General features: G+C 41.4%; 1 protein-coding gene across 7 annotated transcripts; it reads right to left on the reverse strand.

Moving 5' to 3' along the window:
- Positions 1 to 18,340: 18,340 nt before the first annotated feature.
- GK (glycerol kinase) lies at positions 18,341 to 90,735 on the reverse strand. Of its 7 annotated transcripts, XR_009450645.1 has the most exons (23): positions 90,505 to 90,735; positions 78,887 to 78,960; positions 76,233 to 76,339; positions 69,948 to 70,025; positions 62,667 to 62,750; positions 59,043 to 59,116; positions 56,331 to 56,468; positions 50,316 to 50,425; positions 49,781 to 49,847; positions 48,436 to 48,453; positions 46,176 to 46,211; positions 45,732 to 45,799; positions 37,711 to 37,753; positions 37,192 to 37,272; positions 29,833 to 29,911; positions 28,694 to 28,790; positions 27,787 to 27,871; positions 27,147 to 27,267; positions 26,880 to 27,023; positions 24,007 to 24,087; positions 23,122 to 23,182; positions 22,086 to 22,172; positions 18,341 to 20,268 (listed from the first exon to the last, which is right to left on the reverse strand). XR_009450645.1 is itself a non-coding variant. In XM_059679425.1 (22 exons), the coding sequence occupies exons 1-22, from the start codon at positions 90,580 to 90,582 to the stop codon at positions 20,258 to 20,260; spliced, it is 1,761 nt and encodes a 586-aa protein (XP_059535408.1). In that variant the 5' UTR covers positions 90,583 to 90,735; the 3' UTR covers positions 18,341 to 20,257. The 7 variants fall into 7 exon arrangements, 6 of the variants coding, with proteins under 6 accessions (XP_059535408.1, XP_059535410.1, XP_059535411.1 ...); XM_059679425.1 differs by lacking the exon at positions 23,122 to 23,182; XM_059679427.1 differs by lacking the exon at positions 22,086 to 22,172.
- Between the last annotated feature and the right edge of the window lie 53,444 nt (positions 90,736 to 144,179).

The following is a 144,179-nucleotide window of genomic DNA, read 5'->3' on the forward strand; positions in this document are numbered from 1 at the left end:
TCAATGATTCTCTTTCATCATTGATGTTTCTCTCTCTCCCTCTTGGTTACTCTCTGAAATCAATAAAGTATATATTTAAATATATATATATATATATATGTATATATATATATATATATGTATGTATCTTTTGTGTAGACATGGAACTAATTTGTAAACAAAAGATAAAGTATATATATATATATATATATATATATATATATATATATAACATTTGTGTACATTTGAGAGATGATGAAGATTTATTTTTTTTTAAATGATTAAAAAATTCTATTTGTTGTAGCAAAAGTACTGATGTAATCATGGAAACAATGGCATTGAGGACAGTTATTTTGGAGAAGTATGGGAAGGAATGGGTTGGAAGAGAAACATGTGGCAGTTTTATACATCTGCAAGGTTTTTAAAATTTCCTAAAATATAGCAAAAGGTTTCGATTTGAAAATGCTGGGCAACAAGTATAGTAAGTGTTTTATCCTTTTTAGAAATGCTTGAAATATATAAAGTTTTAAAAAGTATTTAAGCACTTAGCAAAGTAGCTGACACACAACAGCCATCTGATGATGTTACTTCCCAGCCTGTAACACTTCATGTTACCGTAATTTCTAAGACCTACTCGGCTAACTCCCCTTTGCAAGTACTGAGTGTTGCATGGATATTCATTTTGAAAGTTGAAAGGGAATACTGCTCCAGAGGGAGAAGTCAGATGACGAGCAGGTCTTGCTGGTTGAAGCGATTTGCCAATCAATTTTTTTGTTTCCATTATCACCAAGACCTTGAGGTTCCATACTTTAGAAGGGAAATGCGCATTTTTATCTTTTGGACAAGATAACCCATCTGCTTCATCATCTACGCAGGCGGCCGACCGCACCGCTGCCCGTTGGGGAACGGCCTCCGCAGCGCGCCCGGGGTGTCGGGACCGGGCGAGGGCGGCTGGGGGGACACAGGGGCGGGGCCGCCGATGATGAAGATTTAAAGAAGGTTAATAAGAAGGATGATCAGGGGTCAGGGGACAGGATAATATGTTCTATGGGGGGAAAAAGAGGAACTGTAATAATCTGAACAATAAAGATTTAATTTTAAAAAAAGTTGACTTGATGCTCATTATTCTAGTGGGAATTTTTTTTTTTAACTGGGAAAGTTTAGTGTTCTACAAACCAAGAGAATTCATCTTGTAGACTATAAAAATGTTAAGTAATTATGATCGCAAGATGTTTTCCCATAGAATTGCACCATTGTTTATAGATCTACATCCAGAGAAGTACCCATTTAAATTTATTTTGGTTACAAATTAGTTCCATGTCTACACAAAAGATCATTTAATTGATTCATTCAAATATAAAGGAAACAAATTCTTGTTCTCCTTTTGTCCATATTCTTATTTATCCATTCAAAATCCTCAAATTAGATTATTCAGCCCTGGCCAATTTGGCTTAGTGGATAGAGTGTGGGCCTGTGGACTGAGGGATCCCGGGTTTGATTCTGGTCAAGGGCATATGCCTGGGTTGCAGGCTTCATCCCCAATAGGGGGTATGCTGACGGCAGCCAATCAGTGATTCTCTCTCATCATTAATGTTTCTATCTCCCTCTCCCTCTCCCTTCCTCTCTGAAATCAATAAAAATATATTTTAAAAAATAGATTATTCATACATTCAAAAAATACTTAGCTTCTTATATGCAAGGAATACAAGGCTATGTAACATATGGCTTTTCCTATTGCTATCCTCTTTCTAACTCGGGCTTATTCATTCATTCCCTATTCATTCAACAACTATCTATTGAGTATATTTTATATATGTCAAGTGCAAGTGTAGCTCTGTATATCAAACTCATTTAACATAAGAAACATTCAAACCTGTAAAGAATTTTTGTGAGTTTATTTGAGCCAAACTGTTGACAATTGCCATTGACTGGGAGCAGAATCTCAGCGTATTAAGATAATGCTCCAGAGAATCATAGTTGTTTACCTTGTTTTTAAATTACAATTAAAGGAGGAGGCATAAGTGGGTCAGATGGAATCCAGTGGTGATAGGTTAGGGAGGTGGGAGAAAGCAAAGTGGGAAAAACCTCTGTGATTGAATAAAAAGTAAAATGATAGATACGTGCTTCTTTTACTTAGGTGGGTACGGGATAGCTAGCAGTCAACAATTAACAATGAGGGAATTTTGTGGTCTGTACCCTGGTGCCCATTTGTTGTGCCCTGAGGGGTCTGGAAAAAGGGAAGTTACAAGTTACCCTGACATTCCAAAGGTATGTTTATGGTAGATTCAAAAAGACTATAGGCTCAGTAAATATCAAAGTTTATCTTTTTCAGGGAAGATACCGGCTTAGGACATGACTACCCACCATAGACTGTGTTTCAATTAAAGCTTTAATTTCAGACCACCTTTTGTGGTAACTTTAGGTCTCCAAGTTTGCAAGGGCACCTCACAGGCCTTCCCTGAGCTAGTCAGGTTAGCACATGGCCCCTTTTCATCCACACATCCATTCAGTCAACAAATGTATATACTATCAGTTCTGTGCCAGGCAGTATGCTAGACATCAGAGGTCCCAGGGTGAGCAAAGCTTGGCATTCTTTACTTTCTGGAGTTTATAGTGTAGTTTGTAATATAGACATTAACCTTAAAATCACACAAACATGAGTATATTCAATCACAAATGAAATAAGAGAGAAGTACAATAAAGGAAAAGAATATAACCTGCACTAGGGGCCCAGAAAAAGGCTCCCCTAAGTATGTGATGCCTAAGGTAAGACTAGAAGGTTGGATAGAGTCAGTGGGGGGCAGGGGCAAGAGTAGGGGCAACAGCACACTGAAAGGCTCCAGCAGGAGGAGCGCTAGCCAATGCTCATTAGCAGAACAAAAGGAAGGGCTGGGGCAGACACAAATATGGGAAGTTGTGGAGATGAGGCTGGCAGTGGGGGGTGGGGGTGGCTCAAACTGTGAGGGACTGTAGGTCATGGGAAATACAGGGGATAAATGAAAGTGAGTGAAGGGTTTTAAGTGAGAAGGGAGGCATAGCCAGATTGGTTTTTAAAATGATTGTTGTTACATTGGGGTACAGATCTGAGTGGGACCAGGGTGAATGCAGGGAGATGGGCAGGAGGATTCTCTATTTGGTCCAGGAGATGAATTTCAGATTTATAGGAGGTAAAAACAGACTTTGGTGATGGGTATATGCAGGCTGAGAGAGAAGGAAGTATCAAAATTGACTTGACTTCTAGGTCCCCAAATGGTTCAATAATACCTTTAGTACGGTTTCTACACAATTCCAAGGTGTGGGTTTTCCTCCACCACCATGCAGTTATCTCCTACACCAGCTGGGCACAATTTAACTCAATTCTGATACTATCTACCTGGAGATAGCGACAGATCCCGCAGGTTAGGGGTTCAGTCCTACAAGGATGCCCCCTTGCCCCCACTCCAGACGCCAGTCACAAGTCCAAGTTGTTACTATGCTTTGGACCCACCAGCTTTAGCTCAGAGGTTCCCAAGACCCCCTCCTCAATGTTCAATTGACTTGTTAGAGTGGCCACAGGGCACAGAGAAACATTTTACTTACTAGATCACCGGCGTATTATAAAAAGATGTAACTCGGGAACAGCCAGACGGAGGAGACGAGTAGATCAAGGCCTGGGGAAAGGGCACGGGGCTGCCAAGCTCTCGAAGCAGCATTCTCTGTGCACCTCCACACGTTTGTTCACCAACTCACAAGCTCTCCAAATCCCCTCCGTTTGGGGTTTTATAGAGGCCTCCTTACCCAGGCAAGAGTGCTTAAGTCATTAGCCATTAGTGATTGATTCAACCTCCAGCCCTTTCCCATCCCAAAGATTTGGGGGTGGGACTGAAAGTTCCAACCCTCTAATCATGTGGTTGGTTTCCCTGGCAACCAGCCCCCATCCCTACCAGACCTAGGGACTTTCCTAAAGTCACCTCATTAACATTACAAAAGACACCTTTAAGGCTCTTAACACAGGAAATTCCAAGGGCTTTAGGAGCCCTGTGCCAGGAACTGGGACAAAGACCAAATATATATTTCTTATTACAAATCACAATATCACATTACCAACTAGTTAGAGGTGGAAACAAGGCACACTTTCTTTTGGATAAGAATTGCAAAGGCAATCCATGAGGCTGTTCTCACATGGTCTATCAGTTCGCTTTTACCATGCTGTAAACCACTCCGAAAATGCAATGGCTTAAAACAACAATGATTTACTGTATAAGGTGGTTCCTCTGCTTCTAGCCTGTGGGCTCACACACGTCAGCTGTCTGTTCTGCTGCCTAAAAGCCCTCAGCTGAGAACTTATTGATTGTTCCACGTGATCTCATCTCCACTGGATAAGGCTGACTTTTTTAAAAATATATTTTTATTTATTTCAGAGCGGAAGGGAGAGATAGAAACATCAATAATGAGAGAATAATTGATCAACTGCCTCCTGCACGCCCCCTACTGGGGATCGAGCCTGTAACCCAGGCATATGCCCTTGACCTGAATTGAACCTTCAGTCCGCAGGCCAATGCTCTATCCACTGAGCCAAACCTGCTAGGGCAAGCCTGACTTCTTTACCTGGTGGTCTCAGGGCTCCAGAGAATAACAAGAGTAGCAATTCCCTAAGTGCTATCACTTTTCAAGCTATTGCTTGCACCTCATTTACTGTTGTCTCATTGGACAAAGCAAGTCACATTGTCTCTCCCTGAGTCATTGCACAAGAGGATCTCTCAGGGCCATGGATATAGAGAGCTCTGAGCAAATTGGGGACAATTACTGAAACAACCTGCCACACATGGTTAAATTGTTTTAACTATGAGTGACTTCAAAACTTGGGGGTAGATTTGTAACCGGACAGCCAATGGGTCCGGGCCGCTGTCACTACTTGAGTCAATTCAGCAGAGACAGGTTTAAATCATATATGAGCATTTATTCCAATAATACTGGCAGTATGGGAGTGCAGCAGGTCATGTATGAAAATTTGCTCTGCCCCACCCCCAACCATAAGCCAGCTGCTTATATGGGGTAGAAGGCAAAGATTACGTGGGAGAATAAGAATTACAGGCATGGGGAAGTAGGCAAAGTATGATGGTTACAGGTTACAGGCAATGCAGGCTGGGGGTGAGGGAGATCCAGAGGACTGGTGCCTCTGGGCACTTCCAGGATCAGATTACAGGCAATATGGGCTGGGGGTTGCAAAGGGAGGGTGCCTCTAGGACTAGATTGTTTCAGCCACTGGGTTGTAAATCTTTCCATAATGATAGGCAGTTCTTGGGAATTAGGATGGACTGATTCCAATGTTAGTTCCCAGTGCATACAACTCTCAGCCAGGTTACAATGTGCTTTCTCTAATCAGAACAGAACAATCACAGTTAACAGAGCATGATTAATATTTCTTATAACTGTAGCTAGTCCCCAATATTCTATTTCTGCCCCTAACAGATTTCCTATGATCTCAGGGATTGATTTACCTTATACAGACACAATAGATTATTATCTAGGCACAACCACTATTTGACCTAGTGTTCTTTTTTTCAGAAATAGATTCTTTTTTTTTTTTTTTTTTGGTGGAGGTGCCGGGGATTGAACCTGGGGCCTCGTGCAACAGAAATAGATTCTTATTGATTTGAGAGAGGAAGGGAGAGGGATAGAGAGATAGAAATATCAATGATGAGAGAGAATCATTGATTGACTGCCTCCTGCACACTGGGGATGGAGCCCACAACCTGGGCATGTGCTCCAACTTTGGAATCAAACAGTGACCTCCTGGTTTATAGGTCAATGCTCAACCACTGAGCCATGCTGGCTGGGCTTGACCTAGTGTTCCTGACCTAGTGTCTAGCTATAGTGACATAATGTATGCTTTCAGTGGTTAAGACCAGAGCATAGTTAATTGATGCTCATCTCAGGCCTTGGCTGTCCTTCTGAACCAATATATATATATATATTAGAGACCGGGTGAACAAAAATTTGTGCACTTGGGGGGGTCCCTCAGCCCGGCCTGCACCCTCTCGCAGTCTAGGACCCCTTGGGGGATGTCCACTTGCCAGCTTTGGCCCAATCCCCGAGGGATCAGGCCTAAGCTGGCAGTCAGACATCCTTAGCACTGCCAAGGATGTGGGCACCACTGCTGCACTCACAGCCATCAGCCCAGCTTGTGGCTGAGCAGAGCTCCCCCTGTGGGAGCACACTGACCACCAGGGGGCAGCTCCTGTGTTGAGTGTCTGACCCTGGTGGTCAGTGCACATCATAGCGACCAGTTGTTCCTGGTCGTTCAGCCATTAGGGTCAATTTGCATATTACCCTTTTATTATATAGGATATTGTTAATCCTTATGTGAGGATAATTTTCCATTGACTTTTATTTATTTTTTTATTTTTTTTATTTTTAGCATATTAGGCTTTTATTATATAGGATGATCTCTGTACTCAACTTTTCCTTTCAGTAGTTTTCCTAGGCTCCCAGGCCTCAAGGTTTCCTTTATGTCTTTTTTTTTTTTTTTTTTTTTTTTTTTTAGAGTTTCTTACTCTGTAACAAAAGAGTAAGTTATTTTATTTTATTTTATTTTATTTTATTTATTGCTTAAAGTATTACAAAGGGTATTACATATGTATCCATTTTATCCCCCCGCCCTAGACAGTCCCCTAGCCTCCCCTATCACCCAGTGTCTTATGTCCATTGGTTATGCTTATATGCGTGCATACAAGTCCTTTCGTTGATCTCTTACCCCCCTACCTCCTGCCCCCCAACCCTCCCCGGCCTTCCCGCTGCAGCTCGACAATCTGTTTGAGGCAGCTCTGCCTCTGTATCTATTATTGTTCAAAAGTTTATAATGGTCTCTATTGTCCACGAATGAGTGAGATCATGTGGTATTTTTCCTTTATTGACTGGCTTATTTCACTTAGCATAATGCTCTCCAGTTCCATCCATGACGTTGCAAATGGTAAGAGTTCCTTCCTTTTTACAGCAGCATAGTATTCCATCGTGTAGATGTACCACAGTTTTCTAATCCATTCATCTACTGATGGGCACTTAGGCTGTTTCCAGATCTTAGCTATGGTGAATTGTGCTGCTATGAACATAGGGGTGCATATATCCTTTCTGATTCCATTGACTTTTAGAGAAAGTGGAAGGGAAGGGGAGAGACACAGAGAGAGAGACATTGATGCCAGACACATCAATTGGTTGCCTCCCCATGTGCCCCGGCCAGAGCCAGGGATCCAGCCTGCAACTGAAGTAGATGCCCTTGACCAGAATCAATTGCAGGACCCTGCAGGCAGATGCTGTATCCATTGAGCAGAACCGGCCAATGCGTGAACTGCCATGGTTTTGATGCATCAATTCCCAAGCCAGCTCTCCGGCCACTGCAAGATAACTTCTTGTGATTTCTTTTTGGTGCATCTAATGAGGAAATTTTGAATTATTTTCTGGCTTCAAATATCTTGTATTTGACTTCAAGTACTTCATGGATCACTATACATTTGCTTATGTAAGCTTTCCATTTTAAAAAATGTCCTTTCTAACAGACACTATGATATATCAATCAGCTATTGGTATGGAATGACAAAACACATTTCTATGGATACAACAATAAATGTTGATTTTGCTTACATGTCTGTGGGGCAGCTGGGGAGTCTGCTAATCTAAGGTGAACCTGGGTCAGCTCCCTGTGTTTCTCACTGTCCTTTATCTGTATGGGGTTAGCTAATAAGGCTTTTCAATGACTTATATTTCATATATATATATAATTGATTCCAGAGATGAAGGGAGAGGGAGAGATAGAAACATCAATGATGATAGAGAATCATTGATTGGCTGCCTCCTGCATGCCCCCTAGTGGTGATCGAGCCTGCAACCCAGGCATGTGCCCTTGGCTGGAATCGAACCTGTGACCCTTCAGTCCATAGGCCAACGCTTTATCCACTGAGCCAAACCAGCTAGGGCGAGATGCCTTTTCTTTTATCCATTTTATTTATGAAATTAACAGAGACATTTTAGTTTGTCTATTATTTCTATACTTGTCAGTTGCCAGAACAGATGGGAAAGAAATTTCTTCACTAAACTAAGTTATCAAGTGTATCACTCACTGTGCCTTTTTTGTCTTAAGTATATGAAGACGCTCTTTCCTTTTCTGGTGTTATTATTCACAGAGGAAGAATTACCTTCTGTCCTCAACTTTAAATGAAAGTTCTAGACATTTATCAAACATCCAGCACTTTCAAAGGCTTCTCAGGCTACTTTGCCAGTTATCAGAGAAGCAATGACCATGAAAAAAAGTTCTGAAATCCCTCCAGAGAATCAGTGATGAAAAAGATTAATTACTCCTATAACGGATAAATCTTCTGTGGTTGATGGGATAGGAATTTGCTAATTTAGAGTCCCCTACTTAGGTATAAATATGTATGCTTTATGGATTAATAATAAATATGAATGGCAGAGGTTACTGAAGTAGAAAATAAAGGCTTGAAAGTAAATACATCTGCAAATAGTCATCATAGCAACTTTGAGTGAAAGTGGGCCACACTTCTAGGAAGCAAGTCTGTATCATACACTAGAATGTGGAATCAAAGCTAACACCGTAGGATTGCAGGGCAGGTGGCTGAATTCCACGTCACTACTCTTCCACTACCATCTTTTTAAAATATATTTTTTATTAATTTCCGAGAGGGAGAGGGAGAGATAGAAGCATCAAAGAAGAGAGAAAATCATTGATCAGCTGCCTCCTGCACATCCCACAATGGGATCCACCCCGCAACCCCAGCATATGCCCTGACTGGGAATAGAACCGTGACCTCCTGCTTCATAGGTCAAAGCTCAACCACTGAGCCACACCAGCTGGGCCCACTACCATTTCTAGAAGTGTACATTATTCAGCTTTTGGCCCCAGAAATGCACCTGGTAGAACAATAGTTAATCATGATCAGAAGAGAGTCAAGGATGCTAAGAAGTTTGGTTAAGAACATTGGCTTTGGGCACTAGCCAGTTTGGCTCAGTGGATAGAGCATCGGCCTGAGGACTGAAGGGTCCTGGGTTCGATTCTGGTCAAGGGCACATGCCTGGGTTGCAGGCTTGATCCTCAGTAGGGGTTGTGCAGGAGGCAGTCGATCAATGATTCTCTCTCATCATTGATGTTTCTTTCTCTCTCTCTCTCTCTCTCTCTCTCTCTCTCTCTCTCTCTCTCTCCTTCTCCCTTCCTCTCTGAAATCAATTTTGAGTACGAACCACTCCATCGTCTGCTTCAGTTCACCTGAGAGGCCTCTGAGGCTCCCTTGCCAAGTCTCTGTAGGGAGAAGAACCTGAGTGTCGCCTGTGGTGGAAACTCCGTGCTCTGTCTCCTTTTTTCCTCACTCACTGCCCTTAGAAGCATTTATCTCTTTCTCCCCCTCAAAGGGTTAAAAGGGAAAAAATACAGCAGAAACAAAACTTACTGTAATAGCTAAATAAATTATCTAGGCAGAGTGGAAATATTGTCAACTAATTTAAAGAGTATTTCTGAGAATTAAATGTGATAATGTATGAGAAAGTATGTAAAGCAGTTAAGCTGGATATATAGCAACAACTCAATAAATATTATTATTATTATTATTATTATTATTGCCTAACTATCACCTCACATGAGCAACATTTTATAAACCAGAGGGTCAATATTTTATATTAAACTTTGCAGGCATTTCCCCCTAAAGACAGATTTAGATTAAAATTCTGGCTCCTCCTTCTCAAGGACATGCAGTGATTTTTATACTTTGGTAACCTGCCTCCCAAGAGCTTCTGAATTTAATTTAGTCTATTCTTATTTCCCAAATGTTTACTTTATATGAGTAGGATTGTGCTAATTAAGATATTGTAGCAGGGGCTTTCATTCTCCTATGGCAATAATCCCCATTCACATAGGGCATGTGGTCTGTTTGCTACAGAGTCTGTCTCTCCCTGTTTTCTTTCTAATATATTTTTGATTTCAGAGGAGAGAGGAAGATGGAAACATCAATAATGAGAATCGGGAGAACCAAGATGGCGGCATAGGTTAACGCCGGAGTTTGCTGCTTTGAACAACTACTTCAAAAGTGAAACCAAAAAACGGAAGGGACATCACCCAGAACCACAGGAACGCTGGCTGAGTGGAAGTCCTACAACTAGGAGGAAAGAGAAACGCACACGGACACTCAGAGGAGGCACAGTGCTGAAGTCAAATTCTGAGGTGCAAAGTGCACGGAGTGGGCTGGCGGCGGAGGGTGCGGTTGTTGTTTTCAATCGGGAGGGAGTCTCAGATTCTGAGCTCCAGATCCGGGCAAGTCTTTGGGGACCCGGACTCGGGCGGGAGAGGAGGGACTGTCTGGCTTCGGTCAGAGCGAGTGCAGCTTTCTCTCCGAGCTTTGCAGCGGGTGCTGGGACTCAGAGAGGCAGAGCCCCTGGGGACAGGACTGAGAGCCGCCATAACTGCTCTCTCCAGCCCACCCTGTTGATCCTGTGCGACCCACCCTACCCAAGCCCTGCACAGAGGCATTTGCCGGATAGCCTCAGGCAAAGGCTAGATGGGCACCTCCCTAGAGGACAGAAGTTCTCTCACTGCTGACACAGCTGATTCTCATAGCCACTTGGCCTGGAGGTCAAACCCTCCCTGGGATTAGCTACAACAATCAAGGTTTAACTATAAGACTGCGAACAAAGACCACTAGGGGGTGCACCAAGGAAGCATAACAAAATGTGGAGACAAAGAAACAGGACAAAATTGTCAAAGGAAGATATAGAGTTCAGAACCACACTTTTAAGGTCTCTCAAGAACTGTTTAGAAGCTGCCGATAAACTTAATGAGATCTACAAGAAAACTAATGAGACCCTCGATGTTATGATAAAGAACCAACTAGAAATTAAGCATACATGGACTGAAATAACGAATATTATACAGGCTCCCGACAGCAGACCAGAGGAGCGCAAGAATCAAGTCAATGATTTGAAATGCGAGGAAGCAAAAAACACCCAACGGGAAAAGCAAAATGAAAAAAGAATCCAAAAATGCGAGGATAGTGTAAGGAGCCTCTGGGACAGCTTCAAGCGTACCAACATCAGAATTATAGGGGTGCCAGAAGATGAGAGAGAGCAAGATATTGAAAACCTATTTGAAGAAATAATGACAGAAAACTTCCCCCACCTGGTGAAAGAAATGGACCTACAGGTCCAAGAAGCGCGGAGAACCCCAAACAAAAGGAATCCAAAGAGGACCACACCAAGACACATCATAATTAAAATGCCAAGAGCAAAAGACAAAGAGAGAATCTTAAAAGCAGCAAGAGAAAGAAACCGAGTTACCTACAAGGGAATACCCATACGACTGTCAGCTGATTTCTCAACAGAAACTTTGCAGGCCAGAAGGGAATGGCAAGAAATATTCAAAGTGATGAATACCAAGAACCTACAACCAAGATTACTTTATCCAGCAAAGCTATCATTCAGAACTGAAGGTCAGATAAAGAGCTTCACAGATAAGGAAAAGCTAAAGGAGTTCATCATCACCAAACCAGGATTATATGAAATGCTGAAAGGTATCCTTTAAGAAGAGGAAGAGGAAGAAAACGGTAAAGATACAAATTATGAACAACAAATATGCATCTATCAACAAGTGAATCTAAGAATCAAGTGAATAAATAATCTGATGAACAGAATGAACTGGTGATTATAATAGAATCAGGGACATAGAAAGGGAATGGACTGACTATTCTTGGGCGGGAAAAGGGTGTGGGAGATTCGGGAAGAGACTGGACAAAAATTGTGCACCTATGGATGAGGACAGTGGGTGGGGAGTGAGGGCGGAGGGTGGGGCGGGAACTGGGAGGAGGGGAGTTATGGGGGGGAAAAAAGAGGAACAAATGTAATAATCTGAACAATAAAGATTTAATTTAAAAAAATAATGAGAATCATTGATGGGCTCTCTCCTGCACACCCCTTACTGGGGACCCAACCCACAACCCGGGCATGTGGCCTCGACCAGAATCAAACCCGGGACCCTTCAGTTCGCAGGCTGACTCTCTATCCACTGAGCCAAACCGGCTAGGGCTCTCCCTGTTTTCTTTACTTTCTCTCTCACCTCTTTACATTTCTTGTCTGGCTTCTGTAGGCATTTGACATTTCGACCTGGGCATAGGGCATGAAGGGACCAGGAGGATCCAGAAGGAAAAAGAAAAACACCAGTAGACCCTCTTCCTTTTTAAAATTTTTATTTATTTATTGTTAATCCTCACAGGAGGATATTTTCCCACTGATTTTTAGAAACAATAGAAGAGAGGGGGAGACAGAAAGAGAAACATCAATGTGACACACATCAATTGGTTGCCTCCCAAATGTGCTAGGGATCCAGCCTGCAACTGAGGTACGTGTCCTTGAACAAAATTGAACTCAGAACCCTTCAGTCAGCAGGTTGACGATCTATTGAGCAAAACCGGCTAAGGCCTTTTTCTTTTTTATTTCAAAGAGAGAGAGGGAGAGAGATAGAAACATCAATGATGAGAGAGAATCATTGACCAGGGATTGAGCCTACAACCCAGGCATGTGCCCTGACCGGGAATCGAATAGTGACCTGCTGGTTCATGGGTTGACAATCACTAAGCCACACCAGCCCAGCCAGGCAACCCTCTTGCTTTTGTAACACCTTATCTTATCATGACTATTTTTCTAACTATTAAATAACATTTATTGAGCAATTGCTCATGACACCTATTCTAAGCAATTTGTATTGTTTCCCTTAACCCTCACAACTCTTAAAAGGTGGAGATTCTTATCTTTATTTTCTAGATGACGGAATGATGCAAGCAAGTTAAACAACTAGACCAAGGCCACAAAACTAATGACTGTCAAACCCAGGCAGAGCTCAAGATCATCACTTTTTCTTTCTTCTCTAGCTCTCACTCAGAGTCAAGGCAGCCTTCTCTGTAGTCTCCTGGGATAGGGGGTGAGGGAGTAGATCCTGTCCTTATCCTGGAGGTATAGTCTTTTTGGATCCTCCTGTAATGCTGGAGAAATTTGTATAAGACTTCCTTTATTTTGAATGAGCCCTAATTCTGGACTTCTGGATTCCAAGTGTGAAGCTTATTCAACTTTGGTGCTTTTATAGCTTACTAGAGGCCCAGTGCACGAAATTTGTGCACTGGGTGGTGCGGGGGGGGGGGGGGGCGCATCATTCAGCCTGGCCTGCACCCTCTTGCAGTCCAGAAGCCCTTGGGGGATGTCCTACTGATGGCTTAGGCCCGCTCCCCATGGGCATCCTTAGCACTACCACAGAGGCGGGAGAGGCTCCTGCCACCACCACTGCGCTCCCCAACCATAAGCCTGACTCAGGGCTTCTGGCTGAGCTGTGCTCCCCCTGTGGGAGCGTGCTGATCACTATGGGGCAGCTCCTGCATTGAGCGTCTGCCCTCTGGTGGTCAGTGCATGTCATAGCGAACGGTCATTCTGCCGTTTGGTCAATTTGCATATTAGCCTTTTATTATATAGAACTAGAGGCCTGGTGCACAAAATTTGTGCACAGGTGTGGTCCCTATGCCTGGCTGGCAATCAAAGTGCGAGCATCTGGTGTGGAAGGGCAGGTCCCAGCTGACCTCTGAGCCTTGGGCAGCACCTGGGCCTCCAGGACCCTGCATGCCCCCCTCTGCTTGAGTCACGGTGCCCATCCCCACATGGAGATGCAGTGAGTGTGGCCAGACGCCGCAGGCCGGGGTGCAGTGTGAGCCTCTGGGCTGCCCAGCAGCACCACACAGAAGCCGGAGGGGCAGTGCGCTCTCCCCCGGCTGGCCTCACAGATCGGCTCCTGCACAAAACCACGGGGATCCAGACCCGCCCCTGTGGCTGCAGCCTGGCTCACCTGGAAGACCTGGCATCCCAGGGGAGGGTAGCGGGGGAGTGAGAGCGAACTCTGCAGACACCCCGCATTCTCAGCGCACCTCCGTCCCGTCAGTCCAGCCCCCAGGTAGCCGGCAAGAGGTCACAGTGCATCGCCAATGCCTGCCGTGTTCTGTACCGCCCCCTGGTGGTCAGTGCACATCATTGCAAGCGGTGGAACTGGTTGAATGACTGCCCGAGGGGACAATTTGCATATTAGGCTTTTATTATATAGGATATCTCTGATTACGGGCTATCATTTCCAAATTAAAAATTAGCCTGGAGGTTCACTACTGTCTTTTCAGCTTTTCAATACTTTTAAGGTAAATATTTTTTAAATTGATTTTTAGAGAGAGAGGAAGAGAGAGGGGGGAGGAGAAACATTGATTGCCACCTCTGAGCATCACCTCCTGCAGGGGACTAGGGATTGAGCCACAACCAGGGCATGTGCCCTGACTGGGAATTGAACCAGCAAACCTTGGGTGCACCGGCCCAATCCAGTCATACCAGCCAGGGCTACTATTTTGACATTTTGGTCTTTTTAAAAAAAATACTTTTATTTCAGAGAGGAAAGGAGAGATAGACATCAATGATGAGAAAGAGTCTTTAATTGGCTGCCTCCAGCACACCCCACACTGGGGATTGAGCCTGCAACCCAGGCACATGCCCTGACTAGGAATCCAACCGTGACCTCCTAGTTAATAGGTTAAGGCTCAACCACTGAGCCACACCAGCAGGGCTATTTTGACATTTTTGAATGAGGGGGTTTATCTAAATAAGCTAGTATGATAGATAAATATTCCATAGACTATCTGCAGTTTTTCCTATGAAGAGGTAGAGTCAGTGTTCCCTTCCCTTGAATCTAGGCCAGCCTTATGATTTGCTCTGACCAACAGAGAGCAATGGAAGTGACATTGTGGAACTGCCAAAGCCAAGGCCTCAAGAGGCCTTACGACTTCCACTTTGCCCTGTTGGAACCATGGGGAAAAGTTTGAGCTACCCTGCTGGCTAGGCAAGATGGAAAACAACTTAGGTGCTTAGGCCAGCAGCCTCGGCTAACTGCCAGATGGTTAAGTGAGGTCAACTGGGGCCAGCCAGCCCCCAGCCAACTTGTCATCTGACAGTATGCCCACGAGTGATCCAGACAAGACCAACAGAACTGCCCTCACTGAGCTCAGACCAAATTGATGGTCACAGAATTGTGACCAATAAAATGGTTATGGTGTAAATCCATGAAGTTTTGGGGTAGTGTCCTATGCAACAATAGATAACCGATATCCCCAGCTATCAAAAACTACAACTACCCTAAACTGAAAATTTGATGCTAAAAAAGTCACTAACTTAACTTTTTGTTATTGTTTTGAGAAAGTATTTACATAAAGCTAACAACCTAAGTATATTTTACTTTAGTAACGAAATATTTGATGTTGGAATTGAATTTTAATCCCTTTTCCCTTTTGATCTCAGAAAATCTTTAAGCACATTAAGTTAAAATGGCTAAATTCATTTGGATATACTAAAGTCAATTGATCACTAAAGCATGTAAGACAAACTCTACCTTCCTTTCTCCAATACCTTCCCCAAGGGGACTAAAATTAGTGCCACTAAAAGCAATTTTAGGAACAGAACTCATTATTCCTTAACCTAGAAACCTTAAGGCAGAGAAAGGAACAGTATATCTCTGAGACCATTCACATAATTGCAAGTTAGCATCTTACTGTTTTGGATTAAAACTTTTTGATTTCAAAAATATATTTTTATTGATTTCACAGAGGATGAGGGAGAGATAGAATCATTGATTGGCTGCCTCCTGCACGCTGCCTATTGTTCCCTGACCAGGAATTTAAAGGGGACCTCCTGGTTCAACCACTGAGCCACACTGGCCGGGCTGGATAAAAACTTTGTAAATGTCTTTCTACAGCAGAGCTCCAAGAAGTAAGTTTTGGAAGCAAGGCAATGTTTCACTATGCCTTAGCATCTATACATCCACAATTATATTTCTCGCTAATAGTACAATGCAAAAAAAAAATCATTGCTTCTCTTAGATAAAATTAATTTGGATTTCTTAATTCCAAAGTAGTCTTGCACAAGATAGGACTTCCATTACAACACTGAATAGGAGTAATAAGACATCCTTGGTGTTTCCAATCTTAGGAGGAAAGCATTCACTCTTTCATCATTAGGCATAATATTAGCTGTTTTCTTATGTACCCTGTATCAGGTTAAGGAAATTCCCTTCTAATCCTAATTTTCAGATTTTAACATAAATGGGTAATAAAATTTTTAAATATTTTTCTACATCCATTGATATGATCTTTTTTAATTCAGTCTATTATATGATGAAGTACACTAATTGATTTATCAGTGTTGATTTGTAAATTCTGGAAATTAGCCCCACTTCATAATGAGGCATTATTCTTCTTATATACTGCTGGATTTTTGCTATTATTTTAAGGATTTAAAAATCTATGTACATGAGAAATATTTGTCTACACTTTTCTAGTAATATATTTACTTGGCTTTGGGCTTAGGGTAATGCTGGCCTCACTAAAAGAATTAAGCATGCTACTGTCTTATATTTTCTGAAAAAGATTGCAGATTACTTGTATTATTTCATCCTTAAATGTTGACGGAATTTACTAAGAAAAATATCTGGGAATAGGGTAGGAAAAAATGATTCATTTTAAAGATAGCATTGGAGATCTCTATGGGTACCCTGGACCACCAGAAAGATAAACAAGTGGGAACTAGAGCAAATCAAGCCTGAAACATTGTGGGAGGCAAAAAATGACAAACCTGAAGCTGTCCTACTTCGGGAAAATCATGTGAAGGGTCCTTGGGAAAAGACAATAATGCTGGGAAAAATAAAAGGCAGCAGAACAAGAAGATCAAATATGAGATGGATTGGGTCCATAAAATAAGTCATAGGATTTGCAACAGCATGGATGGACCTGGAGAGCATTATGCTAAGAGAAATAAGCCAGTTGGAGAAATAAATATCACATGATCTCACTCATTTGGAGAATATAATGAACAACATAAATTGATGAACAAAAACAGATCCAGAGACAGAGAAGCATTGCTCAGACCGTCAAACCTCAGAGGGAAGGCAGGGGAGGGTGGGGGTAAGGGGGAGAGATCAACCAAAGGACTTGTATGCACGCATATAAGCCTAACCAATGGACACAGACAACAGGGGGGTGAGGGAATGAGGGGGGGGGGTGGGAGCAATGGGGGTGGGTGGGTAAGGGCAGATATGTAATACCTTAATCAATAAAGAAAAAAAGTCATAGGAATGAGTCTTCAGGAGCTGAGCAGGGCTTTTGAGGACAGGACATTGCAGACATCATTCACAGGGTGGCCAGGAATTGGAGCGGGACGCAAGGGCATGTAACACAAGTCAACACTATTAACAGCTTCTTCTATGTCCTTCCAGCATGGGCAAAGATCCTAGCCATCTCTTTTTTTAAGTGGAAAGGTAATACATGCAATCCTCTGCACCTTGCTTTTCCTCTTTTCCTGGATGTTTCCATGTTTCTAGACAGTATCCTCATTCTTTCTGAAGCTACATTTTCTATTCTGTGGCTGTACCACAATTTATGGATAGAACTAGAGTACATTATGCTGAGTTTTCCAATGGCTTTAAGGAGCTCTTCGTACACCATACTGTGCACTTAAAAATTTAACAGGGCAGATCTTGTATGAAGCATTCTTACCACACACACACAGCAAAAGGACACAAGGAAAGTTTTGGAGTTGAAGGAAAGATTTATTACCTTGATTGTGGTGATGGTATGATAGGTGTATGCATAGGTCCAAACTCATCAAATTACATGCATGAAATATGTCCAGTTTTCTATATATCAATTATACCTCATTAAAGCTATAAAAATAATTGTTATACTATTAGGTAGACACTCTGAAGTAAATACCACCTACTCTACTGCCAATGTTGTTTCTTTGCTATGACATCTTTCATTTGGTGATTTCTTCTAAATAGGTATCATTTTTCATTTCTGCGTGATATCAAACACCCATAAACCAAAGAACTGAGCTTTGGGCACTTCAAAAGAAACACACTAAAAAATTCAGAAGCAAAGATCCATTATTTTACCCATCAGTTAGAGAAAAAAAGATTAAGGTGTGGGGTATTGAGTTGAGGGAGTAATGGTATACTTGACTCCACCAACTAATGCAGGTAGAGAAAAATAAGCATAGAATGAAACTAGGAAGTCATGGTCAGTCAACGAGAGACCCTTATTGATAAAGGCTGCTAACCTTGCTGGGGTATTTTCTGGATAGACAGTGTAGTCTTTTGTAATAGGATGATTGAGGTGCTCATCATTCCAGAAACGACTTCCTCGACTGTTGGTTCTTTCTGCAGAATGTGCCTGATCAAGTGCTAATAGCGGAGTTTCTCATTTCCTAAACATCTTTTTTCATTTGATTTAGAACTAAGTTATAGACTGCAAATGAGAAATGCAAGTAAGAATGAGGGGTCAATTTATTTTAAGCACATTTATCATGAAATATCAATGTGTACAATTTCAAACATTTACAAATATCGCCATTTATAGAAAATTAATGTAATCTTAATGTTATCTGAACAGTGATTTTAACAATTATTTACAATGAACTGAAACTACCTTTGTAGAAATATCAGTATGTTTAAAAGTACCCTGCCACAAAGTAGTAATTTCACAGTACCTTTCTTTAATATTTATGTCACGAAAGTGGCAGCAGCATCAATAAAAACCCAGCAGATTCAACAATTTAGAAACAGCACAATGAGCACTGCAAATTCAAGTTAGCATTGATTCCAAATAAAACTTTTCATATTAACATATAAATATTTTTCCATTTTCAGCACTGATTGAATAAAATAATTAGGAGGCAGTATATTCTTACTTGCAGTAAACAGCAATTAATTTTAGGATGTTTTTAAAATTGACATTAAGAAGCTACATTAGGCACACGCAATACTAAATATTTTGAGAAATTCTTGGTTTCATTGGAAGCCATTTCTAATAGTAAACCTTTTAAAAGTTTTGACAGTAAGCAGAGGTAATTGTCATCCCAAATAGAAATTATAATTGCTTATCAGCAATTAATAACATATTTGGGTGGAAAGTGATCTTGGCTTTATTTCTAATGGTGTGTGTTTTTTAACTTAAATTTTTAACCTTTTTTGACATCCCCTCAAAAGGATCCCAAATATGTTTAAGATTACGTTAAATGAAAATAACTTCATATGGACTAGTACTTGTGTTTGAAAACAGTATTTACTATAGTATTCCACAGTTTTCTCTCTTTAGCATATATCCGGCTAAAAATTTTAAATAAAAATGTAAGGTATAAGAAACATAGTTGAAGTCACAATAAAGTCTATTTTCTTTTATTGACATAGAACACATACTTTAAATTTCAAATGTTGGCTCTTTAAGAAAAAGTTTCTCCTGGTAAATAATATGTATAACTGCTGCCCCAAAACATATACAGCTGTTTTCCCCAAAATATTTATACACATAGTGGTCCACTTAAGACCAGCCCCATTATAACCTACTGAATACAATGTGCTTTTAATTTATAAATGGGCTACCTTTAGTATATAAAATATATAGGCATGTATGTACTACATACAAAGTAAGAAATATAAAAAGAAAAAAAGTGTTCTTTTCTACAAGATCCGGACACAAATTCAGTGTAATTAGTGAGGCCATGTAAAATGTACTCTTAGTTTATAAATGGGCTACCCTCAGTATATAAAATATATAGGCATGTATGTTATACATATAAAGTAAAAAATATAAAAAGGAGAGATGGGGGAAAAAAAGGAAAAAGTGTCCTTCCCTATAAGATCCAGACAGCAATGCAGTATAATTAGTAATACCATGTAAAATGGCTGAAGAATTTTGATTTTGGCAATACTTTTCAGAAAAATAGCTAAACTATGAGAATACTAAATTTTCATTTTAAGGATTTAGTAGAGAATTCCACTTAAACAATCAGTGAAGATTCTGTGGGCTTCCTGCATATGCAGAAAAGAGAACTTCAGGGTTCTGCTAAAAAGAAACACAAAGTCGCTCATTTTTAGCCAGTTAGCAATAACCCCTTGATCAAGTGTGTGTAGTGCAGAGAATCAAATCCTGGCAAAGGAGGGGTCAGCTCCAAAGGTGGCTGGTCCAATCTTATGATTGATGTTAAAAAACACACCCATGTTTCTATAGCATTCTTTCTGCTGCATTTTCTTTATTTCGAGCCACAGGTCAACTTCGAGGGTCATGCAGCAAATGGCTTATAAATAAAATCAGAGTCTATGAATAGTGTCATCAGAGTAAGAGAATTGCTGGAGTCTCTTGTTAGGTAAAGAGCTCGCACCATTGGAATCCATGAGTTCTATTATTTATAGGATACCTAAAATGGGGGACAAAACCCATGTCAGTAATAACATACATGCAATTCAGGAGTTAAAGCAATGAAGACTATTTAATCATTTATACAGTTAGAAATTCCATATGGTTTCTAAAAATTGCTTCACAGTTAAAAATGCAGCAAATATAACGGCCAATTCCAGAATTAGCAAATATTAACACTATTGCTAAAGGTTTACCAAGGCAAACAATTCCACTGTTATCAAATCTCAGCCTATGTTACCAACAGAGAACCTAAAGATGCTACCATATTCATTTTGGAAGCCTAGGAATTTGGAAACTTAATGTAACCTTTAGCTTAGACATATGCTACATGGCTCAATTTTCATAGACAGCAGCCCTGTCCATCCTGTCATGGTACCAAAGGGGAAACAGGGGGAAAAGAAAATCAATGAAAACTTTTAGTTGCAATGTTCTTTTCTTTCCTTTTCCAGATGATCATTACGCAGCCAAAAATATAGCAGGATACTGAAAAAATTATAGAACTTCCCCCAAACAGCATATACATTTCGTTACAAATTTAAATTATAGTTCTTCTGAGGAATATTTGCGTCTTACACCAAGAAAATAGATATCTGCTAATTCAGTCAATATGTATATATACAGCCCTAACCGGTTTGGCTCAGTGGATAGAGCGTCAGCCTGAGGACTCAAGGGTCCCAGGTTCAATTCCGGTCAAGGGCATGTACCTGGGTTGCGGGCACATCCTCAGTGGGGAGTGTGCAGGAGGCAGCTGATCGATGTTTCTCTCTCATCGATGTTTCTAACTCTCTATCCCTCTCCCTTCCTCTCTGTAAAAAATCAATAAAATATATTTAAAAAAAAAGATGTTTATATACAGAAGACCTCTGTAAGGTATAAAGCTAATACAAACATAAGGTATTGTTATTATGGAAACAAAAGATTCGAACAAATTCATCCCATATGTGAAGAATACAGAAAAAGGCAATCTTAGTTTTAAACTCTCATGCAAGTAACCCATATTTTATGATTAATAAAAAATAATCTAATGTTCTGATATAAATAATTTTCATTCCATATTTATTTATAGCACTAAACTGATGATGGCAAGCTAAATTAAGGCTTATCAGATTTCTACAAACAGATGTTTCCCCCATATCAATAAAGCTTAAATTTTAAAACTAGGTCATCATCTAATTAATTAAGAGAAATAATTGAACTCTTTCTCTAATCATGAAGACTTTTAAAATGCTTCACTTTCTTGGCAACGTATGGAACAAGTTGTTTCAATTTAAGTGATTAATTTGAAGAAAAATTGAGCTATCATGAGGAATGGCTTCCAAAATGATGGTTATCTTTAAATGAATATAGGTTACAGAATTTATTTCATCACATGCTGAACAATTTTATTTCCATAAAAATATTCAGTAAAAGTTAAGGTGTAAAAATAATAATTCAGTTTTAATTCAACCCATTTATTTAAGCAATGATTTTTAAAACTTCAGTTCAAAAAATGTATTTTTTTAAACTAAGGCAAAAGTGACTATACATTTTCCCCAGTTTTGGTTTTACAGATACTCTGCTAATATTCTGAAAGTCCTGTCATTTAGCATTAAAAGTAGTACTTTCACTTCTGCTCATTGCTATAGTTGACAACACAATGCCTCAGTCCTTAATTTTGACTGCCACAAAATATTAATTAGTCTAGTTAGACCCTTAATGGATAATCCAGGTTCCTAAGCATAGGAAGAATGAAAAACACTGAAAACTTTCTGCTGCGTTATATACAAACATATTAACGCTAACTAATAAAATTGTCTAATTTAAAGAGTAACTGACCTGAGATGTACCTTGCTCCGATAAACATTATCATGCTACTCATTATAAAAAAGCCCAGGGGTAGACTACAGAAGATACTAGGGTCACCTGTGGTCATCCAAGTAGAAGGGATTTCCCGTCAAGCAAACCAAAAGAGAGACACATAATTACAATATTTGTGTTAAGAATCACATGATAGCAAAACAAAATAAGTTATAAAAATAGTATATTCATAAAAGCTAGCAAAGAGTTATTACTTCAAATCAAAAATATAATCAATATTAAAGCTTGTAACAATTAACAGACAATACAGAGAGCATGCCACAAGTAGCCAAGAACATAATGTAGACCATATGCCTTCCACTGGCAAAGCCAGAGAAAGTCAATGGAGAACTTTTTGGGAGGCTGTTGATTTTAGCTTTCTTCCCCAAAAGTTACAAAATAAGCAATCCAATTCCCCCCAAATTCAAATTATAGATGCTTTGGCTATCAGAAAAATTATATTAACCTACTATAAATAAATCTCAAACCCTATTGGTTTTGTTTTCTTTTATTTAAATAAAATAGAATTCGGCATATAAGTAAATGCACCTGACTGTTAATATTACTCTCATTTGAAAACTAAATTGTATTAATGTACATTCTAAAAAATTGTCTGAGAACATGATTATTTTGATGTTTTCTAACCGAAAATAAAAGATTGGAGAAAAAAGGGTATTACGCTTACTTAGGAGAAAAAGCAAATCTTCAAGTAGGAACATCCAAGACTAAAAATACAGATCATAGTGATCCGTGGTAGTGGACAGTTCCAGAAGCTTCTCCTAAAACCCAGATACTTTAAAAGTGGTTTTGGCCCTGGCCAGGTAGCTCAGTTTTTAGAGCACCAAGGTTACAGGTTTGATCCCCGGTCAGGGCACATATAAGAAGCAAGCAATAAATGCATAAGTAGAATAAGAAATTGATGTTTCTCTCTCTCTCTCTCTCAAATCAACAAAAAACAAATAAATAAAAGTGGTTGTAGGGGTGGAGGTGGGGAAAAAAGTGGTTCTATACCTACTTTGGTTTGGAAGGCAGGTTATATTTCACTTATAAACTCTTCTTCAGCAAAGTATATGCTTCTGTAAATAAATTTTATTACGTTCCAAATCTTATATTTAGCAAATAAAAAAATATTGTTATATTAAAGGCCTGTTTAAGGCTGTTTAAATAGCACAGGCATATTAAAGGAAGCTTAAGGCTGTTTATAACTAAACTAGAGGCCTGGTGCACGAATTCGTGCACAGGTGGGGTCCAGCTGGCCCACTCGGATGGGGGCCCATTGGGCTAGGCTATTGGGGGGAGGGGCCACAGGCAGTTGGCGGCCGGCCCACCCCTGATTTGGGTGTTGGGGGCTGATTGGGGACTTGGTGGGCTGGGGAGGGGCCAATCGGGGCCTGGAGCAGGCTGGTTGGCTGCCAAAGTGCGTGTCATAGCCACCATTCATTCTGCCGTTCTGATGGCTGGGCTTTTATATATATAGATGGTTTACTACTTCAACTGAATACTTTCCTACCTAAGCGATTATTAGTTCAGGTCATGAAGACGGCCCCCCAAAAAGGTAAAGTAAGACAATAGGAGAGAGAAAAAAACAACAACAAAGATTGTAGTTGATTGTTTTTTCATTAAGGAGAAACTAGAAAAACAAGTAGGAACTAGAAATAATTTTACTTTTAGAAAACAAAGCAATAAATCAAAGTACTAGAAATAAACTAATAAGATGGCAGGATGTGTGCACAGCAACCTGATAATTTACACTATGTTTAGAACTTAAAGTGTTTTCAGAATGTTAGAAGCTCTAGATATATGGTAATACAGCTTTGCTAAGTATAAATAGTCAGATGCTTAAATAAGCTATTTAAAACATAGTGAGACAAAGTGGCAATAATAATAAAAACATAGTTACCGCTTTCCGAAGACTCAGCTGTAACCCAGCCCATTGACTTCATCACAGCTTTCTTCCAGGTAGAAAAACGAATTTCGCTTTCTAGAAATAGAAGATAGGAACAACACACACACATGAAAGGCTGTTTACTGAGATGTTCTAAGCACTATACTTATGTTCACTCAGAATCCTTGACAAATTGTTACACATATTAAACTAATGTGGGACTTTACCAGGACTCCGATTTGAGAGTACGGTTGATAGTGATGGTCAGCGACTGGGAGACAGGCTGCCTGCTGAGACTAGGCCATTTGTAAGCTCTAAACAAATATTTGCTGTAAGAATGAACTATTGCCCGGCCAGTGTTGCACAGTGGTTGAGCATTGACCTATGAACCAGGAGGTCAGTTTGATTCCTAGTCTGGGCACATGCCTGGGCTGTGGGCTCGATCCCCAGTAGGGGGCGTGCAGGAGGCAGCCGATCAATGATTCTCTCTCTTCATTGCAGTTTCTCTCTCTCTCTCTCCCTCTCCCTTACTCTCTGAAATCAATAAAAATATATTTAAAGCCCTAACCGGTTTGGCTCAGTGGATAGAGCGTCGGCCTGAGGATTGAAAGGTCCCAGGTTTGATTTCGGTCAAGGGCATGTACCTTGGTTGTGGGCACATCCCCAGTAGGGGGTGAGCAGGAGGCAGCTGATCGATGTTTCTCTCTCATTGATGTTTCTAACTCTCTATCCCTCTCCCCTCTTCTCTATAAAAAAATTTAAAAAAATATCTTTTAAAATATATATATTTTTAAAAACAAAACAAATACAAAATAAACTATCTGCATCTAGTTGCCCATTTGTGAGTGTGCGTGTACACATGCATGCATGTGTGCATGTGCATGTTGTGGGAAGACCAGAGGGACTGATGAAGGCAAGAACAACAGACATAACTGATCAACTCTGGGGTAAGGCCTTAAAAATTGCAGATAGTTCTTTTCAGGAAAACAGTGATCCTCAACTCTTTGCACAAACCACTTCCTAGATTTAAGAGTGGGATTAGCATCTCAAGACCATATACTTGCTGTGAACATTATTTGCTTATTAAAAAGTTGATTTTTTTTCTGAAGTGTAAAAAATTTTTCATCTTCATATTTTATCCAATGTTGCAAAAGTGAAAAATTATTTACAGATAGAATATCAGATTTTGTAACACATTTCTATATCATGGTACATGGCATACTGCTTGACTTTAAAATAATTAGTATTACAGTCCATTTTCTTGTATACAGAAAAGAGTGAATGAAATTAAAAAGCACTGACATAGTCTTCTAGAAAATTAAAATAAATTTAGAGCTTATTTCCCAATAGCTCAAAATTCACTTTGATGGTATTTTTATGCATAGGTTTTCAAATATATATATTGATTTCAGAGAGGAAGGGAGAGGGAGATAGAAACATCAATGATGAGAGAGAATCATTGATTGGCTGCCTCCTGCATGCCCCACACTGGGGATTGAGCCTGCAACCTGGGCATATGCTTTGACTGGGGAATCGAACTGTGACCTCCTGGTTCAGAGGTTGATGCTCAACCACTCCAGTGGCCGGCAAACTGTGGCTCATGAGCCACATGAGGCTCTTTGGCCCCTTGAGTGTGGCTCTTCCACAAAATACCGACTTCTGCACATGGGCTACGAAGTTTCAATCGCACTGTATGTGCGTGCCCGCACGTGGTATTTTGTGGAAGAGCCACACTCAAGGGGCCAAAGAGCTGCATGTGGCTCACGAGTCGCGGTTTGCCGACCACGGCACTAAGCCATGCCGGCTGGGCCCACTTAGGTTTTTTTTTTAAGTTATAAAACCAGATTCAATATATATAAAAGCTTATTATTGTACTAAAATTTGTTTCAATTTAAGAGATGAATCACTATACTATTTTAATAAAGGTGTAATTCAGAACTTGGGCCTTAGTTTAGTTTGTTAGAAAGTGAATAAGAGCCCTAGATGGCTTGGCTCAGTGGATAGTCAGCCTGCGGACTGAAGGGTCCCAGGTTCGATTCCAGCCAAGGGCACATGCCTGGGTTGTGGGCTCAATTCCCAGTAGGGGGTGTGCAGGAGGCAGCCCATCAATGATTCTCTCTCATCGTTGATGTTTCTATCTCTCTCCTTCTCTGTTCCTCTCTGAAATCAATAAAGAAATAAAAAAAAGAAAGTGAATAAGATATTTAATGCTCATTTATTTAAACTGTTGCTGCTTTTGTCTGGCTAACCCTGCTGTGCTTAACAGTTACCAGAATATCGTATAACTTGGCTAATCATGTCCTAAAACTGGGCTATTGGCACCAAAGATGATCCTGTGTACACATTAGGGGTGGGTGGCTGATAGATCTCCTTCTCCCTTTCATAAAAAAGGCTATTCGAACAAGCTAGAACTGATGGTGTGGTAGTGTTATCCTTCTATACAAAAGGACTGTAAAAATGTGAAGAGTAAAAATGTGATTTTATATATTTTTTAGATATTTTTATTGATTTCAGAGAGGAAAGGAGAGGAAGAGAATGATAGAAACATCAATGATGAGAATCATTGCCTCTTGCACGCCCCCCACTGGGGACTGAGCCTGTAATCCGCACATGTGCCCTGACCAGGAATTGAACTGTGACCTCCTGGTTCATAGCTTGAAGCTCAACACCACTGAGCCACACCAGTTGGGCTAGATTTTTTTTTTTAATAAGAAACGATTTCTCTCATGCGCACTCATTCAGTTAAGCCCAATACGCTTAGTATTTAGTAGCCAAACCTGAAGCAGTAGCATTTGTTATTGTCCTTAGTCCCTTAACTTATGAATACACAGAAAGGCAAGCTCTCTGTTCACAGTACACCATGAAAAGTTTCATTTTTTCAAATGTACCCTCAGCATTGATCTGGGGTTCAAACCGCTCCACTGTGACAGCTGACAGATCCTCAGGTTCCAGACTCCAAACGCCAACTCCTTCTGCAGCCCCCGCTGCCATGGCGGCTCCCAGGGCAGTGGTTTCTGGCATGGAAGGCTTCACTGAGGGGACAAAGGGCATCGAAAGTAACATCAACAACTTTGTATTTCTTACAGATGCCTAAACACCAGCTCCTCCAAAAGAAACATTAGTCTCATAATGTAAAGGAATGAAGGTTTACTAACCTACTGGGATATACAGAATGTCTGCTTGTAGCTGCATAAGAATTTTATTGTTGGTCATTCCTCCATCTACCTGCAGATGACTGAGTGGAATTCCACAGTCACGGTTCATGGCATCCAGAATCTGAAATAAACCAACGTAATGAACATAAACCACTTCATAATAACATCCCTAAAAATGTCGATTTTCTATCCAAAAAAATGCTCAAGAGCTTCACAAAGCCTATAGAATAAAATTTAGACTCTTATTATGGTCTTCTAAGCCCTCTTTGGTCTGGTCACAACCAACCTTTTCTCTCCCTACACGTCTATACTCACTCAAACCAAAAACTCTATTTTATGCCCAGGTTTCCCACCTCAATGACTGTTAGTGCTATTCCCTTTGCCCAATGTGTCCCACTGAGCGTCCCCCCAATCATAAAATGCCCAGTGCCTTGCAGATGACAGGAACTCAGAAGGTAATGCCAGCTGGCAAAAAGAACAAAAACTTACATTCATTACATTAGTGTTTAGGCAGGTTTAATTTTTGATTAAGTATTTAATACGTATTTAAAAATTCACAAAATTTCTGACACGCATATGTAATTTGTTTAAGAATGATAAAAGCAGATTAAGCATAAGAAAATAAGCCCATATTTATTACCTCTCGGGTTTGGAAACAAACAGCTTCTAATGCAGCAAAAGCAATATGGCATTTATTGGTGAACTGAGTGAGCCCACAGATGATCCTAAAAACACAAAGATTTTTAAGATTAGAGTGATAAGAAATGAGTCATCAGTCTGAAATATCCTGAATACAGAAAGGCTGAATTTGTTAGGAATGTGCAGGGGGGAAAATAGAAATTAAAAACAACAACAGAGGTGGGGGGGAGAAGGGCTCCTAATATGAGGTAACAGGAGAAGATCTGACTTTGGTTGGTGGGCACAGGGTGCAATATACAGATCTTGTGACATAGAAACCCACACCTGAGACCTATATATTCATGTTGACCAATGTCACCCCAATTTAATATATAAATTAAAACCAACACTGGACATAAACATTAAGTAGCTTAGAAAGTCAATGTGGTCCAAAATCCTGCACCCACATATGAAAAAGTTCATGATCCATATAAATAGGTGACAAAAATATAAAACCAAATCAACATTTATAGAGATGATATCCCTTGGATATAGAACTTGCAGATGCCTTGAAGATAAAAAAATAATAAGCCCTCATTGGTTTGGCTCAATGAATAGAGCTACAGCCTACGGACTGAACGGTCCCAGGTTCGATTCTAGTGCAGGGCACATGCCTGGGTTGCAGGCTTGATCTTCAGTGTGGGGTGTGCAGGAGGCAGCCGATCATCGATTCTCTTGCATCAGTGATGTTTCTATCTCTCTCTCCCTTTCCCTCTCTGAAGTCAATAATAAAAAAAGGTAATAACACTAATACACATATCAACATGGTGGGGGCTTATTGTCAGATGATTCAAAATAATTTGAAAATAGGTAGGAAACTCTTGACTAATATTAAACCCACAAAAGCATACCTTATTTTAAATTCTTACCCTCTTGCACTGGGCTCCCAGTAAGGTGCATATAACCCTGAAAACGCTGGGACGAAATAGCAGCCATAAGAAGTACCTACTTCTTTAGCAAGTTTTTCTAACATTAAAGAAAAGAAAAATAAAAGTCACTCTAATATATTCTATTTACTTTAGTCAATAAACACATCCATTAAAAAATTAGGAGGACAGGACTTTTTGTTTCCTAGTCATTAGTACCATAAATATTCATTAGTACCATAAAATGTTCCTAATTATAGCAGTATACTAGAAGGAACCAAAATAAATTGCTCCACATTGAATACCACAACTAAAATGTAACCTAGCCCCCCAAAATAAAAGAACTGGATTCATTTCGTTAAGGTACTACAGCTCATTTCCACTATTTTTAAGGTTGTTGACTGGAAAAAGAAGAAGTGGCCTCCAATGCATCCATAATCAAATATGTGTTTCTGATTATCTCACCTTCGGGCAAAATTAAACAAGTTAGATGAAAGTGTGGGTAGGTGAGTTCAAAATAATTATCCATAGCCCTAGCCGGTTTTGCTCAGTGGATATAGTGCTGTCCTGCAGACCAAAAGGTTCTGGTCAAGGGCACATGCAGGGGTTGCAGGCTTGATCCCCAGTAGGGGGCATGTAGGAGGCAGCTGGTCAATGATTCTTTCTCATCATTCTATCTCTCTCTCCCTTCCTCTTTGAAATCAATAAAATATTTTTTAAAAATAATAATTATCCATAAATCAAAAATAGCCACATTAATACTTAATTAATGGAGTTAATTATAGTTACTAGAGTTTTAATTCTCACTCTAATCCAAGAGTTAAAGCTCTTTCTCATCAGATAAATTTAACTGGACTACTTCCCCTGAAGGTTCTGGCAAATCTTTGGTGTTCGATTTTACACTTGATTAAATTTTATGCCCTACTTTGCCAGTTTAATAATAACCAACTCTAAATATGTTAATTCATTGTTTTACAAATCTTCACAAACTAGTCTTTTATGTATAAATGAAACTAATAATAAGGATCCATATATGTTAATATCACACATAGGGTAAAAGCGCAAATACTAGCAGATTGCAAAGATAAAATATTTAACATTTTCGTTATTCAGCTTCTAACCCTTTGTTAGAACATACTCACCAATTTCGTCTGAGCTGTTTATAATTCCAAGATTGTCTCTTAGCCAGCGGATGACAGCACCGGCTATAGCTACAGAACCCTATGGGGAAAAAAAAGGAATCCAAGAGAAGTATATGCTATCACTATAAAAAGTTTTACTGTGCATATTCTCTATGTATGACACTACCAGATGAATAACATTTAAAAAATTTCAGCTTTGGAACTCCTGACGCATGGGAATTGTGAGATAATAAATACATGGGCACGGTTTAAGCCACTGACATTTGTGGTGATATCATTATACAGCAATCGTTAACTAATGCATAGGCTTATACCTAAAATAGGGTAGCTGGCTTAAGAGGGATAACAACTCTAAAATCTTAACACTATAATCATAAACTGTGCAAAAGAAGAGATGGGAGAAAGGACATTTAAATAAACCAAGGTGGGGGATACAGGAAACCCCCTTTGAAGCTCATATTTAAACAGAAAAAAATGGCATAACATAGGATTTGGTAATGTAAACAATATTTATTGAGCGTCTACTTCTACTACATGTCAGCTGGCTGAGGTGGCGTGATGAAAAAGACAAGTAGCCTGGCTTCAGGGTATTTATATCCTAATGACAGAATACAGCACACAGAAGGCACAGATCCTAAATAAGCTCTAGTTCATAATCATATTAAATCCCCCAAAAGGATTCTGTTTTGTGAAGTAATATTTATAAACAGATGAACAAGGGAGGAAAACACAACTTCTGGAAGATAATGCGCTATTAATAGACAGCACAAGGAAAGCAGAAACACTCAACTGTCCTATTTCACTTCTGTCTTTTCCACCACTAAGAAAAAATTTCCAACTAGAAACAGCGTGACAAATTTAAGCAGTTAAATACGTGTTTAAAGTCTTAGAGCAAGTGAAGGGTCATGTGACCCAATTCCTTTTCACGGAGAGTGAAAATGGGAACCATGTCAGGCCCAGATGAATCACACGCCAGGAGGATGTGTAAACACACTGGATCACAGGCAAAATGTAACAAGAGAAAACTGAAATAACACACGCTGACTCATATATAGAAAAGATGTGGACAGAAACAGAAATGCATGACTTGAAGCCACAGCAGGATGGATTCTGATTCATTTCTCTGTATGTCTGGGAGCAGGAGTGGTGGCTGAAAATTGGTTCCTCTGGAGGAAAGGGACCCAAAATGCTTGGTATAAAAGACAAGGAATAGGATCAGCTTCAGTGCTTGAAGCCAGGGGCTAGGTGGCGCTCTCCTACCAGTGTAGGAACGCCTGCAAACAAGCAACTGTCCACTTGTTGCCTAAGGCTACTGCTTCATAGAAGAAACAGGAAGTGAAAATTCCAAAATACAAGAAATCTATTAAGACATCAGTCAACAAAACCTAACAGCTGGAATAGAATTCACTCTAGTCTGACAAAGACTTTAAAATAAGTATGTGCTAAAAGTAATAAAATGAAAAAATATGATTTCCATTAAAAATTTAATAAAATTAGGAACCAAAAGAGAAATAAAAATAACAAATGAAGAAATGAAATTACTGAGTGAAATTTAAAAATGTAATAGATGGAAAAAACTGTAGAATAGAGATGATGAGTAAATTAGTGTTCCCAGATGCTGCTGGTGGTATTTTCATGTGGTAATAAAAAAAGAATGAAACAATAGTTCTATTTAACAATATGGATGAATCTCATAAACACAAAAGTTCAATGAAACAAGCCAGATCAAAAAGTACATACTGGCCCTAGCCAGTTCGGCTCAGTAGATAGAGCATCAGCCTGCAGACCAAAGGGTCCCGGGTTCGATTCCAGTCAAGGGCATGTACCTTGGTTGCAGGCTCCTTCCTGGCCTGGGCCCTGGTCAGGGCTCCTGCAGGAGGCAACCAATTGATGTGTTTCTCTCAAATGGATGTTTCTCTCTGTTTAGAGGGCAAAAGAAACAGGTTTACCAATCCAGACTCATAAATACGATTTACTATCAACTGAAAAGAAAATAGGACCAATTATTGCATGTTCAAGAAAAAGGGGAAATGAAAACTAAGCACAACAACATGATTGCTGGTGAAGGTGGTGGGGTCCTCAAATGGCCAGGAGGTTAAAAATACTAAGCAACTAAAAACACTTAGGAAAATGTGTAATTATGTAATACCTTAAAATTTAAAAGTACTACAAAAGAAAAACAAAACAAAACAAAATATTAGAAATGCATTTTGTAGCTTCCAAATCACAGGGAAATAAAAGAAGACTGAAAACTATGATGGATAGCTAGTTTCAGTTTTTTTGTTTTTTTGTTTTTTTTTTTTTTTTTTAGTGAGGCTTTTTATTGTTGTTTTTCTTCCTTTTTTTTTTTTTTTTAAGTAAGGGTCCAGGTTAGTTTCAGTTTTTAAAAGGGATAGAAAGTAAAGGTTTTTTTTAAAACTTTTTCTTTTCTTTTTTAAATATATTTTATTGATTTTTTACAGAGAAGAAGGGAGAGGGATAGAAAGTCAGGAACATCGATGAGAGAGATCGATCAGCTGCCTCCTGCACGCCCCCCAGTGGGGACGTGCCTGCAACCAAGGTACATGCCCTTGACCGGAATCGAACCCGGGACCCTTGAGTCCACAGGCCGATGTTCTATCCACTGAGCCAAACCGGTTCGGCAAAGTTTTTTTTTTTTAAATTTTAATTTTTTAATAATAGTAATCATCTATCCTTTTTTTTCCATTTGACCCAGTGATCCCACTTCTAGGACTATATCCCAAGAAACCAGAAACACCAATCAGAAAGGATATATGCATCCCTATGTTCATAGCTGCACAATTTACAATAGCTAAGATTTGGAATCAGCCTAAGTGCCCATCAGCAGAGGAATGGATTAAAAAACGTTGGCACATCTACACAATGGAATACTATGCAGCTGTAAAAAGGAAGGAACTCCTACCATTTGCAACAGCATGGATGGAGCTGGAGAGCATTATGCTAAGTGAAATAAGTCAGTCAGAGAAAGATAAATATCACATGCTCTCACTCATTTGTGGATTATAATGAACAACATAAACTGATGAACAAAAACAGATGTAGAGACAGAGAAGCATCGATCAGATGCTCAAAACGAAGAGGGAAGGCAGGGGAGGGTGGGGGTGAGGGGGAAAGATCAACCAAAGGACTTGTATGCATGCATATAAGCATAAGTGATGGATGTGGACAACAGGGGGTGAGGGCAGAATTGGGGGGATGAGGGGACATTGGAGAGGATAAGGGCATATTTGTAATATCTTATTCAATAAAGGGAAAATATTTTTTAAAAATATCCTTTTTAAAAATATATATTTTTATTGATTTCAGAGAGGAAGGGCGAGGGAGAGAGATATAGAAACATCAATGACGAGATAGAATCATTGATCAGCTGCCTCCTGCACGTCTCCTACTGAGGACCAAGCCCACAACCCAGGCATTGCGCCCTTGACTGAAATCGAACCTGGGACTGTTCAGTCTGCTGGCCAATGCTCTATTCACTGAGCCAAACCGGCCAGGACGAAAGTAAAGTTTTAATACCTAAAATTGCCAAGCCTAACAATAATCTGTCAAATTAAAAAATGAGTATTGAATATATGCTTTGTGAGCACTTACAGAAAAAAGGAAGCAGTATGACCAAGTGCAATAAGCAGGAACTTATTTGTTAGAAAAAGTTTTAACAATCTAGCTTTAATCCCTGCCTTTTTGTTAGTTTGTTTGTTTGATTTAATTTTTTTTTACATTTTATTGACTTTTTTTTTTACAGAGAGGAAGGAAGAGGGATAGAGAGTTAGAAACATTGATGAGAGAGAAACATGGATCAGCTGCCTCCTGCACACTCCCTACTGGGGATGTGCCCGCAACCAAGGTACATGCCCTTGACCAGAATTGAACCTGGGACCCTTGAGTCCGCAGGCCGATGCTCCATCCACTGAGCCAAACCAGTTATGGCATGTTTGATTTAATTTTTAAAAAATTGTTTGATCATTTACATGCTAAGGTTGTGGGTTCAATGGCCGGTTAGGGCACATACAAGAAGCAACAAATGAATGCATAAAAGAGTGGAACAACAAATCGATGTCTCTCTCTCTCTCTGTCTCATATCTCTCTCTTCCTCTTTTGCTCTCAGTAAATAAAAAACAAACGAACAAACAAAAAATACTGGACTTGGGAGACTGGAGTCCTGAATATTCAGATTTACAAGGAAGGAGAAGGCACAGTGGGGTGGCTTATCCATCTAGGCTTTGAAGCCCAATAACCTGGATATTTGCCTCCTGGATCAGCTACTTACTGGCTGTCAAAAGTTACCTTGGCCAAGTGACTCCAATTTCACTTGTCTACTCTCAGATTCCTCATGTGTGTAAAACAAGGGAGAGGAGGGTGTAGCAAAGTCTGTTGTCACTTAATCTATTATCCCTCTCTGCTTTAAAATTTTATGAATCTAAACAAAGTTACATGAATTGAAACAAAATCGGAGAGCATATGCTTATTAAGCCTCCAGATGAGCCAAAACTGGAAGAGTAACAGAATAGAGTCTGTGTTGGCTGGCATAGGCTGAAATCACTATCATGAAATTTAAAAGGAAAACGCAGACCAGAATTTAGAGGAACAAAAGATCTGTGCAAGTACAGAATGGAGCAGGACTTGTCTTGACAATGACTCATTTGGAAAAGCACTAGATATTTTAGCATGAGCTCCGGGGGCCAAGGATATGATGAGGTTATCAGATCAAATTAATGAACTCTCAGGCTAGAGCAGCCAAAGTAGTGTTTATGGTCAGAGATGCCCAAATCACTCTCTCAAATACACATCACGTTGCATATGGAATATTCTATTCTGTTCTGGAAGACAGTGGCAAATGGAATGCATGCAATGAAGGCAGCCCAGAACTAAAAAGAATTTAGAAATCATGTGACCTGAGGAAGTTTTTTTTTTTAAATCTTCACCCGAGGATATTTTTCCATTGATTTTTAAGGAGAGTGGAAGAGAGAGGGAAAGATAGAGAGAAACATCGATGTGAGAGAAACACATCGATTGGTTGCCTCCTGCATGAGCCCTGACCAGGACCCGGGCCAAGGAGGAGCCTGCAAACAAGGTATGTGCCCCTGACCGGAATCGAACCTGGGACCCTTCAGTCCACAGGCCAATGCTCTATCCACTGAGCTTTCCATAGTGGAAACAAAGGGAGAGAGGGCTTGTAAGAGTTTACGTTCTGAGAAGTATTAGGATATCTTGAATACACAGAACAAATGTTTCACAAATGCTCCTATTATCCACAGAAAAGGGGTTGGGGCAGAGGTTACAGTACTTATATAGGGGGAGGGCAAGAAATAACTGAAATAAACTAAAACCCCACATGCTCTAGGCTTAACAACTAAAAAAATGTTTTAAATAAAAGCAAATCTAATACTTTTGACCAAATTATTAGACTAGAGGCCCAATTTACGTGCACCGGTGGGGTCCCTTGGCCGAAACCAGCTCTCTGACATCCCCCGAGGGGTCATGGAGTGTGAGAGGGCAGTTCTTGGGTGACGCACCCAGGAATTCGGCTCCCTCCTCTCTGGTTCCGGGTGCGTCACCCAAGAACCGCAGCTGCCAAGTCACCACAGCTCGGCAGCTCCTGTGTTGAGCGTCTGCCCCCTGGTGGTCAGTGTGCATCATAGCTACCATCCGGTCGCTTAGGCTTTTATATAGATAGATAGATACTCCAGGAAACAAGACTCAATAACTTTTCAGATCATACAATATATTTGTGTAATAAAAGGGAGCATTTAAAATTAATTGTAAAGAAGTATTTTTAAGAATTGCATTGCCCTGGCTGGTTAGACCGTCAGCCTGTGGACTGAAGGGTCTCGGGTTCAGTTCCTGGTCAAGGGTACTTACCTTGGTTGCAAGTTCCCTAGCCCCAGGTGGGGCACGTGTAGGAGGCAACTAGTCAATTTGTCTCCCTCACATCACATCAATGTTTCTCTCTCTATTCCCACCTCTTCCCTCCCCCTGCCCCCCCCACTCTCTCTAGAAAGCAATGGAAAAAATATCCTTGGGTGATGATTTAAAAAAAGAGAAATGTATTTGATTTTTAAAAAAAATATTTTTTTTATTGATTTCAGAAAGGAAGGGAGAAATATTAATGATGAGAGGGGATCACTGATCGGCTGCCTCCTGCACGCCCCCCACTGGAGATAGAGCATGCAACCTGGGCACATGCAACCTCCTGGTTCATAGGTTGATGCTCAACCACTGAGCCACACTGGCCAGGCAGAAATGTATCTGATTTTACAAAGGGTACTGCTTCTTTGACTTTTGAAGTAAATGTTTCTAAGGTTTTTAATACGAACCTACCATAAAGCGCTATAGACTTAGGCTGACATTCCCACTAGAATCTACAAACATGTTTTGAAACAAATGCTTTCAGTGAAATATGGCATAAATCTTCTCACTTCATTTCCCACATCAAAATGTGACACAAAGTATTTTTATGGAGAGACACATGAAGAAAAGCTGCTCTGCCTTTTTTGCCCAGTATTTCTCTTTGAAACACTGGGGCACAGCAGTCATAAAAAGAATTTTCGGCCCTAACCGGTTTGGCTCAGTGGATAGAGCGTCGGCCTGCGGACTGAAGGGTCCCAGGTTCGATTCCAGTCAAGGGCAAGTACCTTGGTTGCGGGCACATCCCCAGTAGGGTGTGTGCAGGAGGCAGCTGATCGATGTTTCTCTCTCATCGATGTTTCTAACTTTCTATCCCTCTCCCTTTCTCTCTGTAAAAAAAATCAATAAAATATATTAAAAAAAAAAGAATTTTCACTCAGCCGGCATAGCTCAGTGGTTGAGCATCGACCTATGAATCAGGAGGTCCTGGTTCGATTCCTGGTCAGGGCACATGCCCAGGTTGCAGGCTCAATCCCCAGTGTGGGGTGTTCAGGAAGCAGCCAATCAATGATTCTTTCTCATCATTGATGTTTCTCTCTCTTTCTCCTCTCTCTCTTCCCCCCCTCAAAAATATATTTAAAAAAACAAACCCAGAATGCTCAAGCTGAAAGAAATATTACAGCAAATCAATGCCTCATTATATTTTAGAAATAGAAAAATCTTACATTGTGAAGCAGCTAAATAATAGTAATGTGGTTAAGGTTCCACAATTAATTGGCAAAAGAACTGAGGAACCAATATACTCAAGGTCTCCTGGGAGTCCTGACCCCCAGTTCTGCCCCAGGTTCCTTCCACTCAATCAAATGTCAAGAAGAAAACAGAGTTTTTCAGTCCTATATATTAAGAATTACCAGAAAAGGTGTTAGAAAACACTGCAATTTTCTTAGTTTTGATTGTGTGTCACAGTATCCATATTGACTAAAAAATACTTACTTCCAGTGCATAATATACGGGTTTATCTCTACCGAGTTTGTAAGCCACTGTGGTCAGAAGGCCATGTTCAGAAAATACACACTATAGGAAAGAGAAAAAGACTTCAGTATTCAGGAAAACGAAAAGATAGCTTATTTTGTAAAGCTAAAATAACCTAGGTACAAAATAATTCAATAAATATAACAATTTAAAAATAAATCAATCTTAGTCAAAATTCCAGTATTAGGAGCAATACACTTAAACAGTACAAAAAGTTTATCTCTTGTTCCAAATTAGGTTTGCATTAAGAATCTAACAAGGTCCCAATGTACATATCCCCCCAACACAATAAAAAATATAAAATTCAAATAACTTAGAATGGTTCTTATTCGAAACATTCAAATTTAGTGATATTCATCATTGAGTTCTTAATTAAACCCTGATAAAGATTAAGTAAAAGCTGAAGCTTAAAAGTAACTTAATGGCAAATGATGCTCAATCTTTTGATTTGAAAAAAAAAAAAAGACAAAAAACACCCACCTTACGGCCTGTATTACATAGTAAGAAGCAGCCTGTTCCATAGCTATAATTGGGGGAAGAATAAACAGTATGACAATTTTATTAAAAGTAAGCAGTGAAATACTAATAATACAAATTACTCAAATTGATACTTAGTACAATAAAAGTCATTAAATTAAAGTTTTAGCCCCAGCTGGCATGGCTCAATGGTTGAGCATTGATTGACCTTTGAATCAGGAAGTCACGGTTCGATTCCAGGGCACATGCTCGGGTTGGGGGCTCGATCCCCATTGTGGGGCATGCAGGAGAGAGCTGATCAATGATTCTTTCTCATCATTGATGTTTCTATCTTTCTCTCCCTCTCCATTCTTCTCTGAAATCAGTAAAAATACATTAAAAAATAAACTTTTAGAAGAAATAAACTAGAAGAGTTCCAACAGCTAACAAATATCACATACTCCTTTTGGAAACATGTTTTAAAGGTCAGTCTAGAAGAAAATGTGCCTAGTGTAATCTTAATGGAAAAAGGCTGGAATGGCATCCGGTACTTAGTCAGTCATAGCCCAAGGCTGTTTATAAAATATCACTGAATTACAACTAATTCTACTTTCAGTCACAGTGACATTGCTACTCATCCATGTGGACTGAAGCATTGTGATTAAGGGCCATTCATCAATGGGGCAGGCCAGCTTAGCTCCATAATTAGAACAGTCACAAACAGTAACACCGCTCTCTTCTGGCACAAAGAGAAGTCCAAGTGCAGAGTATGGAAAAGTGTAGCTGGACTGTGGGGACAGGAGTGGCATACAGGGAAAGGCTATTCAGGCCTAGCTTTCCCGTTCCCTCTGCAAGACTGTGCATTCTAACAGCCGCCGGGAGAGTCAGGGCCAAGATGCAACAGGGCTGCCATGGAAGAACTGAATTTATTCTGTGGCAGCTTTATCAGCATAAGCTTTGGACTATGCAACAAGTCTGGCATGTGGACGTGAGTAGTTTTGACTTGTGCCGGGCAGATAAGCAGCATAAACTGATACCAGTAAGGGGCACAGGGCAACAGTTTTAACTGAGTTGGCTGTGATTGTCACCCTTGGCTTTCCACAAACTGTCCTGCTTGGGCTCAGGATTCCCTCCCCACGGGCCCGGCTGCTGTGCTCTGTCACAGAGGGATCTCAGCAGTAGCTTATCCAGTCAGCAGGATGTCAACAGACCCCACCCGCTGCAAACAGAAACCGAGGGCAATTTTGTCCCCATCAACATTTTTCCAGGTACCATTGTTCTGAATAAGAATTAGCCCAAACTGGCCGGCATGGCTCAGTGGTTGATCATCAATTTATGAACTAGGAGGTCACAGTTCAATTCCTGGTTGAAGCACATGCCTGGGTTGTGGGCTCTATACCCAGTAGGGGGTGTGCAGGAGGTAGCCAATTCATGATTCTCTTTTATCATTGACTAGTGGCCTGGTGTACAAATTCATGCACATTGAAATTGATTAGAAGAAATATTTTAATATCGTTATTTGCCCTTTCTCTATAATAGAAGTGTCAACCAAATTCACGATCAACAATGACAGATCAAAACTCACGCGTGTGATTGGTGCCAGCAAGAGCTTTATATGTATCGCACATGCACGAGTCAACTTAGCCTTTTATAGATATAGAATAAATTTGCTTAATTAGACCTGCTTTCTGATTTAGCAAAACCTTTTCCAGCCCAGCGAAGCACCCCAACTTCTCTTTCAGGTAATTGTCAGCAACACAGTAGTAAATATCAACACGAAGCAGATTATTATTGTAGACCAGGAAGGGAGAACAAAGGGTAAAATATTTAACTGTACAAGTGTGTGACTATATTCTGTGCAGTGTGAAAACCTGAAGTCATTATCAAGGTCCACCATTTCTTACTTCTTTTAAGTTGGGTCAAGTTTCTAAGCTTTCTAAATCTCCGTTTTCTGGCAAATGAAAAGAAAATAGGATTCCACTGAGTCTCCTATCTACCTACTCCAGGACTTCTGTAAGGATCAAATGAGATGAGGCATGGGAAAATGCTTCATAGACATTTGGTTAAACTGTAAAATGTTTGCACCTGGCTATAAAGCAAGTCATGTTCCTGGGCTGAAGAAACTACAAGGAGGCTAGTTGCTAGGGAGAGGAAGACAGGTGTTGTTACGTGATGTCATTACCCAGATGGACACAAAGCATATTAGCCTTTTATATATCTAGATGTTTCTGTCTCTCTTGTTCTGTCTCTCTCCCTTACTCTCTAAAGGGAGTAAATATATATATATATATTTACACACACACACATATGAATTAGCCCAAGACATTCTATCTCTTTTCACCCAAATACAGGGTGCCCCCCCAAATGTATATGCACATTGAATATTATTTTTTTGTTATTGATTAATTTTTTGTTTATTTTTCAATATATTTTCATTGATTTCAGAAAGGAAGGGAGAGGGAGAGATAGAAACATCAATGCTGAGAGAAAATCATTGATTGGCTGCCTCCTGCATGCCCCACAACCTGGGCATGTGCCCTTGACCAAAATTGCACCTGGGGCCCCTCAGTCCACAGGCTGACACTCTACCCACTAAGTGAAACCGGCTAGGGCCACACTTTGAATAATTATTAATCCCAATGGGTTAAATTTGAAAGGGAAGAAACATCAATTGAGCTATCAGTTGTTAAGTGTATATACATTTTTTGGGGGACACACAACATATTCTCAGCCTGCTTGATTCACAGCTGACACTTTCAGGGAGCATGGGATTAATGAATATCTACGTTTTTAAAGACACCAATCAAATAACATTAAGTACTGTAGTAATACATCTACAAGTTAAACACCTAAATCACTTATACCTTTTTCTTCTACAACACTGAAAAGGCTATATATCCGAAGTTCTACATTTTAATAAATATTCATAAAAATGGAAATTTATGATGTTTCACACTTTTAAAGGAGAAATCTACATCAATTTAGCACTCATATAAACATTGTTCCTATGAACGCTGGTGTACAAGTCTCAAAAGTACAAAATTGATGCAAAGGCTCGAAGCACTTAGTAAAAGTGAATCCTTATGTTAGTACACTTACTAAGTAATTAATGAGCATTAGCAATGTATGAAGAGACTCCTTTGCTACATTGAGGCCACAGCTTTCAAAGCAGTACACGGGCAATTATTTTCCTCTTAAATTTTATTATTCTTTCTTCCGAGTCATCCAACAGATATGGTGCTTTCAGCATTTATGTGGTCTTCCTCAAGATTGTCCTGTGTTCAAACATCACAAAAAGATGCCTGCCCTTCCTAACTTCTGTGAAGGTAAAGGTTGCTTGCTATCCTTCATGGAGAAGTGTGCCAAAGATGGTGCACTATGGGACGGGGAGTGGCCCTGGCCGAAGCTGTGAAGGAGGTAAAAGGCCTCATTTATTACCCTTAGTGCCTCTGGGGAGAGGGGGTATCTATCTTAGGTTCTTTTTCTTAAAGCAAAATTCATGGTCAAATAATTCATGTTCATTAAAAAAAAACAAACCCTTAAAAATACAAATAAAGAAAAATTAGCATCACCCATAATCTGGTCCTCCACCCAGAAACAGAGATGGGCTTTCCACTGAATTCTGAGCTGACTGTCACAGGTTCCCTGCTGAGTTTCAGAAAGATTAACTAAATTCCCAGTCCCAATCTCTCCAACTTCTTAGGAGTTTGTTCTGCTCACCAATCACTTATCTCCTGTTTATTTTACAACCTCCATCTGTTCTCTGCTCAGACTCCAAAGAAACATCCTCTGGTCTTGCAGTGACTAAAAACACAACAAGCCTGGCCAGCGTGACTCAGTGGTTGAGTGTGGACCTATGAACCAGGAGGTCGTGGTTCAATTCCTGGTCAGGGCACATGCCCAGGTTTCAGGCTTGATCCCCACTGTGAGGCATGCAGAAGGCAGCCGATTGATGATTCTCTCTCATCAATGATGTTTCTAGCTCTCTCCCTCTCCCTTCCTCTCTGAAATCAATAAAATATATTTTTTTAAAAATAAAAACACCAACAAAATTCTTCAAACTTGGCATGATCTTGTTAACCTAACAAACGGCCTACTTCACTCACCATTCCTGGATGGTTGGACTTTTGCAAAGCACATTCTGTCTTGTCTCTATTTTTTTACCTGCCCACAACACATATTTGACCATTTGCAACCTGGCTTCCATCTTGAGCACTCTACTAAAGCTTCATTCTTGGAGGTCCCACTGAAGACCTAATTTCTATGTACAATGGTCTGTTCTCATTCTCAACCTCCATGATCTTTTTCTAGTTTTTTTACACTATTGACCAAGCCTCCCTCTTAAATATCTCTACCCTGGATTTCCACATAAATGAATAAATACATTGTATTTTTTTTCCTGAATACTCTCTCTTTGTCTTACTTCTAAGTATCTCCTCTACCTGTGTATATTTTTCTTGGTAATTTCATCTCTTCCTATTGTTTCAAAAAAATCACTTCTAAACCGAGGAAATTCAAAATCTCTACTTCTATACTAAACTCATTCCACATTTCCATACTAAACTCATTCCACATTTCCAAATATGTGCAATATATAGCCTGCCAGTATCACAAACATTTCCCAAACAGAAATTCCTCTACTTGGACCCATTCCTTACTTTGGCTAAGCCCAACTACTGGGTGCAGGTGACTAAATTCCATACTTACTTCCTGTATTTTGTCCCTCTGGGGTGCCATGTACATTCACCTGCCACTCTCTGCTCTGTCCCCAACCTTCTTAGTCCTTGCCCTTCTTATGAGTATACTGTACTGGCCTTCTCCATGGCCTCTTTGCCTCTAGTGCAGTGGTTCTCAACCTCCCTAATGCCGAGACCCTTTAATACAGTTCCTCATGTTATGGTGACCCCCAATTTCATTGTTACAAATTGAACATAATTAAAGCATAGTGATTAATCACAAAAACAATATGTAATTATATATGTGTTTTCCAATGGTCTTAGGCGACCCCTGTGAAAGGGTCGTTCGATCCTCCAAAGTGGTCGCGACCCACAGGTTGAGAACCACTGCTCTAGTGTCTCCTCACTTTGACCTAGGACTGCCATATTATTAAACAAACAGCTCTAGTCATCTCTCATCACCTTCAGTCATCACAAACCTTCAAAAAAGCCCCTTGCTGCTTGACCAGCATGGCTCAGTGGTTGAGCATCGACCTATGAACCAGGAGGTCAGGGTTCGATACCTGGTCAGGGCACATGCCTGGGTTGCGGGCTTGATTCCGTGTGGGGCATGCAGGAGGTAGACCATCAATAATTCTCTCTCATCATTGATGCTTCTATATCTCCCTTTCCCTTCCTCTTTGAAATCAATAAAAATATATTTATTTAAAAAAGAAATGCCCCATTGCCTATCAAGAAAAATGTCCTCAGGCTCTTTTCACCATCTTGGAGCCAGTGGAGGCTGCTGGGAACAGGACTTCTATAAGGACAAATATGTGTGGAAGGCTGTGGTCCAAGACCATTTTTTTTCTGGCTATAACGGAGTCTCCGGAACCAGAGGGAGCACACGGATCTTCTTAAAATGGATGGTGTTTATACTTGAGATGAAACAGAATTCTATCTGGGCAAGAGAAGTGCTTATGTGTACTAAGCAAAGAGCAACACAGTGACTACTGGTGGCAAAGTGAACCAAACCAGAGTCATCAGGGGAAAGGTAATTTGTGCTCATGGAAACAGAGGCATGGTTCATGCCAAATTCTGAAGCAACCTTCCTGCTAAGGCCACTGGACACAGAATCCGTGTGATGCTGTCCCCCTCAAGGATTTCAACTTACTGAAAAGTAAATAAGTAAAATGGATGTGTTCTCTTGTTTAAAAATAGGGAAGAAAAAACAAAACAAAACAAAAAAACCTCCTCAGTCTGGAATGTAGGGCTTCACAACATGATCCTGACCTTATTTTCTACTACTTCCCAACCTGCATGTTCTGTAGTCTCTAAATAAAGTCTTCCATTTCCCCATTTTGTATTTTGTTCAGTGTTCCATGCACCTGCCAATATCGCCCATTCCTCAAAACATCTTATTGATAGATCCAGAGATGTAGAAGAAGGAACAGACTGGAATCTTAGAGGGAAGGCAGGGGGGGTGGGGTGGGGAGAGATAAACCAAAGAACTTGTATGCTTATATGCATAACCATGGACACAGACAATAGAGTGAAAGCCTGGGGTGGGGCTAGAAAGGGTCAATGGGGGGAAAATGGGGACATTGTAATACTTTGAACAATAAAGATTTTTAAAAAGATAGATGGTCCCATCAAAAACAAATAAAAAATAAAAACATCTTTTTGATAACAATCTTTTGTGAGTTTTCTCCCTTCCCTTTGGAACGCAACAGCCATACTTCAAAGTTTCTTATGCACTGAAGTTCTCATTTATAATATGATTAACTGTATATTTGTGTTCTTCCCCTGCCCCCAGGAAGAGAAATATGTGCCCAAAGATATTCTAATTTGCTATTCCCCTTTTCCAAACTGCAGTGGCTGTAGAGGTACTCAACTAGTCCATTCTTAGTTAAACTTATCATTTTCCGGGCTTGTCTGATAATGTTTAAGGGGGAGGGGAATAGGAAGAAGAAAACCAAGCAATTTTATTGGGTATTATGTTAAGTACTTGACAAAGGGAGATAGCATCTGATTTACTAGCATTAGTGTTCCTGTCACAGAGGAAAGAAGGGGTGTGTGGCGGGGGGGGGGGGGGGGGTGGGAGCGGGAGAGAAGAGCCCAGGTTTCTATCATTTTTCTTGACTCCTGATTCAGCTGCCTGAAACCCAGAATTCAAAGAATATGTTTCCAGACCCATGCTGATCAAGCCCAGGATATCATGACCTGCAAAGAATTTTCATTATTTCCCCTCCCGACCCCCCAAAAACCTCTCACACTCTTGCATGAGGACTGCTGACATGCTAGACAACAAGAACATGTCATCTAAAATGTTAAACATTCCAGTAGTCACAAAAGACGAACTTAATCACTAAAGTTAAACATTGCCGTGAGATTTAGGAAATTCTCAAGAAAAGAACAATTAAATGTAGATAGTCTCTGGCCAGACCTATGGAAATCTTTATGACGCTGGGGACAATAAAGTGTAGAGAGTTAAGAGCCTGGCAAAGTCAAATCAGATGCATCTGGGTGCAATGATCGCTTCTGTCACTAACTAGCTTAACCTCTCGGAACATCTGTTTCCTCATCCTAAAGTGGGAGTAATCCTATTACTCTTAGATATGAGGCTTGTTGGAATCTATGTGTGTGAGTAGTAAGGAGATGACATCAGGAGAAAAATGCACCAAATCTCTACTTCTATCGTTCCTTCTGCCTCTTGTCAAAGGGGAAACTCCAGATAATGGAGAGAACGCAGTGCCAGGAGAATAGCATTGAAAGTTCCACAAAAATGTGACTTTCTGGTTATAGTGAGAAAGTCTAGGGCAGGAACAATGTTGAAAATTGTAGTTTAAAACATGGCTCTTCCTCGCCTCTGCTCAGACCTCCCTGGCAACCTCTCCAAAAGAGGCATGAACACTGTAAACCAAAATTTAGTTTCTGGATTGGAAAAAAAATTGAATGTTAAAAATTAAGGTCTTCACAAGCCTCACCAATGTGTTTACATAAGGCGTAGTATATTTTATTTGAAGGAGGTAAAGAAAAACAAATGGCCCTCAGTGGATAGAGTGTCGACCTGCGGACTGAAGGGTCCTGGGTTCGATTCCGGCTCAGGACAAGTATCTTGGTTGTAACCAATCGATGTGTTTCTCTCACATCGATATTTCTCTCTGTCTTTCCCTCTCTTCCACTCTCTCTGAAAATCGATGGAAAAATATCCTCGGGTGAGGATTAAAAAAACAACAACAACAACAAATGGCAAAAATTTACATATTCCTATTGGAATTCTTAAGCTATTAGTTTTCAGCTTGGATAAACATCAAAAGCTTTTCCTCATTCAAAGCACCAAAGGGAAAAACAAAACACCATTGGTTCCCAGGTCTGTTTCTTACTCACGTATTTTTGGCTTGGCCATCTCGGAAACACATTTGTCCCACCAATGCAGCAGACTGGTCCCCCAAACACTGAAAGTGTAAATGACAATAAAGGACACTAAGACAATATCATTAATTTCCTTTTTATAAGAGCCATAGAATTTATCTTTCTTTTTTTATTTATCAAGGAATGAACTGATTTATGCTTTTGCATTGCCTTCAGTTGGCCTTTTTCTCATGTGTTAATACTCCTATGAGACAATAGGTATGGGAAGGGACCGTAAAAATTAATTTATTCAAAAGATTCTTGACCCACATGAGAACAAGAATTAGTTGATTTTGCTGCTCTTACTTCATTCTCACAGTTAAGGAAGGGACAGATAGATTAAGATATTACAGGAAAGCCTTAAGAAGGAAGGGGTGAGGGTGGGGAGGCAGCAGGAAGATGTTAGGCAGTGAAACTTACCCCAGATATTGGCACACCTTCCAAGGCCCCAGCTTTCTATTAAAAATTTAAAAACGGATTATGAGTAAATCACAAACTGTTGGCTCTACTAACATAACTGCAATGGGAATGAACATGAACAGTGACATGCCAGAGCATGTGGGGCAGACAAGACAAAGCAAGTGTTTCAACTACATGAGTGGTTCAGAGATAGAAATGAGACATAGTCCTAAAATGACAAGAAGAGACACGGCATTGGAGAATGGACATGAAGCACTGGACTGAGACTCAGGAGACATGGGCTCTACTCCTGGCTAGTTAGTATTAAGCCATTGAGCAGGCCGCTGAAACTTCTCTGTGCCTCGATTTATTTATCTACAAAATAGGGCCTGGGCTACATGAACACTGAAAATCATTAGCTCTTTGCTATTATCGCCATTACTAACAAAAGACTAACGCATTCTTTTAAATGAACATATTAATAGCTATGAAACCAGCACAGAACTTATTTATTTTGGAAGGCTGCATTTTACCAACAGTGTTCAGGTATTGGGCACTACTTGTTCATAGCCAACATCATTCCTTAAGTTTAGATAAGCAAGAGATAATTTATGTCTTGAGCAGTGGTTTTTATTTTGATCAAGCATAGCCAGCATTCCAGGAATAAAAACAAGATTTAAATGGCTGACGCACTAACACAAAGCAATCTGTACTAGTATTAAGGAAAGGAATGTGTTCCCTGAGGTAGGTGTGATATAGTAGGAAGTGTACCAAACAAAACCTTGGACTCACCCCTTAGTCTACCATTTGTGGGCCAGTTTCCTGGCCTCTGGGGAACCTTGGGCCCCCTATCTGTTAGAGTGAGGGTACGAACAGAAGCCACCTCATGTGGCTCTGATGATAAGGAAATAGCATAATATGTGGAAACCCTCTATAAGCATGTCAATCTCGTGGCCTACAGGCCACATGCGGCCCACAATGAATATTTTTGTGGCCCAGCCAATATAACGGTATTTAAGAAACGTTTTAATAAAAATTTCATAACTTAATTTTTACAATATCCTATTATACATAATTATTAATAACGAACTACAATGAATGACCGATTACTGTAATCCTGTTGCATTCATTTCCCTTACGCGCCTTACACGCAGGCGCAACATTTCTCTCCACTAATACTAGCAGCGAATATTTTAGCAGGCAGTTGCCATATCATTAGTCTAGTACTAACTTGTTTGGTGTGCACAACAGGAAACACTTCACTTTCGGAGAAGAAAAATAGGTTTATTTGCGTCACACTTATTAACTTGAGCAGTTATTCAGTGTCTGGTAAATTAATGTTCAAGAAAAAAAATTATTAAAATGTTCCATTAGTTTATGTTAACGATGACTCATTTATTTCAGCTCTTTGTATTCAGCATATCTCTATTGAAATAAACCTACGTTTCTATGAAAATTGAAGCTTTGGTTTTTTTGCGGCCCACATAAACTTAAACCTTGTTTATCTGGCCTGTGTTAGCCTTTGAGTTTGACATGCTTGGTTTACAGACTAGAAAACATCCTCAGAGAGTGGATATTCTAGTTCTGCCATGCTTTCCTATTAATTAAGACCTGCTATTTTTTATTTATTGAAGCTGGATATTAAATGAAGAGTAAATTTCATAAAAGGCTAAAAGTGAACCAGTAGGAAACCTAGAGGCTGTATATCTTAATATATTTAAATAGTAAAAGAAGCTTTTGCTTATACTATTGCTTATATTATTATCAAACTACCAGCAGGATCTACTATGTGAGGTCAGGCAGAGAAAGAGTTCCTTTTTCTTCGCAGGGAGGTGTTTCTGGAAGATTTCTGGGAACATCCTCTGGTGAAGCATGCAGAAAAAGCGACAGTGCATTTCCAACTAACTGGTCTGAAAGGTTGGACAAGGTAGATGTTTAGGACATTTAAAAGCCACATCTAATTTACCTATTACGCTAAAGCCAAAGCACATCACAACTGTACTTTGTAATGGAGGCCATCAGAATTTCTTATGCCAGGAAACTACCCATGTCTTTTATTTTGAAACATTACTTCCAGTCTTATGGAAAACTTAAAAACAAACAAATAAGATTGAAAATTTTTTAAAAATCTAAAGCTTGACTAGAGCTTATAATAATTTGAAGTCATGATTCTAGATATCTCTGTTTAGTAAATGGACTTCCGTTTGTTTAAAACTAAATGGAAGTGCACTGTATCTTTTCCGAATGAATGGGTAGAATAATTGGTGGGAAACCTACTCACCAGGCTATGAGAGATTTTCTATAGTCAGCAAAGGGGGAAAAAGGGGGACAGAAGCATAATATTTTAAATGCAAGAGAAAACTAGGCCAGTTAAACGTTTGTTTGTTTTTTCCAACCTTCCTCTGCAACGGTTTCTCAAGAATAATTTTTTCCCCACTGACTCAAGTCACTTTGTAGACAGCTATAAAAGCATCAAAGCATTTTTACTATAGACAAGCAGTGACTAATCCTTTAAAAAATGCACGTTGGCCCAACCTGCATGGCTCAGTGGTTGAGCATCGACCTATGAATCAGGAGGTCACCAGTTCAATTCCTGGTCAGGGCACATGCCCGGGTTGCGGCTCGATCCCCAGTGTGGGGCATGCAGGAGGCAGCTGATCAATGATTCTCTCATCATTGATGTTTCTATCGCTCTCTCCCTCTCTGAAATCAATAAAATTTATATTTAAAAAACTGCATATTGCTGTAAAAGGCTTTTATGAATGAAACATTTAAGAATTCTTGCTCAAGCTTTATCCAGAGCACTTATTCAACTCAATTATTATTAAAACTACAAAAAAGAGTTTCTAATATTTGTCATGTCTATTTTTTGCAATTTTTCTTAGATGTATTCTTAATTTTTAGCATAAATTCCAGATTTCTGTGTTCAAACATCAGTTCAAATCCTCCTAGAGCTTTTCATCCCTGATGTGTAATCAGAGATACTCAATGATGCTAAGCGCATTTTTTTTTGCTGAAACTACTTTTTCTCTGAGTTTCAATGAAAGCAAAAGGAAAAATGTCCATTATGGAACACAGTTTAATTAGCCATCACATATCAGAAACAGACTCTTTTTGCTTTCAGTTTCTTTGCTAAAGTTTTGCTTAGGCTGACAAAGAATGTAATCTAAAACATGGTTTGGCCATTAAAAGAGATTGTATACCTTCTATATTTAAATAAAAAATAAATTGAAAAAGAAGAGATTCAAGAGAAAAAAAGACCACCACTAAAATGTGAAGAGACCTTCCTATAAATTAAAAGCAGACACCACAACTACTAAACAGTTATTTGGATTAAAAGAATAAAATAGATCAAATATTTCCATGCCACCCTCTGTAGTTAGAAGATCCCAGTAATACTTCAAAAGTATAATACTCAAAGAAAAGCCAATACAAGTTTATAAAATATAAAATGAATTGGTAAGGACTTGATGATTTTCAGTTATAAAACCATTTAAATACTAAAATTTTAAGGTACATACTACCCACGTTCAGAGAGAAGTCACAACCCTCAAACTATCAACTGTTACACAATTGACTTTTAAATTCTGAATAGTACAGTTTTGAAAATGGAAATTTATATTTACCATTAAGCCATAGATTTCAGAAGAACTCCGGACATTTGGAAGAATTTTCATTGGAATTTCAAAAAATCTGAAAGAAAAAACCAACAACAATAAGATAAGACTGGGTATTTAACACTGTTTTAAATAAATATCTGGAAACATTTATATGCATTTAAAGGTAAAAATGTAAGTAAAAATTAGTGAATGTATTTGAGTATAAAATGAAATAGTAACAAATAAACCAGCAGAACATAGTTGAATGATTAGATATTTAACATTCTATTTTATCCAAGCCAATTAATAAAAAATAAAAAGCACACAGAAACCGAAGTACTTTTCTAAAAGAACCCAATCTTCCTTGGAGAATAATCAAGGCAATTACTTAATATGGCATGTTTATTGTACATGCAACAATAGTCTCTCTTAAAAGACTACACAGCAAGTCTATGTTACATGTTGTACTTGAAATACCAACATTGAAAGTTTAGTTGGAAAATAATAAGTTTATAAATATGTAACATGTTTGGAAAACTATCTTAGGGGAAAACACACTTACTCGCAGAGCTCTTTATCCCATTCCAAAGAATGAATGTTGAAAAGCATCGTCCTACTTGCATTTGTTACATCTGTACAGTGGACGCCTCCATTGGTTCCTCCTGTCAGACACTAGACAGAATAAAAAGGACATGTTAAATTTGTACTTATCTGCAATTTAATTTACATTTTGTTAAGGGCCATAATCAGCAGCAGAGCATATAAAGCAGAATGACACATTTTAACTCCTTAATTTTCTAGTTTTCAGCAATGTCCAATAGAAATATAATGTGAGCTACATTTGTAATTTAAATTATTCTAGCAGCTACACTTAAAAAGCATAAAGAAACAGGTGAAATTAATTTTAATACTACATATTTTTAACCCAATATATCCAAATATCCTTTCAACATAAAAAAATTATTACTGAGACATTTTACCCCCCTTTTTTAAAAATATATTTTATTGATTTTTTACAGAGAGGAAGGGAGAGGGAGAATTAGAAACATCAATGAGAGAGAAACATCGATCAGCTGCCTCCTGCACACTCCCCACCAGGGTTGTGTCCGCAACCAAAGTACATGTCTTTGACTGGAATTGAACCTGGGACCCTTGAGTCTGTAGGCCGATGCTCTATCTACTGAGCCAAACCAGTTAGGACCCTTTTTAAATTTTTATTTATTTTACTAGAGGCCCAATGCATGAAATTTGTGCAAAAGTAGGCCTTCCTTCCCCCTTGCTGCCAGCCCCAACTTCCCTCCAGCCACCAGCAGGCAGTTGGGGCTCGGGCTTCCCTCGCAGCCCCAGCTTCATCCGGAAGGTCATCCAGTCTAATTAGCATATTATGCTTTTATTATTATAGATTTTTTATTTTTTTAATATATTTTTATTGATTTCATCATAGAGGAAGAGAAAGGGAGAGAAAAACATCAATAATGAGAGAGAATCATTGATTGGCTGCCTCCTTACAGAATCAAGCTCAATACCCAGGCATGTGCCCAGATCCGGAATTGAACTGGGACCTCTTGGTTCATAGGCAGATGCTCAACCACTGAACCACACCAGCTGGGCATATTTTACCCTTTTTTGGATACTAACTCTTTGAAATCCAATGTGTATTTTACACTCACAGCACATCTCAATTCAGAATAGCCACATTTCAGGGCAAGTGGCTACCATATTAGCACAGTACTAGTTAATTGATAAAAAAAAATCAGTTTTGTCTTCACCCATTTATCTTTGGAAAATGCAGTGTCTTACTAAATCTGGCAAAGTGAAATACATTGAAATGTCTGCCTCTTCAGGATCTGACTAAACCCTGTGCTGCTGCTATTCTTTTTGGTTTGTTTTGGAACAATTCTCATCAGGCTGTGCTTGCGCTGATACAACCACATATCTTGAAGGTTTTAAACTCAAATGTTAATACCCTTGGCCTGGAATGGAAAGCACTGATGCTTTATTATTTTTCTTAGTTTTTAAAAATGATTGTAAATGTTTATTATTATTATTATTATTATTATTATTATTATTATTATATTATTATTATTGACTAGAGGCCCAGTGCACATAATTCGTGCAGGGGGGGGGTGTGAGGTGGATTCCTTCAGCCCAGTCTGCACCCACTCCAATTGGGGACCCCTCAGGGACCCCTCAGGGGATCGGGCTTAAACCGGCAGTCAGACACCCCCTCACAATCTGGGACCGCTGGCTCTTAACCACTCACCTGCCTGCCTGCCTGATTGCCCCTAACCCCTCTGCCTGCCTGCTTGATTGCCCCTAACCCAGCCGTGGGCAAACTACGGCCCGCGGGCCGGATCTGGCCTGTTTGAAATGGATAAAACTAAAAAAAAAAAAAAAAAAAAAAGACCGTGCCCTTTTATGTAATGATGTTTACTTTGAATTTATATTAGTTCACACAAACACTCCATCCATGCTTTTGTTCCGGCCCTCTGGTCCAGATTAAGAACCCATTGTGGCCCTCGAGTCAAAAAGTTTGCCCACCCCTGCCCTAACCCCTCTGCCTGCCTGCCTGATCACTCCTAACTGCTCTACCCTGCTGGCCTCTCACCCTCAACTGCCTCTGCCTGCCTGATCTCGCCACCAACTGCCCTACCCTGCTGGCCGGATCTCGCCCCTAACTGCCCTCCCCTGCCAGCCTGATCTTGCTCCCAATGGCCCTCCCCTGCAGGCCTGATCTCACCCAAAACTGCCCTCCTTTACCGGCCAATTTGGTTCTGATTGGTCAGTTTCAGTGCCAGTCAGCATCAAAAGCTCCGTCTCCTAGGAAGCCATTGGCTCCTTATATTCACCCAGATTTGGTTCTGATTGGTCAGTTACTATGCCAGTCAGCATCTCTGGGCCTATCAACTTGGGGCCTGATCAGAAAGGCGGGGCTGATCAGCAGCCTGGTTGGAGGCCTGGAGAGAAATGGAGGTATGGTTGTTGGCCAGGACGGGAGAGAAAGAGGCAAGTTCTGATCAATGGCTGCCACAGAGGCTTCAGATTAGACCCTGCCCCTTTCTCTGCAGACCCCACTCCGGGCCTGATCTGCAGCCCCCTAGGCAGTCAGTGCTGGGTCCAGGCACTCGCAGCAGCCCCAGTTGGTGCTGGGTCGCCGACCCAGCACTGACTTCCAGTCTGGTTGAGCCAGCAGTTGTTAGGACCCTGGCTCTTTATTATATAGACTAGAGGCCTGGTGCACAAAAATTTGTGCACTCGGGGGGGAGGGGGGTCCCTCAGCCCGGCCTGTGCCCTCTCACAGTCTGGGACCCCTCAGGAAATAACGACCTGCTGGCTTAGGCCTGCTCCCGGGTGGCAGAGGGCAGGCCCAATCCCTAGGTGCAGCCCCTGGTCGGGCTCAGAGCAGGGCCGATTGGGGAGTTAGGGCGCCGCCCCGTCATGCACAGAGCAGGGCAGATTGGGAGGTTGTGACGCCACCCTCAGTCACGCTCAGGGTAGGGCCGATTGGGGGGTTGGGGCACTGCCCCCTGTCACACTCAAGGCAGGGTCGATGGGGAGGTTGCGGCGCCACCCCCTGTCACGCAGAGAGCAGGGCCAATCAGGGGGTTGGGGTGCTGCCCCCATCACACACAGAGCAGGGCCCATCAGGGGGTTGGGGCACTGCCACTCTCACACTCAGGGCAGGGCCGATGGGGAGATTATGGCTCTACCCTGTCACACACAGAGCAGGGCCCGTGGGGGGGGGGAGCTCCCCCCTATCAGGCACAGAGCAGGGCTGCTCAGGGGTTTGGGCGCTGCCCCCTGTCACGCTGATCCCAGTGCCAGGAGGCATATTACCCTTTTACTATATAGGGTAGAGGCCTGGTGCATGGGTGGGGCCGGCTGGTTTGCCCTGAAGGGTGTCCTGGATCAGGGTGGGGGTCCCCACTGGGGTGCCTGGCCAATCTGGGTGAGGGTCTGAGGGCTGTTTTCAGGGTGGGGGTGACTGAACTCCCAAATGCTCCTTTTTTTCTTTCTTTCTTTTTTTTTTTAATTCTGGGCCAGCTTTAGCTTGAGGCTTGGCTCCAGCTCTTAGGCCTCCGGCTGAGAGTAGGTTTCTGGCCTTTGCTTACAATGTTGCCAATCTGCTGGCTGAAGTCCGGCGGTATTTGTTACAATGTTTCTTAAACTGCCCGCTCAGAGGCCTGCAGCCGCAGGCTGGAACGTTGGTTTCCTCCAACGATCCTCCATCACTGAAGCAAGCAAGCCTCATGTTAGTTTCAAGCTGCCTGGCTGCCGGCCGCCATCTTGGCTGACAGTTAATTTGCATATCTCGCTGATTAGCCAATGAAAAGGGTAGCGGTCATACGCCAATTACCATGTTTCTCTTTTATTAGTGTAGATGCTTTCTTTTATGTGGAAGCAATGAGATAAGAAAGGAATAATAGCCCTAGCTTGTTTGGCTCAGTGAATAGAGCATCAGCCTGTGGACTGAAGAGTCCCAGGTTAGATTCCAGTCACAGGCACATGCCCAGGTTGGGGGCTCGATCCCCAGTGGGAGCGTGCAGGAGGCAGTCAATTAATGGTTCTCTCTCATTATTGATGCTTTTCTCTCTCCATCTCCCAAATCAATAAAAATATATTTTAAAAAAAGGAATAATAGGCTCTAGCCAGTTTGGCTGGCTCAGTGGTTAGAGTGTCAGCCCCCGGACTGAAGTGTCTCTGGTTTGATTGCAGTTGCAGGCTTGATCTCTGGCCCTGGTGGGGGCACATGCAGGAAGCAACCAACTGATGTGTCTCTCCCCCTCCTTTCCACTCTCTCTAAAAAGTAATGGAAAAATGTCGAGTGAGGATTAACCCCCCCAAAAAATAAATAAATAAATAAAAAGAGAAAGAAAAGAATAAAAGTGGAGAAAGACATCACGGTGGGGGATATGCTTCCTTAAGTGCCCTGCAGTTCCCAGTTCCCAAATTGTGCCTTACTCTGCTTCCAGGCCATTGTCAAACTGTCAGAACTATTTCAACTGTGACTGACACATGTGAAAACTGCTGGCCATGAGCACAAAGCATATCCTGTTAACACAGTGTGTGTGTGTGTATAAAGTGTGTGTGTGTGTGTGTGTGTGTGTGTGTATAAAGTGATCTTTCGAACAGTGTAGTGGTTTTCAAGACCAGCTGTGAGGATCTGGCTAGTATGAATAAGGACAATATTCCTTTGAAGCTCCCTGGACATTGAAAAATACTGAAGTGGCCCTAGCTGGTTTGGCTCAGTAGTTGGAGCATCAGCCCTTGGACTCAAGGGTCTGGATTTCAATTCTAGCCAAGGGAACATAGCTTGGTGGCAGGTTCGATCCCTGGCCCCAATTGGGGGGCGTGTGGGGGATGTTTTTCTCTCTCTCTGTCTCTCCCCCTCCCTCCCAGTCTGTCTAAAGTCAATGGAGGAAAAATATCTTCAGGAGGATTAAAAAAATACTGAATTTTTATTTATTTTTTTGTGTGTTAATCCTCACCCGGGGATATATTTCCATTGATTTTTAGGGAGAGTGGAAGAGAGAGGGGAAAGACAGAGAGAAACATTGATGTGAGAGAATCACATTGATGGGTTGCCTCCTGCAGAAGCCCTGACCAGGGCCTGGACTGCGGAGGAGCTTGCAACCAAGGTATGTGCCCTTGACTGGAATCGAACCCGGGACCCTTCAGTCCCCAGGCCAATGTTCTATACACTGAGCAAACTGGCTAGGGAATACTGAAGTATTTACAAATAAAATTGTATGCCTGGGATTTGCTTTACAATTATTTTACAATTACCTGTGGGGGAAAGAATATGTGAATATAGTTGAAACAAGACTGGCCATAGCTGGCTCACTGTTGTAGAGGTTTGTTATACTATTCCTTCTACTTTATGGTATATTTGAAAATACTTATAATAATAAAAATGAGAGAGAACGAGAGAGAGAGATCATGTACTTTAAAGATATATCTGGAAAATGTTTGAAATGTTAGCTTCTATTTATCCATGTTCAGCTTAGGCAAAAAGATTATATATCAGAAATTTCCACTATGATTTTTCATATTACCACTTACTTAAATAAAAGACAGACAGCTGTGTAACGTTGAAAGCAAATGATAAAAGACAGAGAGAAACATTGATGTGAGAGAATCACATTGATGGGTTGCCTCCTGCAGAAGCCCTGACCAGGGCCTGGACAAATCCCAGACATAGGCGTTTTATTATGTTAAATAATTATTTCTTCTAAGAAGTGCCCAGTGGAAAACTTTATGATGGACAAGAGAAAAAGGATACCTAAATTACTGATTACTAATTACCTAAATTACTTATTCTAAAGATAACAGATAAGATGTTTGGGTAATCATCCTCCATTTCTACTGATATAACGCAAGGGGGGGGGGGAGATGAAGTAGGCAAAAATGCCTCTTGAATGAAGGCTGAAATGTTCTGCTATTTCTTCAGTGACTTTTCTGAATAATGCTGCCAACAGAAAAGTTTGAACTCTTAGGAGAAAACAGATAGTAGGCAAGGCAGTTTAAAAAAAAGGTCTTTAAAATTTTTTCCATACATGCATCTATTTAAACATACCCAAATGAGCCATGAATCAATAGTCCCAAAAAGAGCTCTATCTTCTTCAACAGCCCTTTGAACTTCTTTCACATTGTCGAGAAGCCAACGAACTTTCACAGCACTGAAGTAAGTGCTAAGTGGAAGGCCTGTCTTGGACTAAAAGAATTGCAAATTAAATTCATTAACAGTTTAAAATAAAATAAAACAAAACACCAAACCCAAAACCCCCACAAATCACAAAATATTCAGTTGCCCTAAATAGGCAACTCCATGCATGGTGTTATGGCACAGGAAAGCATACTCATGAACAAAGATCAGAGTGATACGTTTGCAGTTCAAAGAGCAGCCACGTAGCAAGGTAAAGAAAAAATGAAATAATACGACACCCTGTAATCTAGACTTTTGTGATGACTTAGTATTAACCTAGTCCAAAGCTCTGCTTTTTATTTTATATTCCTTGAAAGTGATCTTTAATCTATCAGTAATCATAGGGTACTGTATATCATAGGGTACTGTATATCAAATTATAAACTAATGACCAAAACCAGAAAAATTTGTTCTAAAACACAGGACTTCATATTATGCTTATGTGTATATTTGTATATTATAAATATATATTTACACACATTCATATTCAAATAATAGAGTATAAAATTAGTGGAGAATAAAGTGGAGCTCAAAGACACACAGATTAAAGCAAAACAGGGCTGCTCTATGGAAGGAAGTAGTTGCCTAGATTAGCGAATAAATTAAACAAAGGGAGGGTGACTCCAATAAAGGTTAAAGTGTAATAATAAAACACATATGGCTTAATCTTGAGAATGGATCACGTCCAACTCTTATTTTTGTTTGCATATTAAATACCAAAATTTTTATTAGTGGTTAAGGAAATACACACATCAAAATAATGCCAACTATCTTTTCCCTCCCCATCCAGGTCTCCTCATTCATCACCCAACTACAAAAAGTGATATTTTTTCCTTCTTATCTCCTATGGGTATGTTTGGTAAGGAAATTCAAATCAAAGGATTTAATACTTTAATGCAACCTGTAAGTTAAGAATCTTAACTTAGGGCTTCTAGCTTCCTTAGAAAAAAATAGATAAATGATCAAACATTATGAAAAGAAATAATTTATGGGATTATTCTCCCACAAAACTAAAACCAATAAGGGGTGTGCAGGTACTATGCATTATCTCATTTTCATTACATAGGTAGAAAGTGTAAAAATTGCCTAAAATAGCATTAGAGAGAAAAACATGCATCCCTGGGAGCAAAATGTAGCTGGATATAAGGGTGAAGATTGGACAGGGTGAGAAAGAGAACAAAATAGAAAATGGTAAGGGTATATTCAGGAGTAGCCAGAAGTTATTTGGGTGGGTGGGGGCAGAGAATGGTTTGTTAAACTGTTGTAATTAATAGAATTTTTAAAAACTTTTTTTTATTGTTGACACTATTACAGATATCCCCATTTCCCCTCTCTTTGCCCACCTCCACCTGTCTTTCCCTCACCTGCCTTTCCCTCTGGCCATTACCACACTGTGATCTGTGTCTATGGGCTATGCATATGTTCTTTCTCTAATCCCTTCATCTTCTTTAATCCGGTCCCCCCCACCACCTGAGAGCTGTCAGTCTGTTCCATGCATCCTGTAATAGGATTCGAACATCAGTTTCAAAACCAAGAACCACAGGAAGTTGTCATAAGGAAAAATATAAAGGGGATAAATAAAAAACAGAACTTCCTTTTGAATACTAGGGGAATTTGATCTTGACCTTGCTAACAAATTGCCTGTTTCAAAAATTCTCTCTCCCTTCATTTACCTGAAGAGAGATCAACATAAGGACTGGAAACTAGGCAATTTTTTATTAGCCATATTCATATGAAGAGAGTGGAAGTGTTCAATAAAGGGGTCAATAGTCCAGCTGGTGTGGCTCAGTGATTGAGATATGACCCATGAACCAAGAGGTCACCAGTTTGATTCCCTGCCAGGGCACATGCCTGGGTTTTGAGCTTATTCCCCAATAAGGGGTATGCAGGAGGCAGCCTATCGATGTTTCTATTGCTCTATTCCTCTCCCTTCCTCTCGCTCTAAAAATCAATTTAAAAATATTTAGCTTAAAAAAAAAGGTCAATAAAATGGCCCTGGCCAGTGTGGTTCAGTTGGTTGGAGCTTTGTCCAGTACACCAAAAGGTGCCGGGTTTGATTACCGGTTGGGGCATGTACAGGAGGCCATCAATGTTTCTTTCTCACATAGATGTTTCTCTCTCTCTCTCTCTCTCCTCCCTCCCTTAAAATCAATTTCTCTCTCTAAAATCAATTTAAAAAGAGGTCAATAAAATGGTCTTCTACTTTTTCTCTCTGAATCCAGATGCCTAAACACTCAAAAGCGCCCAGAACTTTCTTTGATGGATAGTAGAAAACAAGAGGGATGGATTTGAAAGGCAGGGTTCAATGACAGGAAGCACCCCCTGGGTAATATGGCTTAAACCACAGGGGTACTTTATAATCCCCTCCAGCCAACCAATCTTGGAATATCATTGCTCCAATCAATCACAGGGCAAGGAAGACAAATGACTTGATTTGTCCTCATTTACCTGCAGAGCAATACTCTATAAATTGTGTCAAATAACTATGGTGCAGTCAGATGTAAGGCCCAAATAGTCCTTCTGGTGAAATCTCTCATTTTTAAATGAGCATTCTTATAGTATACTTTTGAAGAGATCTCTTACCTTGAGAAAGTTATTTCCTGGAATTCTTTTACTAAGATTCTCAACGGTAGACTGGGTTCTTAGATCAAGCCACACTACAGATAAAAAAAATTAATATACATGAAAAACTTCATTAAAAACAAATCAGTTCTTAATCACTGTCAAGGATAGGAGACTGATTAGTTTCCATAAGCAATTAAAATGCTATAGCTTTCAAAAGACAGAAATTAGAAAATTAGAAATGAATGGGCATATTGTTAGAGGATAAATTTAAGAGGGAGAATTTAATTATGCAAAATCACAAACCCAGTTAGGAGAAAAATACAAACCTTAGGGTGCTCTTTGCTTATTTTGTATCCATTTTATAGAATAAAAAACCAAAAATGTTTTGGATATGGATTTTCTAAGCATACATGAGTGCAGAGAACATCTAAATGCTAAGCAGGCTAGCTGCCAAGGCAGAATGCACCGCCCAGGATCACCATACCATGTATAAAGCACGTATGTTTGAAAACTTCAGAACAATTTGTTACAAAGTAGAGAACCTGATACTATTATCGAGGGAAAAATAAGATTCATTCTCTTATGTATGAAATTCTTATTTACATTAAATTCTTTCAAAGTAGACAAGAACCTGGAATCATTAAGATAATTATTTCACCATTCTTTGTCCATGCTGGATTGTAAAAAAAAAAAAATCTCCATTTTAACAGAACAACATTATTTTAAACTAAATAACTATTGTTCACTTTCTGATCCCTTATTAGAAAGCATTTCTGTTCTGCTTCATGACAAAAGGCTTGAGAAAGAGAAAGCATTAAATGGTACATACAGCAATTGTGAAAGGTAACCAATAGGATCAGCTGAGATTTGCGGGATTTAAGTTTTGTACTTAACTTTTATTAACTTTTAATGTGTTAGTGGTTACTAGGTATCTTTAGGTACTGATTGTGCTCAGATTACTCCCATAGTCTATTTAAAGGACACAAGGGAAGATTATACAGGCTGGTCCACTACACCTTCGAATTCTGACAGTTATTGTCTAGTTTGGGTCACCTGTGACTATACTCCTTCCTTCTCTTCATTTAAAAACCAGTGAAATTCCGGTAGTGAATTTTAATCAATTATTTCTAATGACTTAAAACTGTCATTTCCCTTGAGTGCTGTCTGTGCTAGATTTTGACAGTGGCTACTGTACATGAGATTTAAACCAGGAACTTCAGGACACTCTACTGGTTTCCACAGGTATGAAACACATCAAGAAAAGGCTCATCACAACCAAGGAAACGGGAGGCAAACAGGAAACCATGGACATGCACGGCCTACAGATGACATCTGCATTTGCTGCCCAGCGTCCATTCATCTTGCTTCTGGGAGAAGTATCTCCAATTCTCTTTAGGCAATCACCCTTCTCTCATCCTCAGCCATGTGGTTTGCCTGAGATTCTACCCCACCTCCAGCTCCAGTATCCTGTCCTGACCCCAGTGGTTGGTTCAGGAGAGAGCATGTGGTCTAATCAGCCCAACTGAGATTTGTGCTCAGTATGCAGGAGTCCCTCTTCTGAGCTCAGATTGGCAGTGTGTGGCTGGGGCCGGCTGCCCACACGAAGAGAGAATTTAATCGGCCACATCTGGAGCCATCCCAGGAAGAGACTTGTGGAGATCCAGGTGACTGAGTCTGGAATAAATCAGCACCTGAACTAAGCTACCCTTGGATTGCTGGTTCCCTGAGCAAAATAATTACTTAAATTTTTTTTTCTTTTAGTGTGGCTGAGTTTTCTATTACTTGCACTGTGATTAATACAGCCATTAGCAGCAGCAGCATGGAGTTGGCAAGATGTCCCATGTCCAGGGAACAAGGGCAGTCCACTTTTTACACAGTAGAAGTATTGTATGACTGTGACAAAAGTGGATTTTCCTCATGGGGCAAGCAGGTATTAATGGCTCAACAGGAGTAATTGGGAAAAGTAGAGCAATTTGAGAGAAAAGTATTAAATCTGTGAGTTAGAATTAATACCTTGACCCTCAGTTTTTTAAACTACAGTGGGTTAGGGGTTTAAAAGCAATTTAATGAGTTTGGATGACCTACTTTAAATAATGAAATAGGATGGATTAGAGTTGAAAATATCAGAGCTCACTGAACTTGGTAGGATAAGTATTGACTTGTGAAACTTTTGTTTTAGTTCTGTGGGTTTGCTGAATCATGATGCAAAATATATTTCTTGCCAAGGGAAATGAATAAGAGTAATGAAAGCCATTGCTCTGGGCCTTTTGTTGAATGATTCAAAGACTTCTAGATCAGCATTCTTCTATATTTTATTGGATATAACAATCACTAGGGAGCTTAAAGATGACCCCAATACCCAGAAATTCTAGGATAATAGGTCTGGGAAGAGGGCACAGAAATACACTTCTTTTAAGAAACACTGCTAGACTCCACAGCAGTTGTTCTTACTCAGAAAGCACACCAGAACCACCTGGAAAACTTGGAAATCACACATATGAGGCCCCACCTTGCAGGATTCTGGTTGCAGGTCTAGGCAAGGAAGGCCTGAGTGTTTCTACTTTTGTTATAAACATCCCAGGTTCGCCCGGCCAGTGTGGTTCAGTGGTTGAGCATCAACTTATGAACCAGGAGGTTCTGGTTCAATGCCCGATCTGGGCACAAGCCCAGTTTCAGGCTCGGTCCCCAGTAGGAGGCATATAGGAGGCAGCCGATCAATAATTCTCTCATCATTGATGTATATATCTCTCTCTCTCCCTCTCCCTTCCTCTCTGAAATCAATAAAAATATACTTTTAAAAAACCACATCCCATGTTCTTCAGTATTATACTAGGACTTGAGGACCTCTTCTCTAGGGCATGTTCTTTAGCATACTGGATTTGTTTCAGTCATTTATTAAAAAACAAAACTAAGATAGGTAATGATGATCAGGCAATTCCCTGAGTCTCAGTGGCTCTGTGACTCTGGTGCTCCTTGACAAGGAACACTTAAGTAACTGGGCACTTTACTCTTCATTTGAAAGCTTGAAGTATCCACAGTGGTATCCGCAGAATGTACTCCCTGCCCCCCCCCCCGCCCCCGAAAGAGTCAAAACACTGGGTGTGAAATCAGGAGATCAAAGTTATATGTCTTCTAGCTTTGCCACCAAGAAGCTATGTGACCTGGATTTCCTAAATATAAAATAAGGCAGTTGAACTAGATGCTCTCTAAAATCCCTCTCGTTCCATTATTCCATGATCACAGAGGGCTGGCCTAATATTTCCTTTGTGTGCTTTTTATGGCCCACGAGCTTAAGACGATTAGAATACATACAATGAATTAGTAAGACTGCCAGAGAGAAAAGAAAATGTCAGTGGCTGATATACTACCAAGCAATTCACAAATGCTCAAAATTAATTAAATTAAGAACACACATAAATTAGAACTCATTAAAGAAGCTAAGATGGCAGAATTAGATTTGCAGAGTAAAGGACCCAAAGCCAAAGAGAAGACCCCAAGCTGGAAGTCTAAGCCCCTTGTGGAGGTAATTTCTGAGAATGATCAGAAGAAGTGCCAGATCCAGGTCCAGCGGCAGTGGTCAATTTCCCCCAGTATGCCTGAGTTGGAAGGCCGGGAAGTGAGCAACAGCCAGTGCACCAATACCTGAGGAAGGGCCAGCAGCTGGAACTGAAGAGCCAGAGGGAACAACGGCAACTGGATCTGAAGGGCCAGGAGAAACTGGAGCGGCTGGAGCATTAGGAGAAATAATGGCAATTCATGCTAGAGATGGCCAGATTCAAAGTCTGTGTTCTCTTGTTGACCACTTAAGGAATGGTAGCTCATTCACTTGGGCAAGTTCATAAGAATGAACGTTTTTCTACACATGTGAGTGCAGAAAAAGAAGAGACATGGGGTAGAAGGTGAACAAAAGCAGTCCAGTCAGAGTCTCTGGTTCAATGGCATTTCCATCAGAACAAGACCAGGTGTAGACCTGTATTTTGCTCAGGATGACTCTTTCCTACCTGGCCACATATTTGTGGCTCAGTTGGTTACTGGCTGCTCACCCAAGCACTGAAAGGGAAAGGCTGCGTGATATAGTGAGCGAGCACACCCACAGGGGATGTTAGGAAGGGATGCTCAGGAAGTGTCATGATCTGTGTGGGGGCCATCCACAGGAAGGGATGAAGGGGCCCCTTTGGGAAGGCAGGTCCCCAAGAAAGCACTTCCCTGCTACAGTGGCAGGAGGTGAAGGCCATTGCCACAAAAAAAAAAAAAAAAAAACACCATGTTCGGAGGGAACAGGAAATAGCCAAGTTCCAAAGTGATTTTTTTGAAAATAAGAAAAATAGACACTAAGGGGGTCTGGAATATTATACACACTGCTTCTAGAGGCCATTTCCCTTTAGACCAGCGGTTCTCAACCTGCGGGTCCCGACCCCTTTGGGGGTCGAACGACCCTTTCACGGGGGTCGCCTAAGACCATCGGAAAACACATATAATTACATATTGTTTTTGTGATTAATCACTATGCTTTAATTATGTTCAATTTGTAACAATGAAATTGGAGGTCACCACATGAGGAACTGTATTAAAGGGTCTCGGCATTAGGAAGGTTGAGAACCACTGCTTTAGACCAAGTAAATTGGATTTAAATGGTTCAGACCATCAAAGTAATAAAAAAAAAATTGGATGATCTGAAACTTTCATTTATATTAAATAAAGCCACTTCCAGTATATCTGATAAATTTGGTTTGTGCTGAAAAACAAAGTTTTAAGAGTTTTAAGAGTGAAGAGAAATGCAGTTGCCTCAGTGCCCGTGGACCAGGGTTAGTTGAGTGATGTAGTAACAGCATGAAGGAAAAAGTTATTTTGAGAATATTTAGAAATTTGTGTTATTTTGGGTTAGCCATAACAATAGAAAGGAAAAGTACCTAAGGGAAAAAAATACACTAGAGATAATCTAAATTATTTTGTTGACTAGAAGCAAAGGCAAATAATACATCTCCTCTGACATGGCTTGTTATGAGGAGCTAGTGGCCTGACAGGAAGTGAGATGAATATGGGAGGATCCAGGTTATGGAACACACCCTAAGCAAGGATTGCTGACAGCTACACAAAGGGTTATTGAGTTTCCCCCAGAAGAGACACAATAGTAAACCAGATTTATTTGCTATGTGTTACCACTTGCCAAAAGGTAAGCTATTAATTAAGCTGGGTGAAAGGTCATTTGCAAAGAAGAGATTATACTGATGACTGTCCCTGATTACATTTTTCAGAAATCAGGTGAGGCCAAAGTTTCAAATGGATTGGGGGAGGGGATGAATTAAAATACATCTATGTATATGCCAGAATGTGGGGGGCTGAAACCTATTTCAGTGTTAGGTGTATAAATGCCAATGACTGAGACAAGTGTGTGGCCCCAGGTAGGCTCTGCATTTCCCCTGACACCTGTCAAGTATAAATCAATCTTTTCATCTGGCATTCCTGAATTAGAAAAGCTATCAGCCAATTCAGATGAGTGGCCATCTAGTCAGCCACACTGTTTTACATACCCTACATGTACTAAGGCACTGATCTTTACTTCAAACCTATTATAAACACTTTGAATTTCTCTAGTTTAGCTCCCGAGGAAACAGGCACAGAATGGTAGTGAGTGGAAAAGTCACCATTTGAACCCAGAGTCTGAATCCAGAATTAAACCTCTATGACATAGGTATAGCCAGGATGACTTCATAGTAGTAAACAGAACATGAAGAAACACTAAAGACTGGAGACTTCAAAGTCAAAATCTAATGCAGTTATTTTATTTTGCATTTTTAAAGTTTAAATTTTCTTTTTTAAAATAAATTTTTAAAGTTTTTTTTTTAATTTAATATATTTTTATTGATTTCAGAGAGGAAGGGAAAGGGGGAGAGAGAGAGAGAGAGAGAGAGAGAGAGAAACATCAATGATGAAAGAGAATCATTGATCGGCTGCCTCCTGCACACGCGACATTGGGATGGCACCTGCAACCTGGGCATGTGCTATGACCAGAAATCAAGCCATGACCTCCTGGTTTATAGGTCGACGCTCAACCACTGAGCCACACCCACTGGACTAAATTTTATTTTCCAATTACAGTTTATATTCAGTATTATTTTAATTCAGTTACTTTAAATGTAAACTGCCCAGAGTTAAAGAATTCAGTCATTGCAAAATATGGCAGTATTCCTTCACCCAGAATTGAAGGAGACATAAGGCATTCAATGAACTGTCATAAAAGACTTGAAATAATGAAAAATAGGTGGATCTTGATAAAGCTGGCTATTCTAGATTTTACAAAAGTAAAAAGTCTGCAAAACAATCAAAATAAAACCACACTTTTGTTGTTTAAAGCCAAGTGTACTTAGGAGTTTTAGTCGTTTGCCATCTATGGTTTTCTTTCGTGCTGATACTTTGAACATAACTCAGTCCAGAAAAGATTAAAAAAATAAGCTCAAGGTTCTTTCCGATCTCAACAGATGATTACACAGGTTTAATAATTGGCCCAGGGTTAGCCAATATGTAAAAATTTAAAAAGGCAAAAAGGATGAGCAATGTTTAAAATTGCACACTCTGCCTAAAAAGTTGTGTCATAGGGAACTTTAAGTCCAACATCTTAGGAAAAATTGTTCACAATACAATTTAAATAAGGAAAATTATTTCAGAGACAAATATTTTTGTTGATGGTTCTCTTTAATACATGGAAGGTCTTAAATCAATGGCTCTTGCCTCCCTGATTATTAGTCCTTACTATGTTCTATCCTAGTTAGGCCAGAACATTTCACTGGTGGCATCAGTGAAATGTGCATATTAACACACTACATTTCATTGTTTCCAGACTTTCCCCACTCTACACTGGAATCAATTGGGTAGCTTTGTCTTTATCAGTTTAGCCTGTGGTGTATATATAAACCCAAACCTTCTGTCAATAATATTTAGATACCAAGGTATGTAGAGCACTATAAAGTTGATTTTAGAAGAAAAGGGCCTAGAAAAATAGCAGGGAGTGGGTTGGTGGGGACTCTTTGGAAAAGAATATTGATGAAAGAATAATGCTTAGAGGGAGAGAGAAAAGTACCAGAGGGACAAGGATAAGTGAAGACAGATGAGAGCAGCCAAAGGCCTGATTTAGATCCCAGGCCACAAAGCTCCTACAATCTACCTGTGAGGCCATAATAGTAAACAGTTGCATCATGGCACGGTGACTGGAAGCAGTGATGCAAAGTGACACTTCTTCATTTTAGATACCACACCAATGTTTACCATGGTCAGAAAATTAACACACAAGTTCTAAAAGTATACAAAACTACTACCATGGGCCATCCGTGCCTCAATGGACCCATTTGAACTTTTTTATATGCCTATCATTGTATCTGATATAAAAGATGTCAGTATACAAACACACCTTTATTGCAAGCAAAAACAAATAGCCTTTCTCAGTCTTCAGTTTCTTCAGCAAGTATATTTCATGTCCAACTAACAGTACCTGGAAATTCTCCTATTTCTGCTTACTTTAAAATTTGTCATTTTATCTTTAGGTCTCAGCATATGTTTATGTATGGCTTTCTGTATTCATCTTCCCCTGGGGATCAAAGTGCTTCTTGATTCTGTGACTTGATATCTTTCATCTCTTTTCAGAAACTTTAGTATCTCTCTTCCATTTCTTCTGGGACTCCAATTACAAATGCATTGAACCTCCTCGCATTATTCCATATTTCTCTTAGTTTTTTCTTCTTCTGTATTTTCTAAACCTTTGTCTATCTGTTTACTTCTGATCCCTCTTATGATTCATTACTTCTATCTAGAATTTCCACTTTTAAATTTCTAATTTTTTGCTAAGGTCATCCATCTTGTCAATGAATTGCTTAAACATGCTGATCACGATTATTTTACTTTAAAAAATGTTTTCATTGATTTTTTAGAGAGAAAGAAATAGAGAGGGAGAGCTAGAAACATCAATGAGAGAGAAACATGATTGGTAGCCTCCTGCACGGCCCCTACTGGGGATCAAGCTGAAACCCGGGCGTGTGCCCTGACCAAAAATCAAAATGGTAACCTCTTGGTGCCTGGGATGAGGCTCAATCCACTGAACCATACCAGCCAGGTAATCACAATTATTTTAAAGCCTGGTAACTCCAATATCAGGATTTCCTATGGGTCTGTTTCTAATGTCACTTGCCTCTGTTTTTAGTCATGTGTTGTTTTGTAAGCTTGACTATTCTTTTATAGAAAACTAGAAATTGTATATGAACACTCTGAAAAGAAGTTAGATGAGGAGCATTAGCAACCTCAAAACATCTTAATCTAATCAGGGTTTAAAGTTATCTGAATCTGGGCTTCAATTTCTGTGAAGATTGTGGTTTATTTTCAGTTCACTTTACTCCTCGGATTGACCCTCTACAGTCCCAATCAAAAGTTTGTGATCTTACCAATATTTACCCCACCACTGGCAGCTTCTGACTCCATCCTTTGTCTCTCTGTCTTCATAACCTATGACAATGCTGCTTAGCCCTCAGATATTCCTTTCTGAATTGACAGTTATCTCTAGGGACATCAAATGCCAGGCCCATCTCTCTGGGCTTTCCTTCTCTCCTGGATATTGGTCCCACAATTCCTCACTGCCTTGGTAGCTGTCCAGTCCTTCAGATAATTGGGTGTTTGGGGGTTTTCTTTGGTTCCACTTCTCTAGATGTTCTCAGCAGACAGGTGCATTTGAAATAACCCATTCCACCACTTTTGTCCCATTTTGCCCCATGTTGCCCAGGGCATGGTTTTCAGGCTCTCTCTATCTTCATCAACCCCTATCTATCAAAATTAGAACACAGGCTTTGGGGTTAGAGAGGTTTATCTTCAAACTGGCTTTACCTCTACTTATAGCTACACAGCATTGGACAAGTTATATAGCTTTTCCATAATTAATTTAGAAAATGAGGCTAATAAAATCTATTTCAGGGACACTGAGATTAAATAATATGGGTAAAGTGTTTAGCACAATCCCTAATCAACAGTAATAGAAGTTAGCACTTATTGAACATTATTATCACTGCTAGTTCTATTAAAACGCTTAAATAAGCCACTCTAGGCTCAAATTTGATCAGTGTCTTCACTCTTTGGTGAAATAAATATACATATTTTCACCTTCATAGCTTGTTTACACTATCCTTCAATTCTCCCTTTCCCAAATGTAACCCAATACATTCATCCAGGCCTAAAATGGAGTTCATCCTTCCCCCAAGAGATGCCAAAAATTCAAAATCCATACTAACCTGTACTTGCTCTAATTCCTCTTCAACTTAGCAATACACAATATATCAACTATTCCCTAATTTTGTTAGTCTCTTTCAAAACTAGATTCTAAAGTGCTTACAAAAACAGCCAATAAGTCCTGTCCTGTGTAACATACCCAGGATAGTACTAAACATGCAAAAAGTCCTCAAAACATGCATTTGGTTCAATATAGAGAAAAAGATCTTCATATTCCATAGGTATGGTTGGAATTAATCCTCTAAAGCACAGAGAATGGGGGATGGGTGCAGAGGGACACAGGTAGAAGACAAGGAAATGAGTAAACAAGCACATCACAAACAGGAAGTTTTTCTGGTAAAATATTTACTGGAAATCCTTCACTATAAGCATAACTTCAACTAACTTAGTTGCATTATTTAAAAATGACAACTCAAAGTCCAAAGTTGCACTTTTACAACTCAGGTTTAGAGTTTAACAGGAACATTCTGGCTCCTTTGAGTAGCCACTTCCTTTCACTAGGAAAACAAAAAAAGGAAAACCCTAACTAGTTCAAAAGTTGTCTAAACTTGATCTGTGAAAAAATATTCTCTTAGGTACTAGCCATTAAAATGGTAATATCCTGCTTTACTTATATTCAGAATGAGAATAAGGACAAAATAAAGATGTAAAAGATGTACTTTTCAGTAATAGGATCTTTAGCTGCAATTCTTGGAGAGTTTTTGAGTCTTTTTAAAAAATCATAAACACAGAAGACATACTAAATGCTTTCTTATAACACAATAATGTTAAATGCCTTACTTTTTAATAAAAAAATTATTTCCAAAGGATTCATGCTACTCTTCACAAGGCAACTTTTTAGTATATTTTTATCACTTTCTTCCAATTAATGCTAAAGTAACTATATTACTAAAGTCACTGTAAAGTAAAAATAGCTCACTCTAGAAATCATCCCATCTCTGACAATTTTTGCCTCCATTCCCCACCCCACACCTTGGTATTTGATTGACAAAAAGTGTGCTTTGCTATTTGTGACAGAATGATGCCTTTTAGTGATTATATATTTAGAAAGAAATTTTCCTTTTAGCAAGTGACATAATCATTCAGTGCTACACTGTCATGTGCTAAGAGTGATGACAAAATATACTCATGGTCATTTACATTTAATGAGATGTGATATGTAATGATTACTTGAGATTTGAGTTTTTGAACTCCTACTGAAATAGCCTAGTTTGTAGCAAAGTGAGCTAAAATTTTGATTTTCATAACCTCAGAAAAATCTATTGAAATTCCTCTAGGTGGGAAGACCCAAGTACACAAATGCTTTATAGAGATTTAACTATGAACACTTGTAATTTTGATGTTTTAGGGAAGGAGGAGGAGTGGAGATGTCTTTTAGGTGTCAGAAACAGCAGGGATTATCAAACAGTCCTGGTAACATCAACCCATTTGTATAATACAAATAATCAGAAAATGGGGAAAGAGTTAATTCAAGATGTGAATAAATAGCTAAAAATGGTGTATATATCTCACAATAATTTTCTTAGAGGACTCTTCTGCCCATCCCATCAAATTATATGAATCATGACCACATGCTTTGTTTTAGCCAGATAGTTTAGTATGACAACATTTGCAAGTGGAGAAAGGCCTTGCATTTGACATCCATGCACAACAGCTTACCTACAGCATTGTAGAGAGGCTCTCCAGTTATCTTGTCCCAGACTACAGTGGTTTCCCTCTGGTTACTGACACCAATAGCTTTAAAGAGAAAGTTAAACAGAAGGGAACAGAAATTAAACAAGAAGAAAACAACTTTAGAATCGTTTCTCTCTCTCTCTCTCTCTCTCTCTCTCTCTCTCTCTCTCTCTCTCTTTACAGGCACAACTAAACATAACAATTCAAAAAATATCTGGAACAACAACAAAAATATCTGGAACATTTGTAGTGGTATTGAATTTATTTTCTTTAAGTGGCCCCAGGAAAAGTGAACACCCAATGTCAAGTGTTTCTTTTTATTGCTACAGACTGCTTCCTGCTTCATTCCCAGTACAAGATGACATGAACCCCAGATCAATATCCAAATGAAAGGCTTCCAGGTTGCCTTAAAAAGGGAATGCAGTACCTTTCCAAATTTACAATACCCAATTTATTATTCTAAGGAGACCAACAATCACCTCATTCGTTTATTTACTAACTGGTACAAGAAATTTCCGTGTGTGTGTGTGTGTGTGTGTGTGTACACACACCTACATTTTAAGAAAATAGCCACAGATAAGATCCCTCATGCTGGGCAAATGCACATTATGGTTGGTTTGTAATTCAATTTTATTTCTGTCTTTTAATAATATAATATGGGCCATATGAATTTTAATCAGCATAAATACAATATGAAATGGCATTTACATTATACTGACCTATAGTTACAACTCAAGTGCTATAATTACAGTAAGTTACTATAAGTAAAATACAAATCCATACCATCTTTTTCAATTCAGCTAAATCAGAGGTTCTCAGATTTGATTGTACATTGGAATCAGCTGCAAAGCTTTTAAAAAATACCAATGCTCAGACCCTGGCCCAAACGCTCTGATTTAACTGACCTAGGGGGGAATCTGAGCATTAATATTTTTTCTTAAAATTTCCCAGGTGATTCTACTCTACAGCCCAGGTTGAACTCACTGGGCTAAATATATATACAGTGGGGCCTTGACTTACGAGTGTCCCAACTAACGAGTTTTTTGAGATACCAGCTGTCTCTCAGCCGATTTTTTGCATTGAGTTGACAGAGTAATTTGAGTTAACGAGCTCCTTAACGAGCTCCGTCTCAGAACGAATTAAACTCGTAAGTCAAGGCCCCACTGTGTATGTGTGTGTGTGTGTGTGTGTGTGTGTGTGTGTGTGTGTGTGTGTAATATGTACCAAGCTCTTCCAGGATTTAAGAAAGGCAATTTATAGAATCACCTATCATATGACCATTCAGACAGCACGTCTAGTGACAAGATACTACCTCTTCTCCAGGCAGAAGATGTCTACTGCATAGCTTTGCTATTAAAAAATCAAATCCTTTTCTTTGTAGCTTCCACTTTTAGGTCTTAGCAATATTCTTTGGAGATATACAGAATTAGGTTAATCTTTCTTCCATGTCGTTCTTTTATACTTGAAGCAGCTACTTTGTCCCTCAAATCTTCTCTTCCCGTCTAGTCTAAACAACCCAATTTCCTTACATTGACCCACCTCTATATGGAATATTCCTCCTCTTCCAGGAACATACAATGATCTGTATTACTCAAATTGTCCATCCAGAATAAAACACAATAGGAACATTCTGAACAACACAGAGCTGAGGGGGACCAGCGGCTCCCTTGTTCTAAATAATCTTTATCCAATGATTTACTTTATTGATCCTTTTCTAAAGGGACAAAGATGAATGAGATTCTACTCCAAGGAAGGAAGAGATTTGGGGTTGTTTTTTTTAAAACCTAGAAAGCACAAATGTTTACAAGACTTAAGAGAAAGGAGAACGGCCCTAGCTGGTTTGGCTCAGTGGATAGAGCGTTGGCCTGCAGACTGAAGACTCCCAGGTTCGATTCCAGTCAAGGGCACATGCCTGGGTTGTGGGCTCTATCCCCAGTAGGGGGCATGGGGCATGCAGGAGGCAACCAATCAATGATTCTCTCTCATCATTGATGTTTCTATCTCTCCCTCTCCCTTCCTCTCTGAAATCAATAAAAATATATTTTAAATAAGAGAGAAAGGAGAATGGGGAGCAGGAGGAGCAAGGCTGGGAATCAATGGGACATAGTTCTGATCCTCTTAATGACAGGAGGGGATGAGATTAATACAAAGGGTGGAGGGAGGAGCCTCAAGTAGGGCAGAAGGCTACGGTTATTTGCTCAAATGGGACCTAGAAAAAGCTGTATCACAAGTTTGGGGCACTATTCAGTAGAGCTCAGGCTCTGAAGCCAGACTGCTGGGGTTGAAATTCTAATTCCTCTGCTTCCTAGCAGGGGGACCCTGGGTCTGTTTTATCTTCTGTTAAATGGGCATAACAGTTCCCACTTTACAGGATTTGCATGTTAAAACAGTGCCTGGCACATAGTAAGCACTCAATAAATGTTACTTACTGCTACTATTCATCATCATCATTATTGAGGCGAGTGGATTAAGAGTTACAGAGAATGGGGACTAGGCAAAGGAGGAATGAATTCCCTGATAGTACTATGGGCACAACAGAGGCTAGAGACCTCAGTGGGACCTCAGTCACAGGTTGCTAAAGCATACTACTGTGAATGTGACAACTTTACAATGGTGGCTAGGAATGAATTCATGGTCTACTAAAATCTCCCACTGCTCCCCACTACAGGCTGGCTGCTCCCTTAGCCACAATCCATAAGTCACTATTCTGTGTCCCTCATATTACCTTTATTGGCTCATTCTAACTAGGATTCAGAATGTAATCTGGAGCTATTTCCATTTGATTCGTTGGTCACAGGTTCCTCCCTGACCACTCCTTTCCCTCTATCTTAATTCCTTTGTGCCAAGTGAAACTGTTTTTCTTACAAAGTCCAGTGAAATAGCTTCTCATACCCAGCCAGCGTGGCTCAGTGGTTGAGAGTTGACCTGTGAACCAGGCGGTCACGGCTCAATTCCTGATCAGGGCACATGCCCAGGTTGTGGGCTCAATCCCCAGTAGGGGGCATGCAGAAGGCAGCTGATCAATGATTTTCATCATTGATGTTTCTCTCTCCCCCTTCCTCTCTGAAATAAAAATATATTAAAAAAATAAAACAAAGTTTGTGAGGTTATCAGTGTGGCTCAGGAAAGAAAGCACGGGACCATGAGACAGGGGAGCTGTGATTTAATGTCATCTAACAACTGCACAGCCACATGACCTGCAATAAGTCCCTTTCCCTCATTTGCAGCTAGCTCTTAGTAACCGAAGATCCTACAGCATTAGCATTCTGTGATGTATTGTTCTATATAGGCAAGCAAAAGCTTGGTCCTTGGCAGAGCCAATTAATAAATTATCTGGCAGGGGTGGGGGTGGGGCATTGAGCACAACTGGCTTGGTATGGAGGGGCTTGTGGGACATTCTCTTCCTTGGCCATAGGCTGATAGTGCTGAGAAGAAAGTGCTGGGTCACTTTGGCTCAGCTATGGGTTTCTCACTGGCCAGACAGGAGTGTAGAGCAGATAGAAGCATGTTCAGTGTTCTTCCAGATCAGTTACTGCAAGTGAAAGACAAGTCACTTGGATTGGAGTTGTATGTCATCTTCACATACACCACAAACAAGAGAAAAGGGAATGGTACCTGAGTGGTACAGAAGGCCAGGAAGACCTAGCTGGTTTGGCTCAGTGGATAGAGTGTCGGCCTGCAGACTGAAGGGTTGCAGGTATGATTCCAGTCAAGGCCATGTACCTAGGGTGCAGGCTCGATCACTGGCCCTGGTCAGGGTGCATGCAGGAAGCAACCAATCACTGTATTTCTTTCACAGTGATGTTTTTCTATCTGTCTTCCTCCTTTCCTCTCTCTAAAATTTAATGGGAAAATATCCTCAAGTGAGGATCAACAAAATAAATAATAATAAAAACAAAAAACAGGGGGCCAATAAGTTGCCTAGCTTACCTTTAAAGGAGGTACAATGGTGTCAAAACCATGGCCAATCGCCCTGGAATCTACATCCAATGCATGGCCACCTAGATGATTTTGAATGTTTTGACATCAGAGTGTGCTGCTGAATGCCTCTTATATGTTCGCCCTGTTTAGACTATGAAAGCTGTGAGAACAATTCAAGGAAATGACCAACAATCACTTTGATGTACAACTCATCTGAAACTTAATGAATGCAACTCCAAAAAGTCTGAAACACTGCCACTTAGAGGGATAAAATGAGGGTAAGATATTAAAAAAAATGTCACCTGGCCAGCATGGCTCAGTGGTTGAGCATCGACCTATGAACCATGAGGTCCCAGTTAGGGCATATGCCTGGGTTGTGGGCTCCTTCCCAGTGTGAGGCGTGCAGGAGGCAGCCGATCAATGATTCTCTCTCTTCATTGATGTTTTCATTTCTCTGTCCCTCTCCCTTCCTCTCTGAAATCATTAAAATATATTTTAACAAAATAGCAAATCTACACAAGGGTGTTTGTTTCTCTTTAAAAAGTCTACAATAACAGACATAACTATCTTATTGTTACAACTTTCCATTAATTTATAATTATTGATTATTGGATTCACATGTTTCCTCCACTTGACAGTTAGCTGCACAACACTATTTGTGTTCCATTGTTTCCCTAGCACACCCAGCACACAGTAGGCACTCCATAGGTTTGCTGAATGAATGGTTTGATTATGTTTGTCTTTTTTAGTGAGTTTTAAAAATATACCAGTAGGGGAAAGTCTGAAAAAAAAATCAAAGTTTCATCTCAGGAATGCTGGTAAATCTCAGTGCCAAGAATGATAATGTGAATCTCAAGACACTGCCATCACCAATTGATGGTTTCATCCACCTTGAGTTGATGAAGAAAAAAATAGCCCTTGGATGATGAACTTGAAAAGTTTAAACTACAAAGATATGGCGATTACCACATTATGCTCTACCCTTTACACTACTTTCTCAATTTTGGATGACTGGGTTATTTCTGTTCTCACTGTATAAATGATGCAAAGCCAAACAGGTAGTTTTTCTATTAAAACTACTAGGAATTAAAGAGATCTGTAATAGTCTAATACTCTCAAACCATTATTTTTAGGGATATTTTATAAGCAAAGTGTTTTTATTTCAAACAACCTCCTCTCCCTCCTATTGCTCCTCATTCTAGTCTTTCTCCTCAGGAAATGGCATCCCTATCTATCTAAAAGCTCTAGCAAAAACCCAAGCATCATCTTTGACCCATCTTCCCCACCCTCTCTTTACTACTCTGACAGCCAATCCATCAAGAAGTTCTGGTCCGTTCTCCCCACCCTCACTGCCATCATCCTATCTCTCAAAACTTCCACAGCAAGCTCTACTGTGGTCTCCGTGTATCCAACTTAGGCCTCTACTATCCACTCTCCACACGGCTTCACAGAGCAGTCAGGAAGTTGTCTTTAAACCACAAGTCAGATCCTGTCATCCCTTGAAACCTTTTCATGGCTCTCTGTGATCCTAAGAATAACATCCAAGCCCTAGCCGGTTTGGTTCAGTGGATAGAGTGTCGGCCTACGGACTGAAGGGTCTCAGGTTTGATTCAGGTCAAGGGTACCTTCCTTGGTTGCAGGCTAGGTCCTGGCCTCTCCATCAGGGCGTATGCAGGAGGCAACTAATTGATGTGTCTCTCTCACATCAATGTTTCACTCTCTGTCTCTTACCCTCCCTTTCACTTTCTCTAAAAATCAACGTAAAAATAGCCTCAGTGAGAAAAAAATAACATCCAAACTCCTAAAGCCCTAGTTACTTCCCTGGTTTCAACTGCTATTGAAACCTCTTACCTATATACCCACCCTCACTCCTCACCCATCTTTTACTCCACTTTTGACATGCTGGCTTTCTTTTTGATCCAGCAATGTGCCACAAGCTTATTCCTACCTCAGGACGTTTGCATGTGCTGCTTCCTTTTCCTCAACTACTCTTCCCCCAAATAGTTGCATGGCTGGCCCCTTTTGGCCTTTGAGACCTCGGTAACAGTGTCATCTCCTCAAAGAGGCCTTCTCTGGCCATCCAATCTAAAGAAAGCCTCTCTAGGCACACCCTACCATAGAACAGTTTCATTTTCTGCATGGAACTTATCAATATTGAAATTAGCTTGTATTTGCTCTTATTGTTGATGTCAAAACCTCCCTCCCCCCACAAATAAAAGCTTCATGAGAACAGGGACCTGCTTGGCGCTGGATAGGTACTCAATTATGTGCCGAATAAATGAAATGAATTAATTAATAGATTTTATTGAGATAATCATACCACGGAGAAAAATATTCTATTAAAAATACCTTTTATGTTGGAAATGTCAATATTGAGTTGTTCAAGTTTCTCACATGTTTTCTCTATACACTCATAGACAGACATCAGAATTTCCTTAGGGTCTTGTTCCACCCATCTTTGAACAAAAGAATGCATTTGGTTAGTCCACAAGAAAGCAATACATTTATATCTCTAGAAATGTTCACTTAAGACAGTGTGGCTGTTGCATAAAATAAAATCAAATGAGCAAAGCAAAGCATATTCAATACTCTAAAGAAATGATTTAAAGAAAAGCTTATTTTACTTCCCTTACCTTTTTTTTTAATGTAAAAAGTTTATTGAGCTATAATTGAAACAGTAAGCTGTGGACATTTCATATGTACCATGGGCATATGCAAATACCCATGAAACCATCACAACCACCACCACATCCAATAATTAACATATTCATCATGCTCGAAAGTTGCCTCATGCCCCTTTGAAATCCCTCCTTCCTACCCTGCCAATTGCTGACTTGCTTTCTATTGCATATATTCATTTGCATTTTGATTATTCTTCATATAGTAATCAATCATTTGAAAGGAAGCAAGTAATAACAGGTCACAAAATAACAAATATTCTACCTATTTTAAAATTATTTTTTCAAATCCAGTCAGAAATTAGTTCCCCAATTCTTTATATCCTGTGGATTTGATAAATTGATAAAGCTATCTGCATGTTTCATTAGTCACTATTTCTTTCTTTTCTTAGTTATTTCTAAGTAGACTGATATCTACCTACCTATTAAAAGGAATTCTGAAAAGTCAAATAAGTATACTAATCTATTTTGCCATTTTTTCCCCTCAAAATGTTTTGTTAGTACTTAGGGAAAATTGGAAATGTGTTCTAATAACTATGTCAAGAAGACAAGCAATTGGTCAGACCCAATATTCAGACCCAATCCCAGTGCAATTTTGGTAAGGAACTAGGGCCTCAGAAGGCCGAAAGGCTCATAATAAATGATGAGGCAGAGAAACCTGGGAGAAACAATGGTGATTGAGGAAACCCCAAAAGCAGAAATGACACAAGTTAGAAGAATACTACCCTAGGATCTGCAAGTAGCAAGAGAGTTCCAAATACCTTTCTTCTCTGCCTTCCTCCGGCCGGCCTAGCTTCCCTGAGCTTTGAGTTCTGTCTCTAAACTCTTTTTCCAGAAACCCAATCTCTCAACATATTTCTAATTTTCGTCCCTCCAAGACACATGTATCCTCTCTCCAAATTGTACTGGGATGGGGCCTATGGAGAGTCACTCTAATGCAGCTAACATATCAATAGCTTTTATTACGAAACAAAGGAATTCTTTAAAACAGAAAGAATTCATAGAAAGAAATTATAAAATTTGGTAGGACACCAATCTTTTCTCTTTCTTAAATTGAAGGAAACTTTATCGTGAAATGAACAGATCTAAAGTGCACAATTGGTTGAGTTTTAACAAATGTATACAACTCATCTAACCAACACCCCAGTCAAAATATGGAAAGTTTACATCATTCTAGAAATTCTTTCATGGCTCTCTTATGTCAATCACATACTCCATGGGCAACAAATTTTTAGATTTGTCATTCTAAATTAGTTTAGCCTCTTGAATTTTAGATATAGCCATGCTGCATGCATTCTTTCATGTACAACCTTTTCCACTTTCCAAGATATCAACAAGATCTATCTATGCTGTAGCATGTATCAGATCACTGCTTAAAAAGTGCTGAACAGTATTTCATTGTTACCAATACTACTGATGACAGACATTTGGGTTGCTTCCAGTTTGGGTTATTATGAATAAAGCTGCTATAAGCATTCATCTATAAGTCTTTCTTTAAACATATGCTTTCATTGCTCTTGGATTAAATCCTCCTAAGGTTGCAATGCTACAGAAGTATGGTTAATTTTATAAGAAACTGCCACCCAGTTTTTCAAAGTGGCTGTATCATACATATCATAAAATTTTAAACCAGCAATTTTCAACCTTTTTCATCTCATTTACTAAAATTCTGCAGCACGCCAATAAATATTTTTTGCCAATCTGAGAAAAAAATTAGGTATGATTTTGATTCATTTATGGTGTTGGTTGTTGTCATTTTTTAATTTGACAATCTAAGGGAAAAGAGGTCAGTGCCATTGACTAAATAGTCAGGTATTTCATGTTTTAAAAATTCTTGCAGCACGCCGGTTGAAAATGGCTGTTTAATATACTCAACATTCTATTTAATCACAATTACTACATATGAACATTACTGTAAAAAGGGACAATTTTAGTATTAGATATGTGAGTGCTTTTTAGAAAAACATACCTTTATTTAAAAAAAACACATACACTCTAATGAGCAAACAGCGGTTGGGCAATGATGCAGACCCAGAATTAAATGACTTCAAAGTTAATGTAGGATTTCTGATATTTAATACATCATTGCTTTATTACTTTATCATCCACTTCTTTTCTGTCACTGAATTCCTAAGCCATCAAGTACCGAGATATTTTGCTGAGCTACCACGTTTTTGTTCATTTTCCTGACTAATACCTATCTCATCTCTCAAGTCTTCTTAGGAAGGTGTTTGGTCAAGTTTACTTTAAAAAGCCCCTGGGCAGGTGGGGTGAGATGGCCCAAGAAATGCAATATATGTTTACATATTAAATTAGGAAACATACCCTTCTCTTGGAAACTCTTGTTTTATTTCCACTTGATGATGACTAAGTAGTTCGGCTGTTTTTGAATTGAAAACCTGAAAAATATATTGCAATATTGTGTTCAAAATGCAGGCAAAGAGCAAAGGTGTTAAAGTTATTCAGCAACTGAAGTTCTTATTTACGGATAGAAAAAGCCCAATCAGATGAAATACCATAAGATCTCCTACTTTCTCTTCAGATAGAAACATAAGAGTTATAAGGTAGCTTCAGAAATAACTTCCCTTTATATAAATAAAAAACTATTGAAGATAAAGCTAAAGAGGCAATTATTTTTTAAAAACAAAAATGGCTCCAGATGTAGGAGCCAACCAATTAATAGCATAGATTTTTCTTGAGAATAAGAAAACCAAGAATAAAAGAGCTGGCAAAACGCTGATAGTGATGGTGTAAATGGTCCATTTAGCATCCATCTGGGATGTGGAGACAGAAAGAGTCGCAGATGCCTAAGCAGGGAAGCATACTGTGGGAATTCCTTTGAAGGGAAGTGCAGCAAATGCATCTAGCTCTTATAATAGACAAATAGGAGAAGTGTATCCTGGCAACCAGCTGAGGGCTCTCTGTGACATACTTGTCATGAATTGCTGACCCTTGATATAAAACAGTAAAACCCAAGGGATGAAAACTAACAAAGGGCTTTACAATCTTCCACAAATTTAATACTACTGAAATACTTAAAAAAAACTTAGCAAACTTTTCATCTGCTGTTGACCCATGAGTAATGCCCCTCCTCCCCATGCAGTGGGAAATCCACGTATAACTATACCCACATAGTTGGATTCTCAACCACAGAGTTGACCATTGAACAACGCAGGTTAACTGAACTTCTGCCACTTTAAAATAAATCCATGTTGTTCAGGAGTCAACTGTATATTGTTTTCACCTGGGAGTACCTATACTTGAGTACCAAAGTATTTAGTCTTTTAGGGTAAAGATTCGTAGTTTCATTAACGTTAACTTCCCAAATCACTGTAATTGCAGCAGTGGAGTCCTATCCAATTAGGGAAGAAGTGTTTCTATGCCTAGGTTTCCTGTGGGAGAAGATTACCTGCTCAATGAAACCTCAGAAACAGAAAGAAATAAGAGAAAATACACGGCGAATTGCTGCTCCACTCCCTTCCCACCACACATACACCTCCTTTTTGGGAGGAAGTGATAAACATAATGAAAGCAAGAAGGCAAATTCTCAAGCCCTTTGAGGAGATAAAATATCTTACAAGTCAAAGGTTAACTTAACACATCATAAGTAAAGGGCACTTGGCAGAAGCCCATGTAATTCACAACTTAGCATTAGAGTATCTTTAGGATGCCTGTTCCATTGGTCCTATTTTATTTGCTGAAGCATCTCTAGGGCCTGGACTAGTGCCTGACAGAGTATTATATTTTTAATTTTTTTTCTTTTTTTCTGACAGTTTTAATGCTCAATGTGTTGCACGTCTGAAAAAATATGGTCTATCACAGTGGTTCTCAAACTTCCTAATGCCACAACCCTTTAATACAGTTCCTCATGTTGTGGTGACCCCCAACCATAAAATTATTTTCGTTGCTACTTTGTAACTGTAATTTTGCTACTGTTATGAATCCTAATGTAAATATCTGATATGCAGGATGTATTTTCATTGTTACAAATTGAACATAATTAAAGCATAGTGATTAATCACAAAAACAATATGTAATTATATATGTGTTTTCCGATGGTCTTAGGCGACCCCTGTGAAAGGGTCGTTCAGCCCCCAAAGGGGTCACGACCCACAGGTTGAGAACCGCTGGTCTATCAGGTACTTATTTGGAGAAGAATTATCATTGAGAAACGGTTATGTGGCCTAAACTCTAATAGGAAACCACAGTTGTGTTCTTTTTATTCATATTACTGCTGCTCCCAGGGTCTACTCTCAAATCCCCAAGGGACTGATATCATAACAAGATGTCCCTTTTTGCAAGCTGGATTTAGAAAAACCTCAATAGCAGACCTGGAGCTATGAATGGAGTGCGACCCTTCTTCCATCACCTAGTTTTAACTAGGCTAGCTTCAGGACCCTCACAATAAAAATGGGACTTACAGACCTTTGAAATAGGCAGAGATTTGGGTAAATTCTATTTGCTACGTGGAGCATGATGCCATCTGATCACACAGCATCTATACTAATAAAAGGGTAATATGCTAATTAGACTGAACATCTTCCGGACTACCTTTGGGACAAAGACATGGTGGGGGGCCCAAGGAGAGGTGGTTAGGGATGATCAGGCAGGAAGGGGAGAGCAGTTAGGGGGATCAGGACAGCAGGCAGGTTAGGAAGCAGCGGTCCTGGATTTTGAGAGGGATGTCTGACTGATGGTTTAGGCCTGATTTCTCAGGATAGGGCCTAAACCGGCAGTCGGACATCCCCGGAGGGGTCCAGGATTGGAGAGGGTGCCAGCCGGGCTGAGCCCCCTCCCCCCCCATGCACGAATCTCATGCATCAGGCCTCTAGTTTGGATATAACAGGAAAGAGCCTGGACCTTCCTACTTCTTTAGAACACCTCTGATCAAGTAATTGAATTGATACCCCTCCCCCAGGAACTTTTCAGGTCATTTCACTATGGACATTCCCTTCCCTTTGCTGAGACCACATTTTATTTGCTGTGGCTACATTCCATTATCTCCCTCTGGGTATGCATAAAGAAGTCTCCGCCCAGAAAAAGCCCACCAAAAGTCCTTTAAAAGCTGCTGACTCCCGTCATTGGGGGCTGGAGCCATCCAGGCTCAGCCACCTGGTGTGCAGATGATCGAGTAATCCCTCACCATTCTGGCCTCAACCTAACAGACACCACCTTTAGCTGTTTAGGACTTGACCCTGTGCACCACTCCCAAACTTGTCAACACTTTTTAGATTTAATGTTTTTAGACTCTGTGACTTTCTTAGCACAACACCATCCAATAGCAATACAATGCAAGCCACATATGTAATTTTAAATGTTCTCATAAAAACAAAACAAAACAAAACAAAACAAAACAGTAAAAAGAGCCCTAGCTGGTATGGCTCAGTTGTCCCTGGTTCGAGTTCGGGTCAGGGCACATACCCAGGTTGTGAGTTCTACCCCCAGTAAGGGCGCTTGTGGCAGGTACCCGATCAATGTTTTCCCTGACATCGTTGTTTCTCTCCCTTTCCCTTCTTCTCTCTCTCTAAAACCAATTATAAACTTTTTTTAAAAAAGACAGTAAAAAGAAACAGGTATAATTAATTTTAATAACATTTTAAGCCAATATAAAATTATCATTTCAATATGTGATCAAGATAAAAATTATTAATGGGAGCTTTTACATTTTTTTAGTATTTGAAGTCTTTGAAGTCTGGCCACAGAACTGGTTAGGACCTAGGTTGACTTCAGGTCACTCACCAACATCAGAAAAAATTTCCCTGCATCCAGGAATGCTGTAAAATGGCACACAATCCTCACCCCCAGAGGCACATCCCCCTTAGGTATTAGTCTGGCTCCAACAGACCCAAGGCTTAGCTAAAGCTGTTAATGTCCATGTAAAACACAAAAACAAGAATTTTCCTCTCATCTAAGAGTAGGCTTTTTGATCCCTGCAGTCAAACTACCTGGGGCTTTTATTATCATTTCTTTTGTCTTTTTGGGGTCCCCTGACAGCTTTTAGGGGAATTTATCTTGAACATGGATCTTCACTCTCTAAAACAGTGGTTCGCAACCTTGGCTGCACATTAGAATCACCTGGGAATCTTTTTAAAATCCTGATTTCTGGGCCTCATCCTCCGGAAATTCTGTTTCTTTGTTGCTAATGTTGTGGCCCCACCCCATAACAAAGAAACAGAATTTCCGGAGGATGAGGCCCAGAAATCAGGATTTTAAAAAGATTCCCAGGTGATTCTAATGTGCAGCCAAGGTTGAGAACCACTACTCTAAAAGATCCCCAAAAGTTCCTTCCTTGGGAACTCTGGCTAGTTAAGTTATATGTACAAACATTTTTGGTCGTTCCTCTTTTGCCTTTTTAAATAAAATGGACCAACTTAGCCAAAACAATTTAAAACTTAAAGGGAGACCTTTAAGTTGATCTCAAGGCACCCCCCATCCCCCTTAAAGAGGAGGATTCCAAACCTCCCAGGGACAAGGAATCTCGCGCTTTGATTGATATGCAGAAGTTTCTGAGACAAATGACTTTAAAAAGCAAAACAGCTCTAAGGATCCTAAAGGAACTTGTAGCATCTGAACTGGCACTTTAAAATTTCTCACTGTTTCTCCTACCGGAAACCTGACAACATAGTTGAGAGGACTTAATAACTTTGAATCAGAAACTTGGCAAAATTAGGAGCTAAAGATTCAGAGGCTAATAAAATTTGTAGAAAGCCTCCTCCCCCAAGGTAAAATAAATTATGCATCCAGAGGGAAAGCAGCAAATGTGGAATGACGTAGTTGGGCCAGTAGGTCAACCTATGATGTCACTTGACTAACAAACAAATTCTTGGGGGAATAGAGAGCAGTTGTCCATATCTTACAAATCTTTGTGAAACCAGAAATGCAACTCAAGAAGTAGTTCAGAGCCCACCTATTTGTACCATCAAAATAAAAAGACAAATTATGGTTATTTATGTGTTTGATTTTCAAAGCCCAAACTGCTACTCTGGCTCCAAGGCTCCCTGCCAAGAACAAATATAAATCTTAATCATCTTCTCCACAAATATTAATAAGAAAAAATCTGAACAAATAAACTTATTCCAACTGTTGGGGCAGAAATATGAATCATGATCTGTTAACCGTGATTGCTGGCTGTAGTTATAAGAAATATTAATCATGCTCTGTTAACCGGGATTATTCCGTTCTGATTAGAGAAAGCACATTCTAACCTGAGAGTAGTATGCCCCAGGACAAGGAAGTTAACCTTGGAATGAAGTCTATTCACATCTGAGAACTGCCTATGATCATGGAAAGATTAACCTTGTCATTGCCCTTTGCAACCCCCCAGCCCACATTGCCTGTAATCTGTAACCATTATACCCATTCTTATTCTTTTTGCCTACTTCCCCAAGTAAACTTTGTCCTCCTACCTCACATAAGCGGCTGACTCATGGTGGGGTGCAGAGCAGATTTTTGTGGATGACCTGCTGCTCTCCAACATTGCTGGGATTATTGGAATAAATGCTCATATATGATTCAACCCTGTATCTGCTTAACTGGCTCAAGTAGTGACAGGCAGCCCACACTCACTGCTTGATTGGTCTCACAACTGCTATAAATGAGTGGGGTTTTTGCCTTATTTTACCTGTCTCATGGCTAAACTTTTATTTATGACTAAAATTTAAAAAGAAAACCTAGCAGGTCTCTGGTAACATCTAGTATTAGTGTATGTATGTCTACCTCTGAGAGAATATTACTAGAATTGGTTTATAAAGAGTTAATTGGCTTAAAGAAATTAAATGCTTATATTAAAAATTCTCAAAAATAGAAAACTAATCCAAATGCTATTTCAGAATCATGTGATACAAGAAAAATATGCATATGTATTTTTTAACACTCACCCAAGGATAGGCTTATTGATTTTAGAGAGGGGAGGGAGAAAACATTGATGTGAGAGAGAAACATCAATTGGTTGCTTCTAGTACAGCCCCGAACAGGGATTGAACCCGAACCTAGGCATATACCCTGGCCAACAATCGAACCCATAACCTTCCGGTTGGTATATGGACAAGGCTCCAACCAACTGAGCCACACTGGCTAGGGTGAGAAAATATTTTATATGAAAGCTGGTTTGAGTTTGGTTTGGTTGAATAGTCATGTCCTTAGAGTATCATTTTTAAGTATAATACTTTTATTCTACCTAGGCTTATTGGTCCAATAAGTCCATGTGTTCTCTGTCACAAAATTTGTCACCAAGGAAAATAACTCAGTGTGATGAAATTTCATAAGTAACTAAAGATAATTTTTGAGAACAAGTCAAACAAATAGATGTAGATGGGCTACAAAGTTTCTTAGTAAACTCAGCAATAGTTACGTTTTATGGTAAGTTTACTTAGTTTCCCAAAATCTTTTGGTAACTTGAAACCTTAGAGTTTTGCCAAGTTTAATGAGTGAAGTTAAATTCACTGAATATGCAGATCATTTCCAAATATGATAAAATACTGAGACACTGTTAAAGAAAGAAGCAAAGTTATTCTTATTAAAAAGAACTTTCTGCCGAAACTGGTTTGGCTCAGTGGATAGAGCATCAGCCAGCGGACTGAAGGGTCCCAGGTTTGATTCCGGTCAAGGGCATGTACCTGGGTTGCGGGCACATCCCCAGTAGGGAGTGTGCAGGAGGCAGCTGATTGATGGTTCTCTCTCATCGATGTTTCTAATTCTTTATCTCTCTCCCTTCCTCTCTATAAAAAATCAATAAAATATATTTAAAAAAAAAAAAAGAACTTTCTGAAACAACACATGTCTTCTCTGTCTTAGAAGAGTAGTGGAGACACAAAATGCTGTCCTTACCCAGTAACTGTCCTTTAGGCCCGCCTCGCTCATTGTAAAATGTCAGCCATTCCCATCATAAACATGCACATTCATTTCCCCATCAGCCTACTCTTTTATGCCACACTCAACTCTACTATGTGGTAAGACAATTCTCAGGAATGTAAAGTTCCTCTCTAGGACACTCTACTACATAAATGTGAATGACTTGAAGATAAAAATATGTTACATTGCAAATTTCACAAAAGGCATAATGGCATATTCCAACAAGCCCACAGAACATAGCAAACAGCACTGTATTTTTCTTCAAAATGAAATTGTATCAAATAGCTTATACAGACATCTAATACATCTACAGTTACCAAATTTCCCTCTTTCCAAGACCTCCACAAGGTTTTCCTTCCTCGTCTTCCAAACCAGTTCTAATCAACACCATGGAGCCCTGTAGGACCCTCTGCTGAGGTCTGTTCACGTGATGAGCACCGACCACATGCCAGATGCTGTATTAGGCTTTGGGGAGGAATAAAATACACCATTCTGTCCCTGAAGGAGCTCAAAATTGAAAGCTCCTGACACTTCTGTTTGTGAGAGACAAGAGGACAAAAGAGGGTGGCAGCTCTCTGGTGAGAACATGTTTTTGCCATTTGTATAATGTGATGGGTGAGAAAGCAAACCAACTTAGTGAGGGGGGGGGGGAATCCCACAAAAGAATCACTGCTCTAGTTATCACAAGAGTGGCCTCATTCCTGCTGTGAATCAAATTAGTTTTTTACCAAATTTACTGTTCATTAGTCTCTGGCCCCTAACAGGTGCTTAATAAATATGTATTGAATAAATAAATGAAAGAAAGAAGGCGGAAATACATCCTTGAGCCTTATGAGGTCTCTAAGTATAATGAGACAACTGGGGCCAGGGCAGTGTTTCCTGCCAAAACAAGCATGGAACTACAATTCTAGTCATTCTTCGCAGATGCTGGCTATTGGAACTAAATGGTTACGCAACCATTATCCACAGTGACTACACCCGAGCCCAGCCCAGAACCCAGGGAGTCACAAGATGGTCAATCAGGAGTACTTACTCAAAGGCAAAATTTTTAAGATATTGCAAAACTAAGCTCTAAGTATATTTTTTTGGTGAAGATTCATTTATGGCCAAAACCGGTTTGGCTCAGTGGATGGAGCGTCGGCCTGCGGACTGAGGGATCCCAGGTTCGATTCCGGTCAAGAGCATGTACCTGGGTTGCGGGCATATCCCCAGTAGGAGATGTGCAGGAGGCAGCTGATCGATGTTTCTCTCTCATCGATGTTTCTAACTCTCTATCTCTCTCCCTTCCTCTCTGTAAAAAATCAATAAAATATATTAAAAAAAAGATTAAAAAAAGATTCATTTATGATCATAATCAGAACTGACACTTGAGTGACAGGTGGGTATGTGGCCTTTTCCAGCCCCTCATCTTCCCTTCAACATACTCCAGGCAGCCAGGGAGCCAAGGCAGGAGTTAGAAGGACAGGCTTCTGAGTACTACAGACCTGGACTTGAATCCTAGTTCCACCAGTTACTCTGCAACCTTGGGCACCATCGCCAGCTCGGTCTAATTACCTGTGGGAAGGAGCTTACTAATACTACCAGCATCACAGTTGTTATAAAGATTAAATGAGATAATGCTGGAAAAGTCATCTATAAAGTACCGGACACATTTCAAATCACAACACATTCTAGGCCTTTGTTTTTTCTTTAACATTCAACTTAATGGGGGGAAAACGAGGTTACCCAATGAGAGAAGTTGACTGTTTAAGCTGCAACTTTTGTCTTATAAAGAAATGGCCCCTCCTTAAAACCTGTTACAGTAATTATCTTTCCAAGAAGTTGTTATTCGGCAATCTGAGTAACCATGTGCCAATGCAGTTCGCTTTCCTATGGGACAAGATGGAAATTTTTCCTTTAGTACAAAGCACATTCATTCATAGGTTGCCAAGAGTAATTCTTTTGATAACTGGAGGAAGAAAAGAATATATTTTAAAATTGCAGATCTACTACTAAAATAAAAGAAATTCAGTAATCAAACATACCGAAGTTAGGAAGTTTAAAGATTTTTTTGACTAGGTAAAAACGATAACCAGAATTAAAATTCAGCTGGCTTATTAAAGGTTAATCTGTATAAAGTGTTCCCTCTAGACCAGTGGTTCTCAACCTTCCTAATGCCGTGGCCCTTTAATACAGTTCCTCATGTTGTGGTGACCCCCAACTATAAAATTATTTTCATTGCTACTTCATAACTGTAATTTTGCTACTGTTATGAATCGTAATGTAAACATCTGATATGCAGGATGTATTTTCATTGTTACAAATTGAACATAATTAAAGCATAGTGATTAATCACAAAAAAATATGTAATTATATATGTGTTTTCCGATGGTCTTAGGCGACCCCTATGAAAGGATCGCGACCCACAGGTTGAGAACCACTGATCTAAGGGATGGCAGGCAGTTGAGCCACAATTTGGAGGCAGAGTAGAATTTTAAGAAGGTATAGGGAATGGGGGAGGAGACATTTCCAGGGCATGAAAGACCATGAGTTAACATCACTAGCAGGTTATTGGTCTTGTGAAAGTTGAACTGAATATGCAAATTGAATGAAAAATGTCCGGGAAATTATTTAAATACCTTTAACTTTATAAGCTTCCTTATGACAGTTCTTATCCACTGAAATCTTTGTGAGAAACTAAGCAATTATTTTTGAGTCATAATTACAACATGGAACAGTATGACTGGAACTCCTGGGAATCACCTTGTGATTGAAGCACTTATTCAGCAAATCTATTATCTGCATTTGGCAGGGAGTGGTTTAACAAGCTCTTTCCTTATAACCATCCCCGTCTTTGACTTTGCACAGGATCTCTAAGTCCTCTATCTACCTCTGAAGAATTCTTTCTTAGTTGTTTCTCAGGAATCATAAAACATTATTGGTCCACTTTCACACATCATCCTATAAGCAGGATGGGTATCTCCTGAATTTGCACCTTAGCTTGTTAATTGAGAAACTGACTTTCGAAGGCTCATGTTGTTCATGTCACATACTGAACAGCTGATTGTGAGAATATGAAGTTGACGTATTCCTTCCCCACAGTGCAGAAAGATGTCTCTTGGGCAACAGAATCCGAGGGACCAGGAACAAACTGCAGTAGATAAAGATCGCTGGGCTACAAGGAAAGCAAGAGCGAAGAGTCCAAAGGAAGATAAGCATAGTCAGGCTGTCTTCTAAAAAGCATTCATGGAAGGCAATGGCCTTTGAAAGCAATCACCCATGTTTATTTAGCCCCCACGGTACTTTATGAACTAGTTGCCAACATTCCATAGGAAGATTACACTGAAAACTCGAGATGACCACCTTTTCTTTGAGAGTCTGAAGACCTGGCGACACTGGGCTTGGGTTTCTGTTTGGCAACTATAGACTAACCCCTTGGCCTGGGTCTGCTCTCTCCAGTCGGCCCTCCAACCTCTACCTGCGTGGCCCCTGCAGGCATTTTGTGTGGGCAGTCCTTGAGTATGGCTTCAAAGCTCAACCCACAAATGACTCAGTATGTGTGTCTTAATGGTCTTTCTTCATTTTAAATACACAATGATGGCCCTGGACAGTTTGCTCAGTGGTTAGAGCGTTGGCACGCAGACCAAAAGGTTAGGGTTCAGTTCCAGCCAAAGGGCACACCTTGGTTGCAGGTTTGTCCCCCAGGGGCACATGCAGGAGGCAACCAATGAATGTCTCTCTCACACTGATGTTTCTCTCTCTCCTCCCCCCCCCCACTCCCTTCTTTCCCCTCTCTGGTGGTGGGGATGTGGAAATCTATGGAAAAAATATCCTCAGGTAAGGATTAAATACACAGTTGATGATTATATATTTTATATATTAATCAAGTCCAGTTGGGCAGACTTTCTTACTTATGATTCAGGGTTACTATATAAACATTTATGAAAATAAGACAAAGTGAAACCTGCCCTGGGTGATCAAAAGATAAACAATGTAAGAGACTGTAGAACTATGCCTTGGCAGCACAAACTAGGGTAAGTCATGAAATAAGATTCAAACTAAAATTGCACTGAAAGCTTTCCAGTGCAGACAAGAGAGGAGTATCAAAATGAAGGCATATGTGAAGGTTTTAGTCAGTGGTCAGCTAAACAGAAGTTTGGAACCACATATATACTGTATGTATAATGTACAGTATAGTAAAAAAGGTGCATGAAAATGATTTGAGGCAAAGTAGTGAAGATGGAGCTAAATAATCATTAAATATTTACATAGACTTTCCAGGTTAGTCAAATATCCATTGAAGCATTCATGGGCTCTTAACCAACAACCATTTATTTAAATTATTTTAAAATTATCTCACTGAACTCAGTACTAAATCACTTTAAGAGCAAGATTCCTAGCGGAATAGTCACTTGAATAGCACTCTGTTACGGTAAATAAAAAGAGAAACAGAATTTCCCTGTCACTTTAAGCTGTGAAGCATGAAGTGGCTGTAACAGGCAAAGTGTCAGAACTGAAATTTGCGAGTCTCCGATTGATAAAGACAGAGTACTGTATTTTTCCGAATATGTTCTGCGCCCCCCACCCCACCCCCGGAGCATTGTACCTTCTTCAATTTCTGTGGGAGAGGATGACAACGCATCATCGCTAATACTATATTTATTCTACTGCTCCAAAGGACGTTGTGTTAGGCTATCACAGCCGTGACACAGCTTTCCCCCCATCCAAGGACGTCCTGCGCCCCACAGGCCAAATGCTCCGGGGAAGACCGCAGCAGCGGTCCATGTGACCACCTGTCCCTGGCTGCAAGCGGGCAGCTCCGCACGGATGCTCAGCAATTCCTAGATCCCTTTGGAGGAGTTCCCCCATTAGGAGGTGACCCGGCTCCACCACCGAGGCCGGGGCTGCTCAGTTCGGCCACCAGGGTCTCGAGAGGCCGAGGTCCCCCAAGTCCGCATGGGACAGCTACAGCGTGGCAGGTCCTGCTTAGAGAGCCTTGGCCTCCTTCCCTTGCCAAGAGGCCGGGAGCCCCGGGATGGGGACGCTACAACCAATGCAGGCATCCCGGGGCTCCCGCGCCGGCTCAGCTCCTTAAATGTCACCCCGGGGCTCACCAAAAAGCGCGTCGAGCTGGTGCCCTGGTCCACTGCCCCAACCAACGGCCCCAAAACTGCTTTCTTCGCGGCTGCCATGAAACCAGCTTCGGGTCTGCGGAAGGTCGCGACTGGTTTCCCGGGTGACGGCGGCCAGCAGAGGAGGCGCAGAACCCAGTCCGGAGGGCGAGGCGGTGTGTGACCGCAAATCGACCAGACCCGGCACCAGGCAGCCCCTTTACGCGCGTGGAGCCTGCTCACTCCGCCCCTCCGGCCCGCGCCCGCCCCAACAGCGTTCCCCAGGACTCCGGGGGCGTGGCGGGAGGGGCGCTGTCTGCCGGGCCAGCCAATCGGCGAGCGCAGAAGGCGCAGAACGTCCGGACTGAGGACTCTGTGACATCACGGGGCGGGGCCTGGGAACGGCGGGGGCGGTGGCCCGCGCGGTGGATCACGTGGGGCCCGTCGCTCCGGTGCCCGAGCCAACCTGCAGCAGGGCCGGGGGGCGGAGGCCGGTGCCGCCCATTGGCAGGGAGGGCCACTGGCCCGAGGCAAGGGCACAACCCCACCCGCGCCCTGGGCGCCCTGGGCGCCCTGGGTTTACTGCCTGTGGATGGTCCCAAAGTGCAGAACTGCGTGTTCCTCGGAAGGGCCGGGCAGAGTACGAGGTAAATCGCTCTTCGGACCGACCCGGCCTTCCCGCGCTTCCCATGCTCCGCCCACCCTCTCCGCTGATCGCCCTGGATAATAATAATGGACAGGAATGACCCTCAAGCAGTGTCACCTCCAGAAGCAAGGAGAATCCCTCACCTTGTAGGCTTTTCAGGGTCAAGGAACGCGGAAGTCCTTTCGATTTAGCATTTAAAGGAAGCGCTCAAAATTAACCTCCCTCAATTGACTATCCGGGCAGAAAGCACCTCCCAGTCCGGATGCGCCCTTCCTTGTCGCTTGACCTCACTCAGGCGCCCCCTCCCTCACACACCATTTCCTCTTCCTCCCTTTACTTCTCTGGGCGGCCAATGGAGAATAAAGGGGCTTTCGCGTTTGACCTTGAATTTACCTTGCCAGGATTCTTTCCGGTCCTGTGTTTCAGGGGCTTTCAAACTTTGGACCAAGACCCACCACAGGAAATGGTTTACAAAAACAGACCCAGGCATGTGTGACCACATTCATTTGTTGATAGTATGTATTACAGTTACATTTATAAAAATACATTATGTATATTTTTATGTGGACAAGAAAGAAACTTCTCTACCCTTCTAGGTTCTTTCAGCTACTCTAATAATTAAATCCACATGAGACAGATTAGCAAGAGAAAATAACTACATTTCATTACATACGTATTAATAGGAACTCCACATGAGCGAGTCAGAGACCCACCTACATGAGAGGTTCAGAGACACAAAGGAAAAATGAGATATCTATGGCATTTTGAGCAAAGGATGAGGTAAGGTGCTTGAGGCTTCAGAAGGAGGGCAAAGTTCGCCCTTCTCTATAGATAGATCATAGGTTATATTTCTGATAACTCATAATGGGCAAGACCCCCAATTTGAATTCTTTAAGGTAGAGGTAAAAGTTTCTCCTGAACTGGCAGGGTCTCCATTGCCTTCAGCCAAAAATAATTCACATGTCACAAAAAGACAACTATCATATGGTTTCACTTATATATGTGGAATCTAAACACAAAACAAAACAAATGAACAAACAAACCAAAAACAGACTCATAGAAACAGAGATCATGTTGATGGTTGCCAGAGGGGAGGGTGATGGCGGGGTGGAGGCGTGGGTGAAAAGGATGAAGAGAAATGTAGTCAATAATATTGTGATAAATTTGCACAGTGATAGATGATTACTAGACTTGGTGTGGTGATCATATTGTCAAATCACTATATTCTACACCTGAAACTAATATTGTATACCAACTATACCTAAATAAAAATAAAATTTTAAAAATTTTAAAAAAAAATCATGTACATGCCAACGTGGCATACCTTGAGGAAGACTGTTCTGAACCTTTTTATTTACATATATTGCAAAATGTTTCCAAAACAATATTTTTCCTTCCATGCTATGCATTCCGCATTGTTTTATTCTATCACATAGTTTTTTTGTTTTTTAAATTACTTTCCCCCTTTTTATTGCATAGCATTTTTTAAAAAATGCTGGTTGAAAACCACTGAACTGATTTTGTAAACCACCATGCTCTCTATGAATTTCTAAAGCAGTCTACTGTTCCCACTCTCTCACTTTTTTTAATCCCTTTCTTTAATCTTTCAGTGTTCTGAAATATCAGCTCTATCTTTTTCCCTTCTAGCTTTACTCTACACTACCTCACTTGTCCATTTCTGTGTTTATAGTTTTACCACATTTGCTCTGCAAATAACTTTTTCTATACTCTGTTCAGAAATCGATGCTGCACTTGATAACTGCTGATAAGCTGGTGTGTGTTAGGACAGGAATGCAGATGAATCATTTTTTTCTGAATTTCCTGGAAGAGGAAAAGACACAGACAGGCATATAGGCAAATATAGAGGAACTAGGCTAGCATGCCTCTAAACACCGTGAAAGGCAGTAACTGAATGATATAGATAGATAAGGATTTCTGAGACTTTAGCAGGCAGTGAAGAGAAAGCCACCAATTTTGCCACATTGATTCATTTAAAAAAATTCCTGACCATGTTTGAACTTTCACACACTTTTGACTCAGATTCTAGCAAGAGAGCAAATTATTTGTTTGGCAGTAGAGTGGAATCAGAATTCAGACATTTCAGAATAAGTAGGGCTAGATGTACATGAGAGATGCTCAAATATATTGATCCTATGATCCCACAACAGTCTGTATTCCACATCTTCATTTCTTTGACCAAAACAAAATTTGAGAGGTCAAAATATTGAGCTTTCGGGAATCACACCGCCTCAGCTTTCTTTCAGAGTTCAGGGAAGGTCAAAGGGAAGAGTCTAACTCAGCCTATCTTAACTTCACACCCTAAATATTTACTCTGACTCTCATAGACCTATTTCCTCTTTTCCTTTTGGAATTATTCTCATTTGTCTGCTCCTTCTCATTCCTTCCTTCTGTGGCAGAACCGGGACTAGAATTTCAATCTCCTGACATCAAGCCTAGTGCCCTTTTACAGCAGCTTGAGGGAATGGAAGCTGAGGAGAATTAGGAAGGAAAATGAATAAGAAGGAAGTAGGATACTGGTCCACCTTGATCTCCCCGCCACCCACCTAAGATCTGAAGGCAAAGCAGTGGAAGAAACACTGGATTGGAAAGCTAAGGACATTGATCTGATCTTGGTCCTGTCATTCAACACTTGATCTCCCTGACCTTAAGTAACTAATTTCCTCCCATGGCTTCCTTTTGCTCATTTGTAAAATAGGGAAAATGTCACTGATGTGGATGGGTTAATGTGAGGCAAGTGACTTAACGCCTGTGAAAGCATTCTACAAGCAGCATGGTTAATCACGAAAGGCAAGATGCAGTCTCACTGGCAAGTTTGTTTTCACCAAAGAAACCCAGTGGTGAAGACCCGAGGTCTTTCATGCAAATGATTTAAGCAGTTTTAGTCACCCAAAGCTCAAGAAATCAATGTTAATCTTCATTTATTATTTATCCTGTGGCTTTACCTGTTCTTTATTAATTTACACAGAATTTATATAAGCAAGAAGACTACATTTCCCTAGAGAAACTTTAGAGAATTTTTTGTTTGGTCCACTAGCGCTTCTTGGTCTTATATATGCCTGATTTATTCTTTCTAGTCTAGTCTATTTGGAAAGTTAGCCTTTCCTTAATATCTCCTTGCTATTCTAATGACAACTTGGCTATGGATTGATACTGATGTGAAAGCATAACAAAAAGTTAGTGCTGGAAAGGATTGCAATAAAAAGTACAGGCACTCCTTTATTTTATGGGACTGGGATGATTTAGGCAGACATAAGAAGTGATTTGCTCTCCCTAACCGGTTTGGCTCAATGGATAGAGTATCGGCCTGTGGACTGAAAGGTCCCAGGTTCGATTCCGGTCAAGGGCATGTACCTTGATTGTGGGCACATCCCCAGTAGGGAGGTGTGCAGGAGGCAGCTGATCGATGTTTCTTTCTCATGGATGTTTCTAACTCTCTATTCTTCTCCCTTCCTCTCTGTAAAAAATCAATAAAATATATTTTAAAAAAAAGAAATGATTTGCCCAAGTTAGCAGAGGGGGCTAAAGAAGATTAAAGAATTTAAATATAGTTGATAAAAATAGCCAAATTGGGAGCTTTCCCCTCCTTGGATGCAAACTGGAGAATTTACTCACATGTATGTTAAAAATCTCAGTGAACCGACCTAAAATTATGTGTCACTTTATGTAATGTTGCACTTGTAATAGAGTTAGAATACAGAAATGATTCCCAAACTTTACCTACATCAGAACTACCTAGAGGACTTGTTAAAGCCCAGGTTGCTGGGCCCCAACACCAGAACTTTTGGTTTAGTAGGTGAGAGCTGAGAATTTTCATTTCTAACAAGTTCCCAAGTGATGCTGATACTGCTGTAACCGGGACTGCACTTGGAGAACCATTGAGCTGGAATCTCTATTTTAAAAAAAAACACAAAAAACCACAGTATAAGCTTCAAGGGTGCTACTCTTTAAAAAATTTTTTTTATTGATTTCAGAGAGGAAGGGAGAGGGAGAGAGAGATTGAAACATCAATGATGAGAGAGAATCATTGATTGGCTGCATCCTGCACGCCCCCTACTGAGGACCGAGCCTGCAAATCCCTCCATCCCCCCCCTGCCACCCCCCCCCCCCGCCACGTGCCCTTGGCTAGATTCCAACCTGGGACCCTTTAGTCCTCAGGCTGATGCTCTATCCACTGAGCCAAACCAGCTAGGGCCCTATTTTTTAGGAGTTGACAAAACTGCATGGTTAGAGAAATCTGTGTTATGATTTGTGTTAGTACTCTTTTGTCACAAAACTTATTTCTCTGCTAACAAGTAATCTATTTAGAATATTGATAGAGAAAGGCTTAAGGCAGAGACTCTCAAACATTAGTCTATGTCAGAATCGCCTAGGGCAGTCAGTGGTCGGCAAACTCATTAGTCAACAGAGCCAAATATCAACAGGACAACAACTGAAATTTCTTTTGAGAGCCAAATTTTTTAAACTTAAACTATACAGGTAGGTACATTGTTATTAACTTAATTAGGGTACATCTGATTGAGGTACGTTCGCTGAGGTCGACCCCTTCCAACTCTCCCATCCTCAACTCCTGCATGAATCCTGCGCGCCTCCCCCGAGCTGCATATCCCGCCCCCCACTTCTTCTAACTGCACTTCTTCAAAATAGACTCGCCCAGGCCGAAAACAGACTTCTGCACATGGGCCACGAAGTTTCAATCGCACTGTACGTGCGCGCCCGCATGTGGAATTTTGTGGAAGAGCCACACTCAAGGGGCCAAAGAGCCACATGTGGCTCGTGAGCTGCGGTTTGCCGACCACTGGCCTAGAGTATTTGTTAAGGATACAAATCCCTGATACCTTCTCCCTACCCCGTCCCCTCAAATGAAAGAGCTAGGTTCCTTGATGACAAAGATGTCTTGATCATTATTATAACCCTAGGGTCTTGGTGTTATATAAGTAATGTTGAATGAATGAATGAATGAATGAATGTGATAGACTGTTACATAGGTGGCTCCTGATGAATTATGCCTTCTGGTAATAATGTCCTTGTGTTGTAACCACACACATGTTTTATTGTTTTCAAGTTTTATTGTAGGTTTTGCTGCTGGATACAAAGTAAAGGCATAAAACTGTCAACAGTAGGGCAGTACCTACAAAGTCTAAGCTGTAAAAACCATTTCAAAATATAAACTGATTTTTGAAATACATTGTATCAAAGGCTGCCCATATGAATACTTTTGGTACAAAACAGTAACATTTCCCTTGATAAGCAGACAAAATCCATTCATTACCTTGCACACATTCCCATCTCCTTGTAATTGCTCTACCTGGTCTAGTCTCAACCACTCTTATTAGTCACAACTCATTTCTGTCCCTTCACAGGTGCAGAGAAGACTGGGCTTGTGACCTGTATAGCCAATAGGATGTTAGCAAACATGATGTAAGCAGAAAATTGATACCTGCATGTACAGAAGTGGGTCTCTCCCTCTTGGAACCTAGCTGCCAGCTGCCCTCCTGTAAGAAAGCCAATTTAATCTACTAGCAAATAAGAAGCTATGTGGAGGAGAACAATAGCACTCTAGCCCAGTGGTCGGTCGGCAACTGGTGATCTATAAGGTGTGAAAGGTGGCGACCACTGGTTTAAGGAAACCTAGCTGACCAACACCAGCTGATTGTAACTGCTAAACCAATAACTTAGTTGAATGAGTGACCTAAGCCAGTATCACCTAGCATGCATAAAAACCACTCAGCTGAGCCCAGCTTGTCTACAGAGTCATGATAAATAAGAAATTGTTGTTTCTGGCCACTTGGTTTCAGAGTGGTTTGTTATGCAGCAACAGATAAATGACATGATGTGTACATTTTGGTGTGATCTCTATTCTTCACAGAGTTTTGATTCTTGGTCATGTTTGGTTACAATGAAGACATTGGTTCTTTTGGGAAAAATCAAAGTATGAGCATACAGAGGTTTTCTCACTTTGCAAACATATTTGGAAACTTGAAACTGATGCAAATTGAGAGGTTTTTTAAGGTTCTGGGGCGCAGATGATACCTAAAATGCCCTTGAGATATTGTTAAGGGCAAAGTGGTGCTTTTTTTTAAATTAAATCTTTATTGTTCAGATTATTACATTTATTCCTCTTCCCCCCCCCCATAGCTCCCCTCCACCCAGTTCCCACCCCACCCTCCGCCCTCACTCCCCACCCACTGTCCTCATCCATAGGTGCACGATTTTTGTCCAGTCTCTTCCCGCATCTCCCACACCCCTTTCCCCCCCCAAGAATAGTCAGCCCATTCCCTTTCTATGTCCCTGATTCTATTATAATCACCAGTTCATTCTGTTCATCAGATTATTTATTCACTTGATTCTTAGATTCACTTGTTGATAGATGCATATTTGTTGTTCATAATTTGTATCTTTACCTTTTTCTTCCTCTTCCTCTTCTTAAAGGATACCTTTCAGCATTTCATATAATCCTGGTTTGGTGGTGATGAACTCCTTTAGCTTTTCCTTATCTGTGAAGCTCTTTATCTGACCTTCAATTCTGAATGATAGCTTTGCTGGATAAAGTAATCTTGGTTGTAGGTTCTTGGTATTCATCACTTTGAATATTTCTTGCCATTCCCTTCTGGCCTGCAAAGTTTCTGTTGAGAAATCAGCTGACAGTCGTATGGGTATTCCCTTGTAGGTAACTGAGTTTCTTTCTCTTGCTGTTTTTAAGATTCTCTCTTTATCTTTTGCTCTTGGCATTTTAATTATGATGTGTCTTGGTGTGGTCCTCTTTGGATTCCTTTTGTTTGGGGTTCTCCGTGCTTCTTGGACCTGTAAGTCCATTTCTTTCACCAGGTGGGGGAAGTTTTCTGTCATTATTTCTTCAAATAGGTTTTCAATATCTTGCTCTCTCTCATCTTCTGGCACCCCTATAATTCTGATGTTGGTGCGCTTGAAGCTGTCCCAGAGGCTCCTTACACTATCCTCGCATTTTCGGATTCTTTTTTCATTTTGCTTTTCTGGTTGGGTGTTTTTTGCTTCCTCGCATTTCAAATCATTGACTTGATTCTTGCACTCCTCTGGTCTGCTGTCAGGAGTCTGTATAATATTCGTTATTTCAGTCAGTGTATGCTTAATTTCTAGTTGGTTCCCCAATATAACATCGAGGGTCTCATTAGTTTTCTTGTAGATCTCATTAAGTTTATCGGCGGCTCCTAAACAGTTCTTGAGAGACCTTAAAAGTGTGGTTCTGAACTCTATATCTTCCATTGACAATTTTGTCCTGTTTCTTTGTCTCTGCATTTTGTTATGCTTCCTTGGTGCACCCCCTAGTGGTCTTTGTTCACAGTCTTATAGTTAAACCTTGATTGTTGTAGCTAACACCAGGGAGGGTTTGACCTCCAAGCCAAGTGGCTATGAGAATCAGCTGTGTCAGCAGTGAGAGAACTTCTGTCTTCTAGGGAGGTGCTAATCTAGCCTTTGCCTGAGGCTATCCGGCAAATGCCTCTGTGCAGGGCTTGGGTAGGGCGTGTGCACAGGATCAACAGGGTGGGCCGGAGAGAGCAGTTAAGGCGGCTCTCAGTCCTGTCCCCAGGGGCTCTGCCTCTCTGAGTCCCAGCACCCGCTGCAAAGCTCAGAGAGAAAGCTGCACTCGCTCTGACCGAAGCCAGACAGTCCCGCTTCTCCCGTTTGAGTCTGGGTCCCTAAAGACTCGCCTGTATCTGGAGCTCAGAGTCTGCGACTCCCTCCCGATTGAAAACGCCAACCGCGCCCTCCGCCGCCAGCCCGCTCCACACACTCCGCACCTCAGAATTTGACTTCAGCACTGCGCCTCCTCTGAGTGTCCATATGCGTTTCTCTTTCCTCCTAGTTGTAGGACTTCCACTCAGCCAGCGTTCCTGTGGTTCTGGGTGATGTACGTTCAGTCTTTTAGTTTCACTTTTGAAGTAGTTGTTCAAAGCAGCAAACTCCGGCGTTAACCTATGCTGCCATCTTGGTTCTCTCCAGATAAAGTAATCTTGGTTGTAGGTTCTTGGCATTCATCACTTTGAATATTTCTTGCCATTCCCTTCTGGCCTGCAAAGTTTCTGTTGAGAAATCAGCTGACAGTCGTATGGGTATTCCCTTGTAGGTAACTCGGTTTCTTTCTCTTGCTGCTTTTAAGATTCTCTCTTTGTCTTTTGCTCTTGGCATTTTAATTATGCTGTGTCTTGGTGTGGTCCTCTTTGGATTCCTTTTGTTTGGGGTTCTCTGCGCTTCCTGGACTTGTAAGTCTATTTCTTTCACCAGGAAGGGGAAGTTTTCTGTCATTATTTCTTCAAATAGGTTTTCAATATCTTGCTCTCTCTCTTCTTCTGGCACCCCTATAATTCGGATGTTGGTACACTTGAAGCTGTCCCAGAGGCTCCTTACACTATCTTCGTATTTTCGGATTCTTTTTTCATTTTGCTTTTCTGGTTGGGTGTTTTTTGCTTCTTTGCATTTCAAATCTTTGACTTGATTCTTGCGCTCCTCTGGTCTGCTGTTGGGAGTCTGTATAATATTCTTTATTTCAGTCAGTGTATGCTTAATTTCTAGTTGGTTCTTTATCACAACATCAAGGGTCTCATTAGATTTCTTGTAGATCTCAATAAGTTTATCGGCGGCTTCTAGACAGTTCTTGAGAGACCTTAAAAATGTGGTTCTGAACTCAATATCCTCCATTGAAAATTTTGTCCTGTTTCTTTGTCTCTGCATTTTTTATGCTTTCTTGGTGCACCCCCTAGTGGTCTTTGTGCACAGTCTTGTTGTAGTTAAGCCTTGATTGTTGTAGGTAATACTGGGAGGGATTTGACCTCCAGGCCAACAGGCTGTGAGAATCAGCTGTGTCTGCAGTGGGAAAACTTCTGTCCTCTGGGGAGGTGCTAATCTAGCCATTGCCTGAGGCTATCTGGCAAATGGCTTTTTGCAGGGCTTGGGAGGGGCGGGTAGCACAGGATCAACAGGGCAGGTGGAGGGAGCAGTTATGGCTGCTCTCAGTCCCGTCCCCAGAGGCTCTGCCTCTCAGAGTCCCAGCAACTGCTGCAAACCTCAGAGAGAAAGCTGCCTTCGAGTTCCAACCGAAGCCAGACAGTCCCGCTTCTCCAGTTTGAGTCTGGGTCCCTAGAGACTCGCCCAGAACTGGAGCTCAGAGTCTGCGACTCCCTCCCGATTGAAAACGCCAACCGCGCCCTCCGCCGCCAGCCCGCTCCACACACTCCGCACCTCAGAATTTGACTTCAGCACTGCGCCTCCTCTGAGTGTCCATATGCGTTTCTCTTTCCTCCTAGTTGTAGGACTTCCACTCAGCCAGCGTTCCTGTGGTTCTGGGTGATGTACGTTCAGTCTTTTAGTTTCACTTTTGAAGTAGTTGTTCAAAGCAGCAAACTCCGGCGTTAACCTATGCTGCCATCTTGGTTCTCTCCAGATAAAGTAATCTTGGTTGTAGGTTCTTGGCATTCATCACTTTGAATATTTCTTGCCATTCCCTTCTGGCCTGCAAAGTTTCTGTTGAGAAATCAGCTGACAGTCGTATGGGTATTCCCTTGTAGGTAACTCGGTTTCTTTCTCTTGCTGCTTTTAAGATTCTCTCTTTGTCTTTTGCTCTTGGCATTTTAATTATGCTGTGTCTTGGTGTGGTCCTCTTTGGATTCCTTTTGTTTGGGGTTCTCTGCGCTTCCTGGACTTGTAAGTCTATTTCTTTCACCAGGAAGGGGAAGTTTTCTGTCATTATTTCTTCAAATAGGTTTTCAATATCTTGCTCTCTCTCTTCTTCTGGCACCCCTATAATTCGGATGTTGGTACACTTGAAGCTGTCCCAGAGGCTCCTTACACTATCTTCGTATTTTCGGATTCTTTTTTCATTTTGCTTTTCTGGTTGGGTGTTTTTTGCTTCTTTGCATTTCAAATCTTTGACTTGATTCTTGCGCTCCTCTGGTCTGCTGTTGGGAGTCTGTATAATATTCTTTATTTCAGTCAGTGTATGCTTAATTTCTAGTTGGTTCTTTATCACAACATCAAGGGTCTCATTAGATTTCTTGTAGATCTCAATAAGTTTATCGGCGGCTTCTAGACAGTTCTTGAGAGACCTTAAAAATGTGGTTCTGAACTCAATATCCTCCATTGAAAATTTTGTCCTGTTTCTTTGTCTCTGCATTTTTTATGCTTTCTTGGTGCACCCCCTAGTGGTCTTTGTGCACAGTCTTGTTGTAGTTAAGCCTTGATTGTTGTAGGTAATACTGGGAGGGATTTGACCTCCAGGCCAACAGGCTGTGAGAATCAGCTGTGTCTGCAGTGGGAAAACTTCTGTCCTCTGGGGAGGTGCTAATCTAGCCATTGCCTGAGGCTATCTGGCAAATGGCTTTTTGCAGGGCTTGGGAGGGGCGGGTAGCACAGGATCAACAGGGCAGGTGGAGGGAGCAGTTATGGCTGCTCTCAGTCCCGTCCCCAGAGGCTCTGCCTCTCAGAGTCCCAGCAACTGCTGCAAACCTCAGAGAGAAAGCTGCCTTCGAGTTCCAACCGAAGCCAGACAGTCCCGCTTCTCCAGTTTGAGTCTGGGTCCCTAGAGACTCGCCCAGAACTGGAGCTCAGAGTCTGCGACTCCCTCCCGATTGAAAACGCCAACCGCGCCCTCCGCCGCCAGCCCGCTCCACACACTCCGCACCTCAGAATTTGACTTCAGCACTGCGCCTCCTCTGAGTGTCCATATGCGTTTCTCTTTCCTCCTAGTTGTAGGACTTCCACTCAGCCAGCGTTCCTGTGGTTCTGGGTGATGTACGTTCAGTCTTTTAGTTTCACTTTTGAAGTAGTTGTTCAAAGCAGCAAACTCCGGCGTTAACCTATGCTGCCATCTTGGTTCTCTCCAGATAAAGTAATCTTGGTTGTAGGTTCTTGGCATTCATCACTTTGAATATTTCTTGCCATTCCCTTCTGGCCTGCAAAGTTTCTGTTGAGAAATCAGCTGACAGTCGTATGGGTATTCCCTTGTAGGTAACTCGGTTTCTTTCTCTTGCTGCTTTTAAGATTCTCTCTTTGTCTTTTGCTCTTGGCATTTTAATTATGCTGTGTCTTGGTGTGGTCCTCTTTGGATTCCTTTTGTTTGGGGTTCTCTGCGCTTCCTGGACTTGTAAGTCTATTTCTTTCACCAGGAAGGGGAAGTTTTCTGTCATTATTTCTTCAAATAGGTTTTCAATATCTTGCTCTCTCTCTTCTTCTGGCACCCCTATAATTCGGATGTTGGTACACTTGAAGCTGTCCCAGAGGCTCCTTACACTATCTTCGTATTTTCGGATTCTTTTTTCATTTTGCTTTTCTGGTTGGGTGTTTTTTGCTTCTTTGCATTTCAAATCTTTGACTTGATTCTTGCGCTCCTCTGGTCTGCTGTTGGGAGTCTGTATAATATTCTTTATTTCAGTCAGTGTATGCTTAATTTCTAGTTGGTTCTTTATCACAACATCAAGGGTCTCATTAGATTTCTTGTAGATCTCAATAAGTTTATCGGCGGCTTCTAGACAGTTCTTGAGAGACCTTAAAAATGTGGTTCTGAACTCAATATCCTCCATTGAAAATTTTGTCCTGTTTCTTTGTCTCTGCATTTTTTATGCTTTCTTGGTGCACCCCCTAGTGGTCTTTGTGCACAGTCTTGTTGTAGTTAAGCCTTGATTGTTGTAGGTAATACTGGGAGGGATTTGACCTCCAGGCCAACAGGCTGTGAGAATCAGCTGTGTCTGCAGTGGGAAAACTTCTGTCCTCTGGGGAGGTGCTAATCTAGCCATTGCCTGAGGCTATCTGGCAAATGGCTTTTTGCAGGGCTTGGGAGGGGCGGGTAGCACAGGATCAACAGGGCAGGTGGAGGGAGCAGTTATGGCTGCTCTCAGTCCCGTCCCCAGAGGCTCTGCCTCTCAGAGTCCCAGCAACTGCTGCAAACCTCAGAGAGAAAGCTGCCTTCGAGTTCCAACCGAAGCCAGACAGTCCCGCTTCTCCAGTTTGAGTCTGGGTCCCTAGAGACTCGCCCAGAACTGGAGCTCAGAATCGGAGACTCCCTCCCGATTGAAAATGACAACCGCACCCTCAGCCACCAGCCCGCTCCGCGCACACCTCCGCACCTTTGTATTTTCCACACTGCGCCTCTTCTGAGTCTCGGTATGCTGTTCTCTTTCCTTCTAGTTGAAGAATTTCCCCTCAGCCAGCCTTCTGGTGGTTCTGGGCGATGTCCGTTCCGTCTTTTAGTTGTATTTTTGAAGTGGTTTTTTGAGGCAGCAAACTCCAGTGTTTACCTATGCCACCATCTTGGTTTCCTCCTGGGCTATTTCTGCAAAGTGGTGCTTAAGGCCAGACCATTGTCTATGGCTGTTTTTATTCCCTTCCCTCAGCATCCCCTTGGCTTTCCAGTCTCACATTCCTCTTATTTTCCTCAGGTTTTCTGTTTTGTGTGCTTGTTTGTTTTGTCTTTCTTTTCTTATATGTCCACCTCTAAGCCTCTAGTGGCTATTAGCAGAGACACAATGATGTATGTTTCTTTTTATTTTCTGCCTTTTGCCACTGTATATAGAGATATAAAAAATATGGATACTTGCCCAAGCCAGTTTGGCTCAGTGGATAGAGCATCGGCCTGTGGACTGAAGGGTCCCAGGTTCTGTTCCAGTCAAGGGCACATGCCTTGGTTGTGGGCTCAATCCCCAGTAGGGGGCGTGCAGGAGGCAGCTGATCAATGATTCTCTCTCATCTTTGATGTTTCTATCTCTCTCTTCCTCTCCCTTCCCCTCTGAAGTCAATAAAAATATATTTAAAAATATGGATACCAACAAAAATGAAACCAACGTAGCCCTGGCCAGTTTTCTCAGTGGTTAGAGCATCAGCCCATGAATGAAAGGGTCGTGCCTTTGATTCCTGGTCAAGGGCACGTATTTCAGTTGCAGGTTTGATCCCCCAGACCAGGGCACATGCAGGAGGTGGCTAGTTGATTAGTCGCTCTCACAGCCATGTTTCTCTCTCTCTCCTCCCTCCCTCCTCCCTACCCGTCCCCACTTAGCCAAAGTAATCACAATTATGTTCAATTTTGTTTGTAATTCCAATTCTGTATTACATTTATAATCCTGGGGCACTGATGTTTCAACTGCTCAATTCACACATTATATAATACAAAAAAATTATTCAGTGCCTTCTCTGACAAGTCACAAAGTAGGCACAAAATATATGTTGCATGGATGAAGGGAATTCACTAATCTCAATGAGATTACAATCATTCATTTTCAGACTCTTTAAAAAATGTATGCTCTTGAAGAGAAAAGGTAACTTTACAGTTTATTTGTTTAGGCCTCATACTTAAACTTGATTAGAAAAAAATGGAAGATAATCTATCATTTATCATTCAATAATGGCCTGTAAAGAGAGAGGATCAATGATCTTAATTCAAGTATATTCATTGTCTTCTTTTTTTTAAAAATTGACTTATTTACTATTATTATCTTTAAGTAATTTCAGAGAGAGGAAGGGAAATGGAGAGAGAGATAGAAACATCAATTATGAGAGAGAATCATTGATCAGCTGCCTCCTGCATGTCCCCTACTGGGCATCATGCCCAAAACGCAGGCATGTGTCTGGACCAGGAATCAAACTGTGACCTCCTGGTTCATGGGTCGCCACTCAACCACTGAGCCACACTGGCTAGGATTCATTGTCTTCTTAATGGGCAACTCTATTCATTTTTGAAACATTGGACTGAAATCACATGTATCTTTGGGGGCACTTCTTATTTGTGAAGGACCATGCAGATTTAATTATTTTTGACTAAAGCTTTAGAAAGAGCACTATAGATGATCTAGCTCAATGGCACTTATTAGAGCTGAAGAAAATAAAGGACAGAATGGGTAACTTGTCCATGGTCACTCAAATGTATGAAATTTCTCATCATTGGTGAGATGGAAATGTGTATCTTCTGAATTTGTCAATATTTATGAAAAAAAAAATAAACAACTCAGAGTAAAACACAACCTACACTTTGTTAGTTTCTTACAAAGCTAAACATACTCTTATCATACAATCCAGCAATTGTACTACTTGGTATTTACCCAAAGGAGTTGAAAACTTATGTCCACACAAAAACTTGCACCAGATATTTATAGCACCTTTTTTCATATTTGCCAAAGTTAGAAGCAACCAAGATGTCTTTCAGTAGGTAAATGGATAAACTTACTGTGGTACAGACAATGAAATATTCAGTGCTAAAAAGAAATGAGCTATCAAGCCATGAATAGATATGGGGGAATCTTAAATGTATATTACAAAGCGAAAGAAGGCAATCTGAAAAGGCTATATAGAGTATGATTCCAACCATATGACATTCTGAAAAAGGCAAAACTATGGAGATAGTAAAATCATCAGTGCTTGCCAGCAGTTGCTTTGGGGTAGGGATGAATAGGTGGAGCACAGAGGATTTTTAGGACAGTAAAACTACTATGTATTGATACTACCAAGGTGGATATATGTCTGCTGGGGTGTTATCCACATCTAGAAGGGTTCAGGAATCTAGAAAAGGGACTGTGCATAAATGAATGAAGAGACTAGACATGATTTTCTGACCGGTTTGGCTCGGTGGATAGAGCATCAGCCTGCGGACTGAAGGGTCCCAGGTTCGATTCCCATCAAGGGCATGTACCTTGGTTGCGGGCACATCCCCAGTAGAGGGTGTTCAGGAGGCAGCTGATCCGATGTTTCTCTCTCATCGATGTTTCTAACTCTTGTCTCCCTTCCTCTCTGTAAAAATTCAATAAAATATTTTTTTAAAAAAAGAGACTAGACATGAAATATAAATTTGGAATACAGGGGAGATTCGAGGAACTTAGTCCTAATCTCTGCACCCAGGGCTTTTATTTATACATTTTGCCCTCAAGCAAAGCAGATATGGATATCTAAGGTAAGGTTTGGTAAACAATAAAAAGATTATCATATTGAGGGAGCTGCCTTTGGCTGTTCCAGTAGCAGGCAGTAATATATGCAGATTTTCAGCCTTGCTAAAGCTGTCCATCAGCCATCTGATGAACTTCTCACATTTATTATGCTAACTAATGGAATTTGATTCCAGAATATGTCATTATATATTTGTCTAGACTCTAGACCAGGGGTGGGCAAACTTTTTGACTCGAGGGCCACAATGGGTTCTTAAACTGGACCGGAGGGCCGGAACAAAAGCATGGATGGAGTGTTTGTGTGAACTAATATAAATTCAAAGTAAACATCATTACATAAAAGGGTACGGTCTTTTTTTTTTTTTAGTTTTATTCATTTCAAATGGGCCGGATCTGGCCCGCAGGCCATAGTTTGCCCACGGCTGTTCTAGACCCATAGAATGCAAACACTAAGAATGAACCCTGAGAGAGAACCAAGATGGCGGCATAGGTAAACACCGGAAATCGCTGCCTCCCACAACAACTTCAAAAATACAACTAAAAGATAAAACAGACATCATCCAGAACCACAGGAAGGCTGGCTGAGTGGAAATTCTACAACTAGAAGGAAAGAGAAAAGCACACTGAGTCTCAGAGGAGCTGCGGAGGTGGAGTGCAGAGGTACAGAGGTGCGCGCAAGCTGCAAGGGCTGGCAACTGAGGACGCGGCTGTCTTTTTGAATCGGGAAGCAGCCCCCGACTGTTCTGAACTCCAGTTCTGGGAAGTCTCTGTGGACCCAGACTCATATGGAGAGAAACTGGACTGTCTGGCAGTGGGCAGAACTCGGAACTCAAGGGCAGCTTTCCCTCAGTGGTGCTTGGAGTGATTACCTGGACGCTGAGACACAGGACCTCTTAGGAAGGGCTGAGGATCAGCCATAGCTGTTTGCTCCACCCTGTTGATTCCCTGAGACCCCACCCCACCCAAGCTTCAGCAGAGGCTTTTGCATATGAATATCCTGGCCCTTTGCAATCTGAAAATTACCTAACAAACTGCAGCTGGGCCAGACAGACCCAGAACTTCCAAGAGAAGGCCCAAGGCCCCAGAGCAGCTTGCATTGCTTCACAGCTGGGCCTCATCTGGGCACCTCCAAACCCCAAACAAGGAAGGGGAATCTGCAGATCTCTTCGTACCTCCTGCTGGGTAGCCTCAGGCAGAGGCTAAATTAGCACCTCCTTAGATCCAAGAGCCAGTGTACCCAGTGGTCAGAGTGGGACCATCCAGATTACAACTCCTCAGATCCATAAGGGACACACTCAGGGGGCAGACTCAGTGAGCACCAAAGCCCCACCGAAGCAAATCTTGCCCCATAAGGGTGTCTCCAGCACAGAAGTTCTCCCACCATAGACACAGCTGATTCTCACAGCCAATTGGCCTGGAGGTCAATTCCTCCCAGTGATACCTACTACAATCAAGGCTTAACTACAATAAGACTGTTCACAAAGCCCACAAAGGGGTGCACCAAGAGTGTCCACCTCAGGTAATTGGAGAGGCTGAGCACCGAGCCCTACAGGACACCTAGCACACAAAGCCACTCTACCAACACAGGGAAGCATAAAAAATGTGGAGACAGAGAAATAGGTCACAAATGACAGAAATGGAGGAAAGCAAACGACTGGATATAGAGTTCAAAACCACGGTTATAAGGTTTTTCAAGAATATTCTAGAAACCGCTGATAAATTTAGTGAGACCCTGGAGGATATGAAAAAAGACCAACTAGAAATTAAGCATACACTGATTGAAATAAAGAATAATATACAGAGATACAACAGCAGACAAGAGGATTCTAAGAATCAAGTCAAAGATTTGAAATACAAAGAAACAAAAAACACCCAACCAGAAAAACAAAAAGAAAAAAGCATCCAAAAAATATGAAGATAGTATCAGGAACCTCTGGGACAATTTCAAGAGTACCAACATCTGAATTATAGGGGTGCCAGAAGAAGAGATAGAGCAAGATATTGAAAACCTATTTGAAGAAATAATGACAGAAAACTTCCCCTACCTGGTGAAAGAAATAGACTTACAAGTCCAGGATGCACAGAGAATCCCAAACAAAAGGAATCCAAAGAGGACCACACCAAGACACATCATAATTAAAATGCCAAGGGCAAAAGACAAAGAGAGAATTTTAAAAGCAGCAAGAGAAAAACAGTCAGTTACCTACAAGGGAGTACCCATATGACTGTCAGCTGATTTCTCAACAGAACCTATGCAGGCCAGAAGGGAGTGGCAAGAAATATTCAAAGTGATGAATGCCAAGAACCTACAACCAAGATTACTTTATCCAGCAAAGCTATCATTCAGAATTGAAGGTCAGATAAAGAGCTTCACAGATAAGGAAAAGCTAATGGAGTTCATCACCACCAAACCAGTATTATATGAAATGCTGAAAGGTATCCTTTAAGAAGAGCAAGAAGAAGAAAAAGGTAACGATAAAAATTATGAACAACAAATATGCATCTATCAACAAGTGAATCTAAGAATCAAGTGAATAAATAATCTGATGAACAGAATGAACTGGTGATTATAATAGAACCAGGGGCATGGAAAGGGAGTGGACTGACAATTCTTGGGGGGAAAGGGGTGTGGGGGTGCAGGAAGAGACTGGACAAAAATCATACACCTATGGATGACGACAGTGGGAGGGGTAAGGTCAGATGGTGAGGTGGGAACTGGGTGGAGAAGAGCTATGGGGGGAAAAAGAGGAACAACTGTAATAATCTTAACAATAAATATTTAATTAAAAAATTAAAAAAAATAAATGTGGTGTTGGTGCTGGGGTGGGCACTATGAGATGTGGGAGAGTGAAATGCCCCCTCATAGTCCAGGATTTGCAATAAATGTGACTCTTTAATTCAACTTCTTGAGGCGTCCTTGTGTGATTCGCAGGCTACATTACAACACCATTGCCATTTCAATTCTCTGGCCTCGACTTCCTTTACTTTTGACCACATTGCTTTTATTGTTATATTTCCTTGCATTATGATGAAATTATTAGGATTATTTTTAGTTGTATTTAAATAAGCTTATGAATTTAACAATTTTAAAAAGTTAAGTCTATTGAAAATATTTTGTCAAATATTGGTATAGTATGAAAGCTCTAACTATGGAGATCAGAGGTTTTTTCTCCTTTTTAAAACAGTTGGCCCCCAAATTCCTGCTCTTCAGGAAGATCTCAAGTACACTTTGTACTAACATTTTCAAATATACCTTAATTCTCTACTCCCCTTCATGCCCTTTTCCCTAATTGCTGGTTAATGACACCACAGTCTACAAATGGAAATTTTTTCTTTGTAGTTTATATCTATCTGCTGCCTGGAAATGAAGGTGGTGTCATAATCGTTGGTTGGCAGTTAGGCAACACAGCAAGAGGAACCTTGTTAAAGGGGAAATAACTTCTATTGGTAAATTAGTGTTTGTGCAATGAAGAAACCATAAGTTTGTCTGACTCTCCTCTCATGGCTCCATCTTCTTCTGGATGGGGTGATATGATCTCTCTGCCTATTAAAGAGAATTGGATCTGATGTAGTGCCTATGCCTAGACTCCTTGGGATGCCTGCATATCCCACAGGTCTGATCAAGTCCATATTGCTGTGATCTTTGGAGATCTCTAGTCTGCCAGTCTCCCTAATATGTACACCCAAACTGGCACATGTGTTCGGGAAAAGGGAACAGAGTGATCACTTTTAACTTATGATTCACAGCTCTGTGGTTATGAAGCTTAAAGGAATAGGCTGCATTTCAAGGAAGGGTTTGGTGCCTTCTGTGGCACGCCCAGTGAAATGTTTTGCAGCAGAATAATTTTTTCTCCTATAATTACATTTATATTTGGGAACCTTTTCTGCTCTCAAGTATATGAGAGCTTGTTATGAGGAATACATTCAGGAAAGACTTCATTTTCATTCTTGTGTTACTTTCCCCCCTGCTAATTCTACTGAAATTCTTTTTTCTAAAAGAGGAAAGGCAGAGTATATGTTCCAAAGAGAGTGAAAATACTACAGATACTTATTGTATGTTTCATAACTATTTAGATCAGTATTTCTATGGCTTTAGAGTCACAAATCTCTGACTTAAAGTCTGTAGTCTCCCAAAGGTATGTAGGTCAAGTCATAGCAAAGTACAAGTTTTCTTAGGCTCACTCCCTTAAAAATACCACTGCCCTGACCTTTGGCCTTTGCTCACAGGTTCTTCTTTACCAGTGCTCCTTTCTCCCACCCTGTCCATTGTAGCTTTTGGTATATTGTTTCAATAATGGCTTCCAATGTGTTCACTCCTCCTTGTATCCAGATCTTGCTTAGTCTAAACTTGACCGGGTGTCTTGTTTTGCCTCAGGGAGCAATAGTAGCTATGACATAAGCAGAGACCCATGATGAGACCATGACAAGTGTCTATCTGTGGGTAGGGCTGAAGAATTGGGGCCAGTAATGCAAGCTAGTACACTTTCCTCTTTTCATGTCTTTGATATGCTCATTTTTGGATGAGCAGAGATGGTAGTGTTGTTGACTAATGTTAAAGAGCTGGGTCCAGGCTTTCAGGAACTAACTTGTCTATAGGAATGGCTTCTAAGGCTGTCAAAATGGCAGAGTTTAAAGGGACATGATGGATATGGGCTTGCTCTTGATCAATGCTATTATTCCAGGAGGTCCAATATGGTACTATAGCTGCAATTTCTAGGCCATAACATGGCCCAACAATGGAGAGAGCCAGCCAGGTTGTTCAGGGCAGAGCTATATTCCCTGGAATGAGGAAGTTGCTGTGCACATCAGGAAAACCACACAGATATACAGTCATATAAGTGGCCAACAGAAGAGGTCAGAGGCAAGGTGTTAGCATGACAGCAAGCACTGGCCCAAGACTAATAGACAAGACTACTTCAAGCCCCAGAAGGTCTGCTTTGGTCAGGCTTGGCTAGGGCCAGAGATGAAAGCTTATTGAAGGTACTCAGGGCCTGGCAAGAAAAAACAACCATGAACTGATCCTGCTAGCTCACAGTGCCTTTTCTGTCTTCTAAACCCATTGCCTATCACCCTTAACTCACCATACCACTTGTCTAAAGGACTCGGTTGGCAATTCATCATATTTCACTTTATCTGTTTCCTTAATTTGTCATGTGTGAATCATGTGAAAAATCATATAACTATTTTTTAAAATATATATTTTTTTGGTTTCAGAGAGGGAGAGGGAGAGGGAGATAGAAACATCAATGATGAGAGAGAATCATTGATTGACTGCCTTCTGCACACCCCACACAGGGGATTGAGCCCAGAACCCGGGCATGTGCCCTGACTGGGAATCAAACCATGATCTCCTGGTCTATAGGTCGACACTCGACCACTGAGCCACACAATCATATAACTATTTTTAAAAACAAAATTCAGAGGAGGCCCATGTCCACATAGTTAATTCTGATTGTTTAAGGAGTAGAAATCAGGGTAACAAGGTCAGAAGACCCAGTACATGTAAACTGATAGTAGGAGGGAGAGGCAATAGAAGTGAATCATTAGCAGGGGTTTGCTCTGAGAGCCCTAGAAGAGGCTCCTAGTGCAAGCTAGCTACTAATGATAGAAAAGGAGGTTGTGGCCTGACTGTAAGTGTTAGGAAAAATGGGGGAGGAGCTTGCTCTAAGCACTTAGAGGAAGAAATGGACATAGGCCAAGCAACAGTGGGAACTCTTTCAACTTCCTCATCTCTGAATTCAGAGTAAGCTCCTGTTTACCTTTCCAGCTTCATGCCCCACAACTTCCCCATCTGTACTCTACCTATTGCCAATGAGCGTACTTTCCATTCCCCAAAGTCATCCCATTCTTTCCCTATTCTGTATCTTTGTGCTGTTCCCACCACCTAAGATGATGTCTTTTCAATTTTTGCTTATTAAATTAGTCTTTTTAAAAAATATATATTTTGTTTTTTTACAGAGAGAAAGGGAGAGGGATAGAGAGTTCAAAACATTGATGAGAGAGAAACATCAATTCAGCTGCCTCCTGCACACCCTCTACTGGGTATGTGCCAGCAACCAAGGTACATGCCCTTGACTGGAATCGAACCTAGGACCCTTCAGTCCTCAGGCTGACACTCTATACACTGAGCCAAACCGGTTAGAGCTCAAATTAGTCTTATCCTTCAACCCAATCTTCAATTCCACTTTTTCCATGAAGTGGATTACTTAAGCAAATATGACTTGTTCCTACTTTAACATCCATAGGCCATCTCATCGTCTGCTTTGTATTATAATTTTACCTGTACAGTGGGGCCTTGACTTACAAGTTTAATTCGTTCTGAGACCGAGCTTGTTAAGGAGCTCATTAAGGAGCTCGTTAACTCAAATTACTCTATCAACTCAATGCAAAAAATCGGCCGAGAAACAGCTGGTATCTCAAAAAACTCGTTAGTTGGGACACTCGTAAGTCAAGGCCCCACTGTACTTGTTTTATCCATCCTTTCCTTCCTCTTCCCTCTGTGTTAGTTATCTATTGGACATCCTACATTTTATCTAGGCCTATAAAAATGTATGTCCTCAAAGTCTCTTCTCTCAAAAGACTCTAGTTCAATGGTTCTCAACCTGTGGGTCGTGACCCCTTTGGCGGTCGAACGACACTTTCACAGGGGTCACCTAAGACCATCCTGCATATCAGATATTTACATTATGATTCGTAACAGTAGCAACATTACAGTTATGAAGTAGCAACGAAAATAATTTTATGGTTGGGTCACAACATGAGGAACTGTATTTAAAGGGCCAGAAGGTTGAGAACCACTGGTTTAGACTCTAAAGCAGCCATGGGCAAACTACGGCCCGCGGGCTGGATCCGGCCCGTTTGAAATGAATAAAACTAAAAAAAAAAAAAAGAAAAGACCGTACCCTTTTATGTAATGATGTTTACTTTGAATTTATATTAGTTCACACAAACACTCCATCCATGCTTTTGTTCCGGCCCTCCGGTCCAGTTTAAGAACCCATTGTTGCCCTCGAGTCAAAAAGTTTGCCCACCCCTGCAAAGGGAGCTGGAAACAGGTAAATGGGGATTGTAACATGTGGTAAAGATGATACAGAAGTAAGCATAAGTACTGTTGGAGCCTCTAAGAATGGAAAGCTTTATAAAAAATTGATGTTAGAGAGAGAAACATTGAAATGTTGTTCCACTTGTTTATGTGTTCATTGGTTCATTCTTGTATGTGCCCTGACCAGGGATCAAACCTACAACCTTGGCATATTGGGTCAGCACACTAACCAACTGAGCTACCTGGCCAGGGCCAAGAAGGGGGTATCTTAACCAGCCTTTTAGAGTCAAGATCCTGAGGGTAATGGGAAGAAGTCATTCTAGCAGAGTCAGTAGCATAAGCAAAGACCCTGGGATTATTCACAAATTGCTGTAAGGAGCAACACATTAAATGCTTATATTTAGATCTTGGTAAATTAATAACCTAAATGTATATATTACATGAATACTTTCCTATTTGTTAAATATTCTGACAACCTTCAATAAGCTATCATTAATCCCAATTTATAAATGAGGAAACCCAGGCTCAGGGTTTAATGATTAATCTGGAGTCAATCAAATCCAAAGTAGAAGAGTAAGGGTGACAACATAGGTTTTTTCATGCCAAAGCCATGCTCTTTCCTCTACATTTTGCTTCTCAGATCTGGCTCCTGGTAGGAGAGAACTGGGCAAAAGGTCAAGGAGAGGTTATAAAAGAAAAGTTAGGAGCTGGAGGATAAATGACATAACCCTCACAGTTTTTGCCTGAGACTAATTCCGCTTAGTAAAGTATACAGCAGGTAGATCAGAGTGCCTTAATTCCTTCCCATGGACTCTCCTCTACTTTCAATGCTTGACATTGCCATTCCCATTCCCATAGGTAATAAAAAGAGGGAGATGCAAGAGGACCTCTAACCCACTTAAAGAACTGATGTGGATGCAGTGATGGTAGCCCGCAAGAATTTCATAACATTCAAGTGTAAAGGATTGGCTTGAAGTTGCACAAATCACCAGAGTGAAATTCTAACTTCAGTACCAGTTGCATCCTAATGGTGCACCATTAAAAAAAAAAAAAAAGAATAGCACTATATTTTAATTTGAAACAAAGTTTCATTTCATTTCTACTTAAAACATATACATGTGCTATATATGACATCTAGGAGCGGTAAGAAGAATTTTGTAAAATCTAAGCTTGATGGAAGTCTAAAAATTCTGGTCTCTACAGAGACCAGCACTGCCACCTTCAGTAAAAGGTGGAAAATGCATGATCAAGTAGGACTCAGATCCTTAAATGCAAATTGCTCCCCTAAGTTAGCAGCCTTGAATGATGGAATATTTTTGTTGGAAGAAACCTTGGAAATCACTCCTCATTTTCTACATTAAATATTAAATTAAAATAAATTTGGTAACTTTTAAAAATATATGTTTATTGATTTCAAAGAGGAAGAGAGAGGGAGAGATAGAAAGATGAATGATGAGAGAGAATCATTGATCAGCTGCCTCCTGCATGCCCCCTACTGGGGTTCGAGCCTGCAACCTGGGCATGTGCCCTTGACCTGAGTTGAACCCAGGACCCTTCAGTCCTCAGGCCAAAGCTCTATCCACTGAACCAAACCAGCTAGGGCAAGAAATTTGGTGACTTTGCCAGGTAACATTTCTTTGGGATTTTCATATACATGATGCCATTTTACCTTTGAAACCTTGTGAAGTAAACATGACAGGTGGTATTCCAATTCTACAAATAAGAAAACAAAGCTCAAAGAGTTTAAGCCTCAGTAATTAGCATAAGGGTAATAATTGACCATGCCAGGATTTTTGTGTTTTCCTGTACCATGTGACCCTTCATGAATTTTTATTCTGAAGGAAATGATAGTAAGGAACAATAACAAAAAAACAAGTGCATTTTCACTGTTTTCTTATGTAATCCAATCACAAGGTGCAAAGTGTTTTAGATCAGAGCTTGAGACTTATTTCCAGCAGTTACTGGCTGAGTGATCTTGGGCTAACTTCTTACAGGTGCTCATCTCTGAAGTCATAAGCCTGAAACTTGACCTGTCTCATAGAGTTGGTGTGAGGCTCAAATGAGATAATGGTTGGGAAAGGACTGTGTAAACAACAAAATGTTAAGAGATTATATGGTGAAAACAAATTCTGGACCACCCAAGCTTTAGAAATGTAGGGGATAATAAAAACATGGTCTAGGTATTAATCCAATGAGGGGCATCTGCAATTTATAAAGGAGGATTTGACAACTTTAACAGCAGAAACAATATTCCTAGACACAAGAAGAAATATTGGGTTCCTGTTCAGGAAGACAATATAATAAGGGTGGTATTTCACAAGTTAATTTACAGATTCAATATATTACCAATTAAAATCTCAACAGAGTACTTAACAGAACCTAACTATCTGTGAACATTTTATGGAAAAACATGCAACCAAGCGATATTTTTTAGAAAATAAGTTAACAGCATAGGATTAACTCTGCCAAGCTTTGAAATGATTGTTGCAATTTTCTGGGACTGTCTTAAGTAGAGAAAATACAATGATGAAGTAGAATAGATATAAAAAAGATTAATAACATTTTAAGATAATATATTATAAATCAAATGACATAAAGTAATAAAAATGAATCACTTATAAATGTGTTAAAGAAAACAGATATGAATATGGAGAAAAAGAAATTTATAGCAATATATTGTATCACATCTTAAATATAATTCAAATTAGTTATAGAGTTAAATTTAAAAGCCATCTACAAACAAATCTAGAAGAAAGTGGAATCATCAATCTTAAATATGTTGTGGAAAGGAGATAATTTCTTGATAATTAAAATAATAAAAATATTTGTGGTAAAATGGATATAATAAGAAATGCAATGTTTTCCCACAACAATGAATAATAAAATGAAAACAAATGAGTGAGAAAGGTAATTCATATGTAGGAACAGAAATTTTAAACCTAAAATATGTAAGCAAGAGAGATATCTATTTATCTATCTATCTATCTATCTATCTATCTATCTATCTACCTATCTACCTATCTATCTATCTAAAGAGCCCGTGACCAGAATGCCATAACGACAGAACGACCGGTTGCTATGATGCCCACTGTGGCCTGCCAACTGGCCCGATCAGGGGCGGGGCCTTCCATCCAACCTCCTGAAGCCCCACCCCCTGGCCAACCCCACCCCCATTGGCCTCCCTTACCCCAATCAATGGTGGAGCAGCCAGCCAACCCCCTGTGGCCCCGCCCCCTGGCCAGCCCCACCCCTGATCACCCCCCCACCTGAATAGGTGGTGGAGCTGGGCGGCCAACCTTCTGCGGCCCCTCCCCGCAGCTGGCCCTGCCCCCAATGTGCCCCCACCACCCTGGTCAGCCCATAGCCCCTCCCCCCAGCTGGCCCCACCCCAAATTGGGCCCCCTCTCCAAACGGGGGTAGGGACAACTGGCCAACCTCCTGTGGCCCCTCCCCCTGACAGGCCCAGTCCTAATCCGCCCCTATTGGAGCTGGGCCAGCCAGACCCAACCTGTGCACGAATTCATGCACTGGGCCTCTAGTCCTATACAATAAAAGGGTAATATGCAAATAGACCAAAAGGCAGAACGACCAACCAACCAATCAAAGTGTAATATGCTAATGATACGCTAAGGCTGCTCAACCGCTCACTATGATGTACACTGACCACCAGGGGGCAGACAGTCAATTGGTCGACCAGTTGCTATGACATGCACTGACCACCAGGGGGCAGATGCTTCGACCAGTAAGTTAGCTTGCTGCTGGGGTCTGGCTAATTGATCGGGACTGAGCAAGATGGGCCAGACATGCCCTGGAGTCCTCCCACTGTCCCTCCCTGGCCTGATTGTGCACCAGTGGGGTCCCTCAGCCTGGCCTGCACCCTCTCACAATTCAGGACCCCTTGGGGGATGTTGGAGAGCTGGTTTCAGCCCGATCCCGCAGGCCACTCTCCTTGGGAGGGTGCCAGACCCAGGGCTCATGGGAGGGCACCAGATGCAGGGCTCATGGCTGGGCAGTGCAAGTCTCTCCTGATTGGGACTGATTGAGTGCGAGCCCATGGCAGGCACAGTGGAGCCAGTATGAGCAGGAGTGGCAAGTAGGAGCTGCAGACGGCATTGGACTGTGGGTTTCCGCCTGATCCCTGCAGGCCACCCAGAGAGACCCCATCCATGCACGAATTCTAGTCCTATATAATAAAAGCCTAATATGCTAAGTGTCCAGCCATCCGTTCAACCAATCAAAGCATAATATGATAATGACATGCTAAGACTGCTGAACCACTTGCTATGATGTGCACTGACCACCAGGGGGCAGATGTTCCAACTGGTAGGTTAGCTTGCTGCTGGGGTCTGGCCAATCAGGACTGAGCAAGATGGGCCGGACACACCCTGGAGCCCTCCCACAGTCTCTCCCCGGCTGGTCAACCTCCCACGTCCCTTCTGGGCCCTGATTGTGCACCAGTGGGGTCCCTTGGACTGGCCTGTGCCCTCTTGAAATCTGGGACCCCTTGGGGGATGTCGGAGAGCTGGTTTTCGCCTAATCCCACAGGCCAGGCCAAGGGACCCCACTGGTGCATGAATTCATGCACCAGGCCTCTAGTCCTATCTAATAAAAGAGAAACATGGTAATTAGTGTACAACTGCTACCCTTCCCATTGGCTAATCAGGGTGATATGCAAATTAACTGCCAGCCAATATGGCGGCCAGCAGCCAGGCAGCTTGAAACTAACATGAGGCTTGCTTGCTTCAGTGACGGAGGAAACCAACGTTCCCTGCCTGCCTTGCCGGCCACTGAGCCTGCAGTTTGAAACATTGTAACAAATACAGAAGCTAAACAAAATCCCAGAAACCTGCTTTCAACGAGCTGAGCCGAGATCTCAGAACTGGAGTTATACATTGTTTCGATTATAGAACCCAAACAAACCAGATACCTGCTTTCAGCAGCAGAGGCCTCAGAGCTGGAGCCAGAGCTAAAGCTGGCCCAGAATAAAAAGAAAAAAGAAAAAAAGGAGCGGTTGGGAGCTTCAGTCACCCCCCAGCCTGAAAACAGCCCTCAGCCCCTCACCCAGACTGGCCAGGCACCCCAGTGGGGACCCCCACCCTGAAGGGGGTGTGACCAGCTGCAAACAGCCACCATCCCCTCACCCAGGCTGGCCAGGCACCCCAGTGGGGACCCTCACCCTGATCCAGGACACCCTTCAGGGCAAACCAGCCAGCCCCACCCATGCACCAGGCCTGTATCCTATATAGTAAAAGGGTAATATGCTTCCCGGCACCGGGATCAGCGTGACAGGGGGCAACGCTCAAACCCCCTGATCGCCCTGCGGCTCTGTGTGTGACAGGGGGCGGGGCCACAACCTCCCTATCCACCCTGATCTGTTCGTGACAGGGTGCGGTGCCCCAACCCCCCCCCCCCCCCCACAGGCCCTGCTCTGTGTGTGACAGGGTAGAGCCATAACCTCCCCATCGGCTCTGCCCTGAGTGTGAGAGTGGTGGCACCCCAACCCCCTGATCGTCCCTGCTCTGTGGGTGATAGAGGTTGGTGCCCCAACCCCCTGATCCGACCTGCTCTGTGTGTGACAGGGGGGAGCTCCTCAACCCCCTGATGGGCCCTGCTCTGTGCGTGACAGGGTAAGGAGCCCCAACCCCCCTGATGGGCCCTGCTCTGTGCGTGACAGGGGGCAGCGTCCCAACCCCCTGATTGGCCCTGCTCTGCATGACAGGGGGTGGCGCCACAACCTCCCCATCGACCCTGCCTTGAGTGTGACAGGGGGCAGTGCCCCAACCCCCCAATCGGCCCTACCCTGAGCGTGACTGAGGGTGGCATCGCAACCTCCCAATCCGCCCTGCTCTGTGCATGACAGGGGGCAGCGCCCCAACTCCCCAATCGGCCCTGCTCTGAGCCTGACCAGGGGCTGCACTTAGGGATTGGGCCTGCCCTCTGCCACCCAGGAGCAGGCCTAAGCCAGCAGGTTGTTATCTCCCGAGGGGTCCCAGCTGCGAGAGGGCACAGGCCAGGCTGAGGGACCCACCCTCCCCCGCGAGTGCACAAATTTTTGTGCACCAGGCCTCTAGGATATATATAAAAGCCTAAGTGACCATTGTCTATGGGATTTTGTTATAGCAGCCTGACTGGACTAAAACATTCACTATTTATATGTGACTTGAGGCCTGGTGCACGAATTCGTGCATGGGTGGGGTCCGGCTGGCCTGCCCTGATGGGGGCCGGTTGGTGGGGGGGAGGAGACATGGTCGGTTGGCTGGCTGGCCCCACTCCCAATGGGGGTGGGGGCCAATTGGGTTCAGGGCCAGGCAGGTGGAGGGGCCATGGGCAGTTGGCCAGCTGGTCCCGCCCCTGATCAGGATGGGGGTTAATTGGGAGCAGGGCCGCCTTGGGGGTGGGGCTGTGGGTGGTTAGCCAGCTGGCCCTGCCCCCTATCATGGTGTGGGGGGTAATCAGGGGTTGGACCAGCCAGGGGGAGGGGCCACAAGAGGTTGGGGGGCCAATCAGGGTCCCAATCAGGCTGGTTGGCTGGTTGGCTGCTGCAGTGTGCATCATAGTGACCGGTTGTTCCAGTCATTCTGATTGTTCTGGTCATTCTGGCCATTCTGGTTGCTTGGCTTTTATATATATAGAGGATACCTTTTGATACTTTAAAAAATATTTTTATTGATTTCAGAGAAGAAGGGAGAGGGACAGATAGAAACATCAATAATAAGAGAGAATCATTGATTGGCTACCTCCTGCACACCTGCCACTGGGGACCAGCCAGCAACCTGGGCATGTGCCCTGACTAGAAATCTAACCATGACCTCCTGGTTCATAGGTCAATGCTCAATCACTGAGGCACACTGGCTGGGCCCTTTTGATTCTTTTGATACTTAAAAAAAAAAATTTAACTCAACTTGTAGACTTGGAACTACATGTATTCTTAGAGATTATCTTGCCCAAACTTTTCATTTTGATAATAGAGGCCCAGAGAGATAAAGAACTTCTCAAAGTCACAGAACTTCTCAGTTGCAAATTAATTTTTAGATTATATACAGGTATGACTTATCCTATCTAATAATAGACAAAGATGCAAATTGACTGCACCTTTGCTATGCCCACCATTGACTAATCAGAGTGATATGCAAATTAATCACCAACAAATATGGCGGCTAATTTGCATATACTGGCTGGGAGTGAAGACTGAAGATACTGTAGAAGGAAGCAATGGAGCGAGGTAGTGGAGGCGGAGAGAAGCGGCAGAGATGGGCGGGGTAGGAGTGGCAGAGGGCAGAGAAGGGCGGGGTAGGAGCAGCAGAGAAGAGCGGGGTAGGAGCGGCAGAGACGGGAGCGAAGCCCTATTCTTGCAGGAATCTTCCTGCAAACGGGCCTCTAGTTTTCTTATAAACAGATTTGCCGTATCTCCAAATGAGCATATGATCCATCAGAGTAACTCAATGTTAAAAGTATTATTACCTCAACCTTGCTCATAATTAAGAAATGAAAATCAAAATAATAAAGTAATATGTATCATTTACAAGATTAGTAATAAGATATATATGTACATATGTGTGTATATATATATATATATACACACACATATATATTATGATATCTAGTGATGGTGAGAGTTTGGGGAAATAGGCATTGCCATATTTTGTTGGAGGGAGTGTCAATTAACAAAGTGATTTTGGGAGGACAGTTTGGCAATAGCTACCCATCATTTAAATGCACTTTTTTCCAGCTTGTGTGGCTCAGTGGTGAGCATTTACCTATGAACTAAGAGGTCAAAAGTTCAATTCCAGGTCGGGGCACTTACTGGGATTGTGGGCTTGATCCCCAGTAGGGGGTTTGCAGGAGGAAGCCAATGTTTCTCTTTCATCAATGTTTCTTCCTTTTCTTTAAAATATATTTTTATTGATTTCAGAGAGGAAGGGAGAGGGAGAGAGAGGTAGAAACATAAATGATGAGAGAGAATCATTGATTGGCTGCCTCCTGCATGCCCTCCACTGGGGTTCAAGCATGCTACCCAGGCATGTGTCCTTGACTTGAATCGAACCTGGGACCCTTCAGTTTGCAAGCTGACACTCTATCCACTGAGCCAAACCGGCTAGGGAACTCTCATCCCTCTCCCTTCCTCTGTCTCTAAAATAAAGAAACACATTAAAAAAAAATCAACTTTTCATCCAGAAATTACACTGCTAGGAATAGAGATATACTTGCAAAAGTTTTTCAAAGTCTGTTCAAAACGATGTTTATTACAACATTATTGTATAGAGAAAAAGAAAGCACAAAGGCATTGATTAATTGGAAACTGGTTAAATAAATTGGGAATATCCATCAGATGGAAGGTGGAGTACTATGCAGCCAGTAAAAATGAGATTGTGTATGTCAAATCAACGGTCTGTAAAATAAATTAAGAGAATAAGACCAAGTTATCCAGTCATGAATAGTCCCTGGTGTGTATCACACACATACACACACACACACACACACACACACACACACACACACACACACACGTATAATAAATTCTAGAAGAAAACAAAAGAAACTTTGAAAAGTAGTTGCCTTTGGAGAGAATGATATGATGGAAGGGAAAGTGGATAGCTTTCATTTAATATCTTGTGCCAATCTCTACAATATCGATTTTCTACCTATTTACATCTACTGGTGATATTTTAAAATAGTCACATCCTCAATGTGAAACTGCTGCCACAGTACTCTGCTCTTAACACTTCCTGAGAAACTTCTATCATTCCAGTGCCCCTGCTGAAATACACTTATCGTCACCACTCTTCCTAGACAAAAGGCATGAATTAGTAGCACTGATTTGAGTAGGATATATGTGACATACACAAACACACATACACAAAATTTACTCTGCAACTGTAGGTAGGAAAAGAAAAGGAGACTACAATTTGACTGGAAGTAGAAATCCCATACAAAATTCAGGAGTAAAAGTTAGTTTTGGGATAATATGAAAAATTGCTTCTATAACGAAAATCATACTGTTTAAGAATACCACTTCTTTTATTTTTTTAAAAATATTTTTTATTGATTTCAGAGAGGAAGGGAGAGGGAGAGAGAGATAGAAACATCAATGATGAGAGAGAATCACTGATTGGCTGCCTCCTGCACACCCACACTGGGGACCAAGCCTGCAACTCAGCCACGTGCCCTGACCGGGAACTGAACCGTGACCTCCTGGTTCATAGGTCGACACTCAACCACTGAGTCATGCTGGCTGGGCTACCACTTTTTTTCTAAGGTTTCAAGTGTACCTTTTCGTGAACAACTATGTAATTTCACCCTGAAGCTTAATCCTCCCTTCAGGTGTCATGGTGAAGGGGACCAAAGTTTTGTCACCCCAAAACTGTGCCTTTTGGGGTATTGATTTTAAGCTGGTTATTAAGAAACAAAAGACTAAGAAAGAATCTTTGCCTCCCCCTATTTCAAAATCCCAGGTGTCTTCCCCCCTTCCTCCTTTTCCATAATGGCATATAAACCTCAACCGCCCAATGCTTTTTGGGGTCATATTTTATGGCATCCTTGAATGTGCATTTGTATAATAAACTTGGACATTTTCTCCTGTTAATCTGTCTCTGTTAATTTCATTATTAGCCCAGCTTGAAGAACTCAGAATTTTAAAACCAGGTCAGAAAAACAATCAGGATCTGAAATGCAGCCAAAATGAATCAAAATGAGAGTGATTAATCATGAACAAAAGTGACCTACCTAGAGAGGTGGTATGGGTTATGAGGAAACTAAGCCAGAACTTAAGTGCAGGCCTTCCAACTTTCAGTTCTAGAAGTTTTACTCTTTTGTTGTTGTTAATCCTCACCGGAGGATATTTTCCCATTGATTTTGTTTTTTAGAGAGAGTGGAAGGTAGAGGGGGAGACACAGAGAGAGAAATGTCAATGTAAGAGAGACACCGATTGGTTGCCTCCCGCACACCTGCAACCAAGGTATGTGCCCTTGACTGGCATTGAACCCCAGGACCCTTCAGTCCGCGGGCCGACACTCTAGCCACTGAGCCAAACCAGCTAGGGCAAGTTTTACTCTTTAAAGTGGAGACAAAAATGCTGATTTGTTGCATTTCGGAGGGATGGGCAAAACTTCAAGGTTGAAGTGGCTGTCTAAATAGGAGAATCCGTCATTGTTGGCACAGGACAGAATTAGACACTCCTGTTTGGGAGGGCACTTCCTGTATTTGCTCTACCTGGTATTGGGTAAAGGGGTGGGCCCACAGCAGGGTATCAGCAAGTGTTCACTTGCTGCTTAACATGGCCTATTCTGTAGTGTAATATTCTTTTTAACCTGTCTGAAAGGTACACAATATTAGAAACCAGCTGACAGCTTCTACAATGGTTGGTTCACAAGGAAATGTCAGGAGAGTGTGGGATGAGGAGGCATTTGGGTGGGATAAAAAGTGGAAATTATGCATGACTTTGGGCATGTAAATACAGGGGAGGGAGGGTGAGAGATACACAGTTGCTGAGTCATTTTCAAGGCATTATAAAGAGCCTCATTCATCTGCATATAATGTGGGTGTATGTGCTGGGTTGGGGGCTTAAATAGGGAACACGTGTGTGCCCTTCTGTAAGCAAGCCTACAGAGCATTCCTGTCACCCCTGCTTCTCTCTCCCATCTCCCACTCTACTCACCAAGAGAAAAGACAGGAACACCAAAGCTCACTCCAAACTACATTTACTAAAAAGCCAAGCACCTCTGTGTAGTTAGCACATGTTATTCAAATATGTTGCTGCTGCTGCTATATCCCGAACAGGTATGTAATCTGCTTGTGAAATGCAACACAAAGAAAGGTAATATCGTCATTGGCAATTGTAAGTTGTACACCTACCCTTTTCCCCTTCACTCACAGTGTATATCAACTTGCCCATTAACTTCAGAATCCAGAAAAAAAGACCACATCAACTGAAAGACAGAAGAGTTTTTATTCTGTCACAACCCAAAAAAGGTCAACCCTAGTGACTTTTATAAAGCTCTATTTTCTGCCCCGCTGGCATGACTCAGTGGTTGAACATCGACCTATGAACCAGGAGGTCACGGTTCGATTCCCAGAATCTGGGGTCAGGTCACATGCCCGGGTTGCGGGTTCCATCCCTAGTGTGGGCCGTGCAGGAGGCAGCCAATCAGTGATTCTCTCTTATCATTGATGTTTCTATCTGTCCCTCTTCTTTCCTCTCTGAAGTCAACAAAAATATTTTTTAATAAAGCTCTATTTTCTGAGTTAATGGAAAAAATCATTAGCATTAGACATTTCATGGCTCCATGATTTATTTTTTTCTCTTCCAAATAAGGTTTGTGTCATGGCTTATCTTTCCTGTCTGTGTGTCATTGTTGGAAAATTAAGCTTTTCACTATATTTATCCTCACTATACATCAAAAGTAGTTAAATGTCCTTCAGCAAGGAAGAACATTGAGAAATCACAGGTCATTACTCTGTTTACAATTCTACTGTAAGAGTTAAATGTTTTAAGTAAAAGAGTATTACTTTTAGTTACCTCTTTTAATGACAATCATTAAGCGAAGCCACTTCAGAGCTAACAGAACATTAAAATTCTGTGTTGCTTTCTTATTCTATTTTATAGCAGGAATCAAAGCTCAGTCAATGTTCTAACTTGCAGTGACCCCTACTGAATAAAGAACTAGATTTTTGACCTAGCTGGTTTGGCTTGGTGGATAGAACATCAGCCTTTGGACTGAAGGGTCCCAGGCTTGATTCCAGTCCAGGGCACATGCCTGGGTTGTGGGCCCCCCACGCAGGAGGCAGCTAATCGATGATTCTCTCTCATCATTGATGTTTCTATCTCTCTCTCTCCCTCTCCTTCCTCTCTGAAATCAATAAAAAAATATAAAAAAAGAACTAGATTTTGGGGTGTGTTTGTCTTTGTTGGGCAATATTTAATGAATTTGTTCATTGTTCTTTGGAAATTAATAGGTTGCCATAGAAGAACAAGTGAGGGATGATGAAAACAATTACTCAGGTAAGAAAGCCCAAAAACTTAGGTTTAAGGCCATTACTTATTAACTGATTGACCTGGGACACAGGTTGATCTGCAACACCTCTCTGATCTGACTCATATGAGTCGCACATGAATTGAGGGAATGGTAGCTGTAAAACCCTAACATGGAATAATTAGTATACTAATTAGGTCTTTAAAAATATATATTTTATTGATTTCAGAAAGGATCATTGATTGGCTGCCTCCTGCATACCCTACATTGGGGATTGAGCCCGCAACCTGGGCATGTGCCCTGACCAGGAATAGAACAGCGAACTCCTGGTTCATAGGTTGATGCTCAACCACTGAACCAAACCAGCCAGGCTAGGTCTTGAGAAAGGACTCTGGACTTGGAGTAGGTTATGTACCTCTCTGTACATCACTTCACCATGTATAAAATGTGGATGAAAATAGCCCCTACCTCATAGTTATGATGATTAAATGAGCAAGTCTGTGAATAACACATATTATGTAAGAGTTAGTTATTATGTTAAGAGTGGTCTCGATATTGAAAGTGGTTAATGATCAATCCATTGATAATTTGCCACATATCATGCTTCAATTTGATCATGAAGAAATAAACCCCTTATGGACAATAACCAAGACCATCTATACCAGCCGTGGGCAAACTACGGCCCGCGGGCCGGATCCGGCCCATTTGAAATGACTAAAACTAACCCCCCCCCCCAAAAAAAAAAATACCCCGTACCCTTTTATGTAATGATGTTTACTTTGAATTTATATTAGTTCACACAAACACTCCATCCATGCTTTTGTTCCGGCCCTCCGGTCCAGTTTAAGAACCCATTGTGGCCCTCGAGTCAAAAAGTTTGCCCACCTCTGATCTATACCCACCGAGCTTGCTGTCTATAATCATAATGTCCCTTCATTACTCCATATTCCACTGTCTTCATCATTGTAACTTATGATCTCAGCAGATGCTTGCTGAAGAAGATAACAGTTGCAAGTAACTTTATTGTTCATTCTGGAAACTTCCTGAAAGACACATTACCCTCCAAGACTCTTTAATTCTAGGTCTTAAAAATCCTCCCCTTGCTGTGTTCATTACCAATCCTAAATGATTATATCACGATCCCTACCTTACCTAACCAAGTTTACTCATTGAAAGGCCTTCCTTAACCCATAGCATAGATGCCAACAGCATCTATTGTCCAGAAGCTTCCCCTGGCACCCACCTTGAGTAGTTATTTTTTTATTACAACAGGATTTTATTTCTTTTTTGATTAAGGTATTACATATGTGTCCTTATGCCCCCATTGCTCCCCCCCTGCCGTTTATGCCCTCACCCCCCCTGATGTCTGTGTCCATTGGTTAGGCTTATGTGCATGCATACAAGTCCTTTGGTTGATTTCTCCCCCTTACCCCCACCCTCCCCTACCTTCCCTCTGAGGTTTGAGCATCTGATCAATGCTTCTCTGTCTCTGGATCTGTTTTTGTTCATCAGTTTATGTTGTTCATTATAATCCACAAATGAGTGAGATCATGTGATATTTCTCTTTCTCTGACTGACTTATTTCGCTTAGCATAATGTTCACCAGATCCATCCATGCTATTGCAAATGGTAATAATTCCTTCTTTTTACCACAGCGTAGTATTCCATTGTGTAGATGTACCACAGTTTTCTAATCCACTCATCTGCTGATGGGCACTTAGGCTGTTTCCAAATCTTAGCTATGGTGAATTGTGCTGCTATGAACATAGGGATGCATATATCCTTTCTGATTGGTGTTTCTAGTTTCTTGGGATATATTCCTAGAAGTGGGATCACTGGGTCAAATGGGAGTTCCATTTTTAATTTTTTGAGGAAACTCCATACTGTTCTCCACAGTGGCTGCACCAGTCTGCATTCCCACCAGCAGTGCACAAGGGTTCCCGTTTCTCTGCATCCTCGCCAGCACTTGTAAGGTAGGTAATATATATATATATTTCAGAGAGGAAGGGAGAAGGAGAGCTAAAAACATCAATGATGAGAAGGAACCATTGATTGGCTGCCTCCTGCATGCCCCCTACTGGGAATTGAGCCCTCAACCCGGGCATGTGCCCATGACTGGAATCAAACCCGGGACCCTTCAGTCCACAGGCTGATGCTCTATCCATTGAGCCAAACCCGCTAGGGCCCACCTTGAGTAGTTTTATATCATAGTACCTCTCATGAAGCACCTCTCTGTGAACAGCTCCTCAGGAATTTGAGAGGACTGATTTTTTCTCAGCAAGTTCGAATGGGTTTCCAGCAAGCTCTGCTGGCATGAAACCACAATGACTTCTGTCATTCAGTACGTCACGACTGCGACTGCTCAACAAGATAGTGTTGCTAACTTTTATTTGAAAAACAAACTAAATATATTTTATAAGGAAAGCAAGAATAGCTCATCATTATTGGTATTATCCAGGTTTCTATTCTAAGAGAAGATATTGGTGAGTGTATATATACACACACACTGACACACACAGAGAAATAGGAAGATGCAGTGAAAGTAAAATAAGAAAACATTCTTTATATCAGTTAATATACCTCATGCTGAAATCCTTTAAATTGAACCTAGGGCCTCCAAAAAAATCAGTCAAGAGTGGTATCATCTTATAGGTTAAAAAGACATTTAATATTCATGGAATTGCTTATCCACAAAACTTTAACTTTTGTTTTTTTACTTTTTTTCTTTTCTTTTCTTTTCTTTTATCTTTTAAATTTTGTTTTATTGCTTAAAGTATTACAAAGAGTATTACATATGTCTCATTTTTAATATTTTATTGATTTTGTACAGAGAGGAAGGGAGAGGGATAGAGAGTTAGAAACATCGATGAGAGAAAAACATCGATCAGCTGCCTCCTGCACACTCCCCACTGGGGATGTGCCCGCAACCAAGGTACATGCCCCTGACTGGAATTGAACCTGGGACCCTTGAGTCTGCAGGCTGATGCTCTATCCACTGAGCCAAACCAGTTAGGGCATGTCTCATTTTTTCCCCCTAGACATTCCCCCGACCTCCCCTACCCCCCAGTGTCTTGTGTCCATTGGTTATGCTTATATGCATGCATACAAGTCCTTTGGTTGATCTCTTACCCCCCCACACACACCCCCCAACCCTCCCTGGCCTTTCCGCTGTAGTTTGACAGTCTGTTCCATGCTGCTCTGCCTCTGCATCTATTTTTGTTTATCAGTTTATAATGGTCTTTATTATCCATAAATGAGTGAGATCATGTGGTATTTTTCTTTCATTGACTGGCTTATTTCACTTAGCATAATGCTCTCCAGTTCCATCCATGCTATTGCAAATGGTAAGAATTCCTTCTTTTTTTACAGCAGCATAGTATTCCATTGTGTAGATGTACCACAGTTTTCTAATCCATTCATCTGCTGATGGGCACTTAGGTTGTTTCCAAATCTTAGCTATGGTAAATTGTGCTGCTATGAACATAGGGATGCATATGTCCTTTCTGATTGGTGTTTCTAGTTTCTTGGGATATATTCCTAGAAGTGGGATCACTGGGCCAAATGGGAGTTCCATTTTTAACTTTTTTTTTCCTTTTTTAAAATAATTTTTATTTCTTGAAGTATTACAAAGAGTGTTACATATGTCTCCCCCCCCCTTTGACATTTCCCCGGCCCCTACCCCTTAGTGTCTTGTGTCCATTGGTTATTCTTATATGCATCCATATAAGTCATTCGGTTGATCTCTTAACCGCCCCCAAACCCTCCCCAGGCTTCCCACTGTAGTTTGACATTCTGTTCAATGCTGCTCTGCCTCTGCATCTACCCCTGTTCATCAGTCTATACTGGTCCCCATTATCTGTCCCAACCTCACTGGAGCCGTCCCAACCTCACCGGGGCCGTCCCAACCTCACCGGGGCCGTCCCAACCTCATCGGGGCCATTTCAACCTCACCGGGGCCATCCCGACCTCACCGGGTCTGTCCCAACCTCACTGGGGCCGTTTCAACCTCACCGGGTCTGTCCCAACCTCACCGGGGCCGTTTCAACCTCACCAGGGCCATCCTGACCTCAACGAGGCTGTACCAACCTCACCGGGGCCGTTTCAACCTCACCGGGTCTGTCCCAGCCTCACCGGGGCCGTTTCAACCTCACCGGGTCTGTCCCAACCTCACCGGGGCCGTTTCAACCTCACCAGGGCCATCCTGACCTCAACGAGGCTGTACCAACCTCACAGAGGCCGTTTCAACCTCACTGGGGCTGTCCCGACCTCACTGGGGCCGTTTCAACCTCACCAGGGCCATCCTGACCTCAATGGGGCCGTACCGACCTCACCGAGGTTGTTTTAACCTCACCAGGGCTGTTCTGACCTCATCAGGGCCGTATCGATCTCACCGAGGCCGTTTAAACATCACCAGGGCCCTGTCAACCTCACTGGGGCCGTCCCGACCTCACCGGGGCCGTCTCAACCTCACCAGGGCCGTTTCAACCTCACCAGGGCCGTCTCAACCTCACCAGGGTCGTCTCAACCTCACCGGGGCTGTCCCGACCTCACCGGGGCCCTTTCAACCTCACTGGGGCCGTCCCGACCTCACCGGGGCCGTCTCGACCTCACCGGGGCCGTCTCGACCTCACCGGGGCCGTTTCAACCTCACCGGGCCATCCTGACCTCAACCGGGCCCTACCGACCTCACTGAGGCCGTTTAAACCTCACCAGGGCCATTTCAACCTCACCGGGGCTGTCCCAACCTCACCGGGGCCGTTTCAACCTCACCGGGGCCGTCCCGACCTCACCTGGGCCGTTTCAACCTCACTGGGGCCGTCCATTTTTAACTTTTTGAGGAAACTCCATACTGTCTTCCATAGTGGTTGCACCAGTCTGCATTCCCACCAGCAGTGCACGAGTGTTCCCTTTTCTCCGCATCCTCTCCAGCACTTGTCGTTTGTTGGTTTGTTGATGATAGTCATTCTGACAGGTGTGAGATGATACCTCATTGTTTTTTTGATTTGCATCTCTTGGATGATTACTGACTTTGAGCATGTTTTCATATGTCTCTTGGCTTTCTGAATGTCCTCTTTTGAAAAGTGTCTATTTAGGTCCTTTGCCCATTTTTTGATTGGATTGTTTATCTTCCTTTTGTTAAGTTGTATGAGTTCCCTATAAATGTTGGAGATTAAACCCTTATCGGTGATAACATTGGCAAATATGTTCTCCCATGCAGTGGGCTTTCTTGTTGTTTTGTTGATGGTTTCTTTTGCTGTGCAGAAGCTTTTTATTTTGATGTAGTCCCATTTGTTTATTTTCTCTTTAGTTTCCAATGCCCTAGGAACTGTATTAATGAAGAAATTGCTTCAGCATATGTCTGAGATTTTGTTGCCTTTGGATTCCTCTAGTATTTTTATGGTTTCCCTTCTTACATTTAAGTCCTTTATCCATTTTGAGTTTATTTTTGTGTATGGTGTAAGTTGGTGGTCTAGTTTCATTTTGTTGAAAGTATCTGTTCAGTTTTCCCAATACCATTTATTGAAGAGACTGTCTTGTTTCCATTGTATGCTCTTGCCTGCTCTGTCAAATATTGAGCATAATAGCTTGTGTCGATTTCTGGGTTCTCTGTTCTGTTCCACTGGTCTATATGTTTGTTCTTGTGCCAGTATCAGGCAGTTATGAGAACAGTGGCTTTGTAATACAGCTTGATATCTGGTATTGAGATCCCACCTACTTTGTTCTTCTTTCTCAGGATCACTGGAGCTATTCGGGGTCTGTTTTTATTCCAGATGAATTTTTGGAGAGTTTGTTCTAGGTCTGTGAAATATGCCATTAGTATTTTAATGGGAAATGCATTGAATTTATAGATTTCTTTGGGTAGTGTGGACATTTTAATGATGTTGATTCTACCAATCCATGAACATGGTATGTTCTTCCATCTGTTTATGTCTTCCTCTATCTCTTTTTTCAACATCCTGTAGCACAAAACTTTAATTTTTAAGATGAATATACTGTACTTGTTACTAGTTATCCCACAAATTCAAGAATACTTCAGCTTTGAGAACATATTCCACCTATTGCAATTCTTATTTCTTATTAAATTGCGAGGCAAAAATTAAACTTCCCTAACAAAAGCAGTGGTTCCTGAAACATCTGGTATTTATAAACAGGAGCTTGTGGGTAAAGACCATGTTTCCCTAATTTGTCAGAAATCAATACTGCATTGATAGGCCCTAGCTGGTTTTGATCAGTGGATAGAGTGCTGGCCTGTGGACTGAAGGGACCCAGGTTTGATTCCTGTCAAGGGCATGTACCTTGGTTGTAGGCTTGATCCTTGGCCCTGGTCAGGGTGTGTGCAGGCTGCAACCAATTGATGTGTCTCTCTCACATCGATGTTTCTCTGTGTCTCTCCCTCACTTCCATTCTCTCTAAAAATCAATGGAAAAATATCCTCGGGTGAAGATTAACAACAACAACAACAACAAAATACTGCATTGATAGACAAATTAGAAGGCTTAAAAGCTGGAACTTAAATAATTATGTTGGCCTATTTAAGTTATGGAGCCATTGTTCTAGACCAGCGGTTCTCAACCTGTGGGTCGCGACCCCTTTGGGGGTTGAATGACCCTTTCACAGGGGTCGCCTAAGACCATCAGAAAACACATATATAGTTACATATTGTTTTTGTGATTAATCACTATGCTTTATGTTCATTTTGTAACAATGAAATTGGGGGTCACCACAACATGAGGAACTGTATTAAAGGGTCACCGCATTAGGAAGGTTGAAAACCACTGTTCTAGACTATTTAGTTTCTTTTCCTAGGACTCTTTATAAATATAAAAATATATTTTTATTGATTTCAGAGAGGAAGGAAGAGGGAGAGAGAAATAGAAACATCAATTTGGAGAGAGAATCATTGATTGGCTGCTTCCTGCACGCCCCACACTGGTGATTGAGCTGCATCCCGGGCATGTGCCCTGGCTGAGAATCAAACTGCAATTTCCTGGTTCATAGGTCGAAGCTCAACCACTGAGTCACACGGATGGGCTAATTTTACTTTTCAATGGTTTATTTGTTAATTGACATAATGGTTCTTTTAGAAAGGTCTTGATATACTGCTTCAGAACCTGTTTGAAGGCTCAGGCCCAGCAGGATAAAGACACGACTACAATGGCATCCCCTAGACATAGCTTTTCATCTCTGCAGTAACACACTTTTAACAATGTGAACTGAGTACCCTCTGGGGGAAGTGTGTGAATGAACTCTTCTTGCTTCAGTGATATTTGAGTGTTTTATTAGACACAGATCCAAGTGTAGGCTATGATTATTACTTCTTTTTAAAAAAATTGATTTTAGAGAGAGAAAAGAAGGGGGATAGACAGACAGACAGACAGACACACACACACACACACACACACACACACACACACACACACACAGATTCATTTGTTGTTCCACTTATTGATGCATTCATTGGTTGCTTCTTGTATGTGCTTTGACTAAAGGTCAAACCCCCAACCTTGGTGTATCAAGATGACACTCCAACCAACTGAGATACCTGTCCAGAGCCTGATTATGGTTTCTTAAAAGCCTTAAATTTTATCTCCTTTGAATAGAATGGAATCTCAGCTAACAGCACATTAATTAATATAGCACTTTATATGCATGATGGTTGCCTATATCAGTCTGAGCTCATGACTCACATTTTCATTCAATGAACTTTCCATTTTTCCAAAATTTAATATTTATGTAGCAGCTATATTTCTCTGCTCAAAAGGCTATTAGTAGAATAATAATATAGTTCAAAGAGGTATTAACAAGATAGTATACTTTGAGCTCTGGTTTCAGATGATTGACCTGGATTTAAATCTTGGTTTTATTATTTGCCTCAGTGTCCTCATTTTAAGAAATGGCATATGGCCTGGTTGGCATGGCTCATTGGTTAAACATTGACCTATGAACCAGGAGGTCATGGTTCGATTCCCAGTCAGGGCACATGCTTAGGTTGCGGGCTTCCCAGTCCGGGGCATGCAGGAGGCAGCCAATCAATGATTCTCTCTCATTGTTGATGTTACTTTCTCTCTTTTTTAAATCCTCACCTGAGGATATTTTTCCAGAGAGAGAGAGTGGAAAAGAGAGGGAAAGACAGAAATATCAATGTTAGAGGAACACATCAATTGGTTGCCTCCTGCATAAACCTTGACCAGGGCCTGGCCGGGGAGGAGCCTGCAACTGAGCTACGTGCCCTTGAGTGGAATCAAACCTGGGACCCTTTGGTCTGCAAGCTGATGCTCTATCCACTGAACCAAATTGGCTAGGGCTCATCATTGATGTTTCTATCTCTCTCTCTCTCTTTCCTTTCCTCTCTGAAATCAATAAACACATAAGAAAACAATAATCTTAAAAAATGGGATATGATTATTATCTAAATCATGGGGCCATGCAAACGAATAACTGAAATTAAATATGTTAAGGGCTTAGTAGTATGTCCAACACAGGACAAGTGCTTAAGAAACTATATTTTTGCTTTATATTAAAATCAGAACACTGGAGATGTTTTAAGGGAGTGTAGAGCTTTTAAAAAGATGGAAAAGTTTTGAATTTCCGGAGGAAATATCAAATAGAAGTAGGCTATTGGAGTTTGGTGACCTTGGCCCTCTGGGGATGATTGCTTTGTCTTACACCATAGTCTCCGTTGCTCCCTTTTGATGCCTTATCCAACATGGACTTTGTTCATTCATTGAACACACCATACTTCCCCACAACTCTGAGTCAGTGACCATCTAGCTATTCTTGGTTAGTTTCTTCACTCTCAAGTCTTAGCCAGGCAAACTGCTTGTTATTCAAGCCATAATTGAAAAGTCATTTCTGGGGAGGGTCTGCCTGACCAGGATGAAGATAGGTTCCCTCCTATTATCCACTTCTCTATCTCTTGTATTTCTCCTTCTTCATATTATTATTATTATTATTATTATTATTATTATTAAATTTATTGGGGTGACATTGGTTAATATGATTATACAGGTTTCATGTGTGGGTTTCCATGTTAAAAGGTCTGTATATTGCACCATGTGCCCACCACCCAAAGTCAAATCTTCTCCTGTCACCATATATTAGGACCTCCTTCTCCCCCACCCCTATTTCTTCTTGTTATACATTTGTCATACTTGTTTAGGGCTTGGCTTCCATATGACTCCAGAAGATCCCTGATCCTAGGAACCTACAGCTCTATTTCCCATACCTAGCACAGGACCTAGACAAGAATAGATGCTTAAAAGTATATGTTGAAATTATTAAGGAGAGGCACCATGATTAATACTGTAACTGGCATATTGAGTGTATAAGTTTTCTATTACTGTGTAACAAACCACCCCAAAGTGTATATTGGGTTAAAACAATGGTCATTTTATTTGCTCATTATTTGGTGTGTCAGCAACTTTGGCTTAGTTCAGCTGGATGGTTCTTTTGCTGTTCTTGCTTCTGTTGGGTTGACTAGGGACGGATGGTCCCACACAGCCTCACTCACATCTCTAATAGTTGCTACTGGCTGTCAACTGGGCTTGCCTCTCCCTTGGACTTCACACCCAAAGAGTTTAGTTAGCCTGAGCTTCCTCATGTCAGCTTTAATATCCCAAATGATGAGAAAAGAAGCTTCATAGTCTCTTGAGGGCTAACTTGGAACTGGTATGGCATAATTTCTGCTACATTCTATTGGTGAAAGCAAGTCACAAGTCCAGCCCAGATCCAAGGGGTGAGAAATAAACTCCATGTAAAGGGTTAATTGCAAATGGTATATATCCAGAGATAGGAGTAATTTTCATGGTCATCTTTAAAAACAATCTACCACCCTAGCCAATTTGGCTAAGTGGATAGAGCGTCAGCTTGCAGACTGAATGGTCCCGGGTTCAATTCTGGTCAAGGGCACATGCAGGATTGCAGGCTTGATCCTCAGTTGGGGGTGTGCAGGAGGTTAGCTGATCAATGATTCTCTCTCATCATTGATGTATCTCTCTCTCTCTCCCTCTCCCTTCCTCGCTGAACTCAATAAAAATGTATTTAAAAAAAAACATTCTAAGATTCACTAGGAGTGCCAAATTAGCTTAAATACCTGGCAAGTGCAGGAGCTTCAGACAAAGCACACAGGACAGAGAGAAACGGGTTGGTATCGAACAGGGACAAGCTAGGTAATAAATATGTGCCTGGTTCTTGAACTGAAGCGGAGAAAACTTTGCAGACAGACAGGGATCTTCTCATAGAGACCAAGGGTGGAGAGGCATATTTGAGGGAGTATCCAGTTAGTTTACAGCAAGCCTGTCAAACTCAAAGGCTAACACGAGCCAAATAAACAAGGTGTAAGTTTATGTGGGCCACAAAAAAACAAAAGCTTCAATTTTCATAGAAACGTAAGTTTATTTTGATAGAGGCATGCTGAATACAAAGGGCTGAAATAAATGAGTCATTGTTAACATAAAATAATAGAAAAATTTAATAAAAATTAATATTTTTTTCTTGAACATTAACTTACCAGACACTGAGTAACTGCACAAATTAATAAGCGTAACACAAACCTATTTTTCTTGTTCTCTGAAAGCGAAATATTTCCTGTTGCGCACACCAAACCAGTCAGTACAAGACTAATGACGTGGCAATCGGCTGCTAAAATATTCGCTGCTGGTATTAGTGGAGATAAATGGTGGGCCTGAGAGTTAAGGCGCATAAGGGAAATGAATGCAACACAATTATAGCCATCAGCCATTAATGAACATTGTAGTTCGTTATTAATAATTATGTATAGCAGGATATTGTAAAAATTAAGTTACAAAATTTTTATTAAAACGTTTCTTACATACCGTTATATTGGCTGGGCCGCAAAAATATTCATTGTTGGCCACATGCAGCCCATGGCCATGAGTTTGACATGCTTGGTTTACAGAGTAGAAGCATAAAACAGAAAGGATGGGAAGGGTTGCAAAGACTACACAACATATAGAGTGCTGATTGAATAAATTTCAGGTTGGAAAGGAGGAAAAGAAACTATAGAAAGTTGACAAGAGAGAGTCTCCAAATCATCCAAATCATTATTTGAGGTTTGATTAGTAGCCCCTCAGGACATCCTTTTACGGTACAGAATAATGAAAGATGATTACAATGATGATACCAATTCATTGAAAATACGTTTAATTATATTTAAGACTGTTAAAGAAACCAGTGACGTTATTTAGAAAAATTTTCATCAAGCATGTGATTTCAATCACACCTGTGATTTTAAGTTTTAATTCATAAGGGACAAAATTATATTTAAAACTAGAGGCCTGCTGCATGAAGAGATTCGTGCACTAGGCCTTCCCTTCCCCTGGCTGCTGGCACCGGTTTTCCTCCTGCACCCGGGACCCAGGCCTTCACTCCGGCTGGTCACTGCTCCGGCCAGAGCCTTCAGTCTTCACTCCACCACTTCACGCCTACGTATGCAAATTAACTGCCATCTTTGTTGGGTTAATTTGCATACTCTCCTGATTGGCTGGTGAGTGTAGCGGAGGGATGGTCAATTTACATGTTGTTTATTATTAGGTAAGATATTCATATAGAAAATATTCTGCAAATCTAGTTAAGAATTGGAGTGTTACTATTTGGCTACATACTGCTTTACCTGGTCTTCTCTTTCTTTTTTCTTTCTTTTTTTTTTTAATGAATCAAATTTTTATTTCAAAATGTAAACGTCACTAAACATGCATACACATTAAAACAGTTAAATGTACGATTCCGTTCCTTTTTCTTTTTTCTTTTTTTGCTTTTGCCATTTGCATAGGAGGACATCATTACAATATAGACTTCTATGCCGTACAAAATACATACAAAGTTTCATCAGAGCAAGAGGCCCAGGCCAGGTGGGGGCTGTACATCGGCAATACTTCACTGTAGTGATCCAGGAAAGTGACGTGAGGTGATGGTTAAAAAAAATAACAACAAACAACAACAGAGAAAATTCCTACGGAAAAAGGGAAAACGTGTGTTGGGTGGAAATGGTCTTGGACACTTGGATCCCGCCTGGGGGGAGGGGGGAGGTCGGGGGGCAGGGAGGTGGAGTTGGGCCAAAAGATTCCACACACGCTCCACCAATGGCTTTGGACCGGGATGGGGTCATTCGGGTGGCGGGTCTGGGGGCCCCCCCGACACCCCCACACAGGTGATTCCCGGCCATGCGGGAGCCACAGCGAACATCTGAGAGGTGGTCCCCTCTTTCCACGCGCAGCCCAGCTGGCCCCTGTTCTGCGTGGGAGGCGAGGCCTCTGGCCAGACCTGCGGGTGCCCTGCAGGCATTCAGCTCCCACGGCTGGCTGGTTGGTTTGCATCTGGCCGGGTGTCCAGTTGTCCACTAGGGAGACACCCCGAGCTCTGGGAGCAAGCTGATCCCCTGCCCCGTAACCCCCCACCCCCCATCCTGTTCATCTTTAAAATCTATTTGTATTGATCTCAGAGAGGGAGGGAGAGGGAGGGAGAGAGAAACATCAATGATGAGAGAGAATCAGGGATCGGCTGCCTCCTGCACGCCCCCTACTGGGGATCGAGCCCGCAACCGGGCCTGTGCCCTTGACAGGGAATCGAACCGTGACCTCCTGGTTCATAGGGCGATGCTCAACCATGGAGCCACAGAGCCACGCCAGCCCGGCCCATCCTGTTCACCTTTAAATCAAAGTAGTAATGTTTCTTAAAGCTTCATGAGAATGGGAGAGGCTGGGCGGGGCCCACGTCACCATAGGAGGTCCGCTGAAACCACATGGGCCCCTCTTCCCTCGGGGAAGGAATCCAACCCTCCTAACCCATCAGGCACTCAACAGTGGGTGAGGGGAAGGCCTCCCCCGAAAGGGTGCTCAGGCATTTGTCAGTAGTAAGCCGGAGGGGGCACCCCAATCCTGACACACAATTCTCTGGAACATGTCCAGGACAAACCTTCGGAGCTGCTCTCCGAAACGGGAAATCGGCCAGGCACCCGGCTGTTCCCAGGGCAGCCCCGAGCCCCCCCACAAGCACCAACCCACATCCTCAACGGTTAGCTTTTGGAAAATGGGGTCCCTGGGATGGCACCAGGAACCTTGGGGTGGCAAAAGGCATGCGTGACCCCCCAAAGCCCTTCCCACTGCTGAGATGTGCCTGATACTTCCGACCCTTTCGACCTTCTAGCACTTGTGTGTTTGACTGAGTGACTTTTTTATTTTTAAATATATTTGTATTGATTCAGAGAGGAAGGGAGAGGGAGTGAGAGAGAGACATCAATGAGGGGAGAGAATCATGGATCAGCCGCCTCGAGCACACCCCCTAGTGGGGATCGAGGGCACAACCCAGGCACGTTTCCTGACCTGGAATCCAACCGCAACCTCCTGGTCCCTAGGTCGACACTCAACAACTGAGCCACACAGGCCGGCCGGCGAATGAATGACTTTTTTTAAAAAAAATGGGTTTCGACAAAAGCAGCGCTCCCTGTTCCGAGTCAGGCAGAACCGGGAGTCAGGAAAGAGGGGGTGCTATTGCTCTGACCACGTGTGCCTGTGAGGTTGGGGTGCTGCTGACGGAGGTCCCTGGGGAGCGCCCTGACCCTGTGTGGCCCGCGTGGCACCTGCTCCTTGCGAGAAAGGAAGCGGGCTCTTTACCACAGACAGCCCTGTGCCCACAAGCAAGCGGCCGACGGCCACCTGTGGCCCAGCTGTGTGTCCCCCCCCAACCCCCACCTCCAAATCGCCCTTCCCTGGTCCGAGCCGCGACCCAGGGCATGGGGAGGTCTGGGTACCCCCTGGGAATGCCAATGTCCGCCCCCGTGGGGAGGCCAGCACCTGCCCCGATACGTGGCCTTAGAACAAAGGAGGGGGGCCTGCAGCTCTAATGAGGGGGGGGCTGGCAGGATCCACAGGGCACCTCCAACCATGTTCCCATGAAGGGCATCCCTGCCCGTAGCTCCGTAGCACCCAGGGGCGGTGGGGGCTGCCTTTCCCGATGGCTGTGGGACTCGGGAGGCTTGGGGGGGCAGACAGCCGCTCCTCTCATATGGCTGAGACAAAAGATAAACATAAAAGGGACACTGTTGTCTGGGACGTGAGCCACCGCCCCCCCCCATGGCTGGGTCCGGGGGTCCCTCGAAGGCCCATTTGGAGGGGAGCCCTCCCCCCACTCAGACAAGCTTCCTTTTCTGATCTCAGCCCCCTCGCCCCACAGGGCCCGGAGGGAGCCCCCAAATAAAGGGGTTCGCTGTGCCCCCTAGGAGGCCTGTGGGTGCCTCAGGGCACAGCCATGGCCCCAGCAAATGAAAGACCCTGAAATAGATCCTGGGAAGGCGTCTGCATCTCAGAAGAAACCGCAGGCTGTGTCCCCCGAGGGTCCTCCCCTGGTGGTGGTGGTGGTGGGGGGGGCTGAGGGAAGGCAGTTTCCAGGCCCCCCACCTGAACTTGGCCTGAGATTCGTGGCTCCCCCCTCCCCCAAACGACCTTCCTTCGTGGGAGATGAATTTTCATCCCAGATAACAGACCCAATCGGGAAGGCTGTCTGCAGGCTGTCCCCCGAGGGTCCTCCCTTGGGGGGGGCACGCCCCTGAGGGAGGGCGGTTTCCAGCCCCCCCCCCCACCCCGCCCTGTCCACCTGAACTTGGCCTGAGATTCATGGCTTTATCCTTCCTGCCCCCCATTGTCCTTCATGGGAGATGAATTTTCCTCCCGGAAAAGTCAGGGCTGGCCACTGGCCGGAGCCCCAGGGAGCCCCAGGCCGGGCTGGGGTGCCTGGAGGGGTTCCCTCTCAATGCCACTCCCTCCCTCCCCCCGCCCCAGGCCAGACCCACACCCAGCCATGAGCCCAGGAACCGCTTTGGGAAATGCAGACACAGCCCGTGCCGCCTGCATAGGTGTGTGTTAAGGTAATGGTACCCCTCCCTCCTTTCTTAAAAAAATATATTTTTATTGATTTCAGAGAGGAATGGAGGGGGAGAGAGAGATAGAAACATCAATGATGAGAGAGAATAATTGATTGGCTGCCTCCTGCACGCCCCTCACTGGGGGTCAAGCCTGCAACCTGGGCATGTGCCCTGACTGGAAATCGAACCATGACCTCCTGGTTCATAGGTTGATGCTCAACCACTGAGCCACACCAGCTGGGCCCAGAGACTTTTTATCCAAAAAAGATGCTAGATTTTGTTGAATGCTTTTTTTGCATTTATTGACATGATCATGTGATTTTTATATTTCATTTTGTTTATGTGATGTATCACATTTATTGATTTGCGAATAGTGTACCAGCCTTGCACTCCTGGAATCAATCCCACTTGATCATGGTGTATGTTCTTTTTAATATATAGCTTGATCCGATTTGCTAATCTTTTGTTGAGGATTGTAGCATCTGTGTTCATCATGGTTATTGGTCTGTAATTTTCTTTCTTTGTAGTGTCTTTATCTGGTTTTGGAATTAGGATAATACTGGCTTCGTAAAAAGAATTTGGAAGTGTTCCCCCCTCTTGGATTTTGTGGAATAGTCTGAGGAGGATAGGTGTTAGTTCTTTGAACGTTTGGTAAAACTTTCCTGTAAATCCATCAGGTTTAGGACTTTTGTTTGCTGGGAGTTTTTAAATTACTGCTTCAATTTCATCAGTTTTATTGGCCTACTCAGTAATTTAAAAACTCCCAGCAAACAAAAGTCCTAAACCTGATGGATTTACAGGAAAGTTCTACCAAACATTCAAAGAACTAACACCTATCCTCCTCAGACTATTCCACAAAATCCAACCTTACTCACCAGTGTGTCAGGTCACCCTGAATCTCAGCTCGGCTGAGGCTGTGGTCTTAGCTCCACCAGGCATGCTAGGTCCTTCCCGGTGGAGGCCGCTACCCCTCTTTCCTGGCTCTTCTCCTTCTGCCCCTTTACATTTACTCCCCACCTCACCCTGGCCCCAGTTCTCTGTATTCTAACTACAGTGATTTATTGGCAATTCACTCAGTGTGCATCAGCTTTCACATCTTCTTAACTTGACCCGCGCTGGTCTCTGTCCTTGGAATATTTTGTCACCAGTTTCTACTTGGGGAAAGCTTCTTCATTCTTTATGACTCAGCTCCAATGTTTAGTCACCTGTCAAATTTTCCTCAAACCTTTTGGTCATAACTAACTACTCCAGTAGTGCCCTTTTAAAAAAAAATATATATATTTTTATTGATTTCAGAGAGGAAGGGAGAGGGAGAGAGAGAGGGAAACATCAATGATGAGAGAGAACCATTGATTGCTGCCTCATACAAGCCCCACACTGGGGATCGAGCCCACAACCTGGGCATGTGCCCTGACCAGGAATTGAACCATGACCTCCTGGTTCATAGGTCAATGCTCAACCACTGAGCCACACCGGCTGGGCTCCAGTAGCACCTTTTAAATAAGTTCCCTACTAAAGTATTTATGATTTGAACCTATTTGTGACTCAGCCTTGGTAGTCCCTAACCAGAAAGTCAAACACAGACCGTTGCTTGATGGTAGGAGCTATCTCTCAGCCACCGGCACAGAGGGTAAGGTAAAAAAAAAACCCAAACCAAAACAACTTATGATGTGAATGAATGATGAAATGACTGAATAGATAAAGAAGGAATGGTGTAGAGGACAAGACAGCATGTGGGAGGTAAATGGCGATGCCACAGCTGAGGGCATGTAGAAAAGAACAAGGGTTGCTCCACTTTTGGAGGAACAAGGAATTTTAGAAGCCTGAGAAGGGAGTCTGCTGGAATCCTTGACTTCTTGGTCAAAGCACTTTGATCAAGTTGCATTCAAGGGGAGGAGGAACAGTTCCTGAAATGGGAACTTATCCTGTTTGGGCAATGGACTGAAGATATTTTTATACTAGCTACTCAGGAGGGAAAGTCCTAGGTGATCCTGAACCGAGACTGTCCTGAGGAGGGAGCTCTCAGGTCTTGGACCTCTTGGAGGTTTAAGGATGTCCGGATAGACACAAAGTTGTGCTGTGTGGGTACATATTTATAATAACAAATGAGGCACTCAGTAAACTGAGTGGATAAATAATAGGAAATAGCTTTAGCTTTAAATGGAGCAGCAATTAGGAAGATATGTATGGAAATGTGTATGGTGCATTTCTGTAAACAGTCCCTTTCCCTGCCTTTTTTCCTATTCCTTGAATTTCTATAATTTGTCTTTTATATATGGCAACATTCCAATGATTTTTAAGATTTTGTTTTTTTTAGAGTAGTTCCTGGTTTACAGCAAAATTAAGCAGAAGATGAAGAGATTTCCCATTTATTATCTTCCCTCACACAAGCTTATTTTTCTATTATTTTCCACTTCATTATTATTTTTATACAAGCAAAACATTCATTATAAAACATAAAATCCTCAACTAAGCAAAAAGAGAGGGGAAGGAAAATTTTTTCAAATAACATATTTTAAAGATAACTATTGTTAATTTTTGGTTGTTACCCTAAGGTAAATAAACATTTTTCTTAATAATCTTGTTTAGACCATAATTGAGTAGAAAATAACTTTTCTTATACACTATAATTTTATTTTTTAAAAGATTTGCTCTCTTTTGTAGAAAAGATAATAAATACACACAATACAAGTTTCAAAAATTACCAAAGGGTATGCAGTTTCTTCCATATCCTCCTAGAGACAAACATTATTTAATATCTTGTTTTTTACTTACAATAGATCTTGGAGATCTATTACATTTCAGTTCACTGAAATTTTCTATACTTTTGCTAGGTGGTAAGAACTATTAAAGCTGGTCCTAGCTGGTTTGGCTCAGTAGATAGAGCGTTGGCCTGCAGATTGAAGAGTCCCAGGTTCGATTTCGGCCAAGGGCACATGCCTGGGTTGCAGGCTTGATCCCCAGTAGGGGGCATGCAGGAGGCAGCCAATCAGTGATTCTCTCTCATCATTGATATTTCTATCTCTTTCTCCCTCTCCCTTCCTCTCTGAAATCTATCTATCTATCTATCTATCTATCTATCTATCTATCTATCTATATTTTTTAAAAGAACTATTAAAGCTGGGGATACATTTTTTTCAAATAAGATTAATTTAAACAGTTAAACAATTAAAGAGAAGCTAATGCCTTTTGAGTGATGCTCAGAACTGCTAATATCAGAAGGCACAGAGAATGGGGATTAGTCAAAGAGCAAAGAGCAAGAAGTATGGAGTAGATGGTAGGGAATTGGTCAGAGTAGTGGTTCCCAACCTTATTTTGGCCACGCCCCACCTAAGCATCTCTAAAATCCTGATGTCCCCCCCCCCGTGATATAATTCTTATTATTCAAAAAGTGACTCTTATTCACATGGAGGAATCCTAAAAGGCCATTAACTTGGTCTAAACAAGCTTCCAAAGAACATGGCATCCATGAAAGAGAAAAATAAAAGAACAAAAGGACAGGTTAAGTATTGAGGAAGAAATCACTAAGAAATTGTTTAAAAAATGTGAAGTGATATGAAAAAATAACAAATAAAATGTCAAAACATAAAGAACTGAAATACATAAATTTGTCACTATATATTTATATACTATATATGAGGCCCCTAGAACGATAGGAAATGCAAAAATTCACTATTAATAATTCATTCTCCAATTGTCCCCCTTAAAAATCAAATTTCCCCCCTGTGGGGACTGTGCCCACATTGGGAACCAATGGACTAGAGCCTGAGGGATGGTGGGGAAGGAGTTGCTCAGTTCTAGCTGGTAAGAGAGGAGGTTGGTAGAATGGGAGTGGCCAAGGTCATTGGCTAGAGATAGGAAGGGAAAGAGAAAATCATGGAGAATGATAAAAAAAACCTTTTGAAATCCTAAAGAATCTCTGGTTTTGTTCTACTTTGTATATGGCAGCAGTTCTCAACTTGTGGGTCGTGACCCCTTTGGCGGTCGAACCACCCTTTCACAGGGGTCGCCTAAGACCATCCTGCATATCAGATATTTACATTACGATTCATAACAGTAGCAACATTACAGTTATGAAGTAGCAACGAAAATAATTTTATGGTTGGGTCACAACATGAGGAACTGTATTTAAAGGGCCAGAAGGTTGAGAACCACTGGTATGGAAAGGGAAAATTTTGGTCTAGTGGCAATCCTTAGTTTATGCTTCATAATACATCCTCATGGCACA

The sequence above is a fragment of the Myotis daubentonii genome, chromosome X (assembly GCF_963259705.1).
Source record: "Myotis daubentonii chromosome X, mMyoDau2.1, whole genome shotgun sequence".
Classification (NCBI taxonomy): Eukaryota; Metazoa; Chordata; class Mammalia; order Chiroptera; family Vespertilionidae; genus Myotis; species Myotis daubentonii.

What these genes read in the sequence shown, in the direction of transcription:
- GK (XM_059679425.1), bottom strand. Translation starts at nt 90,582, where the DNA reads ATGGCAGCCGCGAAGAAAGCAGTTTTGGGGCCGTTGGTTGGGGCAGTG. An exon ending in CAGGAAATAACTTTCTCAAG is followed by an intron (nt 56,469 to 59,042) that starts GTAAGAGATCTC and finishes CAATTCTTTTAG; the next exon opens with TCCAAGACAGGCCTTCCACT. An exon ending in ACCCCAGATCAATGCTGAGG is followed by an intron (nt 24,088 to 26,879) that starts GTACATTTGAAA and finishes TTCTATTTCTAG; the next exon opens with AAAGCGAAATTCGTTTTTCT.